The 117,306-nt window shown below is 36.6% G+C and overlaps 1 protein-coding gene and 1 pseudogene across 2 annotated transcripts; one reads left to right on the forward strand and one right to left on the reverse strand.

Moving 5' to 3' along the window:
• Positions 1-9,380: 9,380 nt before the first annotated feature.
• LOC308508549 (uncharacterized protein) lies at positions 9,381-98,148 on the reverse strand (the record flags this gene model as incomplete). Its single annotated transcript, XM_081075425.1, has 2 exons — positions 9,381-10,754; positions 97,799-98,148. The coding sequence occupies 2 exons, from the start codon at positions 98,146-98,148 to the stop codon at positions 10,712-10,714; spliced, it is 393 nt and encodes a 130-aa protein (XP_080931551.1). The 3' UTR covers positions 9,381-10,711.
• LOC308508198 (large ribosomal subunit protein uL6-like) lies at positions 64,097-64,745 on the forward strand (annotated as a pseudogene). Its single transcript has one exon. The product of its transcript is annotated as a large ribosomal subunit protein uL6-like (transcript).
• Positions 98,149-117,306: the final 19,158 nt, after the last annotated feature.

Here is a 117,306-nt window from a genome sequence, read left to right on the forward strand (position 1 = left end):
ATAAAATAAAGTTTCTCTGGAAAAGGCATTTCTACAAATAAAAACTCCCCAAAGGATGTAAAAACAGAATAACAAAAACAAGAGCTGATTTTTCCAAATACATACTCAAAAGAAAATAGTGTCTCTCATTTGATTGCTGGCTTGTGATAAAGCTTGTGAACTTCTCTCCTGGTTGCATAGCAACCAATCTATGCAGCAGTTCGAGCCTGTAAGAAATTTCCATGCCAGAGCTGTGGAAATAGACGCTAACTACTCAGTATATTTTTCAAGGTTACCTATATTTGCAAAAAAAAAAAAAAAAAAAAGGAAGATAGGATAATATCCTTGGTATTTCTAGAACCAAAAATCGGGAAGGAAGTTCCCTAATGCTATGAGCCCTTCTAAAATAATAATCCCTCACCATCTATACACTCTAAGCAGACAACTCCCCCACGGGAAAGAAAGGTGCACCCATAGGAAGTGCACCTTATCACTGAAACAAAATAACCAAGCTCCATAAAACTAAATCAATAAATTCAAGAGTTAGCAGGTAGCAAGTGGACCTTCACTCCATAAGTACTACCATTCATCATCTACTCTCTATGCTGTTCTCAAGATTGCTACTGAACAACATTAGAAGATTTATTTTAGGTTTTGCTGTCTTAGTTTTCCAATAAAGACATTATTATAATTTATTCTTTTATAATAGTATCTTTCACCATCTTTGAATATGGTTGATCACAGCACTGACAAGTCTGTGCTTGAAAATGAATAATTCAGTTCCATAGAGACTTATCTTAAAAGCTTAAGTCTGGTAAACATAATCAGTGAACTTACTGGCATCAGCACTGCTGATTGGCACAGACCAGCTCTTAGTCTATCTCAATCTAGGTTCCACAGGGGAGAAAATAAACAACACATATCACTAGGTGTGTTGAGCCCAGACCAAAATGCTCTGAAAGAAGGGAACAGCAGAGACCTACAAGAAATGATTTACATGCATTGGTGGACTGGTGTTAGTTTCTCTATACTTACTCACAGATTCTAGACATTAATGTTCAACATCCTGGTCCCTAAGGAACTGGGCTTGCCTGCTTCTCACAAAGAAATGATGTGAATGGGGGCATGTGGTCTCTTAAATGAGTAAGTTGGATTGTGGGACAGTGGAAAAAACACTGGACCGAGGTCCGGATTCTAGTCACATATAGATCCATTGTGAGACTTTGTGTAAGTCACATAAGCTGAGCTTCCATTTCTCGGTCTCTAAAGAGAAATTAAGAAGAGCTTCTCTGCCCATTTCATAAGGATGGTCAAAAAAAAATCAAATAATGTCAAAGCAATAGAAAACATACACGACCTTTTAAATACTCTTTCAGACCTTCAGCAACGCTTCTTGCTTCCTCAAGTCATGCTGCAGGGCTGTCATATTGGTACTGAGTACTTCCAGGGCTCCAAATCATTAATAGAGAGTAACATATTTCAGCTTGATTCTGTCTATAAAGAAGCGCTAGGGAAAACAAAAATGCAGCCCTATCAATAGACTGCAAACCAACAGAAAATTTAGTGCTAGCTGTTGATGGGAAGTGCTATGGACAATTAGAAAATGATATTAAAAATGAAAGGTATCATTCTTCATTTCCCTGTATTTCCTGATTTTAAAAAATGATGCATTTCTTATAGTTCGAATGGCTGAATTAGGACAAAAATAAACACAATTGTAAATTGGGCTGGAAAATATTTTCTTTGGGAATAATAACAGTACAACACTATAAATAATTGAAAAGTTTTGATTAATCAAAGAAACTGGTCTCATCAGATGATTTCTAAAAAGTATACATCATCCTTTCTAAAACATGTATTTCTACAGAAAGGAAAGTCTTCCCTCGTTTGGTGATTAAACATATTTACTTTTCCATGAAAAAGTATGCCTTGTATATAAAAGCATTCAAATATCTGTTGAATTAAAAGTAAAAGAACAGTTGTCAATTTTAATTTTCAATACTGGAGAGTGTCTAATAGCTGATTAAGGTAAAATCTTGTTAGGCTTGTACACATAAACAGTTAACATTTATTTGGGTATATTTAACATCACTTGCAGAAACTGTTGAGTTTATTTAATAAGGCAGGCAGGTAGGAAAGGTCGGTCGTCATCAGGGAACACAGAATCCACGGAAGAGAGAAGAGGAATCTGACATGGAACACAGTCCCTAGCCAGCCGAAAGTGTTTTCTCCTGTGGCTTTAAGCTTTGACCTACCAAATTAGTCATTTCAGCCTCCTCCACAATTTCAAAAGCAGCACCTACGTCATGATAAATGTGCTGGAATCATCAATAGCTAAGTCTACCAGAAAAATGTGACTCCCAACTCAATGCACCCCAGATCTGGCAGGAAGAACACTTGCACATAACAGATGTATGGAATATACCCAACAAGCTGTTGTGTATTGAGTTCATGTCTTATCTCATGCAGAGGCATCAGGGAAATAAGAGAGCTTAAATCTTTATTTGACGATAGCCATTCTGACCACAGTCAGGGGATACCTCATTGTGGTTTTTATTTGCATTTCTCTGATGGTTAGTGAGGGTGAGCATTTCTTCATATGTCTGTTGGCCATCTGTATGTCCTCTTTAGAAAAATGTCTCTTCATGTCCTCTGCCCATTTCTTAATTGGGTTGTTTATGTTTTTGGTTTTTGTGAGCTCAATTAGTTTTTTATAAATTTTGGATATTAACCCTTTATCAGATGTATCCTTGACAAATACCTTCCATTCAGTAGGATGCCTTTTTGTTTTATTGATGGTTTCCTTTCTGTGAAAAAGCTTTTTAATTTGATATAATCCCATATGTTTATGTTTATTTTTTTCTTTTACTTCCCTTGCCCAAGGGGATATATCAATAAAAATATTACTAAGGGTAATGTCTGCAAATTCACTTCTTATATTTTCTTCTAGGAGTTTTATGGTTTCGGGTCTTACATTTAAACTTTAGAAAAAAAACACCACCTTATTTGAAATGGAACAGATATAGAACTGTTAGGGAAACATAGTCTTTATATAAGGAAAGGCTTATTTAATCAGTCTTTCCCCCATATAAATGCATTCATTGAAGGCAAGAACTTGAAGAAAAAAATTCCCCTTCCAGGTCAAGATGCAGAGAATTCATAGTTGCTCAGTGATGCTATGTGCTAAGCACCATACTGGGTGTTATAAACAGTCCCATGAAGTACGTATCATGTCTATATAGTACATACATGGGTAACCAGAGCTCCAAGAAGTAAAGTGATTTGTCCAGGGCACTCAGACAGTGGAGGATGGGACTAAAACTTGAGTCTGCATCAATTGGACTCTCAAGCTCATCTGCTTTTCCTTACACCACACGTCCTCTCTTTCATTTTTTTTTTTTTAAATCTTACCAAGAAAGATTGAAACCAACCCAGAATATCCCAATCATTGCAAAAGGCTGCCTATTGAATCCTGGAAATATTTCATTGAAGAGCAACATATTTACATGCCAGAAGGTTTTAGCATATGTTCTATCCATATTATTTCCAAATACCTATCAGCTCAGTGCTCAGGAATCCTGACAAGGCTGACATCTTAATTGCCAACTCTTTTCTCAGGAGGTTATACACGCCTCGAATTATAGTTGGATAGTCAAGACACTGGATCAAAGTTCAAATAAATAAGTGAGGTAAATTTTACAACTGTCACCAATGTGGCTTTAGTAGTTAGGAAGCAAATCTACCAAGTGTTAAAATGTTAGTGGAAGGTAGGAGGGATTAGAAGTCAGAAAGCCAAGGTGAACAGCAATGCAGAACCCCCAATCCAGAAAATAGCTGGAGAGAACAGAGAGCAGAGGAACCCACAGCTGAGGGGGACACCGACCTCACACGGTCTGAGTAGCAGCAGCAGCTACCTCTGACTTCCCTGGGTGTGGCCAACCATGGCCAGTACTTGATATGTCACACCTGGAAAACTTTGAACAATTTTCCTGCTCTCTCTGATTCAGAATCTAATTTATCAGCAGACAGCATAGCCCTGTCTGAAAGAGCATGATTTGGGGTATCATTTGATCTGGGTTGAAGTCTGAGCTCTTCTATTCCAACTACTTCACAATTCAGTTCGCCCATCTATAAATTTGGGGTAATTAAATCAGCCTCACAGAATCCCTGGAGACTCAAATGAGTTCACATCCTGGTGCATATGAAGGCCACTCAGTAAATGTTAGTTCCTTTCCTCCTTTACTACACCAGTTGAAGTAATTAAGTATCAGCAGACTGGTTCTAGGTTTAAAAGACAAACAAAAATCAGCCACATCAGGATGTCTTTTTCTCTTTCCTGAATTTAAGGAAGAATACATATGTGTCCTATTTTCTTTATGGCCCGAGACAGAATCACTTTTATTCCAGTAATCTCTTGAGTTGAAAGTTACATTATGAACAGTGGAAGATACACCTCATATTCTACCATGAACAAAGAAACCCATCACTGTAGCTTGGAGTAAACAGTATTTTATCATGCTGAAGCTCCTCTCCAGGTACTCCCCTAGGGGGTGAATTAGCAGAGAAACTCCCGTCAAGAGGCTCAGCAGGGATCTGGAATCATGGAGATTTTTTAGAGCTCTAACTTATATCAACATATATATCTCTATATATTTATATATAGATGTATTTATATATAATATATAGACACATGTATATACATACACATATTATATATAGGAATATCTATATACATATAATAACACACACATTAGGTAGATAAACATATATCTTTAAACACTAAAATGAGATTAACATTCTCAAATCCTGTTCATCTATTTTGATCCAACTTTTAGAATACCACAAATGAATATGGAGGCTTGTGACACGTGGACTGGGGAAGCATCTATGACAAGAAACTTTGACCCTTTTGAAGTTGGATTTTAAATTATCATTTCCTGGGGTCCATCACCAACTTCTTATCTACGGCTTCATTACTACACTATTAAAAATGTTGAGTCTTCACAATTTTCTGGGTTTTAGCATGCTCTTAAAACCTACTGCATGGAAGATGGGCTTAGAAGGTCATCAACTGAGGATAAGGAAAGAGGAAGGGGCATCTGCATGTTGATGGTGGCGATATTTAACATTCATCAAACACATAGAATGTACCAGAACTTTTCTGAGGAAGGTGCATTCATTTCATTTTCATAACAGCCCTGTGAGGTAAGCCCCTATTATCACTCCCCTTTATACCGAGAAAATGGAGGAATAGAGAGACCATGCAACTTGTTCACAATTCCTAACTAGTAACTAGTCTGCCCGACTTCAACCATTGAACTCTCCTGCCCTCCAAAAGGAAGTGGTTTATGATCAGGAATCATAACATTACCCCACTTAGGACCACACTTTTCCTCAACAAAAGGAGAGCCACAGAGTATGAATTTACCTCATAGTGCCAAGGGGATAATTTGAGTTCTAGAGACTCAGTTAAAACATGTTTAATGTGAAGCCTTTTAGGTGTGATCATGGGTTTAGATGTGATATGGATAAATCCATAAAAAGGTCTGAGACAGAGGGGACTTCCATGAGAGTTAAAAAAAAAAAAAAGGAAATTATATGACAGTGCCCAGGTACTTTGGCATCTCGTCAACTGCTTCAAAGAGATTAACATGCACTGATACCTTACCATACCGTGATCACAACAGCATCCAGTTCGATATGAAACACATCTAAACTAGATTCAGCTCCTGCGCTGAGAATTCAAAGCCCCTGACGTGACCCTAGCCTACCTCTTCAGGCGTATTTACCACCTTTTGATTTCAAATAAAAAATATAATCTGAAATTGTGCCCAAATATACTTTCTAAAATTTAACATTTTTAAAAAAAAGTCTACAGTTAACAGTTCCACCATAGTTAGAAAATAAGTGTTTGTTTACTAACTGTTTCAATTGAGTTTTGCAAGTCCAACATAATAAAAAGAATTCAAAGGTAAAGGGACTCTAGAAAAACATCTGCCAAAAAAACGGAGATAAAGGACTTAATTTTAGTACACAAAAAGCTTATATAAATTGACGTGAAAACATTGACACACTAATAAAATAATACCCAAAGACACGGATACACAACGCACAAAAGAAGCTAAAATGTTTACTAAGCATGAAAAAAATGTTTTATCTCAGTGATCAAAGAAAAGCAAGGACAGGACCCTTTTATAAAAATAGTCTTTTGCTAAGTACAGTTCTCATGGTTGATCTCTAAACACTGTATTTTTACAAAAAAATAAAATAAAATAGATTATCCCTCCACCTTCACAGAAGCAGTAAACAACTAGTATCAGTGGTCTGGGAGAAAATACTGTGATATTAGACTTCATTTCTGAAATCTTTAGCGACTTTGTGTGGTCCTGAAAAATAGAGGGACAATTGAAAAATTAGATTTTCTCATGGGCGGTAGGATAGTGTCATTTTGTGAGAGAATGACATTAATTTTTGGTTATGGATTTTTTGGTCTGCTGAGCCAGGATTCTAAACCTGTGGTTTCTAAGCTGATATCAGTTACTTACCTGTGATAATTAGATATTAGTTAACTAATGAGTTGACATATATAAGATGATTTCTAATATAGGTAAACTGTATACTTTTAAAACTGTTTTGATTAAGTGATGTTATTTTGTTATCTTCCAAATCAGTCTCTTTCTCCCTTCTCTCTCTCTCTCTCTCTCTCTCTCTCTCTCTCTCTCTCTCTCTCTCTCTCTCTCTCTCTCACACATACACACACACACACATTCCCAACACATTTTTTAAAGGGCAACAATAACATTACTCTCATTGGAACAAAAATCAAAGCAAATATGTCTTCTCTGAATGTCAGAGAAAGGTGTTTTGGGACTGATATTCCAAAGAAAATGACTTCTTCTTTCTGACCACGCACATTCAGGAAGAGCCCATGTGAAGTAACAAAGAGGACAGACGTCTGCGCCGTCAGATCTGTCCTGAGGCTAAATGAAATGACAGTGGATACCGCCAGCCAGTGTACTCTCACATCAGAACTTGACATAAGCCAATGTCGCCACATAAAGATCTTCAGGGCAGCATCATGTCTGCACTGTGGTACCTCTGATTTGTTCTGAATGTAACATGAAAACAAACTTTTGCAAGCAACAGGAACCATCCCGGTATTTTTAGTCAGCCTCATTGTAACTCATACCCTTACATTGGGAATGAGTCAGTTCTGACAGTTTTTAGAATTGTTTCATCAGGATTCAGACGGCACCTCGTACCATGCAGCTTTGTTCCTGATTACTCATATTCCAGAGCTCAGAGACAAAAGAATTCTATCAGAGGCTCACGCTTTCCTCCATCTTTTCTATTAAGTAAATCGAATATCCTGACAGCACACCTATCTTTAAATGTCAAGTCACATTTACAAACATCTAAATCAAAGGCTTACCTTTGGAGTACAAGATTTTAAAACTGACCTCGGTTTCTTAAATGCTGCCATTTGATTCACAATCTATAAAAACACATAATCGGAGTAGTGGGGGGAAATGAAGAATCAGATACCAGACATAATAAATGGGTTTCCTTTCACTTTTATCCATTCTCTTCTTATCTCATTAAACTCAGAATTCATCCAAGCCACCCCTTTAATTTGTGCACTGTGATGTCATCATATTTCCTCAGCTCTACTCCCAGGAGGACTTTAATATTTTAACTGGGTGAGAGGATTCAAAAACAAGGATTCTTGTTGCCCCCTGAGGACCCGGACATCATTTTGCTGGCAAAGTGATTATGTGATGAGCTGGAGTAGTGAGGGACCTCTTCAGAATTCAGATCTCTGACTTCTGGGATGTTCTTTGAAACTGTGACAAGGAAGAAAGAAGGCAAACTGAGTTGACAATCCAGTCAGGTTCCAAAGCACCAAGGGCAGTTGGTTTTATACCCAAACTGTACAAAGGCCAGAAGAAAGACTCCCAAGACACCAAAAGTGTAAAGTAGAAGAAAGCCTTCATTTGGGGGATAAAAGGCATTACCCCCAGCTCTTTTTGCCCCAGTCAGTTTCAATCACTCACTGGATTCCTGATGGTGTTGGAGCCTTTGGAGAAATCAATTCTGCCTGGCATTCCCAACAGCTGCCTATCTTCTGACACCATGGGTTCAAAGTCAGTACTTTAATAAAGACAGCATTTAAACCACATGTAAAAGATTGCTATGAAGGAAGCATAACCACACATTCATCGCAGGCGCTGTTTAAATAGCTAAAGGCGAGATAAAGGAGTCTGGTCTGTGTACAAATACATAAGTAGAACAGAACAAGAAAGTCCTAAATCCACACATGAATAGTTGTTTCATTCTTACATTAGGTTTAAGAAAAAATAAAATACTTCAATCTGGAGATGTGACAGCATATATTTTTGTTCTTCATCAGAGTATGGGTGAATCCATCTTTCATTCATTCTACAAATGGTATGAATTATTAACTATACTGGATTTAAAATTCTAAAACATGGTCAGAAATTGCTTTTGAGCAACCACAGAATCCTAGAAATACAGGAGGTCTGGGGGAAGCTGGAAGATACTTTTTCTGTTTTGATTCTGCCATTACTATTTTACATAACCTCTTAGGATTTTTGTTTATGCAACAACAGAAATGACAGTTTGGGATCAGACCTATACAAGTTCCTGTTAGCTTTGAAATTACAAAGACCTCAACTCTCTTTATACCCACCAGCTAGAACTACGCTTTTGGTCCAATTATTTAACATATGATTCAAATTTTTAACTTTAGAAAATGAAGATAGTTATACTTTCACCCCTTAAAATTATTAGAAAAGAAAATATACCCTAAAAATGCAAAAGTTGTTCAAGAGGTTGCATGCACACACATACACACACACGCATACACACACACATATGTGTGTGTGTGTATATATATATATATATATATATATATATATATATACACACACATGGCAGTGCAAGACTCAGATGAATCTGGGTTTAGCTTATTACTAGTGATACAAATAACACCGACCAACAAGATTACAACATTCTGCATCATATCCTGCTTGTGATATGATGAGAAACACCTACTGAATCATGTAAAAACCTAAATAGATTACATTATCATTCTTACGAGTAGAGCATGACCAAAAAAAAAAAAAATCAGTATCACTCTACCATTGCAATGAATAACACTTAAGAAATAACATCACAACATCATTTAAGGAAGACAACTCAAATACACCTGTATTTCAAAGGATTAGGATAGTGATATATGTAAAAGAAGAAAAATAAAGTTTCCATAAACAGAAAATCAAATTATAAGTTAATTATTACTGGGTTTAACCATATGAAATAGCTGATGTTTCATTACTTTTTTTTTTTTAATTAAAATTTTTTTTTTTAATTTATTTATTGGGGTGACAATTGTTAATGAAATTACATAATTTCAGGTGTACAATTCCGTATTACATCATCAATAAATCCCATTGTGTGTTCACCACCCAGAGTCAGTTCTCCTTCCATCACCATATATTTGATGTTTCATTACTTTTGACATTCCAAAATGGCACTTTCACATAATTCAATCCAATAGAATCTATACATTTGAATGCAGAAGTCACTTTAGAAAAAAACACTAAGCCATAATAACTTGGATTATATTATTTGGTATTTATTGAGCTCTTATTGTGGAGATAAATGTCTCACACAAAACCTATCTCACACAAAACCTATGAGGTAGATACTATGACTAATCTATTTTCAAACGAGGAAAATGAAGCACAGAAGTACCTTGTCCAGGATCATGGAATCAAGTAGAGTTGACATGCAAATGCAGTGTGTCCTAATAGTCACCTTCGCCTGCCAGATGGAAAGAATGAATACCTCCCAGAGTAAAAGCAGCGAGACCAGTGGAGTTATAAGCATATGGAAAGATGAATGGTGGGGACTCCAGATAAATGGGAAACTGAGAGGGAGGGTTGCAGCATTTATTTATCACTGATTAAGGGAAAGGAACCTGCATGGCCCACTGAGCATAATGCCCCTGAAGGTAAGAGAGACACATGAGGTTATCACGGCTGCAAAGTCTGCCTTTACAAAATGCTAACTTTATTCCATCAGGAAAAAAAATGCATTTAGCTCATTTCCTCTTAGGATATAGTAATATGTGCAAAACGTAAATTACTCCAACTGGTATCAAAGTTTAAATATATAGATTGTGATGAAAGAAAAATTCTACTTTGTACCGTTAGTTCTATTAAAATCATCAAACTGGCTCTCCTTGTTCTAATTACAGATCTAGAAGCAAATGATCATAATTGGACCTCCAATGTAGACTCTTCAAACAGGAGAGAGAGAATCTACTAATGAGCTAAGCCAAGCATTTGGTTTTCATAGCATTTTAAACAGAGAAACTGATGCTATATCAGTCTACAGGGGACATGGCGACTCTTACATGCCATCAGATCAAACCTCAAACTGCACAGCTGAGAACCAGATGTGGAGCAAAGTTAACACCTCCAAGGTGCCAGTCTACCATGACCACGTGTCCAAGTGAGGAAGTGGCCCTACTCAGCAAAACTATAAAAGCTTTCAAATTGTTCTCTAATTTAATAAAAATAATAAGCTGATTTAAAAAGTAGTGTCTCATAAAAAAAATTCATTTTAGTCAATGTTTATAATTACAGCAAATTACAACAAAGAAGGAGAACCAAAAATATTTGTAGAGTTCAGCGTTAAATTTTCTTTACCTTTCTAGAGCTCCGTGAATAGTAGGATCCGTAGTCACCCTAAAAACAAGGAAACAAACATTTAGCAAACATGAAGGAATTTCATTTGTTTACCATGACAGCAGTTTACAAATGCTTATTAGTGATAGACTTAAAAAGTCTAGGCTTAAAAACATAGGAAGTACCTTAAAAGGGGACACAAAGAAAACCAGAAGTAATATGATGGGTTACATAGTAAAAGGAGAAATCCGTAAGAAATGCTTAGATAACTACACAATAAAGAAAAGCTCTGAAGTATGCATACCAAGTCAATGGCACTGATAATCTGGTTAGAATTTTTAAAACTGAAGTTGTGCCAAATACACAGAAAATATGACCCTGAACTTGAAATGAATATGCCCATGATATAGAACTATAAAAGTTATAATAAAGATAATGCAAAACAATTTTCCTATGTGTGAAAATGCTGGCATAGTAAAACACTTCCATACCATTCTCCTTCACAGTTATTACGAAAAACCCATTTTTCTCTCTTAAAATACGTTATTCTAAATATTGTTTACCAATATCATGAATAACAAAGCATGTAAAAGCCGAAAACCTGATTATGCAGGAGATGACATGGTTCCTATAATTTTATTAAAGCCTTAAAATGAAAAATTAAGGACCACTCTGAGTACAGGCACCCCAAGATGAAGATTAGGGATGACTTTCTGCTTTTACAAAATGCTAACTTTTTTCCATCAGGAAAAAAATTCATTTAGCTCATTTCCTATTAGGATATAGTAATGTGTGCAAAATGTAAATTATTCCAACTGGTATCATCGTTTAAATAATATGCAGATTCTGAAGAAAGGAAAATTCTACTTTGTACCTTTAGTTCTAACATCACTTGCATTAATTAATTCAACTCTACCAAAGCTATATAAACTGACACTACAAAAATTATTTGATCTAGCCAGTTTTTCAAAATCCACTATCAAATCACAGAGAATTAAATGTGAAATTGGAAGTTTCCATTTGAGGTTCCAATAATGGAAACAGATGAAAATTAACATTTCTAAAACCTTACTTTATTTTTGGTATCTCAGCCATATTTTCTTATTTAACCTTCAAAACAACTTTTAAAACAGTAATTTTAATAACATTTTTATTATTGTAAAAGGTTTATGCATTCATTATAGAAAATATGCAGTTTAAATTTTATATAATCAAATATATCAATCATTTCCTTTATTGTTTTTTCTACGGTTTCTATGCTTAGAAAGTTCTTCCCCAGTCCAAAACAATAAAATAGCTACTTATATTTTCTTTTACTTGCCCACTAACTCCTTCCACCACCTTTTACCCTTGGTTCCTTTTTTCCAATCTGTGTAGAAATTATTGTAGGGATAATTTGTAGGGCGTGAGGTGGGTACTTAATGTGATTTCTGATAACCCTCTCCCCACTCAGCCTTTTTCCCAACACAACTGATAAAATCACTCTTTCCTTCATTTGTATAAGATGCCCTTTCAGAGCACTTGCCTTGAGGTACTCTGATGTTAGTTTTGACACCTGGGTAAGTTTTATTTTTTTTTAACTTTTCTAAACCTGAATTTCCTTGTTTGTCAGATGGGGATAACAATACCTGTCCTACAGTTTTGTTGTAAAGATTACTTACTTATTTCTGTGCCTAGCACAGCATATGTGTTCAGTAAGTCAATTGCTGGACCCCAGATTCAGGGCTCTCTATTTCTCTTCCTCTGGTCCACCTGTTAATTCTTGTGCTCACAGTGTAAACTTGATAGAACATATAATATATGGTAGGAGAAATATGTCCAACCACCTTCTCAGGATTTTCTTGGCTATTCTCACCTATTTGTTTTACATGGGCCCAACTCACTTTTCATTTCAGTTATTCTTGGATGGATGCTCTTTTCTGCTCACAATTCTCTTTCTCTCTCTCTGTCTGTCTGTCTCTCTGACATGCTTTATTACATAGGTCTAAACTCTAAAACAATGTTTAAAAGTGATAGTGAACACAGATATCCTTGTCTTTTAACTGATTAAAATACTAAAAATACTATGGTGTGGTCATTGAGTTTGATGTTGGCTATGGGTATCAAATAGGTAGTCTGTATAATACAGAAGAAGTAGCCTTCTATTCTTAGCTTTTTAAGATTAAGTATTTTTATGTCCATCCCACAGAGGAAACTAAATTTTAAAGAGGTAACATGAGTTGCCCAAGGTCATAGAGCCGGTATGTAGTGGGGCCTGAATGCAACCATGCCACCATCCTGTAATATAGTCAGTCTCCCACCCAGCTATATGTTTTGTCCCAAACTTAACCATATAAATTCATTTAGACCTTATAAAATATCTTCTTATAAATGTAATATAATAAAGAATGGCTAATTTCTCAGCTGATCTGAAGAAAGAGCATCCATTATTACCTGTCGAAATATTTCAGTATTCGTCAATGTTTGTTGAGAAAGAGACTTTAGTAGGAAATACCACGACATGGCTGAGACTCCTCCCTACTCATCCCATAGGAAGAAAAAACAAAGAACTGCCATAGCTTTGGGCCACTGAAGGCACAAACCCAGCAGTAGAAAAAGGTAGGACTTTGAAGCAAACTAGAAACTCTTGAAGACGATTAGGAGTTCGCAGGTAAGACAGAGATGGTGGTAAAAAAGTAGGGTAGAGAGAGAAAGCTAGAGTAGAGGATTTAAGTGGAATTTCCTCCTTCTCTATAGGGCCATTAGGATTGAGAGTGCCTATTAGAGCAAACACTAAGTAGAAACAAGATTCAGCCCATCTGCTGTTCTTTTCATGGCCACCAGCCAAGCTCTGATCCAAACAAATGTTTCCCCCTCTCCTATCCACTGCATTTTGGACAGGCAAGTTTCCCTTCTATTGGACTGATCCCAAATAAATACATGTCTTTCTATTCTGCTCTAGGATATTTTAACTTTAGCAATTGTTGAAAAACTGCAGATAAAAACAAAGTTGCAGTTTCTAGAAGCCTCAATCAAAGATGAGCCTAGTGTTTCCTAGAAGGTAATTAGAAAACCATACTTCTTTAGGTCAGTTCTGTCTTCATCTGGGAGAACTCCTGTATCATCCGGTTTTCTAAAACTGGTCCTACCAACTTTTCCCTTACTCCTCTTAGGAAAGATCTGGGAGTTTTGCTAAGACCTTACCTGGACGACACAGCCTTGACCAAACTTATCCGCACACACCCTCTTCTGGTAACCAGCTTCACACCAAAACCCTCTCCTCTGCCTAAATCCAGCCCCCAACCCAAGTTCCTCCTCCCCTGTTCTCTTTATGCCAAAGAGATCAAAATTACATGCCGTGAGAACAAGTGATATATTTAAATAGAATTAGAATAAATGAAATATAATTAATTATAATTAAATAGAATAGAATAGAATAGAAAATGTCCCTCTGCTCTTCTCTTCGAATAGCGCAATCATGTATCCATGGCTCCACTGAGAAACAAAAATGCTTAGTACCTCACCCCTGTCTTCACATTAATAAAAATGAGAGGCACAATCACATGTCCAGGGGTTTCACATGTTCTATTATGGGGCCCACAAAACAAACAATCCTGTGAGAACAGCAGAGCAGACATTATCACTGTTATTTTATAAAGGAAGAAACTGATGAGCAAAGAAACAAATTACCTGGAGTTCTACACTATGTAAGTGGCAGCAACAAGACTTGAACTCAGGATTGTTGTCGTCAAATCCAAAATCTTCCTGTTCCGATGCTGACTCCCACAGTCTCTAAAACATTAGTTACTAAACTTTTATAATTCTATTAGAGCCACAGAGGCAATCATGGTTCATTTCTCAGCAACTGTTGTCTAACAAGACTGTTCTCAAGTCCACAGTAATTACTTCGAGATCATCCTACACAATTTTTGTTTCTTCCTTGACTAAACAATCTCGTAAGGTAACAAGCAGGAAAATATAAGTCAAAGTATGGTTATGAAGGCAGGATTGGAGACTATCGTCTTGCTACAAATACTTAAAAAATAGATTGAACATCATTCACAATAACTGTGTACAATCTTATGAATAGTTGCTTTTAAATAATGGCTCTATTTCCAAGGAGGTCTTGAATTTGTGACTTTTCTATATCTGATACTTTTCTTACGTATATATCCAGCTAGTCAATGTCTATGATAATAAAGAATTATTCCATCCATGATTCAAAATGCATATCCATTATTACAGTTGCATGAAAATCAAGTTTAGTTGTGTTAGAACCATCAATATAAAATAATAGGAGTTAATTCTTACATAGTGCTTACTATGTGCCAGGTACTGTTCTAAAGGCTTTACAAGTATCATCTCATTTGAGCCTCACCTATGGTAACAGCCCTATGAGGTAGGTACTTTTATTATCTCCACTATGCATACAAGGAAGCGGAGGTACAGGAAGAATAAGTAACTTGCTCAAAGTTACACTGTAAATAGGAGAAAGAACTTAGATTTGAACACAGGTTGTGTGGCTCCAGGATTCACAGAATTTCAATAACTTGCAGTTTCCAAAAGGCTTTCGTTTGATACCAAGAATTTGGCAGGAATTCAAAACTCTTAAATGCTGACCACTAGAATCAAGTATGGCATCTTGAAAGCAATGATGGTAAGAGAACATTACTTGTGTTGTTGCTTTTTGTTCTTCCTTGGAGTGGCTATTTTGTATTTAGCAATAATGCCAATAACTGAGACCACTTATTATTTTAAAGTGGTGATTAGTTTTAATAAAGAAAGAAAGCTGATACTTTCTCCAAGAAAAATACAGAGGATGCCAAAAAAATGTATACACATTTTAAGAACAGTATTAAAACTGTATTAAAAACTGTATTAAAATTGTAATAATATATAGCGATAACAAAAGATGAATACAAGTCATGTGTGTACATTTTTGGCATCCCCGGTATATATAACAACTAGTCCTTTGGAGGTACTGGGCATTTAATATATGCCCAACACAAAATATGTTTAATCCTTTAAACAATATGAGGTTGAGGTAGGAATTTTTATTGTTCTCATTTTATAGATTAAAAATCTGACTCTAGGAGAGATTAAATTACCCAAAGTTACTCAGTTTACCATAGCAAAAGCAATATTTAAATCCAATTCTATCTTCAGAGCCCTACTCTTAGTTATTCTATTCACTTGCCCTCCATCTATTTCATTGAAATAACACTGGGTTAATTAGAGAAAAGTGATTTAAACAAATATTTTGCCACTGCAACCATTAAAGACAACAGGATGTACTGTGGTCACTGACTCCCATAAACGCACCCACCAATACGTTCAAGAGAAGTACTTAATGGAATGAGGCAATCCAAAGACTTGTAAGGGAGAGAAGTGCTAGAAAAGTAAGGCAGTTTTAAAAAGCTGTATCATCTCCCCTACTCATTCATAGAATTAAAAATCTAGATTGTTTTGTCTTGAATTTGACATTTTATTTTTATTTCCTTCAGGAAACTCAAACAGCAACAGATTTCCAAATATATCAATTAAAATATACTTGAATAAATAAACTGAGACACTCAACATGCATAGTATTCTCCCATTAGAAAAGTGAAACAATTCATCACTGACAAACCAACATCCCAGACCTTCCTGGAGTCATGTGATTCACACTGCAGGGTTGAGAAGCATGTCAACAAACTTGGTGAGAAAAATCATAATTCACTTATTGAACGCAGACCATTTAATGTACTTAGAATGAACTACTAGAAAATTCCAAGTGGCCCAATTATTGTTAGCAACTTGGAGCTAGTTAAAAAAAAATATTTCTAACATGAACTTTTTTTTCTTTTCCCCAAGATGATAATCAAGCAATACAGTAAGGCTCTGTAAAGAACAAAGTACTATGAATATTACTATAGACAAGGTAACAGATTTGATCCATTCATATAACTGATAATCTAGTGGCAACTCAAAGTGTACATTTTAACACCATTAGGCAAGAGCTATGTTTGATCGCTAGGCTAGAATAAAATGCAAGATCGAAGCCAACTGCAGCAAAAGGTGGCAAGGCTTACTCAATTTAATAGTAATCTATGACACAGTGGTGAAAAGTGTAAGTTCTGGAGTAGATAAATCTGACACGTAGCCTCAGTTTCCTCATCTATAATAGAATTATTACATTGCTACCCAAAGGATTGTTAGGATTAAATGAGGTAATAGACGTAGAATGGTTAGCACATAGTAAGTCCTCAATAAATATTAGCCGCTGCAAATGTTATCTACTTAGCTCTCCTGTTTCATAGACCTGTTAGGAAAATTGATGATTTGGAGGTTAACTAACCTGCGTTAGTCTTTTAAAACCATCTCTAAGGGAGAAAACGAGGACAAAGACCATTTCTGTATGTTTGCCACTGTATCTCCAACATCTAACACAGTGTTTGATAAATACATGCTCATTAAAAAATATTCAATGATTATATGAATGAATGTATTAAAAGAGTTGTCTCTCTCAGTGTAAAGCATACTAGAATCTTGGCATGGGGGGAAAAGAAGGTTTAATATGAGAAAAGATGGCCTAGAACTGAAGTTAAATGAATTCTATACTATTATATTTCACACTAAAACCACAGGACCCAATCAGATCCATTAGGTTACATTCCCCCAACACTGATCTGTGTACAGTACTAAGTATTGCAGACTGACCAAGAAACACAATAGTGTTTATCTGTTCATGTGATTTCAGTCCTTTAAAACACAGCTAAATCGCAAAAGGAAGCTCACTAACTACTCCAGCCTACTATGGATCCTAACAGCACCTATTGTCCATTTGGCACTTAAGCACAATAGAGAAGCCATCATTTTAAGGTGCTAGTTCTTGTGATGTTAAATGTTTGTTGGAGCTTCTCCCAAAAGACAGGAATAAAATTCTGCACATATTCTGTCCCTACCAGTTTCCAGGCATTATCTTGGCCTCTATAGGGAATATGAAGAGGAATTTGAACAGTAAGGCACAGCCTTACTCTCACGGAGGTTGCTATCTAATAAAAAGACATGAACAAAAGGAACTTCAATGAAAGACAGATCATAGGAAGTGTCACAGAGATGCACAAGGAAAGGGATCCAAAGAGGAATGAAATAAACCTCGTTTAAGCAATTGAGGCTTTAGGATAGTGGAGCACATAGATGAGTGGATGAGACCACAGGATCTTTTGTTTATTTGTTTCAAGTGTACAAAACAAGGTAATAGTTAGACATTTAGACCTGCCACAAAGTGATAACCTGTTTCCCCCAATCTACTACCCTCTGACGTCGTATATATCACGTTTCCCCAAAAATAAGATCTAACCGGACAATAAGCCCTAGCATGATTTTTCAGGATGACATCCCCTGAACATAAGCCCTAATGCGTCTTTTGGAGCAAAAATTAATATAAGACCCGATCTTATTTGGGGGGAAACAGGGTCGTTGTTACAATTCCATTGCTCTATTCACTATGCTGTACTTCACATCTCATGACTATATATATGTTAAATTGTAGTTGACATTTATTGTTATTCAGCTTCAGCCTCAGGTGTACAGCACAATGATCAGGCATCTACACCATCCATGAAGTGATCTCCCTAATGAGACAAGTGCCCAGCTGACACCCTACAAAATCTTTACAACATTATTGATTATATTCCCCAAACTATCTTTCCTATCCCTGTGGCAATCTTGTGGTTACCAATTTGTGCTTTCTAATCCCCTCCCCTTCTCCCTCATCCTCACCCACCTCCCATCTAGCAACCCTCAGTTTTTTTCTTTATATATCTGAGACTGTTTCTGATTAGTGTGCTTATTTTTTTATTTTGTTCTTTACATTCCACATATAAGTGAGATCATATGGTATTTGTCTTTCTCTGTCTGACTTATGCCACTTAATGTTCTCTAGGTCTATTCATATTATTGCAAATGGTAAGATTTCATTCTTCTTTATGGCCAAGTAATACTCCATTGTATAAATGTACCACAGTTTCCTAAACTCCTAGAAGAAAATACAGGAAGTAAATTTGCAGACATTACCCTTAATAATAGTTTTACTTATATATCCCCTCAGGCAAGGGATGTAAAAGAAAAAATAAGCATATGGGATTACATCAAACTAAAAAGTTTTTTCACAGCAAAGGAAACCATCAATAAACCCAAAAGGCATCCTACTGAATGGGAGAAAATATTTGTCAATGACACATCTGATAAGGGGCTGAAACCACAAGGATGTTGAATAGACAGGGGCATTGCAGATTGAGAAGATAGCAAGGGAAGAATAGTTAGGAAAACATATGGTGATTAAGTAATTTGGGACCCCTTTGATATTTTACTGGTTTATGGGGCCAAGGAAAGGGAATATTTATCATCAAAACCATCTGTAAAATCAGAAACACAGGGACAAAAGTGTAGTAAGAAGACATCATAGGTTGTTGAGCAGGAAAGTGACATGACTAAGGCTATTCATCAGAAAGATTTATCTGGCAAGAAATGCTAGATAGAATGGAAAGGGAAAGACATAAAGTAACTGAGCAGTAAAAGATTAACCTTATCTGAAGAAAGTCTAGCCTTTGCCCTCACACCTGGAAGTGACCTCTAAGCCCTTGGACTATCCTGACTCCTAAGAGTGGCGTTGTTGACTTTGGGGTTTGGGGCTACCCCACAGAGGCTATACTAACAATGTGATTTATGGTGGGTGCTTGGGGCCACGTGGTATCACTCAGTCTCGGGAAGAACTGAATACTAAGATTAACCTCGTGAACAGTCAACAATGTCATCATGACCATCCACGGCAAAGTGACCAAGTCTCAATAAAAAGTGTGAACACCAAGGCTTGAGTGAAATCTCTGATTGGCAATACTCCATGTGTGTTATCACACATCGCCCTTGGGAGAAGCGCTGCCTGCACAACTCCACTGGGAGAGAATAATGGAAGCAAGCACACAGAACTCTTCCGGACCTCAGTCTATGCGCCTTTTCCCTTGATTGACCTGAATCTGTGTCCTTTCACTGCAGTAAACCATAACTGTGTGATTATCAGCTTTCAGAGTTCTGGGAGTCTCTCTAGTGGATTATTAAACCTGAGGGTGATCTTGGGAACCCAACTGGCAGCTAGTTTCAGAAGTGAGGTGGTCTTGGGGGCTTCCAAACTGTAAAACAACCAATATCGTGTTTCCTTGAAAATAAGACCTAGCCGGACAATCAGCTCTAATGCGTCTTTTGGAGCAAAAATTACTGTAAGACCCGGTCTTATTTTACTTATAGTAAAAAAAGTAAAATAAGTACTCAGGGTAAAATAATTTACTGTAAGTAAAATAAGATCGGGTCTTCTATAATTTATTTTTTAAATTATATAATTTTATTTTTATTATTTACTATAATTTTATTTGTAGTAAAATAAGACTGAGTATGATATAATATAATATGATATAATATAATACTGGGTCTTATATTAATTTTTGCTCCAAAAGATGCATTAGAGCTGATTGTCTGGCTAGATCTTATTTTTGGGGAAACATGGTAAGAACACTCCCATAATAGTGCAGGGAGAAGTTATGGTAGCCTAAAAACCGGTGGGATTGAAGAGCCATGGATGATTGAGCTCTATATAGAGAAAAACAAACAAAAATGGATGGGGACCTAATTAGATATAAGAAACTAACAGGAGTTAGCCTGAGAGACCGTAATCAATTGAATTACTAGTAAAAGAAAATTGAGAAATCAGAGTGAAAAGCTAGTTTGAGAAGGAAAGGGGGGAATGAGAAGTGTGGATGCTTTCATTCCCCTCCCCTCTGTGCAAATATGCCAATTCTTCCATTGAGGTGGGCTCTGTTCCCTCACCCCTTGGATCTTGTCTGGCCAAGAGAGCACAGCGTAAGTGATCTTGTGCCCACTGTGATCCTGGCCTTTAAAAATGAGGACAGGCCCTGCCTCTTGGCCCCCGAGCCACCGTAGAAAACAATTCACTCTGCTGAGAGACAGGTGCAAGATGGAGCACTGAGGCATCAGACATGTGGATGGAGAAGCCACCATGAGCACGCAGAGCAAGGGGGGCCTCTACAGGACTGCAACGCCACTAGGGACCCCAGGCAAAAACCCCTTGAAGCCAGGAGAGATAATGAACGGTGTTGTTTAAGCCACTGTACTTAGGCGTGGTTTGTTATGAAGTAATAGATAACTGAAATGCAAGATAGTAAATATAATTCAACTAACCATTTTCCCTAGCTAATTTCTTTATTTAGAAAGTATATGATCCTCCAAGACGATGGAGATGAGGAGTAAGAAGTAGAACTAACTACAATCACCCAGATAACACAAAGAACTTGAGAACATTTTGTAATGTGGCTACAGATTATTAAAATCAGTTAATCCAAAGTACCTCATTTTGTGTAAGGAGCTGCTAAGGATAACATGCTCAGTCGGGTCTCTGATTACACTCAGCGAACCCTCCCCCCTTACTTCTTATCTCCACTTTCCCAGCTTATTAATATCTTCACTCTAATCCTGGTTGATATATTGCTGGCACGCTCACTGTGTTATCTGTAATAACACTAGAAGGCAAGACACACACACACACATGTGCACGTGCGCACACACATAAGCATGCACAGATTAATCCTTTTCTTAACTTTTATTTTGCCATGTTAAAAATATTTCGAAAGAATCCATGGTTCTTGTAAAATTATGGCATTAGGGTTCTAAAAACTGAGATAAAGTATTGGTTAAATTAATTCCTGAGACATGAATAGGTATTTTTTTAATGCTGAATGAATGAAAAAATAATCTAACAGTACCACTCAAAGTTTATAATGACTGTCAGATTTTTATGAGCACATGTTATAGAAAAACGGGGTTCTTAACCATCTTTTGGACCACAGACCACTTTGGCAGACTAATAAAGCCTTTGAAGACCTTCTCAAAGTAAGACTTTTAAAGATGTAAAATAAAATAGGATTGCAAAGAAAACCAAACATAGAGAAACATTTATCCAAATGTTTTTACAAATAAATGTATAATAATATAAGTCCTTATTTATTAATGCATTAAATTCTATGATCTGGCGGCAGGTCAAATAACTACTTTTGAAGTGGTTATGAGTATAAATGATATTTTAAGATACCCTCTTAACAACTGTACTATAATGTGAAAACATTTATAATTACTATTGGTGACGAAATCATAGGTACTATTAATACTACTGTGGTTTCTTACCTATATTAATCATTAAAGGAAAAGCTAAAGTTTGACTTAGAAACTACTGAAATGAACTAATTTTTTTCCCATCCAAATTCAGGGGCCTTGTAAGTTCTACTCACAGCCAGTTGGTTCAAATCCCTTGCAGTAAAGCATTAGGAATTCCTTATTGTTAATTACCCTGAATTCACAGATCTTCCACAACACTTGAGTCTTGGTGCCTGGGAGATGCTAGTACACTGACAGAATTTCAAAGGTAAGAGGAGTCACTGTTCTAAAGGACAATGGGAAAAGGGTTAAGAGGAAGAGTTGGGCAGCGTTAAGAACTACTAAGGGCTTGGGGCAACATGACCATTTGAGGTTACAGCAGAGTACGCCAAATGTAAACACTAGTGTACAGTCAGACTGAAGACCAGCTAGAAAAAAAAACACAGGATGATTACAGGATGTTTTTAAAGATATCCATGTAGAAATAAAAGTAGGGCCATGCGATTGGATGAGGGAAATTAAAAACTTAGAAAAGATCGGGCAGAGAAGAGCAGAGCCTTGAGTCTTACCAAATTTAGAGGGAAATTTAGAGGGAAAACAGAAACGTTTGAAAGTTGTGAGTGAGAAATGGTAAATGGTTCATTCACGTAGTCTAGGGCTACAACAGACAAGGAAGAAAAGAGCTTGAATCAGGACTGTAGATTAGCTATTTACACAGACAACCTTGTTCCATTCCCTTAAAAGGAATTCACCTATAGCCAGAAATTATTTATCAAATCAAGCTGCCACCTCTAGAAAAAACTATTTATCTTCTGTTTAAATTTTCTGTTAAGTACTGACTCAAAATCCATCAAGGGGGCAAAAAGGCAGGAAGAGAGGGTAATATATTATGATAAATATTACTTGACGTGGTTATCTTCTGTCATTAAAAAGAACGAAAAGGCACCTGTCTTGCACTGCCCAAAACCTCTATACAGGGACTGAAGATCGTACAGAGCAAGGTTAATCAGTTGTTGGGTTAGCGTAGAGTGGGTTTGCGAGCAAACGGAACCTGAGTGTGCAGTGGAAAGGCTACTAATGTTATGCCAATGCCTTGTATGTGATTTTTAAATCTGAAAAAAGGAAACAAGCTCATTATTTACGGTATTGTTCATCTGACTTCTTTGACATGAGTTAATCTTTGATTCGATCTGGAGTTTGCCCTCTGATCAGCTATCATTGCCTTAGTGACTCTGAACGCCAACCTTCCTACTTTTTCCACTTTAATTAATATACACCTCAATAGCACTTTCTGTGTACCAGGTCCTGTTCCAAGCACTTCACACATGTAAGTCCATTTAATCATAATCACCTATAACCGTTACTATTATGCCCACTATATGAATGAGGAAACTGAGGCCCAGAGAGGTTAATGAACTTGTCCAATATAACAGAGCTAGTTGTTGATCAGGCCAGAAATCATATTCAGGCAGTCCAACTCCAAAGTCCACGCTTTTAACCACAGCATTCTGTTACCCATCTGAGATATCCCGTGGCAAAGAAAGTAAACGCACAAAATAATGTTTTGAATGCATTCTCAATAATAAACCCTAATTCGCTAAACACCAAGTATTAGTATTTAGTTTTATTCTTTTCCTAAACTCAATACTTCCTCCTCGATGGATAATATCCATTAAGTTACTGATTCCCTCATCGGTAAAACATATTATATGTGTCAAATGTCATCTATAAATGAACATCATTGTTTGAGAATTCCACAGCTTGGCAATTCAGAGTACTTTAATACCTCAATTCTACTCAAAGCTGTTTCTTGCATGAGGGTTACTTGACACAGTAACACCGTGGAATAGAAGATCAGCTTTGTAAATGTTTTATACCAAATTCTACATACTTCCTCTATGCAAGCTGCACCTGATAAAAACACTGGAAAAAAAATCTCTCTGATGTCCCATGGTTACCCAGGAGTGAGTCATATGATGGTCGATTCTCAGAAGTACTGAATTATGACCCCATGATTCTATGCTGAGCCTCTGTTCTGCTATAGAAGGGGCCAGCATCACAAGTCCCACAAGAAAAAACTTCAGGGGAAGATTGTTGGAGAGTTCCCATAGTACACAGCTTCAAGAAAACAAAAACAAAGAATCCCAGCATCATAACTTTCCACAACTTCAGACAAAGGTTTGGCAATTGTCTGAGTCCATTCAGGCTGCTATAACAATACTATAGACTGGTTGGATTGTATACCACAAACATTCACCTCTCACAGTTCTAGAGGCTGGAAAGTCAAGGTCATGTTACAGGCTGATTCGGTGTCGGTGACAGCATGCTTCCTGGTTCATAGGTGGCCATCTTTACACTGTGTCCTCACATGGTGGAAGGGGCACCAGAGCTCTATGGGGTCTCTTTTATCAGAGCACTAATACTATTCCTTTGGGAGGAGACCTAGTCACCTCCCAAAGTCCCACTTCCTAATACCAACACATTGGATGATAAGTTTCAACATATGAATATGGAGGAGACCACAGTAGTAATTAAAAAAAAAATTAAGATAGATCACAAAACTAAAATTGTAAAACTTGAAGTTCAGTCTTTTTTAATCTTGAATATATATAGATCCAATTTTCTGAATTATTATCATAACACTTTTTCTACTTGTCCCTGTGACAAAATAATGGTGTGTCACTCTAGCATGGTAAAAATAAGGAAGGTTATTTGTAGACAACTGACATAATATGCCTAACATTTCTAACAGGTTAGGAATTTCAAAACGATTGCTAAAGGGTTGAATATATCAAAATGTTTTTGAACAGTATGTTTAAAACCTCTCTTCAACCAAGGGATTTGCCATTTTAGTGAAAATAGTTTCTCTACTTTTTTCTTTCTTTTGAAAAACTACATGGAGCAATGAGTCACCAGGTGATTTCCTTTCCTCTGAGTTCCATTTCAAAGACTGAAAAAAGATTATTTCTCCTCTTTGTCTTCTTATACACACCTGAGCTGCTATTGTTCAAGGTCAAAGGAGCAAATGGTTAAAACAAAAACTTACACTTATTTGACACAGAGTTTTATTATATGGGAGTATATGCATGACACACATTTAAGGCAATTTGAAATTTTAGAATCTCCAGAGATCAAATTAAAAGACTGCTAAAACCACCCCTTTAAAGCAGCTCTCATTTCTATTTTATTTATTTGAATAAATGGTAACAGGCATCATCCTTAAAATATCTGTTGGCAATAACTAGGATATTAAAAGACTCTGTTTGTTTATTTTTCATTATTGGATTCCTAAACAAACATCATTCAGATTTACTATCATCTCTAGCTAGCTGATATTGAAAAATACATAATGGTGGGCTGTTGTCATGGTAACTCCTCTACAACTACACATTTTCCATGGCAACCCAGGCCCCCTGGAATACTAATGAAAATCCATAGCAACAGAGAGTTAAAGAGGTGATGTCTGGAAACCAAAAAGCTCATGTTACATTTATTACAAATGCTCTGAAGGCTTTTGTATATTTTACAAACAATATCAGTGTTCAAAGATATAGTAGCTAGAAAATATAAAAGGAATATCTGAAATATTTTCTGAAAATAACTAATGCCTATAGTACTTAAAGAATTCACATCAATGTACTTACTATTAAATGTGAAAATATGTAATTTATATTTTTAAAATATAGAATCATATTTTTTTTTTATAAAAATGGATACATATTTCCCAATTGAAGAAGATTTACATGCTAAAATGCAAAGTTAAACCTAGAAACAACTCAGGAGAACATTGTTTAGCTCTCATCCTTTTCCTAGTGCCTATTCTTTTCAAGAGTTCCAGCTTGATCACTTAACCTCTAAAAGCCTCAAGTTCTCCTTCCCAAAAGGATGTCATATTTAAAGGACACTAAAGCCTCTATGATCCCTATTCTACCATTTGCCAGCATATGGATGTGCACGAATCATTTAATGTGAGTATCAGTTTCTTATCTGTCAAAGGGTATGATATCTGCCTCCTTATTACCAATTTGCTACAAAATGTACTAGATACGTATGAGCGCTCTGAGAAAAAAAATTAAACTTATTTTCTTAGCTAAAGAAAAAGAGCTAAAATGTTCCTCTTCATAGTTTTATTTAAAAGACATTGGAGTTAATTACAAAGATCCATATAAAATCCATGCAAATTACAAACTGTTTTGATGTACAATTATTAATTCAGCCCCTACTATGCAGCTAGTTGTTGGTGTTAAAGCAAAGAACAAAGAACAAGAGAGATAGGTCCCTGCATTCACGAAGCTGATGTTCTAGCAGAAAACGTAAGAAAATAAGTAAGTAAACAAAGATGACCAAAGATTTTAAAGTGCCACAGAGGAAATAATCAGAGAGAAGTGATCAGAAAGAATCTGTGAGAAGAAATGCACTCGTTTACGTCAAGTTATAGGTCAGCCCTCTCAGAGGAAGGAAGGACTAGGAAGGGAGACTTCCAGGATGAGAAGGAACTAGAATTGGGAAAAGAGGAACAATCAAGTAGAGGGAAGAGCCATCATAAGACTTCAAAGGAGGAAAGTGGTTAATATATGGACAAAATACATTAGGTCAGTGGGGCTGAAGAGTAACGAATAAATGGTATGAAAACCAAAAGGGAGGCAGAACCAAAGTGACGTCCTGGTAAGAATGTAAATGGTGTTATTAGTACAATGTATTTTACCAGTGGAGAGACATGTTTTTATAACTTTGAAGAATGGACTGGATAGGGAGACCAGATAGGAAGCTGCAGATGCTGTCCAAGTGAGAGATGATGATATGACTTGTACTAGGGCAGAGGCAATTGTGACAGCAAGAAAGGAATGTATATGAGAGATATTTTGGAGATAGAGAACCCAGGATTTGCTGATGGATTTAGGGACAGGAGATAAGGAAGAAGAGAAAATCAATTACGACACCCACATTTCTGACACAAACACCTGTATCGTTGATGATACCATCATCTACTATGGAAAATATGAGGGGGTGAACAAACAGGTTTGGAGTGGCAGGAAGGTGTAGACAGAAACAGGGCTCCATTTTGTCCTGATTTGCCTATTAAACATTTCCCCAGTCCACAGTCACAGATTTCCTTATAAATACTTAAGACTATTTCATTAATTGGTGCCCATTAATACAAAACTTCTAAAAATCCATACATAGCCTCGTTTTTCAAAACACACATCAAATTATACATAAAAATAGTAGAAAATGAACAGTAAAATATGAATAAAGGTAGATTTATGATAAGAGTACCTGTGTGGTAATGAGAGCACATAGGAAAGAATACATATCTAAAATACATTTTGAAATAGCTACCCTTTCTATGATAAAAGTTAATATAGATTCACTGTAGAAATTTTGGAAAACATGAAAAAGTTAAGAGAAAATAACAATTACTTCTAATCCTACCATCCACAGATAAATCCTGTTAACATTTTGGTGACTATGGGTCAATTTTTTTATCTTTATGTGTTTAATTAGTTTTGGTAAAGCTGTTGAAAATTAAAATGTGTATTTCAAAACTGTTTAAATTAACAAGGGACTACACCTTCATGCCTACATGTAATCAGGTGCTTCAGAGTCTAGTTTTGGCCATGAATCTAATTCCAGGCATGAGCCTGGAACTGATACTTGAGGAGGTTTGTACCAACCATTTTTGAAGTCAACCACTTCTCCACAACCAGTTCCCCACGACCAATTGCTATCTTCAAACCCTGTATCTACCAATTTAGATGTTCAGCTCGAATAAGATGAGCTTTCTTTTTTAAGAAAACTTAGTGTTATATTTCTTTATAATTCATATGCTATATATTAATTTAAACAAAAGCCAAATTGTTCCTACACCAGGAAGACACTGATCCTTCAATTACATTTTCAATCTCTTCTAATTTATTTATAAGACAACACTTACATATAGTATTTAAAATTCTGTATTACAATTCAATAGAGTTCAAAACAGTGGCTTTTGTAAAAACCTCTGTTAAAAGGAGAAGACAATAAAAGGCTTAGAAAAGCAAAGAATTTAAGACAGTATATTTTTGTTTAAGACTACATAACGTTGCTTTGATAGCCAATTTTTAGTATATAAAATTAAAGCTATGAGAATTTTTAGTAGTTTATTTTGGGGTTATCATCTTTATTACTTCTTTCCAGATAAAACAGTGTGTATAGATTCTACACTAAGCCCAAATTTAAATAATTCAAATTAAAAAATATATTTAGAAGTTTACTATTGTTCACAGTTGGCTTAACAATAACAAAAAATCAAATGGGATTTCTACCGAGATTAATCTAGTTTTAGCAGGTGTGGAAAACAATGCAGTCATCACAGTATCTTTACCAAGTAATCATTAGCATGAGGGGCAATAACCATACACTAAACAAATGATGAAAATATAATCTACCAAACTGAAGTAAATGTAAGTCACAAAGACTCCTTTAAGTTATTTTTAAGTTCTATCCTATGGCTAGGAGTAATTTACTTTCTAATGATAAATGGCTTGAGTTTTGTGGGGTTTTTTAAGCAAACACAATAAATCACTACATAATAAGTTTTTTAAAAAATCTTAAACTTATTAATGCAAAAGAAACACTAGTGAATAGAGAATTTCAAAGCACATAAACTTATTCAATGGGCATAAACATTTAAGCAAATCTAAACAAATGTCCAGATGTGGATACAACTGAAAACATGGTCGTGATCTGTTGCTTTAAATTTTAGCTGGTCAATCCAGTGAAACGAAACAAGAAAAAAGGAATTGAGCTGGACTGGGGATGGGCAATGATGTTCTAGTTCTCTGATTTTCTTGGTAACTCTAGGTAATACTTACAAACACACAACATGGTATAACAACATCACTGGCAGACCAATATCCTATTTGTCCACACCATGTCAGACATCCAAATCTTTTTCTAATGTTCAAGTGTTCATTTTCTCTTGAGTCGAAACACCCATGCTTTCCACTGAATGTTGGCTGTTGTTTTTGCCTAACAAATGTTGCCAAAGCTTCCTGCTTTGGGGTCAAATAGAAAGGAGAACATAATTTAACATAAAATGAGGAAAAAATAGAACACAAGTCCCATGAAACGTGAATAAACTCTAGCACTTGAATCTAAATAAGACATAGGTATTTCAATTATAATACAGTCTGTCTGCATTGAGTTCCATTATAACTAATTGATTAGGAAGTGATTAGCTATAATTTGTTCACTCATCCTCTGTAACACGCTATGATAAGATTTACAACTGAAGAATAACACAGATTCTTTAAAATTACTTTGGAAGTGTTTTATGTTTGGGATTTTTTTGGTTAGATTGAAATTTTTAAAGGCACCTGATAATTCTATAAGAAGAGGGAAATAGTATAAGATGGTGAAGTATTCCAAAATTCTCCCCTCCCCAAAATAATTTTTTTTTTAAAGATTTTATTGGGGAAGGGGAACAGGACTTTATTGGGGAACAGTGTGTACTTCCAGGACTTTTTTCCAAGTCAAGTTGTTGTCCTTTCAATCTTAGTTGTGGAGGGCGCAGCTCAGCTCCAGGTCCAGTTGCCGTTGCTAGTTGCAGGGGGCGCTGCCCACCATCCCTTGCAGGACTCGAGGAATCGAACCGGCAGCCTTGTGGTTGAGAGCCCACTGCCCCATGTGTAATTGATTTTTTTTTTTTTTTGGTCTGCTGAACTTATGAGTTCAAATAGGTTTTTTTTTTCCTCCCCAAAATAATTTAATTAATGATTTACACCTTGAGTGGAAAATTCATCTAGTAAGAAATCTGATTATTTGAATATTAAACAAAGTTTTATTATAATTTTAAGAGCTCAGGTATTTCTAAAACAGTAATAACGCAGGGGTCATACTTGAGGCATATTCCAGTTTCCCCAACTTTCTGCTCTTTTCCACCAACAGAAAGACCTCTCATTATTCAAAAATTCAATGGTTACACTGAATTCTGTTAATTATTGTAGAATATGGTCTTTCCAAGACATCCTCAGAGTCTATATCTTCTGATTTTCCTGTAATTTGAATAAACTCCAGGAACTGTAGTCCCAGCACAAATCATATCAGAAGCAGTCAATAAAAATGTGACAGCAGCAAACATATCTAACAGAAAAAATCTACAAAATTAGAATAGCTATAAGTATAACAATTTAGTGCCCCTTCTTTTAAGGACCGGTAGATCTAACCTCATCAATAGTTACTGAACAACATACCAATTTATAACTGATTTTATACCAGTCGCTACAAGTCATTTGTAGGACATTTCAAATATGCTCTCTATACATGGTTTCCAAATTATGAAGAGGTATTTGCACCAAAGCTCAAGCATAAGTTTGTTATTCAGGATTCAAAGTGTTCCCAGTCATTAAAAACATTATTAAAATTTATATCCAAAATAGCATGCAAAAAGCCTATTTAAGAAAAAATAACTGAAGTATCAAATTAATAGTACTTGAAACAAAAATTATAATACACAGCCTCAGAAAGCCTTTTCTCTCATCTCACATTGCAAGACAAGTAAACGCCTTAGAATTATAGCCGAAGTAAAAATGGAAAGAGGGACATACACAATCAGGATGGCTATTCTGATCTTAACTCTTGTAATTTGAAGTCTCTTAAGGAAGTATTTGACACCCATTTAAGCACTTAATTTTAACTATACTGCTAGTAAAACAACTCAAATATAAATATCTGCTATACATCTCAGATAAATGACTAGTGACCAAATGAATTTTGCTCAGAAATTAAGTTGACACACTATTGTAAGAAGATCATTACATAACAAAATTAGAATTGCACTTACTAAAGATTTTTGGTAATCCAGAACTTAGATAATTATGGAATATAACTAAAAGTCGCTTTTAATAGGAACCACAAACAATTTCTTTATGTAAATTATAGGAATTTGGTTTATCTTTTTTTTAACTTCTTTTTTTAACCCTTGCTTATATACTCAAAGTTCAGGATTAGTAGAGAATGTAAAGATCATTTCATGAATCAAGAAGCAGAGGCCCAAAGAGCGAAGTGAAGTCACTAAGATCATTCAACCTATTAATCACTCAGCAGGCTGGAAACTAGGCCTGTCTCCAAAGTCTCAGTCAACTCTGTGACATTTTTTACTTCCTCCTTTTAGTGTGATGGCTAAACTTTACTTAAAGGATATTTGGTTTTACTGTACAAAATACGTATCGTTTGCTTTTGTGCGAATGAGGTGTACAACCTAGACAAGACCTTCACCCCAAGAGACCCTGAATTAGTAAGAGGCAGCCCAAAGAGACCATCCAGGATAAAGAGATCTCGTATTCAGCTCAAGAAAAACTGCTCCCGGCAGGGATATGTGTGCACAGGCTATGACGAATGAAAGAATCAAATGTATTGAATTTACAAGAGTAAATAAGACTTCAATCTGCTGTCTTAAGAAACACACCGACAACAAAAAAATGGTTGCTGCAATATTTAGATTCTGGGTGTTAACTCTCAGATGAAATAGGACCCATGATGTGAAAAGACTTTGGAAACCTTTACAAAGAGGAAGAAAAACAAAGCAAATGGTTACTGGTTGAATTTTACTACATATAAGGATTCAGTATACCCATGAAATGTACACCTTTGGAATGTGTGTTTCACCTGCTCAAGATGATATGAAGTTCTTTACTATCTGCTTTCTGCTTCCAAATCCTGCTTTATTTGCTACTAAGCTCTCACTCCAAACACACCCTAGTACCAGTCAATTAATTCAGTGAACATGCCATACTGCATCACACTTCAGTAACCTTAAATAGCCTATTAACCATTCTAACATTTTTTTTCTCTCTCTTTGACCTTATTACAACCTGCTTATCCTCAAATATTTAAGGACAGTTTCAACTTCATGGGTCTTCCCAGGCAGAATTTGATCATCCCTTCCAAAGTTTATCATACTCTGGTGATGGGTTTACTGTCTCTATCACTCATCTATGAGCCCTTTGAGGAAAGAGGCTGTGCTTTATTCTTCCTGGAAATTGACCTCACACTGTAACTGCATTCAATATGCGTTCACGCAAAGAATAAAACAGATGGTGCTGCTGAGGGTGCAGTAACGTGAGCACTCTCATACAATGCCAATGTGAAATTGGCACAACCTTTCTAGAAAGTATTTAGCAACACATTTATAGGGTATTAACATTTTCAAATTCTTCAACCCAACAATTGCACTGCAAGAAATGTATCACAAAGATATAACTAAATATGCAAACCAAAGATTCATATCCAAGAATGTTTACCATAGCCTTCTTTGAAAGAATAGAAAATTGGAAACAAGTGTAATATCCTAAAAATAAGGGAGGAGTTAAATAAATTATGGATCATCCTCAGGATAGAATAATAGTCATTATACCTGATAACATGGGGGAAATTTGATGATATAATATAAATGAAATATGCATTTATAAAATGAACCCACATATATAATACTTTTATTTCTGCTTCTACACTTAAAGGATTAAGTGTTATAGGAATTTCCTTTCTTCTGTAAATTGGACAAAATATATAAAACAATAGTTTAAAATGTTAGAGAATAAGCAGTGCTGAAATGTGAAATATGATTCTTGAGTGAAAGGGGAAAAGTGAGTTCAGCCCTACAACTGCCTCAACTCACTCTCTAGGGGGTACTTTCAGGCCATAGTGCAGCAAGGGAGAAGCCAAAAACAGCACAGCTGTCTTACTAAGTGGAGGAAAAAGACAGGTAGAATTTATGGGGTGAGTACAAGTAAAGAAGGAGGTGCACAAAAGGTTCTGGATATCTACAAAGAGAATCAATGAATCTTTAAAAAGTGCAGATATGTACATGCATGTGGTGAAACTCCATGAGGTGGAGGAGAGAACCAATAGGCTAAAAACTTCCTAGAGTTTACACAGGACTAGAAATAGTTCATGCTCCTACCAGTCAGAGTGGAGAGACCTTGTAATACATGGGCATTGGGTACAGTTTTCACGAGTGTCATGCCTCAGTAGGTGGGGCTAAATCAGCCTGAAAATAAAGGCTACGCTGAACCCACTCTAACAAAGCTTAACAACAGCCTCCAAAGATTAAACTGATCTGCCAGTTGCTTAGCTCCATGCCAGAACAAAAAGATCAATGCTTTAAAAAAGAATACAACAACATCCAACAGTCAACAATGTAAAATTCTTGATGTCTGGTATTTAATCAAAAATTACTAAGCATTCAAACAAGCAGAAAATATAATTCATTATCAGGAAAAAAACATATCAATCAATAGAAACAGATCTAGAAATGGCAGAGAAAACAGCAGACAAAATGTTAATAAACCTAATGTAAATATTATCAGTAGTCTCAAGGACATAAAAGAAAATGTAACCATAATAAGAGAAATTGAGAAATATGTAAAGGCCCAGATGGAATTTATACAAATGAAAATATGTTGGATGATGTCTAGAGTCAAAAATATGCTAGATGAGGTCAACAGGTAATTAGACATTGCACAAAAAAAGGACAAACGACCATGAAGACAGAAACAGAAACTATCCAAAATGAAGCACAGAGAGAAAAGATATTGCAAAAATTAACAGAGTATCCATGACCAGTGGAACCATATTAAGTAGTCTAGCATATGTGTAACTAGAGACTCAGGGTAGAAGTATAAAAATATTTAAATAATAACTGAAAATGTGCCAAATTTGATGAAAACTGTAAGTTGACAGATTTCATTTAGAGGTTCAATGAATCTCAAATAGAATAAACATAAAAAACCACACAAAGACACATTATAATCAAATTGCTCATCGTAATAAAGTGAAAAAGAAAATTTAAAGCAGTCAGAGGTAAAAAAACCATATTAAGTACAGAAACACAAAAATAAGATTGTAGTAGACTTCTTGTCAGAAACTAAGCAAATATAAGAGTAAAATGCTGGCTTCAAAGTTATGAAAGAAGAAAATTGTCAACACAGAAGTCAATATCCAGCAAAAATATCTTTCAAAAATGAAGATAAAGAGAGAATTCATCACCTTGAGAGCTTCTCTAAAATATGGAAATTTAGATTTAATCAAAGAAGTAAAAAAATGCCCAGAGTGTAACTGTGGGGAAATAAAAGACATAGCTTTTAAAATATTTTAATCTGTTTTAAAATACAAGTGATTAACATAAAAATAATAATCCTATAGTATGGGGTTTATAATATGGGGTTTAGAACTAAAATGTATGACAATAGCACAAAATGGGAGAAATAAGTGGAAGTACATTGCTGTAACATTTTCACACTGGTAGCATATTATTATTAGGTTGGTGCAAAAGCAATTGAGGCTTAAAAGGTTAAAAACAATTGCAAAACCCACAATTACTTTTGCATCAATCTAATATTTGAAGATATACTATGATATATTAAATATGTGTATAATAATCCCTAAATTATAATCACTAAAATAAGGTAAAATAAAGAGGTATTTCTAAAGAGCAAATAAATGAGATAAAATAGAATCTCAAAACACGCTCAATTATTCCCCAAAAAAAGGAAGGAAAAGAAAAAATAAAGTCATATAGTAAACAGCAAAAAGACAGAAGTAAACCAAATCATATCAATAATTATATTTAACGTAAATAAGTTAACATTCCAACTAAAAGCAGAGATCGTCAAGTTACACAAAAGTATAAAATTCAACTATATGCTGTCTATGAGACATCCACTTGAAATTTGCTGATACAGGTTAAAAGTAAAATGGTGAAAGAAGATATATCATGTAAACTATCCAAGGGGTAAAAAACACTGGATGAGCTACATTCTAATCAGAAAAGAAGGCTTCAGAACAAGTAATATCTGTTTTAAACAAAGACACATTTTATAAGAACTCAATTCATCAAGATATAACAATCCACAATGAGTATGCATCTTACAATAGAACTTCCAAATACATGATGCAAAATCTGATAGAACTGAAAAGAGATGCAGAAAATTCAACTACATCATTAAAACACACACACACACACACACACACACACACAAATGTAATATTTGAAAATTCTCTAGATGGTAAGATTAGAGGTCAATTTTTTTTTCTTTCTTATACTTTTCTGTATTTTCAGAATTTTCTTTGGCAAGCACCTATTAAACATTCATAATAATGGTTTCCTGGCTCCATCTTGCTTTTGTCTCTCAACCCTGCCGTGATCTAATAACAGAACCCCTTTTTACTCTCGTATGATAGAATTCTCAATTTGAGGGCCCCAAATTCTACCAGAGTAACTAGTGTAACCCAATTCCCCTAGATTCAGTAATGAATCCACAAATGAAAAATGACCCAAGCAGAGCTATTCGGGCTCCTTGTTCAAGGATTTACAAGTATGCTGGAAGATCTCTCTACCTGAGAGCCTCTTAACCCTGGACCAACAGGAACATCCTTGACTCTCCTGGAGAATGCTTTCCTGGGACAAAAACCTACTACGAGGAAAATTGTGCTGAGTATCAAAGAGAAAGAAACAGAGACATGACAATACTATTTCTGCCCCTGTATCCAGCTCTGCCTAAAAACATGCCTTCCCAGACCTTTCAGTTACATGAGCCAATTCTTGTCCATTTTTTGCTTAAACTAATTTGACTGTGGTTTCTGCCAGAGGAAACCAAAAGAACTGTGACCAATACAAAATAATGTAAAAGAGTTACTTCAACTAACTTCTTTTGCTTATCTGTATTTTTGAGAGAAGAACAATAAATATAAGATGACTTCTCTTTTCTTGGTTTTGTCTATGCCCATCAGTCTGGCACTGTATTATCAGTCATGGCCAATCTCTTGAAATAAGCTCCCAGAGAAAATAAACCACCTCTAGATGTACACAGTGGCATCAAACATAAGGAGAACATGGTATCTACCAAGAACAGTAAGTATACAAGGTAGATTCTTCTAAATGTTATGTCAGCCTTTAAAATATACTTCCATTCATTTATTAAAATGCTTTCATATAATGTGAAATAAGATTTTTTAAAAATTTTCTGTTATAGAGCCATGAAGATTTTTCCTCCATGCTATATAGATTTCTAAGTAAATACTAAATAAAAGCCAGAGGTTTTGAAATTATCCTCTGAATCAAATGAAGGAATAATTATTTTTAAAAGTACCAAATTTCTCTACTGGGGGTAAAAATGTAGCAAAGATTTGAGTCTAATCATCAGAACAGGGTTTCTTAAACACTGCAGCCTGGCTTATGGGATCGCTTACACTCTTCTTGGAAAATAATTCTCCTTGATCCTCTTCACCCATTTCCTTCCTCTTCTCCTAGATTAGAAAATAGAAGAGATCATGTATCTTACAAAAAAGTATAATTGTGAGTCATGTAGCAGGAAGGTGTTCAATACTTATTCTGTCGACAGACAATTTTAAAATCAGTAAGAAGGCTATCGAAGGAAGTTGATTTAGAAAAAAATGCTCTCATATTTAGGCCTGAATTACTGCTGCTTTTAGTTTAAAAATAATAATAATAATGATGATGAGTCATTGCTGCTGTTTCTTGGTGTTCAAATGTAGACATAAAACGTAGGTATATTTTTAGAAGTAACTGTGGTCTACAAGATTGATTAGGACTAAAATTTTACTTTAAAAATGATGGGGCTTTTATGCAAATATCTTGATGCCTTTCCATTTAATTTTAGAATATATCTGGAAATGTGGGCTAGGATGTATATAATTCTCATATGTCTTGAAACAAAAAAGTATACATTTTTCTAATGAGGTTTTTAAATGCAATTTGCAATCCTCTTTTATCATCTAATTTATACTGTACACAGTTATAGACAATTACAAAATATGCACACAAAATAAAAATTTGTGGTATGTGTTCTGTTAAAACACACTGATATTTAATTCCTCTCCCCGCCACCCCTCCAAAAAAACACACTAAGCCACATCTTAAAAATATACTTGGTATTATCAAAAGTTTATTTTGACATGAATAATTTTAAGTTCTAATGACAGTATTCTTACCAATGTTATTGGTCTAATAAATTGATGTGTACATAACCTATGGCAATGGAAACACAAGCTTTAGAAATTCAAAAATGGGGTGTTTCTGAAGTTCCTCAGATATCTATCAAATGTTTATCACGCTTATACTAACCTGGAACTGTTTCAAGGATTTTTGCTAAGAACCAGGATATGACAGAGAACCAGGTAATAACAGCTTAAAGTATAGGGAAGAACCCATGATTATATAAAATTTCATTTAGAGAGTTGTGATAAAGGTTCTGAAATAAGTGCCACAGGAAATGAGCACTTGTCACAGGAGGAGGACATGATATGGTCTACTGGGAAAAGGAAGGAGTTCTTGAGGAAAGGCCTTTAAACTCACACTCAACTGGGGCCGAAAAGAGAGGACCAGACAGAGAACAACAAGATCTAGTGTCTGCAGGCAGGCGGCCAGGGGCTACTGTGGCAATGAAAAGGGAGGCTACTGTGGCTGGAATGCACTGAGGGAAGGAGAATGGCTCGCGACTGAGTGGAAACTGTAGGTGGGGTGAAATATACAGTGAAGTAATAAGATGTGAGACTTAATCTTCAAAGCAATGAAGAGCCTTAGGAGTGTTCTAAGAGAAGTAAAATTGCTTTTGAAAATCTTTCTGAAGAAATGTGGACAAGGGATTGGTGGAAGGCAAGTCTGGACTTAAAAAAAATAGTTAAGAGCCGGCCCGGTGGCTCAGGCGGTTAGAGCTCCATGCTCCTAACTCCGAAGGCTGCCAGTTCGATTCCCACATGGGCCAGTGGGCTCTCAACCACAAGGTTGCCAGTTCGATTCCTCGACTCCAGCAAGGGATGGTGGACAGCGCCCCCTGCAACTAAGATTGAACACGGCACCTTGAGCTGAGCTGCTGCTGAGCTCCCAGATGGCTCAGTTCGTTGGAATGCATCCTCTTAACCACAAGGTTGCCCATTCGACTGCCGCAAAGGATGGTGGGCTGTGCCCCCTGCAACTAGCAACGGCAACTGGACCTGCGCCCTCCACAACTAAGACTGAAAGGACAACAACTTGAAGCTGAACGGCACCCTCCACAACTAAGATTGAAAGGACAACAACTTTACTTGGAAAAAAGGCCTGGAAGTCCACACTGTTCCCCAATAAAGTCCTGTTCCCCTTCCCCAATAAAATCTTTAAAAAAAAAACAAACCAGTTAAGAGACACCATGTGATCCAAGTGCAGGGCTGGGGTGGAAGCCATGGTGATGAGAGAGGTGGGTGGTTTGATTGAGGGACATGAGAGAAAGATGTCAGAGCTGACTGTTACCTCAGGAACCTCGACTTTTAGCTCAGACAGAAGAAGAGGCGGAATTCAATGAACACTAAGCAGCTGCAGCTGGAGAAGGAGGGAAACTAGGAAAATGTACACTGAAACATTGTTAAGACCACGAACTGCATGTGGAAAGTCGCTGAGAGCAAGGAAGTGTGTCCCCTGGATGTAGCAACATGGCTATCCCTGGGAAGCTCTTCACAAGAGCAGTTTTGATGGCATGATGAGGGCAAAAGCCAAACTGATGGCAGAGTGTCATGGGTAGGTGAGAAGTGCAGACAAGGGCAGGCAAACAGCAATTTTATTAAGTTTGGCTGAAAGCAGATGGAAGATGGAGTAGAAGCAGAACATGGAAGGCTCACACGTTGACGTTTCCAATATAAAAATATACTACACAGTAGGGTTACAGGGTGTATCTGTGTGTGTTGGACGTGTGTGTGTGGTTACAGACTACATAGGACTTCAAAGGACCATAGTTCAAATACAAAGCACAAATATATTAAAACACTTGAATCATTTTTGAGCTAAAACACTCATGCTCAAGTAGTTGAGTATTTAGTAATTATGTACCTAGTACTGTCCTGTGCGCATTGTGGAAAGTAGAGATAACAGGTACAGTATGCTATTCCTAACCTCGGGATGCAAAGCTAAGACGTATACCTAAAATAATGTCATACAGATAATAAGCAAGGAAGAAATTGCTTGCGCAGAGCTTACTTAAAATCTCTTTGGCTGTTGATTAAAATGTAGTTGATCTAATGAGAAATGAAGTCATTTTGCCTTAACAATGCCAAATTTTAGCTGCAACACCATGTCTTTTGCAGAGCTTTATTTCAAGTGCAACGCTACACTGCCATCTACTGCCTATTGCTAAAATTTTCTTTACAGTTTTGTGTTTTTTTTTTAAGTGACTAGACAACCAACTCCATTGCCTATTAATTGGAACAGTAAAACACCTGATAAGTGTAAATTTAAACATAATATAAACATTCAGATGTTACAAAAGAAGTTCAATTCTAAAAATTTTGTAATGTAGTGTCTAAAATGTAGTGAAAAGTAAAAACAAAAGCCTTATTATTGCAAGTTTTATAGCATGAACTGTGTGGATTTTGAAAAGGAAGGAAAAATTATATCTCTACTACTACTCATAATGATCAGTTTCACAAAGCAACAAATTCTGGGGAAAAAGTATGTCAAGCTCATTATATATCACAAAATGAAGGAAAATCTTTCCCCTTTCAATTGAAAGTAGGTGTTAGAAATTGTACAGAAACAAATAGTTTGCCTTTGAGGAAACGTTTGTTAACATTTTTGTTGGGATGAGGTACTCCTTCTGTCTCTCTTCCCACCCCAGATATACCTCTGATCCTTATTTCCAAGCTCAGGCTGATCTTGCTTCCCCCATCCAGGAAAATTTGCTGATCAGATGGCCAGAGCTCAGGGCAATCATAACCAACTGGGTAGGGTTAGTGTGACTTAAGAAGGTTCAGAGCCATGTTCCTATGTCTTTTTTCCTGGTTCTGTGCATTAGAGAGTGTAATGGGACTCAGCATTCTTCTTAAGAACTGGACATTCCTGTCTAACTTTCCATATGGAACCACCTAACTGACCCTGCTGGTTCCCAAGACACAGATTCAAGCTACTCCCACATAGTCTCCCAGTTATTGAGAGAAGGCATCTTGCTTCTCGGATTGTCATTTTTCTGAAATATGCTGTCCCAGGAACTCCACGGGGAGAAAGCGCATAGAGCATGCCAGAATTTGGGCACTGGTAAGCCCTTCCATCAAAATACCACCCATCTCACGACCAATCCCTAATACCAGTTGTTAGGCTGATGGTTTTCTGTAAAACACAGGCTTTCCAATTATTATCTAGGTAACTCTAGGAGACCCCTGAGGGGGCCTGAGGGGAGGGTTTGTAACCGCCCCATCCCAGCCTCAGACTGAGCAACTCTAGATTGCATATTTTCATGCTGTTTTATTTTTCATTTGTTACAGTCCACGTAAGATTTCTTGAGCTATTAACTGATATCCCATTTCTCTTCATCTAGGTTCTTGATAGGATTGCAAATCCTATTCCCTTTGAAATGGCTACAGGACTTGTTTCAGCCACGTAACGTGTCACCTTCAGTTGGAAGCTTTAAGTAAGGGACAGTTCATGATCTGTCACCTTCTCCTTCCTTTTCTGCATGGAAGCACATGTCCAGATAAAGTCTCCATCAGCCTGGGTCCCTGAGTGTCTCGAATGAGCAGAAATCTCCTGTCATACTGCTCAAAAAGTATGAGCAAAAAAATAAACTTCAGTGTATAAAGTCACTGAGATCTTGTGGATTTTTGTTACCACACTGCAGCCTATCCTTCTAACTGTTACAAGCACTAAATAATTTGCCAAACCTATTCTCTAAGGTAAGAGTCAGTAAACAATGGTGCACGAGGCAAATCCAGGGAGCTACCTGCTTATATTTTTATAAGCAAAGTTCTGCTGGAACACAACCAGGCCCATTCATTTACGTGTTGACTATGGCTACTTTCAAGCCACAACAGCCGAGTTGAGTAGTTGTAACAGAGACTGTATGGCCCACAACATCTAATGTATACTATCTGCCCTTTAACAGAAAACATTTGCCAATCCTTGCTGTAAAGCCCCATGCTAACTAGGTATAACATAAATATATAAGCAAATACTACTGACTTAGTGTATCTAAACTTCTAAGTCCTTCATCATAAAATTAAAGAAATAGTTTCTTAGAAAGTAAAACAACAACGACCAGAAATAAAAGTATTATAATTTTTAGGCATTCCATTTTCCTTCTACCAAGATAATGCTCTTTAGGGAGTCTCTCCAATCTATAAAAGGCACTATACCCAGAGATACAGATTATAAGGACCGAGACATTGGCCCCTCTAGTTTCTTTCTCACCTGTCTATTGTACACCTTTGTTTATGGATAGTTGATTCCAAGGAGAGTCCATTAATGTTTATCCTATTTTATCTGTTTCCATTTTCTTTTCACTTTGGATTCTGAACTCCCAGCACATTAGGGGCCTGGTCACTGTATGTAACCTTGTAGACTTAAAAAGTCAAGGAGCCATTTCCCAGATGAATGGCAAACAGCCTGTTTCCAGGTGTAGCGGCAAAAAAAGACATCCCAAAACATCCCAATGACGCCCTGCCACCCGCTGGGAGCCCCTTGGCACCCTCACCTTCCATCTGGCTCATTTAGGCTATAAATGCATTATTACTTTTTCTAAGTTCAATTTTTTGAGCTGACTCTCACACCATCGTGTACAAAACAAAGCCACACTGGGATGTGAAGCAGATCATCTGGTCCTAGTCTTATCTCTAAACTGCTACACCAATACAGGCTGTCAAGAGTAGGAACTGAGGCTAGAGACCATCTTAAATCCATCCAGGGAAACTTGTGGATAAAATCAGTTAGAACATATCTTTTAAAAATATGAACTATAATCAGGAAAATTGGAAACATACTTATTACCTCCTTATTTTTTTTTAGTTTATTTTGAGAAAAATGAAGAAAACTGAAAGGGTTTTTAAGAACACTGATAACATGTCAGCCAATTTTAAATGTGGGATTGCCCTACAATGAGAAGGAATCCAAAAATGTTTTCAACGGATCCATTGAGCTATAAAGTTAAATTAGTGTGTGCTCAATTCATATCTGATGAATATAGGCTATACAATAAAAGATAAAAAGGATATGGAAATCACCGAAGAACACAACGAATCCTTTAGCAATCTTTCTGCCACAACATCCTTCTGAAAATTGAAAAAAAATAAAAGCTATATGATTCCTAGAACCAAATCTTAACCTAACTTTCTGGTAAATACATATACATATTTACATACACACTCATGATTGTCATCACTTCATAACATGTACTCTCAGTCACTGATTAACATAAATATATAAAGTGTAACACGCACCTTTACTAATTAATTCCTTAGAAATGTTTCCATCTATTTTCTAAACGGAAAGATAGAAGCAAGCCCCAAGAGGAGAGGAACCTATTTTGTTCATGACATTATCCTGAGTCTCTAAAACAGTATCTTGCATATGACTGGTCCTCAAAACATGTTTGTTAAATGACTGAATATATTTAGAATACAGCCCATTAACTGGCTCTTCAGATAAACTATTAAACTATTCCAAGACTTTTCTCTGTGTTTTATTCATTTGGTCACGCGGATATTCCCAGAACACCTGTGTAGGACCTCACGGGATACACAAATAAGCCTTACATAAGGTTCTTCAAAAGTCCTGAAGAACAATCTACTTGGGGAAATAAGTCAAATCAAATAATGTTAAGAGTCCACGGTAATCCTAAGCTTTCCTGTCCTTCTCCTCCTTCCAGTAACTCCCCCCATGAAATCTCCCCCAAATAAACACGCAATCCATGTAAAAATAATGTGTTTGCTTTGCAAATAGCACACATTCCCCCCATCAGATTGCTACCATTATGCCCTTCGTATGTCCGGGACGTTTAAAATTCTGATTCAAGAAGTTACTATAAGCATCATATGGGGAAAGAGCCCTGGGCTGCTGACTTTCCTAGAATGGTCATAGGAAGATGGCAAAAACAGAGAACACTGAATTGGCTCCAGGTATGATGCTACCGGTCCCTGAGGCCCTCGTCTCTTGCTTCAACCCAAGCATCTTTACCTTTACCTTTGTTACGGGGCTCAGCTGAAAGAAAGGCTATAACATGAAACCCCCATGCGATGACTTGCTTACACCTGTTCAGAAGCATGAAGGGAAAACTGGAAGTGGTGACAGTAGTCCACGGCTGGAGAGAAGTCCCAGGGTCTGAACCCTGAGTCTCCTGACCCTGGGAATTCAGTAAGGGGACCAAATGTCTGAGTTACCTTATTCCCAGAATAAGCCTGATAATATCATTTTTCCTACCTCACAAGGTGTTTAACGGCTCAAATGAGACCTGTATGTAAAAAACACCTTGTAAAAACGCTATTGAACATAAATTATTTTCACTTTTTCAACTTAAACAGGTGGCACATTAACCCATTTCTCCAAATTAATACATAAAAGTTATTTTTGTATAGGGCTTTGGAATTTACAAAGAGCCTTCACAAATCATACCTTATTTATCATAGCAACAGTAAGCTGTAAGGTAGTTAGACCAGGGCAGATATTACTCTTATTTAAAATAAGGAAATGAAAAGAAGTTAAGAAGCTTACTCCAAACCAAATGCATCTTGGGTCATCTGCCTTGTAATGTAGTGTTCTTCCCCCATTGCACTCTGGGGGGGCTCACAAGGCCAAACAAACAGCCATGCTGGGAACAAAAAAGCAGCCTAAAGCTCACCTACCCATGTAAAGAGGGAGACAGAAATAGGAGTGAGGTAGCACCTATCTTGACGCTAACCCAGCCTAAAATCCAATCTAGCACTTCCAAGGATTTTTAACAGTGACACTTGGGATTAATAAATGAGAAGAGATTAGTATCGAATTTCTTGTACTAATACTGCCAAGTTCGGGCAAAGTACAAGCAAGATTTTATAATTGTGCCTGAAATGACCGCTGTCATCGCATTTGTGAAACAAAGAGCCAAAAACTGAGAAGTAATGACCTTGTCTTAAATCTAAGATACAATTCAAGATATCCGGATAAAGGTATATATGTGTGTACATAGCAGAGAACATTCAAGAAAGAAACATTTAATCAAATGAGTTGGGAATCGGTCACCTTGATATACCAGATGGTCCTAGTGTAAGCTTGTTTCATGCAAAGTTAGCCATTTAAAGTCTCAAAGCACAGAGAGAAACCAGAATAAATTAGCTTAAAAGAAACCACTGCAGGCCAAGTGGTTAGCAGAATGCTCATAAACTCAGGGAGACCTAAAAATCTAAAAAATCAGTGACTCCAGGATCCATTTAAAAGCACAAAACTCAAAATTCCAACAATGACCTCCATGAATAAGACACCTATAAGTATTTTCAAAAAGTGTTGCAGCGATATTTGCTTCATGCCAGATAGATAGATAGATATATCAATTTAAACAAAAAGTAATAATTAATCTTGAAAAGAAGTTGAAATATTTTCCAGTCCACAGATGCCAAATGTTGATGAATGAACTGATTATAAACAGTGTAAAATATAAGGAATTTCATTTACTTTTATGTCCAATATGCAATTCATATTTACATAATATAAGGCCATAACTCTTTCAAGAAACTTTTAGTTAATAGCTGGGGCAATTTTAAATGACTATAATGTTTGACATTATAATTTTAGAATTACTATCAAGTTAGGATTGTCGAATAAAATACAGGGCACCATGTTAAACCTAAATGTCAGTTAAACAATGAACAAATATTTAAGGTAAATATGTCCCAAATATTGCATGGGACATAACTTATACTATAAAACAGAACAAAACCAAAAGACCTATTCATTGTTTATCTGAATTTAACTAGGCACCCTGTATTTTTATTTGCTAAATCTGGCAAACCCACCCTAATTGCTTCCTAATTTTATTCTGGGATAAAAATTTTAATAAGAAAAAGATCAAAAAGAAATTAAATCATCTACGCTACACCTGGAAGTGATACATGTGCTCGTAACGCAAGTTACCCTCAGAAAATCAAAGGCCGGAAAGTAACTATACAACAACATACACTAAGTTGCAGAAATATTAAATGCTGTATTATTTTAACAATAAAACAAGTTTATTTTTGAATTTTTTCACAATGCATATTCTTCACTTATATTAGCGGTGGATTGAATTTCTAGCTACAAAATCAAAGTTCACTTTAGTTTGTTTTTTAAACTTACATTTGCCAATTTATTTGTTCTCTGTTAAGTTTCAGATCTTTAAAGATCTCATGTCATTACCTAAGTACCTTGAAAATGCCATTAGGATTTGTATCCCTCCTTTCCTCTGTGTAAAAAAAAAAAAAAAAAAAAAAAAAAGAGAGAAGGAAGGAAGGAAGGAAGGAAGGAAGGAAGGAAGGAAGGAAGGAAGGAAGAAAGAAAGAAAGAAAGAAAGAAAGAAAGAAAGAAAGAAAGAAAGAAAGAAAGAAAGAAAGAAAGAAGGAAAGAAAGAAAGAATAAAGAAAAGGAAACAAAAAGGAAAAGAAAAGCTGCAGCAAGCACCATTTGGTTACATGTCCCTACATAATTGGAGTGGGGTTTAAATCTGGTCACAACCATGGAAATAGGATGTACATCCTGTGGTTATCTTCCATTGTGAATGAGGGGAGGGAGAACCACACTCTAGGGATGAGCCAGATGTCAGATAAAAAGGAATTCCCCATTTCGTACTAAGAGGATGTAGAAAAGGTCCCTCTTGAGTCCTTATAGTCAAACAAGAATGTTCTTAACTACAAATTTAAAATGTTACAGATGTTGTTGAATTAAATAAAACATTCACATGTTCAAAGCAATTTTTGCAGCACAGAATGATTCTTACCAATTTCTGAGTCTTAAAAAAAGAAATCAAAGTAGTAAAATGAAAAAAAATCATAAGAATTAAAGGGCTCAACCTCTAAAGACACATCAAAGTCTTAGACATAGGAAGGTGGACCATCTTCTGGAAATACCTTTTATGTTTAATTTTATGATTTACAACCCTGTCCAGAGTTGTACTCAAGCTGTCTCCATTTCCACTCCAATTCACGTTACACCCTGACTCCCTCCCTTGTCCCTTCTTTCCTTTCCAGTGAGTACATGGGTGGACGGGGGACATCTCGAAGGTCTCAGACACTGGGTTCAGAGCCTGTAGATTTGCATTGCTATGCAAGACAGTCAACCCTAGGCCCAGTTATCTCCCCAGTAATTTGTATCCGTTTCCCTATTCTGGAATGGCTCCGAATCTGTCTCTCCCTTCTAGGTTAGGGCAGTGCTTCTCAGTCTTTAGCTTGTGACAGAATCACCTACAGGCTCCTTAAAACACAAATTGCTGGGAAAAACTTCCCAGTTTGGATATAGTAAATTTGGGTTAGAGTGAATAAAACTGCATTTCTAGCAAATTCCCGGGTGGCGCTGAAGCTTGTTAATGTGGGGATCACACTTTCAAGAACAGTGCACTAGGAAATAGGTGCACTCCTGCTCCTTGGTCTATTCCAAACAACCCTCCTTCACTTCTTAGAAGAGGGAGGGGAAGGAAGCTCCGGGAACATAATCCTCACTGTCCTCCCTAGCAGGAGGGGTTACCCAGAGAAGCCAGAAATAACTCATCAAACTAAGGGTATCACTGAAAATCTGGTCTCCCTTCTCTCTCTCCCAATTACTCCTGACAAAATTAAGATTCTGTGTAGAGAGGGTGTCCCTGAAATGTAAGAACTACTTAGGAAGTGACTATTCTTAGGACTGGGGACCACGGCAGTGTGGCACTAATTATAGTATTTCAAGGACACAGAAGCGGACCAACACACATATATAAATAAGCACCAACATTACAATATAAAGAGCTGGTGGACTGTTTTTACATCATTGACATCAGGGGATGGGTACTGCTAGCTGCCAGGTGCCAGGAATTTTTTAATTATAGGGATGTTACTCATTCCTGCTGTATAGGAGAAATGTGGAGAAGACACTGGGGATATTCTCTTTCACTGCAAAAAAAAAAAAAAAAAAAAAAAAAGTACCAAAAAAAAAAACACAGTTTCAAGCAGGTGCACAATAGCCAAGCTCAGCTTGTTACCGTCAAGAAAGCTTTGCCCTCCTCAAATGATGGTGTTATACCTCTTGGGGCCAGCAATTTTTGCTTATGATCTGATTTCACGGAGTCTAACTGATCAGACTTGTGTTATGGCCGTATACATGTCAAACAGGTTTTTCTCCTTTCAGGCTCTGATTGAAGCTACAATCAAAGAAGAGCACTTTTCGTGAACAGTTTCCTCACAACCATGTCCACTCCTGACAACTGTTGACACAGAAGGTGAGTGTTCGGTAACTTGACAAACTTTTCTTTTGTTCCCAAAGCTAGCATTCAGCCACATTCTAGCAGGCAGCAGCTTAAACTCATACAAGGGCTCCACCCTGATTCTTGCAAGTTATCTACTGAGGATTTTCATTTTCCTGTCCTGATGGACGCTCAACTTGTCAGAGGCTGGCACCCTATATACAGCAGTTGGGTGCTATTGGGTCACCACTCACACCTGAACTCATTCCCACCACTCCACTGAAATGTTCTTATCAAGGGCACCAGTGATCTCCAGATTTCCAGCTCTACTGGGTATCTTCCTGGCTGTATCTTATTCAGCCTCTCAGCAGCCTTGGACAATTGAAACATGCCATCCTGAAGCCCTGCCTTTCAAGGTTTCAACAACACTACACACCCTGGTTTTCCTCGGCCACTCCTTTTCACTTTCTTCTGTGGACATCTTCCCTATCCAACCTCTAAATGTTAGCATCAGTCCCTCAGAGGTCTTCTCTGGCATCCCCACCTAAGTGGGTCCTCCTGGTTATATACTAACTCCACACCCTGTTTGCCTTTGTCACAATACTTTTTGCTTTTGTAAATTTTCTTCTTGTTACTGAACTTACACAGGTGCATGTGTATGTGTTCCCCTGGCTGGGCTGTAAGCTGCAAGGCCAGGAATGTGTTATAAGTATAAAGTGTTCAAGCCAAGCTTTGTACTTTTACATATTTAAGTAATGGGAACCTAAAAAGAATTCTTTATAGGGTGTTTGAGCGTCCTTACAATGTGGACCTCTCCACTGGGCTTCTTGAATGCCTTCACAACATGGCAGCTGGCTTCCTCCACAGTGAGTGATCCAAGACAGAGTAAGAAGTTTACAAAGTGAGGGAGTACAGCGCGCTGCCAACAACCAGCACTAACTTGTTAGACGTGTGAGTGAGCTACCCCCAGTCAAGTGTGCAAACAACTGCAGTCCCAGCTGCCATCTCGGCAGCAACTTCATGAAGGAACATGAGCCATAATCATTTAGTTAAGATGCTCCCAGCCCACAGAAACTGTATGAGAGAATATTTATTGTTTTAAGCTGCTACATTCTGCTGTAATTTGTTACTTAACAATAGACAACAAATACAAGATACAGATTGCGACGTTTTTCATGACTTAGCCTCATAAGGCAGATGCCTTCATTTTCACAGTATCCTGGGCTGGACTGGATATTGGTGTATAATGGTGAACAAGAAAAAAATTAAGTCAACACTGACAGGCCACAATAATTTTTTTTTCTTTTAAAAGGAGTCATTACATAACTTAAGTTTCAAAAACACTGCCTTATCCCACACATCAATCCTGACAGAATCTCGCTATCTCCCTTTGAAGATACAAGGATTCAAGGGTTTGAGGTCATCATTAAATCATTAAATCTTTGCAGCCAGGATAGCATGACCCATTCTTCTCCACCTATCTTCTTAAGCCCAATTCAACCCAGTGTACCCAAAAACATTCCTGCCCACACAATTTGCCATTTTCTAAATTTGTGCAACAGACAGTATGAATTTTTGTTTCCTTGAGAATTCCTGGGTTCTTCTCAACTCTTGAATTCTACAACATGCACAAAATTGATAATCAATAACAATTTTTCAAATGAATCCAAAGTAGAAATGGAGAAAATAACATATACTAAAATTGAGCATTTCATTTCTGAAATTAGACAGGAATAGTGCCTATATATAGGACAAGGGTTCCTAAACCAGAGTTCATAAAATGCCTGGAAATATATACTAAATTTTGTATTTACAAATATGTACATTTTTCTCAAAAAGGGTCCATAGCTTTCTTTAGAGCTTAAATTAAACTCTAGTCCAAAAAAGTGGTAAAAAAAATCATAAGGCTATGCAAAGGTCAATTAGCTATTACATTTCTCTACACATTTGGGGTCACCATCCCCCATGAATGTAGTCAACAAAGAAAATGAAACATTGAGATAATTTGGGGGCTGGGGAGGAGAGACAAAAATCTATATTTGAAATAGTAATTTAAAACTTAAATTACAACATAGGTTCACCTCAAAAACAAGGATATTCCATTTTTTCTACCTCATCTGTACACTGTTAATTATAAAAATTATGACTATTACAAAAGGTACGGCATATTTAATTTTGGTGTAGAATGTAAAATATTCAATAAAAGACATGAAAATGTTATAACAAAGAAAAATAGATGGTGTTCAATTTTTTAATGAAAAATTCAAATTACTTGCTCTACTAACAGCAGATAATTCTTGCAAACAACTTGAAAATATTTTACCCTTTATCAATCAAAATGGAATGAAACTAATAGAAATCAGCTTAAAAATGTGTGTTCACATGCTTATTTAATTTTAAAATATGAATTAGACTATCACTTTTATATACAAGCTTATTATTCTACATTTTCTTTAAGTCATTATAGGTATATGCTAATAGAATTATAAATTAACTTCTATTATACACATTTTTAGTAACCTGTGTTCATGACACATACCAGCAAGTCATCGTATTTGTTGAGAAATTTATCTCTGCATTTCTACACTAAAAATGACATTTATCAATTATAAAACACTAACATAAATAATTTCAAGCTACGATACGCTTATAGGATCATTAATGATCATGATTGTTTCAGTGTCATCTTGAAAATGGAATCACTTAGAAGGTGTACAAAATGTTGAGAACTAAAGTTGACTAACGATGATGAAAGAAGATAAGCCCCATGATTTCAAATCCATTCGAAAGTCTGAAGGTTAAGTGGCGCCACTGTGATGCTTGCTCATAGCTGAGGACATGCTCCAAGGGCAGAGCGGATGACTGACACCAAGAGCCCTTGAGTGTAATGGTCAAGTTATATAGTCCAGAGAAAATGACCAGCAATCCTCCTCAACAAATTAGATGGAAGAAGCTGCAACATTCATCCTATCATGTTCCTTCAAAGAATTACTGACTGAGACACACACACAGTGAGGCAACCAAGTGAAGGAGAAGCTAAGACACGAAAAGGAGCAGAAGGAATATATGTATTTGTAGTGGGGGGGGGAGGTAATTGAGGATAAAAGGGATCATATATATGATGATGGAAGGAGAACTGACTCTGGGTGGTGAGCACACATGTGATATATAGACGATGTATTACAGAATTGTACACCTGAACCTGTGTAACTTTACTAATCATTGTCACCCCAATAAACTTTAATTAAAATAAATAAATAAATAATCACTTTACTTTTAGGTTTAAATCAGTACATGTCCCTCTCCAAAGACATTAGTATACATTGTGTTATTTAAATGTTTAAAATTTACCAAAGGGAAAAAAATCTTTGGTTTGGATTTGTGGTGATCAAAAATTGTGGTGATACAATTTTTGAAAACTGATTTTGAATAATTCATTTAGTTTTCCTACTGATATAAGCAGCTTACAAAGCTGTAACCTTGCCATTACAGTTTTCAAAGAAGTCAGCATATTTGGACTATCTAGATAAGTATATTTGGACCCTCTGGATGCCTTAGATTTGGAAATAGTTAGGGAAGATTTAAAATTATTTATGAATCATGAAAGCACCAGCCTTTCCAATCAAGCATTAAGTTTGGTCTCAAGAGACTCTCAAATTCCAAGCTGTTTCTCACAACCTCACCTAGAGACTGAATCCCAAATTAATCCTTTCCCAGCTACAAAAAAAAAAAAAAAAAAAAAAAAAAAAAAAAAAGCACTACTAGCTTTTCCTTACATGATGAAGCACAATACTCCTTCCAAATGCCAGACTCTGCTAGACTTCTACTGGTCCTTTGTCACAGAAGCTAAATTCCATCCAGCTGCTCAAATCCACTCAGACTGCCCTACTTATAGACAGTACTTTACCACACTAAGTTGGGGGGAAAAGGAAATGAGGCAGTTATCTGTGACCTGGTGGTTTTATCCTCATAGATGAAGAACAAATGATATAAAACACAGGCTGAGAAAAAGGCAACGTAACTTTAGGACAACTTGCTTACTCTCCATGAACATGAAGGCAATAAGAAGAGCTCTGAGAATTAGTTTTACTATTTCAAAAACCCTAAAGAAACTGTATTTTAAAGTACATTAAGATTGTGGAATCCAACAAGAAAATAAATTGGTAAGGCTTTTGTGTGAATTAAATTGGCAGCTTAGCAAAACAGGATATTTCCTGCTGACAGTTATATTGGCTTAAACATGGGAAAATGGGAAAACAGATGATTACTTAAGAAATAATTCTGTGGGCAAAATTTCAGAACATTGAGTTAGAAGAATAAAAACAAGAAAGTCTGGAATAGCTTTAAAACCACAATGCCTAAGTATACACAAGAGTATATACTTAAGCAAAGCACAAAACATCTTATTATCTAGCTTAAACACTGACTATGGCTTCTTTCTCCTTAGAATTAAAAAAATGTATATTCAAAAATGCTTAATTTATAAAATGCCTTATATACTAGATTATATATTCAATATCATTACTAAATAAAATCTACAGAAGCTATCATGGATAATGCTATCAGGCTACTAACAAACATTCATTATTTTATTCTGCTTTAATATTTACGTAAATTATTCACTTATGGATTATTGATAACTAAGACAAAATTAAGGACATGTTAGGACTCCAAAGTCTCACTAATATAAAAAGAATTTTTGGAGGCTGAATCAGTATTTTGTTTGTTTGTTTGTTGTCCATAATGTCTGAGGCTCAGAAGAATAAAGGAAAAAGCCACCACAGGCCTAACCCAAGGTTGGGTCTTGGACATGGAAGTAAATTAATAAGAGTCTGAGACTGGGTTTTAAAGAGTTGGGTGGCTGACCACAGAAAACAGGTTGAACTGAAAAGCAAGGGTGGAGCTCATAGAGCAAAGGGTTTAAGGAACAGGAGAGATCATTGGTAAGGAGATTGTTCAGGGTGGGAATTGCAGGGTGCTCAGCTTAATACAGAGTTAAACCACAGGTCTGGAATTACACAACCAGAAAGCTCAATGAATTGATGAATAAGTTCCACAGTCTGCATACATACCAGAATATCCAAAATGATGCATGGAACAAGGCAGACAAAGAACTTGATCTGAGAGATGAAATATTCCAGTAATAGGTTCTGAGTAGCAGGGACACAGCACAGAAGATGGGAGTGCCTTGAGAACCAGGAAGAAGGCAGCAAGGGTTAGCATGGCCCGGCAGCTCCAAGTCATGGAAGGAGTAGGGAAGAGGCTTACTAAAGTCCTTTGAAAACCAGTTACTCCCATGAAGATGTCCCTGAATATCTAGCCCATACTCTCCTCGGGTTCTACATAACTGTGCAGTCCTGCCTAATCTCAGTCTTCTAGGAATGGCTCTATGACACTGAAAGGCCCATGAGACCTTCTCTTCCTCTTTTCACTCAACCCCCTCTTCCTTTCACAATTCAATTACCATGTACAAGTATATGTTTCCCAAATCTATGTAATTGAATTTCTTTTCGAAACTCCAAACCACTGTGTTTCTCCATTCAGATGGCCAGAAGGTGCCTCAGGCTCATCACCAAAATGGAACTCATCTTCTGCATTGATCAGACACAGCATGTGGTGTATGTGGTGTTTAGGAGCCAGGATTCTGGGCTCAGACTGCCTGGTCTGAGTTCTGGCTCCACCACTTACTGGGGCAGATTGTTCATCTCTCCGCTCCTCCATTGTCTGTAAAATGAAAATCGATAGTACCTCTTTCATGGAGCCAAACACAAACCTTTTTGGCAAGGGTAGAGGAGTAGAAGTCAAACCAACAGCATCAAACTTACTAATTAATGGACGCCTAATTTCAGTCCTATCACTCTCACTGTCTAACATAGTACAATTCCCTGTCCTTATGCCCTAAAGGGAAGAAGAGTTACCGTGTTTCCCTGAAAATAAGACCTAGCTGGTCAATCAGCTCTAATGCATCTTTTGGAGCAAAGATTAATATAAGACCTGGTTTTATTTTACTATAAGACCCCATCTTATGATATGATATGATATGATATGATATGATATGATATGATATGATGTAACACCAGGTCTTACATTATTTTTGCTCCAAAAGAAGCATTAGAGCTGATTGTCGGGCTAGGTCTTATTTTCGGGGAAACACGGTAGAAACATATTCCTCAATTTCACTCTGAAGATATTTCACAAGTGGGGTTTCCTTTTTAGAAACATAAAATTTGCCTTTTCTCAACTGTACCTTAAAAGCCAGAAATCTATGAGAAGTCTGTTTTGAATTTATAAAGGGCAAAAATCTACCAGATTGCTCTCCTTTTACATTTTTCCAAACTCTTACACAGTCATTTCTTTATACGGTTCTCATAAGCATCACCCAAATTTTCCAAACTAACATACTGAGGCTCATAGAATGAAAGTAAGTGGCCAGAACTACATGCCAGATATTCCATTCCCAAGTCAGCGCATCTTTCTGTCACATAGATGCATCTTTCATTAAAAGAAAAATAAAGCATGATACATTTACCTCAGATAAACTTACTCGTTAAAATCCATGGAACTACCTTAATTCCCTAAGAATATTTTTAATTTATGCATCCACAATAATTTTTCTTTGTGTGTTTGTTTAGTCAATACTAACCAATAAAACTAGTATCAAATCATTATGTAGGGTTAAAATAAATGTGGAGTCATGGAGGCAGCAAAAAAAGAAGTATAAACATATTAAATAGAGAACTAACAATCACCGTCTTAGAAGGGGGGAAGCAGTCTGACAAATACAATAAACCTTAATGTTGGTGATGACTCATCCTCATTATTACACTGTCATTCACTTGGGCAGGGTATCGCCAGAACAAAAAGCTCAATATGAGTATGTTAAAAAATGTGGCATGGTTTTTAATGCCCCTCCTTCAATTATTAGAAAATGCTTGTTAATGTTCCAGACCGAGAGTGTGTTTTAAATCCTTTAGATTTTTCTTGGCAAGATTGCTCAAAGTCTTATAGAAAAATGCAGCTGCTCCATCCACTTAGATAAGCAACAGCTGCCATAAAAAGAGCACAAAAGAAGTTCTATCATCTTGAGGAGTGAACACACAAATCATAGTCTTAAGTATATTGTTTGCATTTTTCCTTAATGCAGAAATTCAGAGATTGGTCTGAAAGTCGAATCTGTTTATGCTGCATGATAGCCAAACACCCTTTCAAAAACCAACGTAAAGGCAAAATGGCCAACAACATTTGATGTCAAATTGCATTTACTTCCCTTGATAAAAAGCCTTGTAACTGTACTAACTATAGTCTAAGAGACTTTAAAGTATAGTCGATCTTAAGTCATTAGCATTTGCTAAATAGCTACTGCACGTTTATTACGTGGAAATGATCTACATTATTGAAGAGTGGCAAAACTTCACTTAATCTAAAAAACATTTATAATACATTTTAGAATGGGAAATGTTATTTGTAATTGAAAATGGGAACAGAAAATAAGTGCCTAGAATGATGACCTAGAGAATCAAGAGCAGGACTAGATAAGCTATGAAGAGACACTGAAGATTCATTTGTACACGGGTGAATGTTGGGACTCTGAAAGCCAATCTGCAAGGGAGAAAATGTAAAGAAAGAAACAAAGGACTTCTAATGAAGACATAAACCCTCCAGTTAACCATATCTGCTACAAGCATAAAAATGGAAAGTAATATATAAACAGAACAAAGAAAATTATGCATCACTCCTAATATAAACAGAGCAAAAAAAGTCCTAAGTAAATATTTTTTCATACATGAGAAAATATAATAGCATTATTAATTCTCCCCAAAATTAATCTATAAATTCAAAACAATTCCAATCAAAATCAAAATAGAATTTTTCATGAAAATTGACAAATTGATATCAAATTTTGTAAAAGAGTATGAATAGTGAGGATAATTTCAAATAAGGGGAGACAGTGTGCCCTAGATATCAAGAATATTTACAGAACTATCGTATTTAAGACCCCATGGTACTGAAACAGAGATAAACAGGTCACTAAAACCAGACAGAGAGCCTAGAAACAGACCCGAATACATATACATAGAAACTTGCTATCTGACCCAAGCAGACGTGGAAAGAACAAACAAGAATAACCAATAGAAAAACTGTACAGATATACTCCACTTGAATCCTAACTTTACTCCATAACCAAAAATCAATTCCTGATGGATTAAAGAATAAAACATCAAAAAAAAAATTTAATACTTTTAGAAGGAAATAGAGGAGACTATATTTGTGAACTTTGAGTAAGAAAGGATTTCCTAAGCTGGTTTTAAAAAGCACAAACATGAAGAAAAATAAATTAAATTAGCCAAATTAAATGTTAAACTTCTACTTATCAAAAGACACTATAAAAATGTTTAAATACCAGACTGAAAATGCTTATGAGCAAGCCAAACAAAAAGGACGCAGATCCTGAATACATAATGATGGCCGACAAATCAATGAGGAAAACACAAAGGACCTATTTAAAAAAAAGTCAAGAGGCGGCTGAATGGCTCAGTTGGTTGGAGAGTGAGCTCTCAGCAACAAGGTTGCCGGTTCGATTCCCACATGGGATGGTGGGAAACACACTGTTCCCTAATAAATATTCCCCAATAAAACTTTTAAAAAAAAATTTTTTAAAAAGTTCAAGAATATTATTAGACAATTTATAAAAGAGGAAACTAAAACAGCCAATAGATATATAAAAGTACTTCAACCTCATTTGAAATCGGGAAATAGAGTAAATTAAAACCACAGTGAGATTCATTTCACAACCAAAAATTGACAAAAAATTTTAAAAACTCACAATTTCAAGAGTTAGAAATAATACGAAAAAATGTCATCTCTTGGGTGATGGAGGTTGCTGTAAACTTAATTAGTACCAATACTTTGGAGAGCAATCTGGTAATATCTTGTAAAGTTAAAGGTGTACATATATATCAAAAACCTCAAAGGCTTAAAAATAAATTTTTAAAAAATGTGTGAACCCTTAGATTCAGCAGTTCTTCTTACTCCTATACCCAAGGAGAGATTTTTTAAAGACCTTTCATTGTTTTATATTATTTTAATATTTATATGACAAATATCTATATAGTACTTACTATGTGTCAAGTAGTATTCTAAGTTTTTTATAAATATTAACTCATTTAGTCCTTATTACAACTCCATGATTTAGGTATAATTATTATCACCAGTTTACTTTTTATTTCACTTTTGGAGCTCATGTATACAACACTGGATGAATCAGTATCCTTTATTCCTGACACCATCTCCTCCAATTTTTACCTAGTAGCTAGATTGTTAATAATGTTAATGATGTGACAAGTATTTGAACCAGAAAAGATTTCCTTGGTCCCTGCTTTTAGCCCCTACTAAACACTGACTCTTGGTTTCTAACATAATAGGCAGAAAAAAGGAAACAAATGGTATGTATACCAACAGAGAATGGATGCCTACATAAAGTATATTTATAAAATGAAATCACTTACAGCAATTAAAAATGAATGTAGAGCCATATATAAATATGAATAAATCTCAAAATCGTGATGTTGAACAAAAAAAAGTACAGAATTGTATGTAGAGCTTGAACCATTTATATGAAATTTGAAACAATACTATGCCTTCTTTATAGAAGCCAACATGCCATGGTAGTATGAGAACATGCTCGAGAATAGCAAATACCAACTTTCAGATACAGTTATTCTGGGCATGCAGTGAGAAAGAAATCACATTAGAAAGGGGAAAAAAGCAGGGATAAACAGTATTTTATATTTTGCTTTTAAAGAAATATCTAGAACAAATGTGGCTACAAAAAAAAAAAGGAAAGCTGATGGATGGATTCACAGATAATCATTATAATATTTACCCTAATTGTATATAGTAGAAAAACTTAAGAAGGTGATTTTTAAAGGAAACTAGATGAGTGAAATATACTAAATATTCACAACCCAACATAATGACTAAGGCAGGAAGGTTATACTGACTTGACCTGAGGAATGATTTTACAGGTTGGATGTTCTTTTCTAGAAACTACCTCTGCAAGGGAGACAGTCACTTCTCCAGTGCAAGATTTGTAGTATCCCTCCCTCTCAAAATATACAATTCAAGTTAAAAACAATATTGAGATATCAGTATATATGAATACAAAGTAATTCTGATTTCACCAGTAATTACAGAAAATAATTCAACTTATTCAGTATTTATTTATATGACAGGCAATGTAGTTTTCTAAAATTACTTTGAAACCTTTCATGAAGTACGAAATAAAATTTTTCCAAATAATTTTTTCAAAAAAAGAAGCAATGAGGATTTTTGTCGTTGTTTTGGTGCTTCTCATTGGCTTGTGCCAATTGGAGGCATGTTTTTAATCTGCTTCATTGGGTAAATCCACTGCTGTCGTCTCCACCTCCACCAAACCTCTGGTGAAAATAACCAAAAGATCATTAATACAGCTTACTTGGAGTGATTTAACCAAGAGCTGTACACTTAAAAGCCATCAGAAGCCAGGCAGGAAAACGTAAAAGTGTGAAGCTTCTGGGTATGTAGCAGCAGTAAGAACTGTTGCTGGGACTGTTTCTAGCCCATGAAAAGGCGTGCATATTCTGTGCGTGTTTAAATATTAGGCTGGGCTATAACACAAGGTTGTTGATAGATATTTCCAGGCTAATTTTGCTCACAGGGCACTATTTTATAACTCCTGAATTAAAGCAATACAGATTTGCCCCCCATTCAGACAAACTGTATTAGTAAATTGATTTAAAATGTCCATTTGTATGTTTTCACTTCTTTTTAGTGGGCAGATAGTCAATTTATGGCATCTGCTCACAGATCCTTCAGATCAAAGTCAGCTGTCCTACACTCTATGGCAGACCTCCCAATCTTTCCCATTTCTTGACACATGTAGAAAATAATATTTAGACTAGCACTCCGGGTAAGAAGAAAAGGCTGCTTGCTGTGATAGGCAAATTGTCCTGGGAGCTCCTGCCAAATCTGAGACAGAGAGGACCAATATATCTGAACCCCATTCCCTGTGGTGTGGCACATTGTTGGCAAGCTCTGCTCTGTGAAGTTTTATTCAAATACCTCAAGGCAGCGTAATACAATGCTCAGGAGTAGAAACTGGGGGTTGGGGGGGTTAACTAATGTGTGACCTTGGGAAAATTACTTAATCATACCACGCCAGTTTCCCTATGTATAAAACGGAGAGGATAAAACCAGTATGAACTCTATCGGGTTATTATAAGGATTACATAAATGCAAAGTACTTAGAATTGTACTTGGCATACAGGGAAGGTACCACTTTTTACTTATTTAAATTGCCAGTAGTTCAAAAGCAAATTCTTAAAGAACCTATAGAGGGTGCATATCTCTGATGTTCACAAAAGGCAAAGTGAGAAGACCATTTTTCCCAACCAAAATATAGGTCAGGCTCTTTGACCTTTTAATAGAACATGTCAGTTATGTCTCTTGTCTGTCTAACATGGATTGCTTCGTAGCACACCAACACCAAATATAGTAGCTGCATTTCAATCCCTAAGCCTAGGCCTTCATCTGCTACTTTCTTTCTTCCAAAAGCCCAGCTGAGCATTTTGAAATATTTAAGAATAAATAATTTAAGACAGTATTTCTGAAATGTTTTCTGCCAACACATACACACACTCACGCACCTGGACTACAAACTCATTTCCAGCAGGAAAAGATCTCTCTCCTCTCTCTTACACCCAATAAAATGGGTTATTAGGATTCGATAGTCTCAGCTCTAAGGAATATGCCCTCTATTCCTCATCATTAGCTAAATTCAAGTGGTGTTCAAGTAGACCAAACTTATGTGGACTACATTGTTTAAGGTTCACATAGACATCATTCAAAACAAAGTGTGTTGTTTTTAAGACTTTAATTTTTAGGGCAGTTTTAGGTTCACAGCAAAATTAAGAAAGTACACATACCCCTGATCCCATACATGCATAGCCTCTCCCATTATCACTTAAACATTTGTTACAACTGATGAATCTATTAGGTTGGTGCAATAGTAATTGCGGTTTAAAAGGTTAAATATTGCAAAACCCGCAATTACTTTTGCACCAACCAAATACATAGACACATCATAATCACCCAAAGTCCATAGTTTACATTAGGGTTCACTCTTAGTGTTTTACCTTCTATGGGCCTGAACAAATGTATAATGACATGCACCCGTCATTACTGCACAGAGTATTTTCACTGCTCTAAAAATTCTGTCTTCTGCCTATTCATGCCTTGCCCCTTAACCAACCACTGATCATTTTACTTTCTCCGTAATTTTGCCTTTTCCAGAATGTCATATAGTTGGAATCATACAGTATTCATCCTTTTAAGATTCGCTTCTTTCACTTAGTCATATGGATTTAAATTTCTTCCATGTCTTTTGATCTTTTGAAAGCTCATTTCCTGTTAGCACCAAATAATTATTCCATTGTCTGGATGGACTACAGTTTATCCATTCACCTAATGAAGGACATCTTGGATGCTTCCAAGTTTTAGCAATTATGAATAAAGTCGCTACAAACAGCCACGTGCAGGTTTTTGTGGGAACATAAGGTTTCAACTCCTTTGGGTAAATACCGAGGATTGTAATTGATCATGTGTTAAGAGTGTTTATTTCTCTGGAAGAAACCACCAAACTGTGTCCCAAAGTGGCGGTTCATTTTGCATTCCCACTGGGCAATGTACAAGAGTTCCTGTTGCTCCACAATCTTGCCAACATTTGCCATGGTCCAGATTTTGGCCATTCTAATAGGTGTGTAGTGGTATCTCATTGTTGTTTTAACTTGCATTACTCTGATGGCATATGATGTGGCACATGCTCTCATGTGCTTTTTTGCCATCGGTATATATTCTTTGGTGAGTTGCCTGTTAATATTAAGGGTTTTTGTGTTTTGTTTTGCCTGACCACATATTAGCTTGTATAACACATCGTGTGAAGACAGTATCAATACACTGGGCAGGGCCTCTATATGAGCAATACTGGCCTAAGTTTGCCTGAGCACAGTAGCACTGCCTCTGCTGACCTCCAGCAGCTATGCTTCCTGTGTTAGATGAGACCAATGTAGTCCAAAGCCTTCTCACACGGGAGACCTAGAATAGGGGTCTTCAGACTGGGGTTATGTGTACTCCACAAGGTTCAGGAGGACAAACTGGAACATGGATATTTTATGTATCAATTTCCAGATTCTCCATTTCCATTTTTACACTCCTAAAATTGATGTGCTCTACCTAAGAATATGTGAGAGTACCAGTCCTACAGTTTGCCTTTTCTTCCTTTTCTCTTCTCATAGACCCCGCTCTCCTCCCAATTTACAAAAAAAAAAAAAAAGAAAGAAAGAAAGAAAGAAAGAAAGAAAGAAAGAAAGAAAGAAAGAAAGAAAGAAAGAAAGAAAGAAAGAAAGAAAGCAAATCTCAAATCTCTTTCCAATTCTTAATCTTTCTAGGGTGCAGAGCCTCAGGATATAACAATCCCTGGGTTTCCAAAACTAAGGATAGTTCAAATTTTACTGCAGTCAATTCAAGAAACTGAATGGCATTATTGTTTGATGAACACACTCTCTTGTAATTCAGGTGATTTTCAATTCTCTGCTTTGAACAAAACCAAAGAAAGGCATAATCCACTTGTCAACTGACCCTTAAAAAGTAATTGTTGATAAAAGATTGCTATGTGAGTTTTGGCAGATGATATAGTAGCAGGTGAAAGAACTAAACAACACTGTTATAATAAAACTCCTTTTATTACCATTTATTATTCATGTAAACCAAGTTTCTCAAGATTATAGCTATAAAAATAAAAACAGAAATGAAATTGTTGTTGAACCCAGTTTTATTTGGTAATAATTAATATTCAAATAAAAAGACATAAAAAAGGATCATCTATCTCTTTAAGAAATGCATTTCCAATATATTTTACTTTATAAAACTACAATGATTCTCAATTTAACAATTTGTGCTACTTGAATAAAGTTGATACTGCTAATAATTATAATGGTAAATTAATCCAACAGATAATTTCTTAGAACTTAAATCTTTGTGGTCACAGAAAATTTTTTAAATAATTATTTTAAATTTATAGACATTTTTATTGCCAGGAATCAATTTGCAGTGATCAATTTAATGCAGTGATCAATTTAAAAAAAAAACAATTTAGCATAAAAGGGTATTTCATTACAATGTAATTCTACTTAGGAAGGGGAAAGATATACACATTCAAGGAGAAAAGGGAATAATGTAAAATTTAGCTGTTCAAGATTTTGTTTATGTTTTTCTAATGGATGACCAGAGACCTAAGAATTGCTATGTTATTTCAATTTCATTGGCTACGTTTAAAAGAATGATGTAATGGTATCATTTTTTAAGTGACAATGTTTACCATATACAGGATATCACACCATTTGCAAGAGTTTAAATTTATGGCAAAAATGTTAGATGTCAACTGAAAAATGTGTGAAGAGGCAAATAGTTTCTTTTCATAATTCTTTCAGGGGATGCAAAGACTATAAGCTTAGAAGTTCATGTAAATATTGTACTTAAATATAGATATTGCCCACATCACAGCTTAGGTTTCTGTACAGTTCTCTCTCCTTCCCATTCCACCCCCTCTCCCAGCCACCCTTTGATCTTTTGGTTTTTTGTTGTTCTTCTGCTTTTATACGACCAGGGCATAGAGTCCTGTGCATCCTAAAGTCAGATGCATTACAAGTAAGTTGAAATAAAGAAACTAAATACATATATAAAATATCTACTGAAGAGAATATCAGTGACGTACATAATTCTAACTCAGAGAAAATTCAACTTACTAAAGCAATAACCTTCATTTTTTTTCTGCTTAATATATTAAGTTTCACATAAAATAAGTTTCATCAGCTGTCTCATGAACTAAAGTCTTCACATAATTTGAATGTCCAAAACTTAAATTAAAATTAATATAAACACACCTGAAAGTCACAAAAGTAGACTTGAATTAGAAAGGGAAAAATATTCCTTGATTAGAAAGACTCAACATCCCAAAAATGTCAGATCTAAGTTAATTTATTAATTTAAAACAATCCAAATAAAAATATCATTTCCCCCCTGAAAGTAGACAAGTCAATTCTGAAGTTCATTTAAAGAATGAACATACAACAAAGCCAGAAAAATCCTGCATAAGATGGAGTTGGGGTGGCTAGCTGTATCAGATATTAAAACATTTATAAAGTCTCTAATATTAAAATAGTCTGGTATTGACACATGAGTAAACAGACAAATCAAGCAAAATATGAAATCAAGAATTACTTACAATTACAATTGCAAATCTAATATTGATAAAGACAGACTGTCACTTGGCAGAATATTATAGTAACTAAATGGAAAAAATATAAAATTGGATCCCTTCCTTATACCATACACTAAGATAAATTCCAAATGAATCAGAAATTTAAATGTAAAAAATACTAGAGGAATACCTGAGTCAATTCCTCTATAATCAAAGAATGGAGAAAGCTTTTCTAATTATAGACCCAAACCCTAAAAGCAATAACAGAGATAACTTGATTACTAAAAAGAAAAAGAAAAATCAAACCGGCAAAAGAAATAATATTAGTAAAACGACAAAAATGGAAAAAAATGTTTACAATTTTTATCACAAAGGGAATATCAATTGTATATAAAGAATTTCTTAAAAATAGAAAAAAACAATAATGATATAGAAAACGGGCTAAAAAAATAGTTGACTGAAAAATAAGGGAAAATATCTTAATTGTATGATAAAAACTCAATATTCCTTACAAGAGAAACAAAAATCAAAACAATGCCCATATGTGACTTTTTAATCCATTAAATTGGTAAGAATCGTGTTTGATGACATACGCTGTGGATGAGGCTGTGAAAAAACTGGCATACTCATACACTAGTGGAAATGCAAAATAGTACAGCCTCTATGAAAGGAAATTTGCCAATATTCAGCAAAACCATATACTCATTTGCCTTTTGACCAATCAACATTGTTTTAGACATTTATTTCAAAGATGACTAGCAAAAACATGAAAAGACATAGGTTAGCAAAACAAACAAACAAACAAAAAATACCTCATGAAAAGACAAGGCAATTCATGGCAGGATTATTTATGATGGCAAAAATCTGGAAATCAAAAGTCCATCAAAAGATGACAAGAGAAATGGAATTGTGGTACATTAACAAGATGGAGTTCTCCACAGTTCTGAAGTAATCTCAGGGATATCTTGTGAAGTAAAATGAGAAAGGTGGGGTAAGTGTGTTATAGTATACTATCATTTATCTAAAAAAGGGAATGTAAATATCTACCAAAAATGGCCTATGAAGCTTTAAGACCATGTAAGGGTTAAACCATAAACTTTAAAATAGTTAATTAAAGGGGAAGGGGAGGAACAAGGCAGAAGGAAAATAAATAATGCACATAATTATAAAATTAAATTTTAAAGCAGGAATTCCTAAAAAATCAAAAATAAAATGAAAACAAACTTAAATGTGTGGCCACTTGGAGGCCTAACTATATAGAAACTACACCACGTGATTTTGAAACAAGTAATTTGTATAGCCCAAGTGAGATATACACAGAGACAAAAAACCAGGGGAGAAAAACACATTTTGCAGTAATCACATTGTTGACTACAATATTGGTATTGTTCTTTTGAGATTGTTAAGTGTACACAGTCATGTATCACATAACAATGTCTTGGTCAACAACAGACTGCATGTACCACGGTGGTCCCACAAGACTATAATGGAGCTGAAAAATTCCCATCACCTGGTGATTTCACAGCTGTCATAATGTAACACGGTAGCACAACACGTTACTCACTGTTTGTGGTTCTACTAATGTAAACAAACCTACTGTCAGTCCCATAAAAGTATAGCACATACAATTATGTCTAGTACCTAATACTTGATAATAAATGACCATGTTACTGGTTTATGTATTTACTATACTATACTTTTTATCGTTATTGTAGAGTGTACTTTTTTACTTATTAAAAAAAAAGGTTTGGCTCTTCGCTGAATCTACTGCGAGGATGCAGACCATTCTCAGCAATCAGACTGTGGGCTTTCCAGAAAATGTTGACACCACTCTGAAGGGACCACAGTTATTGGGAAGGACCCAGAGGGACCCTGCGGAGGGACTTTAATCACATCATTGCAGAACTGAGTCTCCTTGGAAAGAAGAGTCTCCGGGTTGACAAACGGTGGGAAAATAGAAAGGAACTGGCTACTGTTCATACTATCTGTAGTCATGGGCAGAACATGATCAAGGGTGTTACACTGGGCTTCCGTTACAAGATGAGGTCTGTGTATGCTCACTTCCCCACCAACGTCGTCGTTCAGGAGAATGGTTCTCTTGTTGAAATCCGAAATTTCTTGGGTGAAAAAGACATCCACAGGGTTCAGATGAGGTCAGGTGTTTCTTGTTCAGTATCTCAAGCCCAGAAAGATGAGCTAATTCTTGAAGGAAATGACACTGAACTTGTATCAAACTCAGCTGATTTGATTCAATAAGCCACAACAGTTAAGGATATCAGAAAATTTTTGGATGGTATCTATGTTTCTGAAAAAGGAACAGTTCAGCAGTCTGATGAAGAAGGTGTAAGTCGTCCAGCTACAGAAGCACCAAGACATCAAGACACCGAGGGAATCTCAACTTTGTGATATTTTGAAGGTGCAATAAGACATGCATTGAGAGGGAAAAAAAGTTTGCTGTAAAACAGTTTTCCATGTTGTATCAGCAGCAGCCTCACAGATCTCACAGGTACTGTGGATCTCAATTGCATCATTTTCTCTTGTGTTTGATTTCATCCCGTGTTGTTTTCTATAGTAAGTTAACAAGCTGTACAGGCTTGTAGCCTAGGAGCAATAAACTATACCATACAGCCTAGGTGTGTAGTAGGCTAGACTTATCTAGGTTTGTGTAAGTGTACTCTGGGATGTTTGCAAGACAAAATCACCTAAGGATGCATTTCTTAGAATGCATCACCTTCATTGAGTGGTGCATGACTGTACTGTGAAATAAATCAAGAGAGTAACCATTTGGTATTCTAGTCCAATCATTTCTGGGGACTAACTCTTAATGAGTAAAAAGAGAGGTACGGATGTCAGAAGGAGACAAGTGAACTAACTTGTTATTTTGAGAACTTCCTCTATGAACTGCACCAAAAGATAAACAAATAGTGGATGTAAGGATTTTTTTCCTTTATGGAAGGATGTCCACAATTAAAGGAAAATGAATTATAGATTTAGCAAAGAATGAATTCTAGAATCAGAATACAATTTTGTGCTTCTCAAATATTAGTGGATCTGTGCATTTCTTCCTTAGTAAAGAGACAACCAAGCATTCATTATTTTGCCTCCACACAGAAGAGTATACCATAACCTATCAAGTTCTACCCATCCCCCAAAAAATCTGAATCTGATATCACTTTTAAATCCAACTACTAATTTATAGGAAATTGAAGAGCACATTCCATGATAATTTAGGGATGAAATCAGCAAACAAAAGATTTAGTTTTCTTTAACAAATAATTGAAAAAGAAAAAAAACAGAGGAGGAGAAACCAATAGATTAAAAGAAAGTCAAGAAACACATCAACTAACTGCAATGTGTGGATCTTTTTAGGATCCTGATTCATAAAAGCAATTTTAAAATATTATGATATTTAAGAGACAACTGGAAATTTGAACTTACTGGATATTGGACGATATTTAAGGAATTATTATTGAAGTTTTAGGAATCATTAAGATTTAAGTATTGTGGTTACATTAGGATTTATTTTATTTTTAATTCTTATCTCTCAGAGATACAAGTAGAATATTTAGAGAAGTATTTTGACACCTTTAATTTGCTACAAAATAATACAGGAGAGAGAGAAATGGACGGGTATAGATGAAACCAGGTTAGCCGTGCTATAATTGTTAAGGCTAGATGATAGGTAGATGAGAGTTTATGCTACGATTCTGTCTAATTATGTACACACTTAAAATTTTCCACAATAAAAACATAAAGCATTTGGTTTCTACCTCCAAATAGCAAATTTATTTTCGATGAACATTTTACAGTTATAAGCTCCTTCAAAACTAAGATGCTACAGAATCTTTTAAAAGAAAAAAAGGATATAGAGTAATTTTAGTATGAAACATTTCAAAAACATCAAAAAGTAGAGTAATAGAACCAACAGCTTTATATCTCCCACCAACTATAAAATATAAAGTATCGAAAATATGTTTTCCACAATAATACTTTTCTCTCTGTCCACCACTGCCTACCCTCTCCGAAGGTAAACACTATTTTGAATTTAGTGATGAATAGTCCCACATGTGGTAGCTAGTCTTTAACCCTTTCACTGCATTAATTGATTTCAAGTTTTGTTTTGTTTTCAAAATGTGTCAAAAATCCACAAAAAATAAAAAGTTGATATTTGGACTAGTTTATGCATATATACTCGAACTCCGCAGTGGAGGGAAAAGTTTTTTTGAACTTGTGGGGTAAACTCAAATGCCACAGTCAGCAGATGTAAACATTCATTTGAATATATCCAAACATCACAGAAAAGGAGTTAAAGACAGTTCTCCAATGAACAACGCCTCTAGGGGTTCATGCCCTTCTGGAGGCTCTAAGACTTGCTCTTGGTCAATAGAATGTGGTGGAACTGATACTGTGTAACTTGTTAAGACAGGTCATAAAAAGCCGTGGAACTTTCACTTCAGTTTCTTGAAACATATGCACTATGGTCACTCCATTTTGCTACCCTGTGTGAAGCCCAGACCTTATGGAGAAGCCACCAGTAGGCTGAGCTCTCAGCTTAAAGCCAACATCAACTCCGACTGTCATCTACCTGAGCCAGTCATCTTGACAATTCAGTGCAGTTGAGCCTTCAGATGATCCCAGCCCAGCCCCAGTCACTGTCTCCATGAGAAATCCCAAGAAAGCTGAACCAAGCCTACCAACAGACTCACTAGAGAAGAAAAAATTGATATTTTAAGCCACTACGTTTATAGATGAATTTTTACACAGCAATATATCACCAGAACACCACATTCCTTATACTTTTACTACCAACTTATAAAATAAAGTACTTTAAAGGAGCAAATATTCATAGAAAAAATGTCTACTATCTGTGGATATCTTTCCACCACTGTACTTGTCATAAAAATGAGATACCAGACCAGGGGTCTGCAAACAACACTGCATGGATCAAATCTACCCAGTTTTGTATAGTCAAACAAGCTAAGACTAGGTTCGCATTTTTAAATATTGGGGGGGGGGGAGGGAGGAATAAAAAAGAAGACTATTTCGTGATCCATGAAAATTATATGAAATTCAAATTTCAGTGTCCATAATAAAACATTATTGAAACACAGGCATACCCATTCATTTATGTATTACCTATGTGCATTTTGTTTGGCTGCTTTCAAGATACAACATCAGAGTTGAGTAGTTGTGACACTCTCTGCCCCGCAAACTGTAAATACTTACTCTCTGGCCCTTTGCAGAAAAAGATTGCTGACCCTTGCCATAAACTTACATGTACTTACCAAGTGCATCTCATAGAGCAGAAAAACCCATTACTGCAGATGAAGACTAATAATGGAGACCCTGAAACTGAACCACAGCAACAAGGCAGAGACTAGCCTTTGAAAGGCCTTCAAAAACAAAGTCTGGTGAGAGAAACAATCATTACCCTGCCAGCAGATAAACTTATCAACAGATCAAAAGAAAGATTGCAGAAAAAAGAGAAAATCGTTTCAAGATCATGGGAAGATGATAGTTAATATGGGTCCTAAGGTATGTGTTTGGTAGAGCCTCCTCCCAGAGTAGAACAACTTCAGATTCAAATGGTGAGGTAAGGAAAAAATAAAAAAAGGAGATATGCTGGAAATCAGTTATGTGCAAAAAACACATTTTAAACATGTCTTCTAAGTTATATAAAATGATAGCTGAAGTAGGAACATCTGGGGGTGCGGTGAGGGGCAAATAATAAGAAGCCCTTAAGTGCCAATAATTTTCACACATTTATATTCATTATCTCCATTTAATTGTAGGAGAGACATTATCTTTAATAGCTGAATCTTGTTCACCATTAAATGTTGACATTTCTCATATAAGCTCCCATGAGGTTCAAGCAAAGCTCCAAAAAAGAATTGGTTTTGAAATTTAATCTGTAGACCAGTAAATCCCAAGGAAGTAAAGGATGTTGTAAAAATTTTAAATGATAACAATGGATAAAGACTGGAATAGTATCATCTCCATTTTATTGAGGATTAGCAAAGTTAAGTAACTGCTCAATCACAGAATGAACACATGGCCGAGCTCAGTTTCAGTCCCAGATAGTCTGATTCCAAGGCTTATGCGCTCAACCTCTACACCATTCTGCCTCTCCCAAAATTAATTTTGAATTGTCAAAGAAGTGTAAGCCCAATAATAGAGGTTGAATCAAAATCAAACATCGTGCTGTCACGAAATTTTAGTCGCTACACTAGGTAAATGTCAAGTACAGTATTTTTATCAATTTATTTCATCTCAATTTAATACCAGTCAGAATAAAAAAACCTCAGCTCCACACGCGTTTTAATGGAGGCTGAGTACTAACTATGTAGCCTGCATAAATTGCAGCCGTCAGCTTATGCTGAAACTTGGAAAGGAGTTTAGTGTAATTACACAGAAAACAAGGATCCAAAAAACAGAGCTTTCAGGGCAAAAGGAACTAAAAGTCAAAAGAAAAATAACCTCAGAAAAGGCAATAGATTATAGTGGCGAAGTGAAAGATCTAAAGAATTTTAATAACGTTGTCCCCCTGACCTTTTCCAACAAAGATGCTGTACAAGAGGACGTACAAAGGTCACTCGAGGAAATGAGTGTGAATGAAAGAAGGAATCCAGATGCATCAAACAGTTACTGTTCCACTTCAATTTCAAATGCATTTTAATTCTGGGATGTGAGGGGTGTGTGTAGTGTATAGTTAGCAACTAGACATGCATTTTCCCTACAAAATGGGGAAACGCAAAACAGGGAAGCATTCCTTAGAGCAGGCAGTACCTGCCCAAGCACATGGGTCACGGCCCAGGCTATCAGCAGTACTGTCATGGAGCACAATGATTTTTCATCTCTGGCATCCTTAGTACCTTCCCAGTTTTGTTTTCGACTAGAGGCTCTTATTTTCTGACTCTGCGAGAGCTAGAACACCGCTTCACTCTTCCTTATATTTTAGAGTGTAGGATGGATATAATTGGTTTAATAAAACTTTCAGTATTCGTGGATAGTAAATGCCTTTTTTCCTATGGACTTGTTTCTTCTCAAGATTGCCACAATGACTGCCATTGATTCTGGTGAAACATTGTTCAGGTTTACGAGACTTAATTAACAAAATCAAGCCGAACAGCTTGTAGAACACATAATAAATACTTAAAGCACAATAAACTCAGGTCTGTAATTTGTATTTGTCATGCACTGAAATACTCTGAACACAATTTGACTATATATTTGAAACCAAAGCAAATTAAAACTGTTGTGGAACTGGAGAGACATAAACAAAGGCAATATTTATAGAAGTAAATATTCTTGAGTGTGAATATGTGTGTATTCATAAATACATACTTACATATGCTTCACACCTAGTATATAAATGTGTGCATATATGTAAGTATTCCTTCACTGTAAGTTCTAGCAGTTCATGATTAATATTCAATATGCCACATTTGCCTCCCCAAAAAACAAAACAAAACAAAACAAAACAAAAAACCCATTAACTCCTAACCTTCCAGTCAGAATCACTATTATGAACACACAATTTGGATCATGCAAAGCCTAATTTTAGACTATGGAAGTTCTAATATGAAATTATTAGCAGGCTATATTAATTATTTCACTTTTCATATCTGAATCCTCAAAAGTCAATAGGAAACACTATAATTAAAATAGGGCATTTTAACTATTTACCTTAAAACCCAGGTGTCCACATTTCAATTGATTTAAGAGACTGCTTAACTTGAGTTAACATATGTACAAGTATGGGGCAGGTATATAAATTGAAAGCCTCAATGCTAAACTTGCTAAAGTGATTTAAATCAAAAATCGTCAAACAAAAATGATTATTAGGATGAGACAGAAACTGCAGATACCCTGACTAGGGCCAGCCTCCTGGAATGAAACAGAGCACAATTCTGATAAACCTAGACATGACTAAACATGATTATATAATTTAAAATGCCAATTAAATGACATTCAAGTTGATTATACAATGATATCTGTGCAGGAGTGTTTTTTTAAAGCTAGCAATTTGTACATTTTCCTGTTTCCTTTCTGTCATAAACTCCATACCAGAAGATGTAGCATGTTTAACTCTAACCTTGCCTAACCTTAGTGTCCACAATTCCAATAACCAACCACAGTTTAAAGAGAACAATAAATCAGTGCATTCCATTATTTTTAGAAGGCCACAGTTATAACACCAAAGGTGGATAAAGCATTCTCCATGAGAAGGACTGGTCAAAACAGAAACTCACAGGGGTGAATGCATTTGAGATAAGCCCTGAAGAATGAGTAGAATTGCCAAAGGTAGAGCCAGGGCAGAAGGTGGACTTTGCAATTAGAGATAACGCCGTGAACGAGCCCTACCGGGCAGGCAGACATTCCATCTTTCTTGATGGGAGCACAATTATAATGACTGCCAGCTTAGTGTCTCAGACGCTATTTGTAATGCTTGCTACACATCCAATCATTGAATGCTCAGTGACACTATGAGGCAGATTGTTAGATCAATTTTATAGTTGAGGAAGCTTCACTATAGAGACAGTAATTTCCTCACAACTGAGTGGCTACCAAAGGACACCACCCGTGGAAGCGAGCCTGCAGGGGTGAAGTGGCTGATTAAGTGAATAATAAAAAAGTGGAAAAAACAAGTGCACACGACTCCTCCAAGTAAAGCCTGTGGTCAATTTAGCCATGGTCTAAATCGACGTGGTTTTCTGAATGACGAGATTACTTTATTTGGCCTGTACTTTCTGTCCTTTCCACATTTTCCACAGTGAATATGTTAGTTTCATCACCAAAAAAATAAGAATGTACATGTTTTAAATGTGTGTGACTAAAGGGAGGACACAGAGATAAGGGTGTAGTGTGGGAAACTTCGGCAACAGTCTCATCTGCAGCATAAATGGTCAGTTCCCTTAGAGTCCACAATTTCTACATCTACACAGCTCCTTTACCCTTTGTCCTGTTAATTCCAGATGGTGCCGTGTCAGCAGTGAAGAGTGGTGCCAAAAACTTAAGAAAGTGAAATTTTTTTAAAAATGAGGGCATTGAAGGTCTGTTGTGTTTTTCTTGTCGGGGAGGTAGGAATATGTGCTGTATCTGTGGCAGAAGAACGTGGCATCTAACAGGGAAAAATTGAGGCTCTCTGCGATAGGTTACCCTGAAAATAAATCCTAACAAAATTATTTTAGAAATTCAGTCCCTGTGCATCATAAGATGACTAGATTTTAACAATCATGGCAACTACTATTTATACATAACCTTTGTATGCACATGTACTGCTCACTGTACTATGCGATGTACACTTATACTCATATGTATAATGTGGAGGCTTCTTATGTGTGATGAATGACACAGTGCTGCAATTTATGAATGAATTTAACAAGTGAGTAGTTTCCCCAAAGTCAGGGAAACAGAAGGAAAGAGGCTTATAAACATTGCATCACTGTGGGGACAAAGCCCCAGAGAGCAGTTTCCAGGCTCTCGGCCTCACATAGAAAGGTGCTGGCTAGTAGTAAATGGCCATCAACTGTGATCAGATGGCCAGCAGCTGTGGCTAGTTGGCCGTCAGCTGTAACCCGTAAGCCATTGGCCACTAAGATAACTGCTGTGGCTACGCTAGCAGAAGAATGGGGGCTAGCAAGAAGATGGGGGCTGGCAAGAGCGGACTGCTGTTAGGACGGTGGGTTGCAGACTATGTAGATCCTGCTTCCTGTGTCTCCAGCCCAGCTGCCAGCGAGAATATATTGGTTTGACTCCCCTATCTATGGCTCCGTGGGTGTTCCTTTTGGGCCTCACCATATCCTGCCTTCTTATGTGGGGAGCGGGACCAGAGACCCCGCCTGACACCCTGCACGACAATCACTTTGGGAGAAAATTACTCTTTTCAATAGTCTCTGAATCCTTATTACATCAAGGAAAAAGGTAGTTTGGTTTGGAGGCTGTAACACTCCAAGGGCTAATCTTGCCTTTTGAAAAAGAGAATGCAGAGTTCTTGGAGCAAAGCCTTGAGCAAGCTAACTACCATTCTGTAACACTTTTATTTTCGTCATGATGTTTATGTTTAAGTTCTATTTTAGAAAAAGCCACAGTGATCTTTAATTTATAATAGTAATGTAAAGTTTCCTTTCTAAAAATTTAATTTACATTTGTAAAATGTGAGTTGATTTAAAGGATAATACTTAAATAAGGTGGGACATAAATACAGCAAACAAATCATGGCCTCTGGGATCCCAGTCAGACTGCCTAGGATTGCAGTTCAGCTCTGCCTCTTTGTATCTGCGGGACCTTAATCCACTACTCTAATCTCTCTAATCTTCAAGGTGCTCATCCATAAAATGGGATCAGTAATTATACCTATCTGGTAACAATATTGTTGAATCACATGAGTTAATACAATGACCTTAAAACCACAGTTGGCACACAGCAAACTGTCAGTAAAAGTGAGCTCTTCTAGTTACAAAGATAAAAGGAGGAAAATGCAGCAAATTTAAATGAGCTGTTTTTTAAAAAATCTTCTTTGTCCACTGGAGTCAGGAATGTAAATATCTAGATAATTAGTTTCTTTCCTTGAAAAGTACACAAGCCAGTAAGAGCTATATTCAAGGAACCCAGGAGATGCGAGGAAAACAATGCACAAAATACAGTCACTTGGTGGGCCCTGCACTAAAAGTATCCTTTAGCAAAGTAGCTGCCGAAATTTTGTACATAGAACGACGACACAAAACGAGATCACCATAAGCTAGGAAACTTATCAAATGGTTCCATATCATGATGCTTACTTCTACCTTCTAGTATTCCTAATCTAGGTAAAAAATAATCAGATTTGCACCTCAGTTAGGGTTCTGGGTCACATGCCAGAATAACATACTTTAAAAAAACATAAACAGTCCCCTAAGATCCATCTGTGTCAATAGTGACTTACGTCTAGCTGCTCAGAGGAAAGACTTTGTTCTTAGATAATATAAACTCTATTGAAGAGACAGTTTCATACTTAGGGATTCATAGATGATTCTTCCATCAAACTAAGGCGTGCATGACAATTCCTCATCTGATAAATGAGTCACATTGAGAACAAACTAAAGTGATCATGGCAGGTCAGTGTATCTGCTCAGTCCCACCATTCTTGGCCTTAACCCTTTACAACAGTTTGTTATTAAGCACACCTGCTGCCCCAACCTGGGCAGATCACATCTGAAGCCCATACTCAGTAACCCTGTATTAAAGGGTTAACTTATTTTCTATATTAGTTACTTGTAGTAAGAACCATTCTAAAAGTTCCTTGAAGTAAGCTTAAATAACATTTATTCAAAAGTGATTTTTTTTAAAAAAGCATTACTGTTTGAATGTTTCATTCAATTCAAATCCTTAATAAGTTACTAATATGTGCTAACTGCTCTGCTCAGCAAACCATCACTCTTCATGGGTTTTGGCCAAATCCATGTACAACTTACTTATTTTAAAAATTTTAATATTTCTCTAGCTTGTAAGAGTCCCAACATGTAAAACAATCATTAAAAACAATATGGAGACTTCCAGTTAATGGTCATACAAGAAAAGAGCTTAGAAGTCATCATTCCAGTCCTCACAACAAGAAAAATGGTGGAAAAAAACTGAAAATCAACCACTCTTCTTAGATCCATCAGACAATTGATGTTACAGGAAAAGTCAACATGTCCCACCCCCAAATTGGAGAGATAGACTAATACAGAGAATCACAGTTTACTGGGAGCAGAAGCTCAACCCTGGAGACAGTACCAATAGAAACGCTTAAGCCGTGATACACAGTTGCTGGTGGATCAGTGTGGACAGGCGGGAGAGTTTAAAACTCCAAGGGTCGAAGTCTTAAGAGGGCCCCACCCTTTCATGAGTTTAACCTCCAGGAACCCCACCAGGTCCTTAGGGTCAAGATTAAAGGAAAATATTTTCATGTTTCTGGCAAAGGGAGGGCAATTTTTTTTTTAATTAGTTTCAGGTGTACAAGACAAGGTAATACTTAGACGTTCATCATTTATATCCCTCACACTGTGAACCCCCCTCCCCCCATCCATTATCCCTCCGACCTCACACCCAGCCATCACATTATATATATAAAATTATAGTTGTCATTCATTAATGTTTAGCTTCTGGTGTACAATGCCATGATCAGGCATCCACATTATCTCTGAGGTGGTCTCCCAAATAAAACGCATGTCCATCAGATACCCAACAAAATCTTTACGACATTATTGAATAAGTTCCCCAAATTAATTTTCAGAAAACCCTGAGGCCATCTTGTGGTTACCAGCTGCTTCCTAATCAAAGGGGGGGCAATTCTGAAGTACACCTAGACCTATGTTCGCCTTACCAAAAGTCTGCCCTCAAGGGAAATTAATTTGCCACTGCCTAATGCACTTGGGTTTTACAAGAGCCTAACCTATCTGGGGAAAGGAAACACCCAACTCCAGAATTTCCTAGGCTTTCTGTTTCACCTAAGAGGAAAAACAAAGGATGAGAAACACTTTGAAAGTCAGGCCAGGGACACACTCACTAAAAGAATGAGACCTAATCAACCTGGCTCCTATATGATAACAGGAAATTATAGCTAATGAACTGCAAGCCTCAGACCTTTTCTAAGAAAAAGTCTCTAGGGAAATCCAAAGACAACGGGGGAGATAAATATAAGGACCCTATAGGAAATCATGGCCTGTGACACCACAGATAAGCAAACAGTAAACAAAGCCTGACTTCCAGCTAGATAAACACAAAACCTCACAGTAAAGTCCTATTTATAAGTTCCTTTTACCTGACACATCATATCCAGCTATCAAAAAAAAAAAAATTATAAGGAATACAAAAAGATAAAACCAGTTTGAAGACATAGAACAAGCATCAGAACCAGACTCAGCCATGACAGAGATATTGGAATTATCAGATGGGGAATTTCAAACTGATTAATATAATAAGAACTCTAATGGGAAAAGTGAATAGCATGCAAGAATAGGTTGGTAATGTATGAAAAGAGATGGAAACTCTAAGAAAGCATCGAAAGAAAATGTTGGAAATCAAAAAACACCATAAGAAAAATGAAGAACTCTTCTGGTGGTCTCATCAGTAGACTGGGTGTGGGTGGCAAAGAAAAGAATCAGTGAGTTTGAAGATATCAGTAGAAACTTTCCTAAATTGAAATGCAAGAAGAAAAACAGAATGAAGAAAAGAAAAGAAACAGTCTATCCAAAAAACTGTGGGACAATTACAAAAAGTATACCATATGCACAGTGGTAATGCCAAGAGAAGAGACAAAGGAACAGAAAAAAACATTGAAGAAATAATGGCTGAGAATTTTCAAAAATTAATGAGAGACACCAAACCACAGACCTGGGAAGCTAAAAGAATACCAAGTATGATAAATACCCAAAATTCTATACCTAGATGTATTCAAACTGCAGAAAATCAATGACAAGGAGAAAAATCTTGGCAGAAGCCGGAGGAAATAAACACCTTACCTAAAGAGGAACAAGCATAAGAATTATGTCACTTCCTCTTCAGAAACCATGTAAGTAAAAAAAAGAGTGGAATGAAATATTTAAAGTATCAAAAGAGAAAACCTACCAAAGTAAAATTCTGCATCCAATGAAATTACTCTTCAATAGGAATGAGAAACAAAGATTTTTCTCAGACCAAAAAAATAAATAAAAATAAAAAATGGAGAGGCAGGGGCGGTTTATTACAGGCCTGTACACCTGTACTGTAAGAAATGTTAAAAGAAGTTCTTCAGAGAAAAGGAAAATGACATAGGTTAGAAGCTCAGATCTATATTAACAAGGGAACAGTGTAAGGGAGGAGTAAATTAAGGTAAAATAAAATCATTCGCTTTTCTTATTCTTAACCTATCTAATAGGTAAGAAGACTTTTCAGTAACAATTCTTGTTCTATAATAATAGCAAAAATGTATTTGCTGATTATAGTTTATGAATAAGTGAAATGAATGACAGCAATACCAACCTCTTATCTTATAAGAGATGAGAGGGAAGACCTGGGAATACTCTATTATACATTACTTGTATTACTTGTGTAGCGGATGGTGTTATTTGAAAGTGGATTTGGATTTGTTGTAAACTGATATTACAAACTCTACAACAACCACTAAAAAGGTTTTTTTAAACAACATATTTTATATATAGTAGGAGAGAAAATGAAATCATATAAAATGATGACTTAAAACAAGAGAAGGCAAACAAAATATTAAAATTGTGGAAAACAAGAAATGAACAAAGAACAGAGCAACAAATTGAAAACAAAAATATGGTAGCTATTAACCCAGCTCAATAAATAATCACATTAAACATAGTCTAAATGCACAAATTAAAAGAGACTATTAGCATGTATTTTTTAAAACAAAAGACCCAATTCTATGTTGTCTACAAGAATCCCACTTTAAATATGAAGACACACATAGATTAAAAGTAAGGATAGAGAAAGATATATCATACTAACATAAATTAAAAGAAAGCTAGTAGAGCAATGTTAATCTCGGAAAAATCCTACTTCACAGCAAGGAAAAATATCATGGGTAAAGAGGCACATTACGTAATAATTTTAAAAGGTTAATATTCAAAAAAAAGGTAACAACCATTAATGTGTATGTGTTGAACAAGAAAATGTCAAAATATGTGAAGCAAAAACTGTTAGAACAACGAAGAGAAATAAATGAATTCACTAATACAGTGGGAACTTCAACAGTCTTTTATCAATAATTGACAGATCCAGCAGGCAAAAAATCAGTAAGGACACAGTTGAACGAAACAGCACCATTAAACAACAGGATCTAATCGCCGTTTGTAGACGTTCATCCAAAATCATCAGAATACATATTCTTCTCAAGTTCACATGGAATATTCACCAAGATAGACCACGTTCTAGATATAAGACACACCTTCACAAATTTAGACAAAAGAAATCACACAATGGATGTTTTCTGAAATTGAATCAATAATTAATAACCTTCATAAACATAATGTAAAACCTTCCAGAATAGTTCACTGGTGACACCTACAAACTTTTGAGAAAAAATATATATACCAGTTTTCTACAACTCTTCCAGAAAATATAAACAAACCCCTTCTTTGAGGCCAGCATTACCCTAATACCAAAACCTAACAAAGATATTATAAGAAAGTAAAACTACAAATAATATCTCTCATGAACATAGATACAAAAAACCTGCAACAAAAATATTATAATAGCAAATCAAGTACAACAATGTATAAAAATAATTATACACCTCAACCAAGTGAGCTTTATTCCAGGTATGCAACACCTGGTTCAACATTTGAAAACAAGTAATGGGATCCATCACATCAATAGGCTAAAGAAGAAAATCATATAATCTTATCAATAGATGTAGAAAAAGCATTTGACAATAGCCAACACTTATTCATGATAAAGATGTCAGCAAACAAAAAGTAGAGGAGAACTTCTTAGACTTGATGTCAAAAATCTACAAAAAACCTCCAGTTAACATCATTGTTAAAGGTAAGAAACAGACACTTTCTCCCTAAGATCAGAAACAAGGCAAGGTGCCCCTTCTCACCATTCCTATTCAACATTACACAGGAACTCACTGTCACTGTGTTTGTGCCCAGATGACACTGTTATGTAGAAAATACCAAAGAACAAAGTATCAACTAAAAACAAGCAAACAAAAAACCTCCTGAACTAAAAAGTGATTATAGCAAGTTTGCAGGATAGAAAATAATTATACAAAATTGTTTTCCTATATATCAGCAATAAAGTACTGGAATTTGAAATTAAAGCTATAACACCAGTTACATAAGCACAAGGAAGTGGGGGAGGGAGGGAGAAAGGGAGAAAGGTAGGGAGAGAGGGAGGGGTGGAGGGAGGGACGGAGGGAGGCAGGCAGACAGAGTGACTTCGCTATAAGCCTAGCAAAATATGTATAGGATATCTACAAGGAACCAACAAAACTCTAATGAAAGAAGAAATCAAAATCTAAATAAATGGAGAGATATTCCATGGTCATTGACAAGAAGACTTAATAGTAAGACGGTAATTCTTCCAACTTTATCTAAAGATTCAACACAATTTTAATCAAAATCCTAGCAAGTTTGTGTGTGTGTATGTGTGTGTGTGTGGATATCACAAACTGATCCTAAAGCTTATATGGTAGACAAACAACTCAGAATAACCAATACAGTATTAGTCAGAGGACTGATGCTACCTGACTTGAAGACTTACTATAAAACTATACAGTAATCAAGACACTGTGGTATTGGTAAAAGAAAAGACAAAGAGATCAAGGGAACAACAGAGAGCCCAGAAATAGACTCATACAAATATATTCAACTGAACTTTAAGAAAAGAGTAAAAGTGATTTAATGAAGAAAGAATAGTCATTTCAACAAATAATACCGGAAAAGTGAACATCCATGTGGAAAAACATGAATCTGGACGCAGACCTTACACTTTTCACAAAAATTAACTCAAAATAGATCAGAGACCTAATTGTCAAATGTAAAACTGTAAAACTTCTGGGACATAACATAGGAGAAAATCTACGTGGTCTAGGGTTTGGTGATGAGTTTTAGATACAACACCAAAGGCATAATCCATGAAAGAAAAATTCAAGTTGTACTCCGTTAAAATTAAAAACTTCTGTTTGACAAAAAGACACTGTTAAAAGAATGAAAGGACAAGCCATAGACTGGGAGAGAATATTTGCAAAGGACACAACTGATAAAGGATTTGTGTCCAAATTATACAAAGAACGCATAAAACTAAGCAACAAGAAAAGAAACAACACAATTAGAAAATGTGTGGATGGCAACTAAGCACATGAAAAGGTGGTCAACATCATATTCCATCAGGGAACTGCAAATTTAAACACTGAGAAACTACCACACACCCATTAGAATGGTTAAAATCCAAAACACTGATAACACCAAGGGTAGGCAAGGATGTGCAGCAACAGGAGTGATCACACACTGCTGGTGGGAATGCAAAATGGTACAACCACTTTGGAAGAGCTGGTAGTTTCTTACAAAGCTAAATAGAGTCTTACCGTATGATCCAGCAATTGTGCTCCCTGGTATTTCCTCAAATAAATTAAAAACTATGTCTACACAAAAACCTACACATGAATATTTATAGCAGCTTTATTTATAACTGTCAAAACCTGGAAGCAACCAAGATGTCCTTTAGTAGGAGAATGGATACATTAACTGTGGATTCGGCAATCAAAAGAAATGAGCTATCAAGCCACAGAAAGACATGGAGGAATCTTAAAAATGCATATTGTGAAGTCAAAAAGAGCCAGTCTGTGAAAAGGCTACGTACTGTTTGATTCTAACGATATGACCTTCTGATCAAGGCAAAGACAGTAAAAAGAGCCAGAAGGTTGGGGGAAGGAAAAGGGATAATAAATAAGTCGAGCAGAGAGGATTTCTAGTATGATGCTACAATGGAAGATACAGACATTATACATTTGTCAAAACCCAGAGAACTGTACTACACAAAATGTGAACATTAACATAAACTAAGAATTTTAGTTAATAATTATGTATCAATGTTTATTCATCAATTGTAACAAACGTGTCATGCTAATACAAGACATTAATAACAGCAGAAAGTGTGTGTAGGGTTTGGAGAGATGGTGGTTTACAAGGGGTTTCTGTACTGTCTACACAACTGTTCTGTAAACCTAAAACTGCTCTAGAAAATGATCTATTAATCTGTTTTGAATTTGATACTTGAGCAAAGATGGTATTTGATTCGCCATTTTAAATCAATATCCGGAGAGTGCTTGGCACAAAGAGGTGTCTCAGTGTCAGCGAAATTAAAGGTAAAAGACACACACACACACACAGTTGGTGATTGCAAAGACACAAACTCAAAAAGCTTTTACAAAAGAGGTGATACTCAAAGGATAGGCGTAAAGTACAAGAGACCTCTCCCAAGTAGATAAGGCTGGGGAGACTACACAGAGAACCATTTGAACAAAAGCTCAGAGACAAGCACAGGATGTGTGTTTGGGCAATGGCAAGAGGGTAAATTCTGGGGAACCTTTTTATTTGGATTTCTTCTGAAAGCCAGAATAGTTACTTTAGACACTACAATTAAGAAGCTATATTGACAGTTTACAAAAATTTATTTTTAAATGGTAGGTTTTATATATTTGCAATTCTGTGCTAGAATGAATGTTATGATACTTGGTTTCGTGATGTTTATTTATTTATTTTAACTCAAGCTTTGCAATGGCTTTTGGCCAGAAGATGTTAAGTTTCTGATTTGAAGATCACAAGTTTGAAACTTGAGGACCATGCTGACCAAATTATACCGGCTCTATTCCTTAACAAAAGACTATGTCTAGTACAAGAAAAACGAGAAAAGCGTATGCATAAATTAAAATAAATATAACTGCAACATTAGAAAGTTTTCTTCAGATGGTTAAAAATGTCATATTCTCCACCGAAGGACCATAAACAATTACTACATATAATACATATTCATGTATTCAAGTTTTTTCTTGCACACCTATTACAAGACATGAATATGACATGAAAATGATTATCAAGACTCATTAACACTATATCCCATAAAAATCTTTATTTTAACACTAAAACCCCAGAATATTAGAAAAATCTCATTCTAAGTACTGAATTTACTTTACTAATTCTCTTGCCATCTCTTAAGAAAAACTGATTAAGAGAAAACAACTGTGTGAAAAAGTGATTGCTGCAATCTAAATATAGCTTCTCACAAAAGAAAGTAAGCGCTTGGAGAAACAAACTTTGTATTGCCAAAGTAAACAGGTGATTAAATATTGCTAAGGAAGAAAATTTCAAACATAGTAAGTAAGGACAATTCTTTGGATCTCTGGTCAAGAAAACAAGTCTCAACCTTCCACTCAGGTCATGGATTGTCCTCTACGTTCTCCCATAATTTCACACTCATTGGTATTAAAGGGAGAAATTGCAGAAGGGAGATTTCCATTTTGAATCTCAGTTTAGTAACAGATTACACAACTGCTACCAGAAGTACAAGGTGTACGATGGTAATGTGAGCAGCTGAGCTCCTAGGACAAATGAAAAGATCAGAGATGAACAATACTTTCTTATCCTGCAAATGATTGCTAAGGCTGTCAGGTATTCATCTCTGCACATTATCCCTTGAGGATCTTTTTAAAAAGCTAGTGTTCCATACTTTACTTTTATATTGATCAAAAACTTACAATCACAAAGTAAAACAAGGCAGGGCCAGTTTTCACCAATCACAGAAACAAAAGTAAAGAAAAAAAATGGTAATACTGTGCGTTGGGGAATTAAGGAAGGGAGCTCTCTGGTACCCTATTGGTGAGATATAAATTGGTATAACCTATCATTTGAAGGAAGATTTGACTGTCACAAAAGTAAAAAGTATATAAAAATATCCACATCCTATGTGCATGTTCCACTTCTGGCAACATATTGTAAGTCCTACATGGGTCCTGGAAGTGAGAACTTACAGATCGACTCAGTCTTTAGAGCAATGAAAAAGAACCTAGTGTGGCCACAGCCCCATAGCTTCACCTTCATCTACAAATAGTCTGGTTTTTGACCCCAGTGTGCCATGTTCTCAAAAAGGTTCAGAAGCATAGTTATATCTTCATATTGAAAACGTATTACTTGTGCAATAAAAACTGTATGTGTGTATATATATATATATGTATATATATATATATATATATATATATATATATATAGTTTATATATCTATAGATAGATAGATAGATAAATAGATAGATAGATAGATAGGTATATATATATATATATATATATATATATATATATACCATTACACACAGTAATAAAAACAATTTACTAAGAACCAAGCACTGAGTGCTTGCAGCAACCCTGTGGTAGGTTGGTACTATTTATTATGCCCGTTTTCCAGAGGAGCAAACTAAGATACAAGTCAACCAGTCCTAGTGATGGAAATTCATATTTGTCTGTGTGTTGTAAATTTTTAAATCTTCCTCTTTTCCTGATGCCTCAACATCTTCACAAACAGGCTCTGAAGACCTGGTCCAGGCACACCAGTGTGACAACTTTGGTTCCTACTCTTACCCTCTCCTGTGTCCTAGTGACATTCAAACACACCATGTGATCGGCTCATGCCTTTGGCTTGTGTACTCTACCCTGACCCCTTGGAGCTCGCCCACATGTCCCTCTGCATGTAGCCCCACTCCTCTAAGACCTGTAAATGTATGTCTTTCACTGTCATAGGCCTCTGTGCGGAGCTATCCCATACCAGTACCCACCTAATCATCAAAAACACACATTATTAAGTAACATAATTATTAAGTAACAGTATGACACTTAAAGCCCTTCACCTCCATTACTGCTCCACAGAAAATATTTGCAATGAATAGTCTGAATGAAAGTTACTAAGGGATTGAGAGATTAACATCAAATGAGTGGGATTTGCATAACTTTTTGCCTTGGAGGAAAGAGAGTTGGGTTTATCTGGTATTTACCTATGTTTCTGATTTTTCAGGAATGAATTACATTTTCTTTTGTAATAAGAAAACAAACAGTTATTTTATGAAATTTAAACTTTAATCAAAGGCAAAACATAATTAAAAGTCGAAGAAACCAATGAAGCAAGGGCTTTACTTACCTGGAAATAAAAAGAATAGGATAGGGCATGAATCTGAGGGGGGGAAAAGCATTCTTAATTCCACCCTATAAAAACAGGGCTATGATATCAACATCCAAAAAAGAATTTCGTATAGCTCCAGCTCAGTTCCAAATGTAACTTTTAAACAGTAGGCCTGTGCACATGAACCAGAAATCTTAATAAGCATGCTAAGCCATTTTAGAGAATGGAATTCTATGACTGAATAAGAAACACTCGTAAAATCAAATGTACAATAAATGATTGTATAATTTTTATGAAAGTAAAGATGCTCAAGAGAATAACTGCTTTGTTTTTCTTTTAATTTTTCTCTCCTTGTTTTTTTTTGCTTTATTAGATTTTTCATTACAAAATACATGCTCATATTACCATATCAAGTGAAAAGAAAATCTAATAATTTCCCTGTCTCCTAAAAAATTCCATGTCCTTCAGGCAAACAAATCCGTCAGCAACCTATATTCAGACAATTATGATATTACTTTTTCTTTCTTTTTGTTTTCAAAATCGGATTGTATTATACTTACAATAAATAACATATATCCTTCCAGTTTACTATGTGTAACTCTAACTCATTGTTAAATTATCTTTATCATTTTCCATTTCATAGAAAAAAAAAACACAGTACATTCAACCAGTCTCATTAAGGTAAATTTAGTTTGTTTCCAATGTCTTTGCTTTACAAACACTGCTGCATTACACAACCTTGTAAATACATTGTTACACACTGATGTTTTAATTCTACAGCCAAGGTTCCCAAAACTAGGTTGCTGGAGCAAAGGATAAGCATGTTTTTATTTTATTTTAATAGATAAATAGTCCCCCCAACCCCACCAAAAAAAAAAAAAAAGAGTTGTATAATTGGCACTCAACTCAGCAATATTTGGAAGGGTCCAAATCCTCAACACCCTAGAGATGAATTTTTTTTTTTTTGCCAACCTAATAGATAAAATGTAATCAAATAGAAATTAATCATTTTAATCTCTAATGACTTGTAAATATAAATTTAATGTCTTTTCACATGTTTATTGGCCATTGGCTTTTCCTCTTCTATCAGGTATCTGCTCATATACTTTGACCATTTTTCCTTTTGGTACTTTGTCCTTTTTTTCACAACATGTAAGAATTCTTTGCATACTAGAAATAGAATATCCTACCACATTACTGTAAATATTTTCTCCTAATCTTTCTTCTGATTCTGAGTTTAACTATGATGCCATTTGCTATATCACTTGGTTAAATAATTTACAAACCAATCAAAAGAATATAGCACTGGACTGGAGACTGTAAAAAGCAAACAATGGTGCTTTACGCTTGATATCTGAGATCTCCATACTCTTCACAGACTTTAGTTGCTAGCTATTATTAATATAAGCAAGGACTAGGATTAGCTTTCTTTTCTCATCAACTGATTATATCAATAATCTCTATTGTTTTAAAAATCACTTTAAAGAAAAAAAGTTGGACAAAATAAGAGGAAGGGAGAAGAGAAAAAAGTTTAAGCAAAAGAATGTAATGTTCTTTTGCAAAACAGAATTTATGAGAACAGTCCCTTCCTTACCAGAATAACAAACAGTAGAAATGCATATTATTAACATATATTAACACAGATATTACACACACACACACACACAGTAAACTCAGTATTATTCATAGATGTCCAAAAAAATACTAGCTATATGACAGACACTGTGCTAACTGCTTTCCACAAAGGATATCATTTAATTCTCTCAACAACCCTATGAGATTTGTGTACCCATTTAAAGATGAAGGCATGAGTCTCTGAGAAGTTAATTTCATTTGCCCAAGGCACACAAGTACTACAGGATCCAAATGCTACACTATGATATTTAGCAGAAAATGGTTGCAAGGCCAAACCTTCCAAAAGATAAACTATTATTAGATATTATCATATATGCATACCCTTGCCAGATTTCTGACACATTTCTAATATCTTATAATATATCTATAACTGACTTAAATATAAATATTTTTGAAGGTTTTTGAAGGTCAAAGTAATCTCAACACTGTCCTATAGGAGACCATGTTGGCAAACTGTCCAACTGCTAAGTACCTTTTTTTATCAACAGCCATAAACTGAATCAGGTGTGCTAGATTCTAGATGAGGAAAAGCACACATGAAAATGGAGGAAAGGCATAAATATGTCCTCCTCTAAGAGTCCATTTTCTAGTTAGGGAAGATAGAGTAAATTAAAAAATTCCAAAAAATGTGATAAATGCCACGACAGTCAAATATACGTGAAGTGCTACAACACTACAGAAAATAGAGTGACTGTCACTATCTGCAGAAGTCTAGGAAGGTTGTGTAGAAGAGGGGACATTTGAGCTAGGTATTGAAGGACTTGAGGGCATTTTCCAGGAAGAGAAAAATGAGAACCACACAACCTAGCAAGAGGAAACTTGTACAAAGACATGGAAGAATGCAAAGGCAGAGTCCATTTGGGGAAAGGTTGGAGACATAAGTATACCACAGTCACAAGGTCAGATGTTTCAGGAAAAAAAAGGATAAATATGGTAAGTTGTACAGGGACAAGATGGTAAATGATCTTTTGTGCAACCCTAAGAGGTTTGGACTTACCCTACTTATAATGGGTAACCACAAAAGGTATTTAAATAGTGGAATGACAACATATTTTTATTTTGTATAGTGAAGTGGGAAAGCCAACTGTCCATTGGGAGATAGTGTGGAAGCAAGGAGACAATTTAGGCAAATGCTCAAATAGCCCATATGAAAGATAATAACCAGAACCAAAGCAGTGGCACAGAGCTGGAGAGATGGTGGGATTCAAAAGCCATGTGTTGTAACTGAAAAATAAATTTAAAAAAAAATTTAAACCACAAAGCCATGTGTGGAGTAGAATTGAAAGTATTCATACCTTGTTACATGAAACAGGTAGAAAGGTCTCTTTAATTACTCAGATTTCTAACTTAAGCAATGAGCACAAACAGATAAAAGGCTTCTTCAGAAATCTACGTAAATGTGCACTAGGTATTTACTCAACTCTCCTGAATCTTCATCAATTTCTGAGCAAATCTACAGCTTAGAATTAGTTCACTGGAAGGTTCTGCACAATGGCATATACTAGTTTTGATTGACAGCCTCACCACAGTTTGGATCCCAGAGCGTGGAGAATCTTTTAAGTAAATAGAAATCTTATCAGTCAGGAGGATACTCCGTAGAAGTGAAATGATTTGACCAAGCAGAAATGTATTCTGAGTAATAGACTGAAGCCAAATTTTCCAACTCAGAGAGCAACTCATTACACTGGTTCTTCAAATACCTGGAGAATTTCAGGCTGATGGGTTCCACACATTAAGAGAGTCAATGGAAACCTGAGTGGACATCCATACTAATCCAAGCCATGTCATTTCATACCCAGTAACAGCTTTACAATCCAACTGGACTTTACAAAATGCATCATGGAGCTACAAGGAGATTTTTAATTAGTGTTTATATACCTATTCTATTGGACCCAGTGAACCAGAAGAGCACAGTTTCCTAACATAAATAATTCTTTAGTAAGATTAAAAATTGTCAAAAACACTAAAAACTCTTAAGAAATCAACTTTACAGTGTCCAGAAATCACAGAAATATTATTTGCTATTATTTATATTTGGAAGATGCTAAATTAGTTCAATGGAAAAACTATCATACTAAAAAAGAGCAGTATACTTTAATAAACAATATTTTAAAAACCATCAATATGTTCACATAGCATTAAGTAATCTGAATTAAATAAAACCCATAGTCGCACAATCTGATCCTTTCAATTCTGAGATAAAGTAGGCATTGTCATTTATTCCCATTTTGTAGATGAAGAAACTGAGTTGCAGAACAGTTCAGAGTCACACTTCTGAATCACATTTTCATATATCTGACTCTGAGTTTGCATTTCTTCTACTAAGTAGCAATGCATCCCTTTTCTTACTGTTTCTTTTATGTTGTTGGGAAAGATGAAACAGCATTACATTCAATTCTTTGTTGTCAACATTTTATTGCATGGTACTGCAGATGGAACTCTTACACAAGAACCAGGCCTTCCTCTGCATATTACAGGAAACCTGAAACTCTTGTCTGCACACCACTCACAAACAGGTGGACCCTGGGATCACTAAGGGTGTAATCAATTTCTCTCCAACTTCTACACCTGTCATCAAAATAACTGCGAGACCTTCTTGTCCCAGCAGTTTGCCTACTGGATACCAGCAACACCTCCACAGTTGTGAGGGATGAACACTTTCAAAGGCTATTGATGCTCAGTTGAATTTTTAACCATTGTGACTTATTTAAACAGGATAATTGCTGTACACAAATAGGTACAACATGTACAAGACATAATTATAACCAGTTTACATAACTATCATTGCAGGAGGATCAGAAAGAATAAGTAGAAAGGGAAAGTAAATTAAAAAGCAATCTATTCAAAATGATGATCAAAGGAAAGGACAGTGATGTGGAGCCAAAGCCAAGAAACGCAGGCAGGCTCTAGAAGCTGGAAAAGGTGAGAAAAAAAAAACAAAAAACTGTTTCTTTCCTAGAGTCTCTACAAGGAATGAAGTCCTGCCAACCTATTTTGGACTTCTGACCTCCAGAATTTCAACATAACAAATGTGCATTGCTTTAAGCAAAATAAAAGTGATCTATTATATTTCCAATTTAACTTGGAAGACAAATATTTCAATACCTCATTTCAACACCTTATTTGAAGGTGATATAACTGCCAAAAACATCACATATTTAGGTCCTTTAAGGATAATATACAGACAACTATTTCTGGACATAATAGGATACTTGCATACCTTCTGAATCCATGAAAATTGATAAGAATAGTTTTACTATCATCTTAGAATTAAATATTAGTATATTGCATTCTAATTCTGTAAAAGCATTTAGTACTATGTAACGCATAGGTTTTTATTATCCAAAATACAAAATTTTAAAGGAACTTAATTTTTAAATTATACCAACTCAAGTGTACTTGTGTTGTAAACCTTTTCAAACGATGTTACTATCTGTGCAAAATTTCACATAGAACTTGAGAAACCAATCCAAATTTTATTTTCATTGGAACATCCATCCCCACATATAATGACATCAGGGTGCCTTTGGTTAAGCCTAGTAGTAATAGAGTTGATAACATACAAGGTATTTACATCAAGTAACAATGAGTTGTTTTGTTTTGTTTTGTTTTGTTTTGTTTTGTTTTTAACTTCACCATTCAGAGGGTTGTGTTAGCCACACTTACTAGTACATGGCACATTATCATTATGTTTCTTATTTATTTGTTCCTTTTTGTCTCTATAACCTAGTCCTCCTATACACTGGGACCCATTGGCAGCCATTCTAATGGGCTTTTACGTGAGTGTTCTTACAAGACATGTACTGTGCTATGCTTATGAATTTTTAATTCCCATAAACAATAAATACACCCCACACTCTTCCATTTTTCACCAAGCACTATATTCTCAAAATCCACTCATGTTGCTTTTATCTAACCTGTTGCTTCTAACTACAGACAACTCCACGATGTGCACCCACCATTCTACCTCCCCTCTCCCAGCAATGGTCACCCAGTTACCTCCCACTCTCCTTCGCCACTAATAACACAGCAGTGAATAACACTGGGTACATCCTCTTGGGGACCTATGGAACACATTCCAGTGTGCACCTCTAGGAGCGATATTGGGTCATAGAGTAAATAGTTAATTTGCCTAAGTAATGCCAGATTGCTTTCCAGGACAACTGCCCCTGCGCTCGCTTTGGCAGCACATATACTAAAACAGGACAGCTACCCCAGTCTAAGCTCCCACCAGCAACACACAAGGTTTCCTATTTATTTCCTCATATGGCCTTGCAACTTACTAGCTCCATAAGGACCAGGAACAAGTTCACCTCTGAATCTTGTTTTTATTTTCACTAAAATGAGATTATTTACTACAATTGCCTGATATGGTTATCGTGAGACATAAAGTTAAAGAAATAACATGAAAGTTCTTTTAAGAATATAAATAGTTGTTTACAACTGTAAACAATTATTGTAATTTTAGTTCTTAGGACAATTTCTAATTTTCCTCCATCCTACCCCACCCCCACCAGCCAAATGATAGGAGGTAAATGAATAAACTTGAAACTTGGAAAAATGAAACTTTTTCCAGAATACCTAAACATTGAGGGAGACTGAAACAGAATGAGGAAAATACGTTTTCTTCATTATTTACTCACCTACGCATTTATTTAAGCAAATATGTTGTTACAGATTAGGTACCTGACTCTTTATTAATATTAAAATATAAATATTTGTACAACAAATATGCACATAGTACATGAGCAAATTTTCTATGCCTTCAATTCTGTATATAAATTTTATTCCTAAATGTAATTACTTCAAAGATGGTAGCTTCTGATATCGTAGAATAACAGCACCAATGTATTGAGCACCTACTGTAACAACATATCATGCATATTTCCGCAAACACGTAGAACAATCCTGCAAGGTGGATGTTATTACTCTAGTTCCTCATATGAGCAAACAGACACAGTTAAGTGATTTGCCCAATGGAGCAATTAAGTAGTCGAGCCAGAAATCCCCAGCATGTTATTCTAAAGTCCAGACTTCCTCTCTCTACTCCACCTCATTTTCTCTTAGAAGATATGTTTAAAGGTATCTGTAGTAAAAGGCACAGTATTGCAGGAGCTATGAAGACATGAACAAAATACCACTTAAAGTACAAACATGCAGACACAGTTCAACAGTAAACACCACCATTTATTTAATATGTATTATAACCAAGTTCTTTATGTTCATTCTTTATAGTCCTTATAAAAATATTGTAAAGAAGATGTCCTCATCTCTGTTTCAAAGGTACGGAAATGGAGATTTAACTTACCAAGGCAACACAATTGTTAATGAGTAAAGCTCAGACTAAAACACAGGTCTTCCTAACTCCAAACCATGGTTCTTGACTGTAAATGAGCACATATTTCAGGATAATAGAAATGTCCTAAAGTTAGATTGTGGTGATGATTTTCTAACTCTGTAAACCATACCAAAATTTATTGAATTATACACTTTAAATGGGTGGATTTTATGTATATAAATTATATCTCAATAAAGCTGTTTTTAAAAACATGGTTTTATCTTTGTAACTACTTTCTTTCGCAAGCTTGTAAAATCTTAACATTCATGTGTTGTTTTTTTCAATATCCACTTTTAATACATAGTTAAAATGATATTTTCAAAGATTCTCAGATTAAGTCCATGCCAAAGGAACAATTCCCCCATGGACTTTCCCTTTCCTCCCATTCTAATCTGAGATCATTCACTCTCTAGAGATGTGAAGTAAAACATGAATAGTTTCTTCAACAGTTACACATACACTACCTTTTGACTCTACAATCCTTCTCCCAGGTACTTAACCACCCTCTAAAAGGGGGGAGGAGCAGATATATGGATCAACACAAATGTTGATAGCAGCTTTATTCACAGTAGCCAAAAACTGAAAACAATTCAAATGTCTGATGAATGGATGAACAATGTGTGGTACGTTCATACAGTGAAATACTGCTCAGCAATAAAAAATAATCTATTAATACCCACAACAGCATCGATAAATATCAAAAGCATTATGCTGAGAGAAAGAAGACAGGCACAAAAGACAGGCACACACACACACACACACACAACTAATCTATGGGGAAAGAAATCAGAACAGTAGTTACCTGATGGATTAGAGGGAGTTGGGAAAGAACACAAGTGAATTTAGCATGATAAATATTCTGTTGTGGTAGGGTATAACATTCATAAAATTGGTAGAACTGTACACTTAAATATAGTGAATTTTACTGTATATAAACTATACCTCAATAAAGGTGGTTAATAAACATGCACACACACCAACACATACACAAGGGGAAGAAAAATCTATTATGCTTAACTTGACCTCCAAAGAAACAGGGCCTGAAACATTCTGTGCCACCATTCTAACATCTAATAATCCAGTTACAGAACTCATTTCTCCCATTTCTAATCCAGATAGCTGAGGATCTACTTGGTATTTGTTTTGTTTTCAGTGGGAAAAGAGAGAGCTGATCAACCATTCTCAGTACTGGCTTCCTTTCTTTACTTAAAAGTTCATTTGAACAGCCTGCTAGTCTATGATATTCTGGAGAGTAAAAACTAGTTCTTATTTATCTGTGCCTCCCCATGTATGCCTGATATCTGGTAAGTGCCAAACATTTTAGATAAACAAATTATTGATTCAACTATAAAAAAAATTCAGTACATTTCACTGGATATAAGTGGTGTGCTGAAACTAGCTAATATGACCTTGCAAGAAAGCCAAACCCATACATCTCTTCCCAACTCCATGTTCACCCCCCATTGGCAGCTTGAAATCAGCCATGACGGAAGTATTTTGTGATATTGTGATTTATAATAAATATATGTTTGGTCTTCAACCCTGTTCCTGCACAGACCTCCTAAAACCCTTAGCATTTCCCAAGTGATAGAGCAGTAAATGTGTCTTGTTTTGCTAATGAGGTGACTTTTGGACCCCCCAACCCAAGAATGGGGGCCGTTGCCCAGAGAATCAAAAATGTGATTAGAGCATTGGTACTTTCATGCCCACCCCTTCCCCAACCTCCAGGAAGGGAAAAGGGACTGGAAGTTGAATTTATCACCAAAGGACATTGACTTAATCACACCTGTATAATGAAGCCTCCATAAAAATCCAAAGGATTACAGCAGAGGTGTCCAAACTTTTTTCAACATTTTTTACCAAGGGCCATATGTGGTAAAATACACAAACAGCTGGCCCACTCACTCGAGGTGAAGTACGTATTGCCTCACCTGGTTTATTTAAGTAAACTAAATATATTTTTGGAATTTGCTGCGGGCCAATTGAAAATGGATTGCGGGCTGCAGTTGGTCTGCGGGCTGCAGTTTGGACACCCCTGAATTAGAGCCTCCAGGTTGGCGAATATATGGAGATTTGGAGAGAGTGGCATACTCAGAGAGGGCATGTAAGCTGTTCAATCCTTACCCATGCCTTACCCTAGGCATCTCTTCCATCTGGCTGTTCCTGAGTTATATCCTTTTATAACAAACCAGTAAAAATCCTGTTCCACCATTCTAACATCTAATAAACCTGTCACAGACCAGTAATATAAGAAAATGCTTCTCTGAATTCTGTGCGCCACTCTAGCAAATTAATTGAACCCAAGGAGAGGGTTGTTAGAACCTCCAATCTATAGCCAGTTGGCCAGAAGCACAGTGATAATCTGGGATTGTGAAGGGCATCTGAATGGGGGGAGGGGGAAAGGGAGGCACAAACCAGTCTTGTGGGACTGAGCCCTTAACCTGTGGGATCTGGTGCTGTCTGTGAATAGAGAGCGTCAGGATTGAGTTGAATGGTAGGACACCCGGCTGGCATGGGAACATTGCTTGTTGATGGAGGGAAAACCCTCCTCCCCACACACATTGGCACTGGTGATCAGAGTTCTTCTGCTTACACCACAGAAATGGGTAAATGCTATAAATTAGGGCTTTTTTTTTTGTTTTGAGAGCCAGTTTTTGTTTTTGTTTGCCAGCATATTACTAATTTAAAAAAGAGAGAAAACCTGAAGGACCCACAGAGACCAAGCAGTTATCCCAACTGCTCTCCACCTACTATGGGAAGTATCCTTATTCTTGTACACCTCATTCAAATCCTTTATTTTGGATGAGTGTTGAATTACCAGTCCAAACTCACTGAGATGTCCTCTTGCTATTTCCCCTTAAAACTAATGAATTTCTTATGCTGTAAGATATCATCAATGGCTAAAAGCACAATTTCTTTAAAACTTAGATTTTCGGGGGGAAATAAATCATTTACACCATCAATATAACATAAACTTAAAAGTTCCCAACATTTGGAAAATTATCCTAACATCAGGAATGCCAAACTATGAGGGGAAAAAATTCTCTGAGAAACAAGGAAATGTATCACTTTAGTACAAATTACCTATACCTTTCTCTTAGTATTTAAATTTTTGTCTTCATAGACTACATTAGCTGGAATAAAGCTTAGAAATCGCTGATTCCAACTCTCTCCATTTTCCAGTGGAGAAACTGAAACCCGAGAGGTAATAAGATTTTGAGGTTACAGAGCTAGTTAGTCAGAGAAAGGGGACTCCAACCCTGGCCTCCTGATTTCAGCATGATTGCTCTCTCCATTACTCAAGCAGAGAGGGGTCCAAATCCAGGTTCAGCCTTTATCAAATTGCAAATTGACCTTCCTAAAGCTCAATTTCTTCATGTGTAAATGAAGTGGAGTATTAACACCTACCCTATCGTTTGTTTTGAAGTATACAGTATCTAACATGAGAGGCATAAGAAATCACAGCCGTTGTTATTAAAGATGCCTATGTCTTCTCTATCAAACTTGATTATGACCTTTATTGTGTATAAGGATGTTTATCTGCAGCATTGTCGGTAGGGGCAAAAAACTAGAAACAAACTCAATGTTAATTAATAGGAAAATTAGTAAAAAAATTACGATCTATCAATACTGTGAATATTAGGTAGCCATTAAAAAGAATAATTAGAATGCTTTTCCAAACAGTTCCTGTGCCTCTTTTGCCCATGTTTTCATTCTGTGGCATTTTTAAGTCTAGAAATTAGGAAATATAAGTGTCTCTACTTCATGACTCTCCTCTCCTGAAATTCTTAGGTGCCTTTGTCAACATTTTCTTGTCTTGCTTACATAGTAAAGCCCAAACTAAATTTCAGACACATGATTAAAGGATACCAAAGTTCTACGCATGAGAAAATGTCTGGTGTTGGCTGTCTGAGTTTTGTACTGTGTGAACTCTGCAGAACTTGGACTCTCAACATCTTGAATAAAAACCCAGATTCTGTGTAACTGAAAGTGCATTTCACGTGACAGGAGCTCAAAAGTTCTTGCTGTTCAAATGGTTAAAGCTGCTCCTAAATCTGAATGCTAGGTCCTTCTCATCATTTATGCCATCATTCAGTCAACAAACATTAATTGAGGGCTTACTGTGTGTCAAGCTCTACGTTTGATACTAAAGAGCAAAGCTGCAGTCACAGAGCTGTTTTTTTGCCACATTCCATATAAAATGCCACGACATGGGAGGAATTGGGGAGAAAGAGAAGCCCCACACTTGTATGGCAGATTCTTGGCATCAAGCCTTGGCATTACCCAGAGAGGTTGCACAATGCAGCAACATAGTTCGATGCTGGAGGGACAAAATAACTACTACTGAATGAAGACAGTTATCCTGAAAACTCTTTGGGAAACAGCCTTTCCAATTCAGCAACACAAATCTTAATTTAAATGGCATTTACGTTAAGTTCCATTCTACCTCTTTCCTCTACCAAGCCACGTCCAAATATTCATGCCCTACCCAGAAAACGTGTATGTTAGGGCCAATTTTTCATAATTTCTCTTTCTTTAATATTATCTGAAAATGGCAGTAACTAAACATCATCTGAAGAAAGAAAAACCAAAATAATTCCCTTCATATTTTACAGCTCTAACTCAAACACTAGTTCCCTTAATCTTTGTCTATTAATATACATTATCAAGTATGAAAGACTTTATTCTGAGAAAAATACTACCACCGACATAGTTCCGAAAACATGTAATTTTCAGGTGACTGTTTTCTTCTTGTCCAACATAAGATACTTGTTTTTAAATCCATACAGGACCTTCCTGAGAGAAGAAATTTGGCAGTAATTTCTATAAAACATCAACAAATTGGTTCTATTTGGGTGCCAATTGATTTCACAGAAAGGTAATTGGTTCCAGGAAAAATCCATGTCTTTCTGAATAGACAAATCCATTGGAAGATATAGTTTGCCTTCTTTCAAGTACATTGGGACAAGTGTCCACGGTGTATTCCAACCATGAGTAAGATTGTGAAGATGTTACCACCTGCTTTAGAGTCCATTCAAGTAAAAGATATTCAAACAGATACTACACTTAACTTTGATAAAATTTTTAATCTGTAACGACAACTGGGCTTCTAGTACTTAAAAAAAATGTCTAATAGAAACTAGACAATAGAAACATAAAATTATATCATTAATAGAAGGTAATTTTAAAATTTTAAGCTGTTTGTATAGGTTGACATAGAATGAAAATGAAAAGGCAATTAAGTGGGCTTATTGCTACAGGTACCTTAATAAGCATTAACCCAACATCCCAGTGGCATTCACATTTGTAAGATCCAAGGGCAGAGTAATGTGAACAATAAGAGCCCAGTCAATACATACAGGAAAAGGTTACTTCAGATCTGATTAGATCATTACTAACCTTGATCTTTTCAGAAGGGTAGACTTTACTAAGTTTGGAGGCATGGTAGCAAGGCTAAACGTTCCAATTGAACTTCATTAACTCAGAATTGTTCTTATGTAAATGTATCAGATAGATAGTCTCATCAATTTCATGTATTTAGTTTATTTTTTAAAAAGTAAAAATGTAATTTATATAGGCTAGAATTCCACTTGATCTCCAATTTGGATTATAGTGATTTCCTATTGTCACGGTAACACATTCTATAAAAATATTCAAACCTCCTATGCATAAAAATGGATAATTTTTAAATAAAGATGTTACTAATTGGAGATCAACCTAGGAAAAACCAATGACAGCCCCAAACAACTATTAACATATTCTTTTCAATTACCAAAATATCAGCTAGAATTGAGCACACTCACTTGCTCTATATAAACCCATTAATTAATAAAGTAAAAGGAAAAAACTTTTTAAGTACTGAATAAAGGAAAACCACAGTCCTCATGTAACCACTGCCACAAAAATGCAAACAAGTTCAGAATCCACAATGTTTCCTAGGATTCCAAAACACACCACTGGTTTTTATATTGTCTTAAGGACATTGAGCCACATTCTCTGCTATGGAGCCTAACACTTTGCTGTCCAGATTACAAAAGAGATATTTATTTATGCTTCAACAAAAAGAACACTGAGAACTATCATAAATGGTTCCTCACAAATAACCATCTAACTATATTCCAGATTCACAACTCACTTATTCATCCTCCACTTATTTGAGAACAGAGAAATTGGTCCACCAGATGTCAATAGGTGGACTGAAGATGTTCAATGGATTACTTTATTTGAGTAATAAAGTTTCAGAGTTGTTTCAGAGTTTCAAAGTTGTGGTTTTCACTTTACATTCACTTTCAATATTGAAAATTTGCTTCCTTAAAGAAGCAGTCGTTTGAGCCCAGATCAGCAGATTATAAGGATGTGTGGACTGCTGAAGCAGCAATCCATGTCCAGTCAGAGACTGTCTCCCTGTAGCCTTCCATTACAGCCTACCTGCATGGCCTACACTCCTAGAATAAGGTCTAGTATAACCCTTGGATGACTCCTGAACCCTGCTTTGAAAGAAAAAATGGCCTCTTTCTAAATTAGACAAGCCACACTCATTCTGAAACAAGCAAAATTAAAACTCAGAATCAAGATGGCAATAAAAACTGACCAATTAACTTTATCAAGACTTAAGAGTCTTCTTTTGAAGACTTCACCTTGATTCCCCAAGGATTTTTTTAGAGATGACAGCTAAAGAAAAGACATAATCCTGGCTAGGAGATGTGTGTGTTTAAACTAGGTTTGAAACTAGGTAAACTACTGCTTTCCAGGATACTCAAGCGTGCCTCATTTTTTTAAAAAGTGGTATTTCTCTCTTTTGTAAAATAGGTAACCTACGCACGTTTTTTGTTTTCTTTAAAGTCCCAAAAGAATGTGAAAGTAACCTCCCTCCCACCCATTCCCCAGCTCCCTCTCCAAGGACAACTATTGTTTCCTGAATCCCCATCCGTAGACATTCTGTGCACATGCAAACATACGCGAGTGTTTTAAAACAATTATCCTACATTATACACACAGTAGCAGCTGCAAAATTACTACTAAATGCCTCTGGGCTTAAAGGTGGCAATTTGCTGGGGGGTGTGGGATGGGAAGAAGGAGATTTATCTTGAAGCTGAGGTTTTGCACATTGTGCACCCGGATTCTACTTTGTGTGTGTTTTACTTGCATGCCTAGGGAAGGCTCTTGAAAATAGGGAAGGAGGTAAATAAAAGCCCACCGCAAACCACCCTCTGGCACTGCACTGGTCTGCATTTTTTCTATGTCTTAACGTTTATACTTTGTATTTTCACTGGGTTAAATGAAGTATCTCCATTCACCTTCAAAAAAAAAAAAAAAGCCTAACTCTGAAGGTAACTTTCAGAACCAGGTGATTGTCTTCCTCCCCGCCAAGCACGCAGCCTACTTCGGTCGCGTCCTTAGGCAGGGTTCAGCCTGGCACGGAGTTGAAGGGGCGATCCAAGCACAGAGAAACCCACAGACGGGACACAGAGGTTAGGGCGTCCCGAGCCCTGGGCCGCGCTTTTCTTCTTCTACACAAATGTTTCGAAGCAGAAGCCCCAAATCCCGGGGCCCTCCCTTCTTCCTCGGGATGGGATGCTCGGGCTCCGGGCAGATGACGAGCTCGAACCTCTGCCCGGGGCCGCAACTTCAGACACGCGCCCTGTGGCGCAGCCGGACCCGCACGATCCGCAGGGATCAGGTCCCCCTCCGCTCGCCTGCCCGGCACCCCCAGAAAGACAGGGCTGCAGGCAGCGCCCCGCGATCCGCGGCTCCCGAGACCCCCCGCCCGGACCGCCCGTGCGCCCCGGTTCCCCGCGCGCCCCTGCCGGGCGGGAAGCCACAGGTAGGGGGGCGGCGCGGCGCTCACCTGCGCAGGAGGGGGGGTGCTCTCAACGCCCGCCGCCGAGGAAGCGGTAGAGGAGGCCATGTTGTCCGGCCGCCACGGCTGCTCCTTCCAGGAACTCCGCTCCCCTCCCCGCCCCACGCGTCCTGCCCCCAAAATGTGGGACTTCTCGGGAAAAAGTTCGGCGGCCGCTCGGGCTCAGCGAGCGCGGCTCCGCGGCCCCCGCCCCGCGCGGCGTCTCCTCCCCGCTGCGGAGTCAGCAGTGCCCGCCAGGTGCCCGCCCGCCCGGGGAGACGGGGGCGGGCCCGGCGCAGGTAGAGGCGCAGCGGCCCGCGGAGCGCGCTCCGGCCCGGCTGCCCCGGCCCCACGAGCATGCCCAGTCGGCCGGGGCTCCCAGCTCCGGCTGCGCGGGGGGGCTGGGGCTAAGCGGGGGGGCCTCACCTGAGCGGGAGGGGAGCGGGGCGGGGGGGACCTGGAGGGAGCGAGGAGAGCAAGTCCTGCTTCCTGCGGGCTGCTGAAAAGAGTGCCATTAAGCACCTCCAGGATAACAAAATCCTCCTCCTCCTCCTCCTCCTCTCTGGTTATTTGGTCATTTGAGGCTTATTCAAGCTTAAGGGGATGAAATCTTCATGTGGGCAATTTTGCTTTGGCTTGTTTCGTATTCATATCCACCTACAGCCTACGCGTACAATCCACGCAGAAACAATGTTTGCTAGGCACACGGCTTCAACATCTTGTTCCTGGCGTCTCCTTCCACCCTGCCGGTGTCCCAGCAGCACCTACATTGCCTCAGCTACCTATCCAATTAAAAAATAAAACTCTGGAGCCATCTGAGGTGTGAGGTAGGCACCGAGCCGGATGGAGCATGGAAATAGGGGGGCAGGATCTCTAAGTGTCCTCGTTTCTAGGAGTTCAGATGACGAGGCTTTAACTCCTGTCCTGGACAAGACTGAGGGGCTGTGGGATTCAGGCTGCTGCCCCCATCGAGTTTACTATTTAGGTCGGGTGGAGAGGAAGGCAACTGCCCCTCACATAGCTTCTCCGAAAGGGGGAGCTTCTCACTGGATTCATGGGAGAGTCGTTTATTCCGTGCACAGAGAAGGGCCAGGGCATTAAATGACAGCGAACCACGCTGTCTAGAAAGTAATTCCCTTTTCAATTCTTCCAGTTACAAGGAGAAGAAAATATTCTCTCTCAAACACTCACTAAACCCCCTTTTCTCTAAGCGTAGGCTGCAGGCTCAAAGCCCTAGGTAAACACAGGCATTTAACTAGAATTTATAGCTTTGTTAAGCTTTCATTGTTTAGTTTCACTGTTTATTGTTACTGTTACTTTCAAGTGAGAGCATGTTTTCTATTTAAGGTAGGGATCCAGTTTCCTTTTCAAGCAAGATATGTAAGGTCTTTTTTAATTACCTAAATAAAGATATTAATAGTAATAGTTCAGATGGGACTAAGACAAAGCAAAAATTGTAGAGGTAGGTAGGGAATGACTGAAATGTGGAAAACGGGCAATGTTTTTGTCAACTAGGAACAACCAAAGCCAGAACAACTCCTTAACCAGAGAGCAGTGAGTTAGCTGTGCCTCTGATTTAACACCTAGATCACTTCCTCCTAACACACATAAAGCTGAAATAACATTTCTTGGGCCTCAGCTCTGTGTTGGGCTCTGCACTAAGCACTTCATTCATACTCTCTCGTTTCGTCCTCACAAAACCCTTGCAAGACAGGCAGCACAATCTGTACATCGAGTCTCAGAAACTCTAATTTAGCTGAGGTCACAAACCAACAGAGGACCAGTGGCTCTATGGTTTGGGCATTTTAACTTGAGTTGCAAAAACCACTTCAGAATTTAACAAGTCCATATACACTCCCTGAAATTTTATGTTAAATTCTGTGTGCTGTTTCGTGGGGGAAAGATAACGTAGTTTCCATCAACTGTCAAAGAGATCTACGTCCCCAAAAAGTTTAAGAGCCGCTGTCATCATTATTTCTGAGACAATCCCACGCCTTGCCTTATAAAGTCTACAGGCACCAATGACTTGCCTTCTTGTATCTCCACTGGTGCTTTATCTTGTCAGCCACTCAGAGGCATTGGTCAAGCTAAATCCAATGTGTGAAGCAGATAATACAGGATACAAGAATGGATGGGGTGGTTGGGTAGAGCATCACCTTAGTAAATCCCGCACACATACATACAGGTATTTTACAAGCCAGCTCCCTGGCACCCATACAGCCCTAAGAACCATCTTAAGTGGCAAGCAGCCAATCAGGTAGACAATAGAGGGAGGAAGGTACAAAAGCTGTGCAGGAAGTTAGTACCAGCAGCAGCACCTGGGACGCAGTCCAGAAAGACATGCTTTCCTGCAGAGCTATTCCAGTCCAGTCTGTTTATCTGACCGGCTGTTTCGGAGAAACTTGTGTTCAGGTTAAAGACACCTCCTCCTCCAGAGACAGGCTGCAACACAACCCAAAAAGCTGACTACAAGTCAGAACTGGGTGTCTGGCAGCATCTGTCCCACGTTTCAAAACTAAAACTAAACCAAAAACCTTTCCATGCATCCCATGAGTGCCTCTGATTGTGTCCTTCTCTCTGTCCCTCCTTTCACAGCCAAGTATCCTGAAAGGATAATAGTCAACATAGTGGCCCTACTTTCTCACTTGCACACTCTTTTATTCCTGCTAATCTGGCTTCGGCTCCTCGTCAGCTATTAAAACTGCTCTTCTCACATCACAGTTGACGTCCCATTTGCCACATCCATTAAGGATTTTTCCAGACCTATCTCAGATGATCGTAAAGGACACTTCACATGGCTCTCAGTTACCTTCCCTTCCCCTGAAGTATTTTCCAGGATTTTGACCTGAGTCTTCCTTACTTCTCATACCGCACACTGTCTCTCTGTGATCTTATCCACATTAAGTCTTCAGCTATCACCTCATGACTCCCAAATCCAACTAAGACAACTTCCCTGAGCCTCAAACCCATATTTCATCATGTTCAAATGAAACATGGACCTGGAAGCCATGGGAAGAGGCTTGGAAGGCTTGGAGGAAAGCACACTGTGCCCCATTCCCTCCCAGTCTGATCAGATACTCAGTCCAAAATCATTCTTTAAGATATCTGTAAATTATTCCTTCTTATCCATCCTTACTACATCTCTGCCTTTGACCTTCTAATTGCTACAATTTATTGAGCAATTACTATGTGCCAAAGCATGCCGACTTGCATTTTTTCATCTGTCACCTAAACAATTACAGTTGCCTCTTAATTTAGTGTAATGCTTTAGTTCTGTCATTCTGTATTATTATTTTCCTATAATTTTAGATTTGTCCACATAGCCACGTTTTAAAATCTTTTAATAACTCTCTTTATCCTTCAGGATAAAGGTTGAACTTAGCAAGGGTCCCTGTCCACTGCTTCCACCTGATCTCAATTGTGCTCCATCATCATTTCCATCCTTATGCCCTTCTCCATCTCTGTCTCAGGCACACCACACAAATAGCCATTCTGCATTACTTGCAGTTTACTCCAAACACCAAGGCCATTGCCTTCTTACAGGCTGTCCCTACTGCCTAGAAAACATCCCGTCTGCCTCCTCCACCATCTCTGCCCGGTTAACTCCTATTCATCCAGCAAGACTCTGTTTAGAAAAATACATCTTTAAGTAAACCAGCCTTGACCCCTTTTCTATTAAAAGGTGGTTCATTGCCCTTTCTTTGTTCTTCAAAAGCACCCTGCAGCATGCCTCTAATTACTTTGAAGAATAGGTCCACACTTTTCTGCAATTCAGAAATCTTAAAAATTACAAAACCAACAACCTAAACCAAACTGACGTGAGGCAATGTTGTCTTTATTCCATTTACTGTGTTTTAATTATGCTTTAATTATTTTTTAATTATGGGGTGCTGCCCCAGACCTTTTATGAGTGTTATGTAATATACAATTTGTGTACCTTATTAATGTTCTAAAAATTCATAATTGTGAAACACATCTGCTTCCCAGGAGTTCAGATAAGGGATACCGACCTCTAAAACCATTGCTTTCCTTGTCTGTCTGCCCCTGAAATCAAAAGCTTCTTGACACTTCAACTGTATCTTTTTCAGTCCAAATACCCAGTATCTAACGCAGTGTCTGGCTCAGTAGAGGTTTGCTGAGTAAATTGAGGGTATATTTATGAACTTGGACAGAATTTCATAGGACTGACTCCCAAGGTCGAAACCTGACTCCTCCTCCTGCTCCCCGCAGGGCTTTCTCTCCTCTGGGTTACATTATACCTTACACGCACATCACATTTCTCACTGGATAATCATTGTTTGCATATCTGTGTCTCCAGTGAGACTGAGCATGTTGAAAGCAAAAATGATGTACTAATCTTTGTACGTCCGGATTCACAGTCCCCGGCACAATGTCAGGCACATTATGTACTGGCTCAAAGCATTTTGTTGAGTGATAGAAGGTAGAAAAGAGCAGAAAGGGAAAGAGGAAAGAAGGGAAGATAAAAAAGAATGGAAGAAGTCTGAGGGAAGGTCATTTCATCTCTGTTTAGAGGACTGTAATAGTATGTTCCAAACTCAGTCACTTCACAATATGTCATTTTTGGGCATCATCTTTCTTACTTATTATTTTTATTTAAATTAACTTACTTTTTTATCTAAACATTTATTGTTATTTTTTTCCCAAGGTCCTTATCTGCTATATCCACGACATTTAGCCCGAAGAAAGGAAACCAACACTTTATCTTCCATAATCTGTTTTCATGGACTCAAAGAATGCTAAGATCTGAGAAAGACTTTAGAGACAACTGAGTGCAACCCTTGGTTTTACAAATGGGAAAACAGACGTGGAGAGGGGATCGGGTGTATTTGCCCAAGCCCCGTAGTAAAATCACAGATGAGCCCCTAGATCCCCACTTCTTGTACCTCTCTTGTTACACATCACCCTCCTTCCCTCCCAGAAGAAATCACTTTACCAAATTTTTCTTAATTATGTCTTTGCTTTTCAATTCTCGATACTTATTCCCATATTTCTCTTCCTAGTACGATTTCTAGGGAAAAAACAAGGGAAAGAAAAGAGGGTAGAGGAAGAAAAGGAAGGAAGAGACAGGGAGATGGATAGGGAGAGAGGTAAGGGAGAAAGGGAGAGAGGGAGGGAGGGCGGAAAGGCCTTAACATTCATTTTTAAATGAAACATTATCTTACTATGTTCATGGAAAATCACGTTCACTTGCACTAAATAGATATGATGAACACAAAATATTGTCAATGTCTCGTTTTATTCTGTATTCTGCCTGAGCCCTTCTCTCTTAGTTCCTGTTGCTTTAGTTCCTGTTGCTAATTAGTTATTTCTGCTTTATGCTAACTTTTCATATGTATTTTTGAGGTTGATAGTTCTACTATTCATATTATCATCACTTTATGGTTTTGAAATCCCAGACTAAAGTGAGTAAGAGGAACTGATGAAAAGTTATTATATACAAAATGTGGAGATAAAGTAGACTTTCCCATACTGATCTTTTCTGTAACTTTACTATGAAGTTTATTATTGCTATGAAGTCCCTTTCTCTTTGTTAAAAAAGAAACAGCAAGTAGTAAAAGAGGCATGAACACTGACACTAGATACAAGCTTTCTCCTCAATGTTAACAGAAGGGGTGAAAAGAACTGCAAGGTAGTATCTTATTGCATGATTCAACGTTATTTAATGCACTGTTGATAAGTCACCTATTATGATCTCAAGAACCACCAGTAGGAATAAGACTGTATGAACTTCCCTCTCTTTCATTCTGCCTCTACATTTATAATACTTCCCCACAACTTCGATGCAGACACTCTTGCTTCCAAAGTAGTTTCTACTGCCATTACACTCTAACTCATGATTATGTTTAAACAGTTGGAATTTCCCACCTGAACAATTAGCAAGAGAGAAAAGCTGATTTTTTTCATGGTGTCTATAAAATCCGCAATAATCAGGAAAACAAGAGTTAATACAAAATTAAATTTTTTTTAAGTTCAGGGGATTATGGTTGGTGAATATGTGTTTATTTCATAAAATAAGCAAATAATAAAAAAGCATTTCACAAATAAGAGAAATATATATTTGGTCACCACTACTCATGGGGACTGTGATTGTATATAGAAATAGGTCCCTTAATTTGTAAATTTATAAGGGAAAACAGCTCACCAAGCACAAAGTTGAACCAAAATGTTTATTCTCTTGTGGGTTTTGGCCTTTATTCCCATTACGGTCTCAACTGGGTAGAATCTCATACTTCTAAGTATTATACAATAAAGATGATGGTTTGGCAATATTTTTATCAAGGTCAACTGGAATGAGAGTATAATGTGTATTTATTGAGTAAGTTTTGCAATCCCTTGTAGAATATGGTTAAATAACTTATTTTAGTTTCTGCTTCCATGACTTAATTCCTTAAATGTCTTAAACATTGGAAAGGAAATAGAGATTATTCTGATATGTGTTATGGAATGAAAAACACTGTCTGACTCAGCTAATTATTGATTTTAAAAATCCAGTCACAAAGTAGTTTATGAAATGTGATAATAAACTATAATAATAATGAACTTCATAGCAATAATAAACTTCATAGTAAAGTTACAGAAAAGATCAGTATGGTAAAGTCTACTTTATCTCCACATTTTGTATATAATAACTTTCAATCAGTTCCTCTTACTCACTTTAGTCTGGGATTTCAAAACCATAAAGTGATGATAATATGAATAGTAGTACTATCAACCTCAAAAATACATATGAAAAGTTAGCATAAAGCAGAAATAACTAATTAGCAACAGGAACTAAATTAGTAACTTTCAGTCACATATTAATAAGGCAACAGACGTTCCTTGTTACCCTTGCCTGAATTCCCAGTGAAATGACCTGTGTAGATTCTAGCTGAGGGTGCTTAGGAAATAAAAGAAGAGAGAGACTTTGTTATGTTCATTGGCGCGGCATCTAAGACACAGGTGAAGACAAATAAAAGAAAGTGTCACCTTAAGACAAGATTTGGGAGAATAAAGGGGAACAGATTTTCAATTAAAATATTTTCTTCCTCCTTACATACTCCACTTAGTCCCTGTCGCTTCCTTTACTCTCCCCCAGTCTGATTCTGCTAAACCAGAACCAGGCTTTCTTCATTCGTGTACGTTTTCATCTTTGTCCTGAACACAGGGAAAAAATAATCATGAAGCTCTTTTTTTACCAACTAGTTGTTGCACGCTTTGCTCCCAGCTCCAGTGGAGTTGCCTGGATCAGTCTTTGTGTTTTATAAAGCTGTTTCTAATGGTCTTATGTGGGTCTTCTGCACCTAGAGACTCTAATTGTATACCACTATGTGATATAGGACCTTGAACTTCAAATCTGAGTTTTTAAATTCACACCAGGCAATAAACAAATAAATTAGATTCAACGACAATGGAAATGCACCAACACCATTCCCCAACTACCTCAAAATGGACCCTCAGAGAGTATCAAACATTTCTGATCACTGGATATTCTATAATTGATCATTTTATTTCGCCACACTCTTCCCCTTGTCCAGTCTTTCAAGTACGATATACAGCTTGCTCAAATTTCACATGGAAAGTTTTAGAGAGCGCTATGAAATTCTTGTGGACACTCTGAGGATGTTGATATAACCATAAATAGGGAGCACTGACTGAGTAAATGTGAAAACTAGAGAAACAGTCTTCATAATCTTCAGCCCAGTGCTCTCTCTTCTTTACATTACCTTTGCTTTCTCTTCAGAACACGTAACTCGGGTGCTCACACATATAACTAATAAGCAAGTTTCCATGCTGCAAAAGGGTGCCATACCTGAGCACCACTCACCTCACTGTTACAGTCGAGTTGAATATTTGTATTTTTTGGCCGATGGCAATTCAGGCCCCAAGAAAATGAATATATTTTTTAATGTTCCCTGCAGATGGAGATAAAGAGTCTTAAAGAAGAAGAAGGTCTTTCTTTATTCACACAAAGATACCCACAGCCCTACAGTTCTTCCCCACAAGGAAACATTAAACTCCGATTGCCCTGAAAGCAGGGACGGTGACTGTCATGTTTACTACTGTATGTCCCAGCACCTAGCAATGGACCTAGCACATGTTTGATGGTAAATTAATATTTGTTGACTGCCTGGCTGAATTCTGTATTTTATTTATGGCTCTTCCAATTTATTGATATATGTCTTTTCCATTACTCATTCTCTCTTACACTGAATGTATAACATATAGTGGATTGCTTTAACAATATTATTGATGAATACAATGGAAATAGAGAGACACTATATAAATGTTACATGATATTATTGGTTGTTTATATGACGATAACATTTAAAATTTATTTCAAATGCCTCCTATTATTAATCACCTCTTTACAAACAGGCACTTTTCTTTTGCAGAGCACTTGAAAAATACAGTACATGACATGCCATTAATATTTCCCTGAATGCACTGCAACCCAGGTGGGTACAGTTCATCTCCCTTACATTCCTACTCCTCTTCATTGCAACCTAAATCAGAGGTCAGCAAACTTTATAAATGGACAGAGAGGAAATATTTTCAGTTTCATGGGCCATACTGTTTCTATTAATAACTAGTCAACTATGCTGTTGCTCCATGAAAGCAAGCATATCTAAAAAATGGGTATGGGTATGTACCAATAAAATGTATTAACAGAAGTAAGCACTGGACTGAATGAGCCATAGTTAGCTGACTCCTGATCTAGAGTGCCAACTCCTTATCCTTTGGCTTTGTAGAATGTCACTTTGTATGTGCTAGGCACTCTGTTTTACCCCATTTAATCCCCCAAAGCAAATCTCCAAGATGGATATTATTATCCACTTGTTATGGGTGAGGAAATTAGGGCTTAGCAAGCTGACGTGACCCGCTTCACCTCGCTAGTTTGAGTCAAGTGGCCAGATCTGTCTGTGTGATGGGTCTACCTTATTCAAAGGCCACCATCTCTCATCTGGAATATTGCCATTGCATTCTAACTGATCTTGCTTTCCTCACTCCTTCCTACAATTCCCTCTCCTTACAGCATCAACAATATGTAGGAAAAGATGTCTTCCTTCACAGTAAACCCAGAGACTTGAAAAAAAATTGTTAATGTTCTGTCTTTGAACAAAAGAGTAAGGAAAGAAAGATGGAGTCTCAGCTGCAAAATCATTACAAGAGAAACTGACAACTTACTGGGTGAAGCCAGTAGAAATCTGATGAAAAAACAACTTAGGAGCCCCCTAGTGGAGGCTGGCTTCACTTCCCTTTGGTCACGTGGTGTGAAGTGTAGTGAGAGAGGATTCCATTCTCTGAGGTCAAGATATAGTAATAAACTATGGAGAGAGATACGATACTCACATAGCACTCTTCAAACTTACCAGAGGCAGAAATTCCTCCTTATACCTGATGGGACATGGACCTAGGGCAGTGCTTCTCAATAGGGGCTATTTGTTTCCCAGGGCACATTGGCAATGCCTGGAGACATTTTTAATTGTCATAGTCTGCAGTGTTGCCACTGGCATTTAATGAGTAGAGGCCAGGGGTGCTGCTGAACATCCTACCGTGCACAGGACAGCCCTCCACAAGAATTATCTGGCTCCAAATGTCAATAGTGATGCTGGAAACGCTGCTCTAGAGTAGGGTGTCCTGACAGCCCCCATCTCAATCACAAATTAGGTATCTACTTTCCTCACGAAAACTTCATGTTTGCAGGCAGCGAATGTTGCACTTTTTAGTTAAAGTGATTGAGAGCAATTATAAGTGGTTGGTGGTGACAGAGACAGAGGTAAAGACTGATGGCTAGATTCACAGAAGAGACAATCAAGTAAAAGAGTAGATAGACAACATCAATCTTCTCCCTCTAGAGGACCTCGGTGCCCGCAAATCCAGTTCCCTTCTCTCAGCTCTTCCCTGGTGTGTGGGCAATGACTGTCTTCACATCAGCAATGCCAGCATGGCAGGGGATGGTACTAAGAATACGTATAGCTTTGGGATGAGAAATGTGCTATTCAACCAACCACTCTGAATGTCAAACACAAATTACACCCATCCTGAATCACCAGCACCATGTATTGTTTAAGTAGTGATAGTAAAACCTGTTCATTATGAAAGAAGCCCTGTAATGAAATTCTCCATGACTTTGTGTGATGAGAAATCCAAGAGGCTAATATTTTCCACTTAATATGTGCCAAAAATGCACCGTGTATTAAACATAAATATCTGTCTACTTCCTATTCAGAATTGCCCAAGGCTAACAGGTGTTCAGTTAAGAGAGTTTTGAATTCAGTTCACTAAAGGTACAGAAGAAATAATATGATTTTACCAATCTTTTTTCCCCAAATTGCTCATACAAAATATAATCCTCCCCCCCCCCCTTTTTTGGTCCACTTAATTAGTAGTGATGATGTAAAAATTTGCAAGTAAAATATGAGTTTATAGGATTATTCTGTTAACTTTTAGTGCTCTTCTAAGTAGAGTTGGGTAACATTTCTAAGTTTGTCTTATTTTTCTTGAACCCTTTAATTTAAATTGTCTGGAATTTAATTAATCTCCAATTAATTCCTCCACTTATTTCTTCACTTCACAAGCAGAGTGGTTGAGATAAAAAATGGGGTATGGTTTTCATGAATTTCATAAATTGAAATTAGAGCAATTGTAGGTTTTTATTGGTTTTGTTTTTTGGGGGGCTTTTTTTTTTTAACTGGATGATTTGACTCAGTCTTCTTTCAGGACATTTTTTCCCTGGATCTCCACCTCGTCACTTCTTGGAGCACTTGGAGAAATTTTGCTTTGGCCTCTGGGCCTCTGGAGACCATGAAGGATGAGCCCACATATTTCTTTGTTTTTAAGGAAGTTTTCAAAGTTAGAAAGAAGAAATGCTATGAATATACTTGGTCATATATTTATTTGGTCTGATAAAATCACAAAATTCCCTCTGGATAAAAAAATACACATACTTCGAAGCTTGTTAATTTTTTTTTCTGGTCTACTGAGTAATGAGTTATAATGAGGAAATTACTCTGACTGCACAAGGAGCCAGTGAAAGGAATTCATGTGCCTAAGCCAACGCAAAGGAGACTGGACCAGTCATAATTATTGCAATTACTGTTAAGAATGTCAGAAAACAAAGATCTGATCTGAAATAAGATTTAGTTTTCTACTAAACGTAACTGTTTCTTTTTTCTCTGATCTTGCACACTCACACAGCCTTGCCTGTGTGTATGAGTGTGAGCACACACACACACACACACACACACACACACACACACTTTTCTTTGCCCACAATTTCTAAATCTCCATTCTCCTGGCTACTTTAAATTTTTGGCCACATATAAATTATTAGGATTCTTGTCAGAGATGTCTTTTCTTAGAATTGTACATGGGTTTGCCTTGATATCAAGCTCCTGTTGTTAAAAGTGTTGCTCGGGTTACCTTCCTTCTCCTTACTCCTCACTGTCAGCCTCATTCTTACTCATCCTTTAAAACTCAGTTCAGTCACTGCCACATTCTCATTTAGTAATGACAAGGACAGAAAGAGCAAGTCATTGAGCAAGCTGCCCAGATTGTTCAAAACCCATGGTAGGCAGTGTCTACCATTTCCCCAGTCCAGGTTCTGGATTTCTGAGTTTCTTTCCAAACAGAAACATGTGAATAGACTATTAAGGACATTTATAACCACATACTTTATTAGTTTACACTGACTCCTACCAAAAACAGTGGGGAAAACACAGGTGCATGGCACCAGAAAACTCTCCCAAGAATAGGATGAAGTTAATCCTGCGTTTACATAAACTACTTTCTTCTCTTCCGTGACTTCATTATTTATTTACAGCATAGACCCTTCCCAAAATCATCCCCTGATTTTCTTCCAAGGAATGCTAACTAGTCCAAGATACCTATTACTGTTTATTTTATTTGCATATAGGATTTTTCATTGCGGTATAATTACCATAAAATGATGATCCCATTGCCAGGTCAATCAGAAGTGGATAATGGACAATGAAATTTTAACTAATAGTTTTATTTCCTCTCCTTGTTTTGCCTCACTCTCTGTAAAACTGCTCTGTCTCATGGTCTCGCTGACCTTCATTTTCTCTTGAAATTACTGAATACATTGCTTCCATTTCTACCAGCTAAACTTGAAATATTTCTCCTCCTCTTATCGGAACATTGCTGACCCTCCTCATTCAACAAAGTGTAGATAAAGCAAGTAGACATTCCACGTAGAGAGGATGCAATATGATGTGTTTAAAAAATCACAAGTTGTTTGAATTTACTGGAGCACAGAATAAAGCACTGGGGATATCAGAAGATGTGATAGATCAGATAAACTAAGGCTGTATTGCGAAGAAAGTGGAATAGTACGCTAATAGGTTTAGGTTTTATTATCTCTGTGATGAAAATCTACTAAATAATTATGAGGAAAGTAATAACATGGCTATGGAGATTGAGGAGATACTGAAGAGAAGTTAACCAACTATGCAGTTACTTTAAAGAAAGCCTTAAGAATTGATGAGAGCCTATAAACTAAGGAGGTAGCAGTGAAAATAAAAGAAAATGTAGAATGTACATGCCAAATTAGCTGTGGCTGGGGAAGAAAATAATCAGTCAAGATCCACATTGAAATTTCTAGAGTGGGAGAGAATGGAGAGACTGTATTTGGTGGAGGAAGATATTTGAGATTAAATGCCTGTGGGGACTCCAGGTGGAAATGCCCACTAAGTAGTAAGCCTAGAACTCAGAAGAGAGGTGAGGATTGCAAATAGCATTTAGTCATCCCCATTACATAGGTGGTAGCTGTAACCTTAAGGTTCAATAAGACCACGCAAGGAAAGAGGATAGAGTGAAAAGAAGGTGCCCAGGATGAAACCATGGGAACCACGATGGGGAGAAAGAAATCAGCCAATGAACGATCCTGGGAAGCAGAAACCAATGCTCAGAGGAAATGATTTATCACAGAAAGGCTTTTGTTGGGAAAGATGTATCTCTTAAAACAGAGTTTCAAAAGAAAAAATTTTGCCTACAATATTGAATGCCTCATAGAAGTCACCTAAACTTATGTATGTATAGCAAATAAATACTTCTGGTATGACTTTTCCATGTGTATGAATAACAAATCAAGTAATTTGTATCTGTAAATTAACTTAATGAACTCAAAGTTGTTTTTTCCCCCAAACCTATATAGCTTTAGCTTCTAGCTTCAATCGTCGTAAGTGGCGTATATGTGTTTGTATCAATATGTAAATACCATTTTTGTGCCACTCTCATCTAATTTATCACTGTTTCAGTACAAAATTATTTAATGGACGCTTACCATAGACTAGACCCTGTCCTGTCCCGGTGGATTCAGAGATAAACAGTCTCTGTCTCCTGGCCCACATAGTTTGCATTCTTGTCATCTTAAATTAAACAACTAGAAGTCACAAGGAGACTGAAGGAGAAGGCTGAAACAGAGGGCAGCCCCAAAGAGCCGTGCAGGTAAAAAGCAAACAGCTGGATACTGACATGTCCTCACCAGTGTTCCTCTCCCCCGCCCCCACCCCGCCCCCTCCCCTTTGACACTCCCTGGACTCAGTTACACACACAGTCTAAGGAGGACTTTTCTGTCTTTTTCTTTCTTTCTTTCTTTCTTTCTTTCTTTCTTTCTTTCTTTCTTTCTTTCTTTCTTTCTTTCTTTCTTTCTTTCTTTCTTTCTTTCCTTCCTTCCTTCCTTCCTTCCTTCCTTCCTTCCTTCCTTCCTTCCTTCCTTCCTTCCTTCCTTCCTTCCTTCTTTCTTTCTCTTTCCTTCCTTCCTTCCTTCCTTCCTTCCTTCCTTCCTTCCTTCCTTCCTTCCTTCCTTCCTTCCTTCCTTCCTTCTTTTCTGTTAGTTTCAAGTGTACAAAACAATGTAATAGACATTTACACCCCTCACAAAGTGATAACCCCCTTCCCCCAATCTACTACGCCTCTGACATCGTATACAGCTGTTACAATTCCATTGACTCTATTTAAGGAGTACTTTTCTTGAAAGCAGCTTCATCCTGCAGTTCACGGAGGGAGAAATAATTAATTGTGATTTTCTGGTCCCTGAGGCTATCTACCCTAAGGCTTATTCCACTTATCTAACAATCAGCATGTGAAGCAGGTAATGCTTCCAGGAGAATATGAACTCACAATCTAAAATAACTAGACACCTATTTAGAAAGAAAAATAACATATTTGTACAGATTGTCTCAGAAGCAGTGTTAGAACAACGAACAAAGAATTTAAACTAAGCCTAAAACATATACTAAAAGAGAAAAGGAAAACAATACTATCAGTATTAAAAAATTATTTAAAAAAACAAGTGGAAAAAAATGTTATGGGAAATACAATAAATGGGATAAATAACACATAGTAGATGAAATAAATGTTAAGGTTATTCAGCTGGGAAAATTAACATATTGGAAGATCAGGTCAAGGAATTCTCAGCAAAGGGAGGAGAGAAAAAAAGCGATAGAAACTATAAAAATAAAACTAGGTAATAGGAAAGAAGTATAGTTGCAAACATCTAGGTTAAAAGTCACTGAAATAGGAAAAAATAGAAATGGAGGGACGGATAAATATATGAAGAAATAATGAAGATAAAATCTTCAAATCAAAGAAAGATGAAAGACCTAGAATCAAAAAACCTACAAAAGCCTCAAAAACAAGAAAAAAGAAAAAAATACTTCACCTGGACCTATTGAGTGAAATTTTAAAATATTAAATCAAAAGGAAATTCTAAAATTTTACAAAAGGAGTAAATATTTTTTTAAATTAAAGTTTACTGGGGTGACAATTGTTAGTAAAGTTACATAGGTTTCAGGTGTACAATTCTGTAATACATCATCTATATCTCACATTATGTGTTCACCACCCAGAGTCAGTTCTCCTTCCATCACCATATGTTTGACCCTGTATACCCTCATCTACAACCCTCTGCCCCCCTTACCCTCTGGTAACCACTAAACTATTGTCTATGTTTATGAGGTTTTATTTGTTTGTCTTGTTCTTTTGCTATTTTCAGTTATATATGCCACATATCAGTAAAATCATAGGGTTCTGTAATTTTTCTGTCTGACTTATTTCGCTTAGCATTATAATCTCAAGGTCTATCCATGTTGTCGCAAATGATACTATTTCATCTTTCCTTAACGCCGAATAGTATTCCATTGTGTATATATACCACAACTTCTTTATCCATTCATCTATCGAAGGACATTTTGGTTGTTTCCAGGTGTTGGCCACCATAAACAAAGCTGCAATGAACATTGGAGCACACGTGTCTTTATGGATAAATGTTTTCAGATTTTTTTGGTAGATACCCAGGAGAGGGATTGCTGGGTCATATGGTAATTCTATCCTTAAGTTTTTGAGAAACCACCACACTGCCTTCCATAATGGCTGCACCAGTCTGCATTCCCACCAACAGTGGATGAGAGTTCCTTTTACTCCACAGCCTCTCCAACACTTGTTACTATTTGTCTTGTTGATGATAGCCATTCTAACTGGGGTGAGGTGATATCTCATTGTGGTTTTTATTTGCATTTCTCTGATGATTAGTGATGTTGAGCACTTTTTCATATGTCTATTGGCCAGTTGTATGTGCTAAATATGTTTTTTCTAAAAAAGGAAAAATATTCAGGACCTGGAATGTTTTATACAGCTGAAATACAAGAGCATGGTAAGAATATTCTCAGGTATATAATGCCTCAGAAATTTTACCACACAAAGACCCACCCTGAGAACAGTTTAAATAAAATATAAATAAAAGGAAATAAGTCTAAAAAGTATGAGAGATATAATGATCTTCAAATATTTGGTAAAGATTCGTGTTTACTTTAAAATACCTGTATTGGTTTTCTATTGCTGCTATAACAAGTTATAACAAGTAGTGGATTAAGAAAACACAAATTAATTATCTTACTGTTCCGTAGGTTAAAAACTCAACACAAGTCTCATTATGATAAAATCAAGTTGTCAGCAGGCCTGGATTCCTTTTTGGAGGCGCCTCGTCTTCCAGGTTCCAGAGGTTGCTGTTGCATTCCTTGGTTCATGGCCCTCTTCCTCCATCTTCAAAGTCAGCAACCTTGCATCTCTCTAACCATTTTTCCAAGTGGTCATATTTTCATTTGAGTCTGAGTCTCTGACTCCATCTTCCACTTTTAAGGGCTTTTGTAAAGGACAGTTGATTAGATTGGGCACACCTGGATAATCCAGGGTCCTCTCCCCATCTCAAGGTCTTTAACCTTAATCACAAAGTCTTTTTTTTTTTTTTTTGCCATGTATAGTAACATATTCACAGGTTCCAGGGATTAGGATGTGGACTTCATTGGAAGGCCATTATTCTGCCCACCATAATGTCTGGAGAGGGAGAGAAAAGAGAGTGAGAGCAAGAGCGAGAGCGAGAGAGAGAGAGAGAGAGAGAGAGAGAGAGAGAGAGAGAGAGAGAGAGAGAGAGAGAGGAACAAGAGAACGGATACCCATAAATACCCCAAATTTAATATTCTAGGTATTAATGGATGTGAAAGCATGCCAAAATGGCAATATATATAATAAGAGAGGATTAAAATAAGCACTGGAAATGTAGTACATATTGAAATAATAAACTATAATTATAGAATAAATTCATATATATTAATAATTACAATAAATATAAATGAAAAAATCTTGCCAGTTAAAAGAGGTTATCATATTATATAAAAGCAAAACTGAAATCTAGAAACCTTATTTATCAAATCTAACATGCAATTGAATCTAAGATGCATATTTACAAATTTTAAAAACACACTACTAAATAACTCTGGATTAAGGGAAAAAATCATAGTGGAAATTTAAAAATAAAATCTAGGATACCACAGGGGCTTCTGCTTGGAAGCTTAGAGTAACAGGTACTGAATTTATCCTCTCACCTAAAACAACCATCAAAAATAATAAAACATAAAATATATGAAACAACAGTTTCAAAACATTGAACATCGGGCTACTTAAAACATTGATCCTTAAGAGATGGAAATCCAATGGGGCAAACCCATTGATTGTTCCAGTTTGCTGCCTTGAGAGAGTTACTAGCCTGTGGTGCAGGGATGGGAGACCCAGGCAGAGCCCAGTAGACTGAGTTGAAGAGGCAAAGCTGAAAATCCAGAGACAGATCAATGTGGCATTCAGTATTATCAGAGGCGAGTTCTGCGGGGGAGAAGAATACACAGAGAACCCTGGAAATTTGCAAATGGTCTCCATCAAGGATGAATGACAGTATTGACCAGTACATGCATGTGAGGAAACTATAAGAGGGCAGGAAAAGAACCATTATGATGGTTAATTTTATGTATCAACTTGACTGGGCCACTGGGGTGTCCAGTTATTTGGTCAGACATTATTCTGAATGTGTCTGTGAGGCTATTTCTGGGTGGGAATAACATGTGAATTGAGTAAAACAGGTGGCCTGAGTAAAGCAGGTGGCCCTCCCTAATTCCCATAACATCACACAATCTGAAGGCCTGAATAGAAAAAGGCTAACCTTCACTGACTAAGGGGGAATTCCTCTTATCTGACTACCTTTTGAGCTGGGACATGAGTTTTCTCCGACCTTTGGATTGAAACATTGCCTCTTCTTGCCAGCTTTCGAATTGGAACTTACATCATCAGATCTCCTGGGTCTTCAGCTTGCTGACTGCAGATCTTGAGACTTCTCAGACTCTGTAATCATGCGAACCAATTCTTGATAATAAGAATACAATTATGTAATATAATAATTAAATAATATAATGACAGTACTCTAATTATAATTCCTTATAATAATATTATATATAATATCACATATATGCGTCCTATTGGTTCTATTATTATTGTATTATTTTGTGTATTATATTATTATTGTATATAATACCACATACATACATTCTATTGGTTCTATTTCTCTGGAGAACCCTGACTAACACTGACTAATCATCCAAGAAAGATGAAAGGGAATAGTACCTGATGCTCACCCATGGCTTGGAATAGTACCTGCTGTGGAAGGCACTATTTTCTAACCTTCCAGATTAGAAAACTTCATGATTTCTGAGACAACAGGAAGAGTACTTAGAAGGGTCTTGCCTCAGAAATAGAAAATAATTAGCCCTAGACTAAACTAATTAGCCCTAGACTAAATAATTAGCCCTATAACTCTGGTCCTGTCTAACAAATCACAAAAGCAGGACTAGAAAGGATCAAACTGTTTCCAAAGAACTTACCTGCATCTCAGAACAAAGCTCAGAAATTTTTATAGGAATACAAAAGTATCCAGCCTGCAAGAAGGTAAAATTTATAATGTCTGACACAATACAAAATTATGAGGCATGCGAAGAAACAGGAAAAATACAACCAATATTGAAGAAGAAATTAATTAACAATGAAGTAGAACTGACACAGAAGTTAGAATTAGCAGAAAAATCACATTTAAACAGTTATTTTTACTGGATTCAACATGTTTGAAAATTAAAACACTATATACCGAGGGTGCTAAAGAAAGTACACATGACTTGTCTTCATCTTTTGTTATTGGTATCTAAAGAATATTACAATTTCAATACAGTTTTTCCCCTTTCTTAAAATGTGTATACATTTTTGGGGCACCCTCTGTATATAAAACAAAGCTTATAGGATACAGCAATAACGATGTTATGAAAGTCATTTTAGGTATTAATACTTGTATTAGGAAAGACCAGGTGCTAAAAGTTAATGCATGGGAAGAAAGAGATAATACAAATGAGAGCAGAATCAATAAAATATAAAACAAAGATATAATAGAGAATGTTAATAAATCAAACATCAGTCCTCGAAAAACCAACAAACAAAATAGATAAACCGCTGACAAGATTATACCAGAAAAAAAAAAGAAAAATCACAAATAAGGAATACTATTTTTTTGAGGTTCCTGTCATTTTAACTAGGTTTGCCATGAAGAGCAATAACCTCAGCTACCCACTCTGCTCTCCTCCTCCACCTAAATCCTTCATATGTGTACAGCACAGGAACTCAAAGGCAGTCCTCCCCACCAGCCTCTCCTTTGTCGGAAGAAATGTCACTAAATGGACTCAACCTCCTCTATACAGCATGAAACAGATGAATACAAATATATTTTTTAAAGAGTTTACTGGGGAAGGGGAACAGGACTTTATTGGGGAACAGTGTGTACTTCCAGGCATTTTTTCCAAGTCAAGTTGTTGTCCTTTCAATCTTAGTTGTGGAGGGTGCCGTTCAGCTTCAAGTTGTTGTCCTTTCAGTCTTAGTTGTGGAGGACGCAGCTCAGCTCCAGGTCCAGTTGCCGTTCTTAGTTGCAGGGGGTGCAGCCCACCATCCCTTACAGGAGTTGAGGAGTTGAACCAGCAACCTTGTGGTTGAGAGCCCACTGGCCCAAGTGGGAATCGAACCGAGTTCGGAGTTAGTAGCATAGAGCTCCAAGCGCCTGAGCCACCGACCTGCCCCTGAATACAAATATTTTTATGAAGACTTTTGTCATGCTATTATCTTAGGGTGAAATC

Source organism: Rhinolophus hipposideros (genome assembly GCF_964194185.1).
Source record: "Rhinolophus hipposideros genome assembly, chromosome: 15".
Classification (NCBI taxonomy): domain Eukaryota; kingdom Metazoa; phylum Chordata; class Mammalia; order Chiroptera; family Rhinolophidae; genus Rhinolophus; species Rhinolophus hipposideros.